Raw genomic sequence first — 141,474 nt, forward strand, 5'->3', positions numbered from 1 at the left:
GAAATTTCCACCCCAAAACCATCTTTTGTTATTTTTGTCATTAGTCCATTGTTGATATCAAAATGTGTTGCATTGTCAGCAATAAGGTTTTCAAGATATACAGTATAACTTTCACAATACAGAACTACAGCTGGTATGATGCATTATGAATCATATGATGGAAAAGGCAGCATCATGTGGTGCAAAATGCATCCTACCTGCTGTATTTCTGTATTTTGAAGGAATGCTGACAATGTAAAAAAAAATACTGAAACATATACTGAAAGATAGTTAAGGAAACCTTTTTCCTTTAAGGAAACTAAATACATAATTAAATACTACATCCCCTGAAGATTTTCTCAGCTATTAACTTAAGCTTGGCCGTTCAATACCATTGTAGCTCAGTTGGTAGAGCATGGCGCTTGTAACGCCATGGTAGTGGGTTCGATTCCCGGGACCACACATACGTAAAATGTATGCACAAATGACAAAGTTGCTTTGGATAAAAGCATCTGCTAAATGGCATATAATTATATTGTGTTGGCACTGAAATAACAGGTATTCCACTGTCTCCATCTTCTCCTGGCAGTGATCACACCCAGTCAGATGTTTTGTACTGTTGAGCTTTGTGTGTCCCAGAGCTTTGTGATTCCACTTTCTTCCCATCTCTCTCGACCTGAGGACCTCCCTGCCCCCACATTTTCCTGGATCTTACACAGGAGTCTTCCCTTTCCCTCCCTATTCCACAACTCTTGCCATTTGTTTTTGACCACTTCTTATTAACCCATTGGCTTGTGCTTTACTGATAGACAATTTCATTACATTTAAGTTTTATGATGTCTGAGAGCTTGCTTGGCAAGGACATCCACTTCCTCATTCCCCTCTACTCTCACAGGAGCTGGTACCCAGAGGAACCTCACAAATACCCCCATCTGTCTCACCCTACACAGGCACTGCGAAATCTCAGACAATACATCTTGTCTGCTCCATGACACAAATTAATTAAAGCTCATCAGTGCAGCACATGAGTCAGAGCAGATGACGACCCTGTCTGGCCTCACTTCCTCCACCCACTCTGCAGCCAAGAGTATGGCTGCATACTTGAGCCTGGATTACATCTAGCTTTTTAAAAAGATGTCTGAGCTGCTGATGCATATTCTACACTACCCATAGTCCAGTGATGATCTTAATATCGCTATATATAATGTTTTCAATGCCATTCTATCCCCCCCCACCACCACATCATTCCTGACAGACAATGCATCACATTTTATATTTTATTTCCTTTGATAACTACTCTGTTAATGTGTTCCGCCCATGTCATTCGAGTGTCAGACCAGATCCCCAGAAACCTAAACATTCATTCCTCATGTACAGCTTCAGGCATATTTCCTCCCCAACCAGTCTGTTTTTTCTCAACTGAGAACTTGAAGCCCCACCTGTGGGCCCACTGTTCAACTTCTCTGATACTTCTTGAACTCTCCTGACTTGGGGAATATTTCTCCCTCTCTTCCACAGTGCCCTGTCATCCGCAAACGGAGACCTCCCAATATCTGTTCTCCCATGAGAGAATACAAAATCAATTATAATGGAGAACAACAAAGGACTAATCACACTTCCCTGGTGGGGTAGCATTATCTACCTCATAACTTTCTGACATTGAGCTCCCCATATACAGATTTGTATGTAATGAGGAGATGCTAATGTCTCCGCCCTAACAATGGGAGTCGTTGTCCCAAAGGCAGGTGACAAGAGTATGTTTAAATAAACCAATAGAAATGCGTTGGCCTTATTTTGGACAGATTTTATCAAGAGTGAAACCTTTAGATTTGCCTTTTTCTCTATGACTGTGGTTGCACCCATGTGCCGCCCCTTTCAATGTATTATTGATCCAGTAGGTGGCGCTAAAGACCAATATTATTTTGAAGATGCTTCAGTAAAATACATTTGCCTAAAATAACAATTTGGAAAAACACAACTAAACTGTTCAAATCTACTGATACCAACAATGTAAGATATGTAATATCTAATGTATGGAAGAATGAGATGTATTTTATTGTATTTATGTTCAGCTCCTGAGTGGTGCACCGGTCTAAGGCACTGCATCTCAGTGCAAGAGGCATCACTACAGTCCCTGGTTTGAAACCAGGTTGTATCACTGTAATTGGCCCAGCGTTATCCGGGTTTGGCTGGGGTAGGCCGTCATTGTAAATAAGAATTTGTTCTTAACTGACTTGCCTAGTTAAATAAAAATAATACATTCACGCAAGTAAACATCACAATTTTAGCATAGTGTTTCTCAATCCACCATATGTCGCTCTTCCACATCTGCAATGAAAAGTGACAGAGCTAGAACAGTGTTTGTCAGACCATGAGACATCCCGAAAATCAGTCTTCTCACAAAATCATATGTAGTGGCCGATTATTTTTTATTTTTTAAAGACCCCTCTATGGAAAGATGAGACTCTCACGATGATATTTTGCTCTATGACCCTCATAATCTTACTACTGATCTGACAACTTCTGTCTGTAGTATCCAAACTGTTTTGGCTACACACTAATATGACCCCTCTGTGGAAAGGTGAGACTCACAAACACGTACGTGTTATTTTGCTTTAGGACACCCACAGGCCTCACAAGACTCGTCTGAAGTTCCCCAGTACCAGTTTAAAAGTGTTATTTTGCTTTAGGACACCCACAGGCCTCACAAGACTCGTCTGAAGTTCCCCAGTACCAGTTTAAAAGTGTTATTTTGCTTTAGGACACCCACAGGCCTCACAAGACTCGTCTGAAGTTCCCCAGTACCAGTTTAAAAGTGTTATTTTGCTTTAGGACACCCACAGGCCTCACAAGACTCGTCTGAAGTTCCCCAGTACCAGTTTAAAAGTGTTATTTTGCTTTAGGACACCCACAGGCCTCACAAGACTCGTCTGAAGTTCCCCAGTACCAGTTTAAAAGTGTTATTCTGCTTTAGGACACCCACAGGCCTCACAAGACTCGTCTGAAGTTCCCCAGTACCAGTTTAAAAGTGTTATTTTGCTTTAGGACACCCACAGGCCTCACAAGACTCGTCTGAAGTTCCCCAGTACCAGTTTAAAAAATGTATGGAAGTATATATGGACACTGTTTAGTGACAAAAATATAGAGTTAAATACATGTACAAATAAATACAAATAATAATAAAAATACATGTTCCTGATCTTTGTTATAGCTCTCAGATATAGAACAGACAGTTCAGATCAAACTTCCTTTTGATTTTTTTGGGGGGGGACTATCTGTTGTTCCATGTAGTGAATTTGTTATTCAATGCATTTGTATGGGCCAAATACAATTTTTAATCAAATATTTTTTTTAATTTTGGGGGGGATTCTTCAAGGGGTCTTAAAATTCAAAATCAAATAGCTAAATGATCCTTGGTATGAACTTCTTAAAATAATTGTATATACTTCTTAAAATAATTGTATATAGCTTAGTAGAAATCCAGAGGGATTTAACTTAATGCGCTAGCTAGGTAAGACAACCGCATATCACAATCAAATCCAATTGTATTGGTCACATACATATGGTTAGCAGATATTAATGTGAGTATAGCGAAATGCTTGTGTTTGTAGTTCCGACAATGCAGTAACATATATATATATTTCTTTACCTTTATTTAACTAGGCAAGTCAGTTAAGAACAAATTCTTACTTTCAATGACAGCCTAGGAACAGTGGGTTAACTGCCTGTTCAGGGGCAGAACAACAGATTTGTACATTGTCAGCTCAGGGATTTGAACTTGCAACCTTACGGTTAACTAGTCCAACACTTTAACCACTAGGCTACCCTGCCACCCCAATGGAGAACAACGAAGGACCTCTAGCAAGTAATCTAACAAATTCACAACGACTACCTTATACACACAAATGTAAGGGATGAATAAGATGCAATCATTGTAAGTAAAACTTTCCTCAACAAAGCAACTTTCAGCAGAATCAGTGCCAGTAAGAAAACACAAGTGCAAGTGGTTTAGTGTAAGAAAGGCAAGCAGAACAGTAAGGTATTCGTTTTTTCCCTTTTTTTCTTGCCACTAGGCCAGAGATTTAGCCTTTATCATCATGTCTGAATGTTTCATGGCAGTGCCAACACTGTGGTGACTTCACCCTGAGTGCCAGGGAAGCACAGGGGGTCTGCAGTGCTGCTGGGAACACACAGAGGGGTGTCCGTCTCTTCCTGAGGGACCTGAGCAGGGAGGGACATATCTAATCTTAGTGAATCTAGTCACCTAATCAGAAAGTGACATCAAGGCTGCGTTTAGACAGGTAGCCCAATTCTGATATTTTTCCACTAATTGGTCTTTTGACCAATCACATCAGATCTTTTCACATCAGATACTTTTCAGAGCTGATTGGTCAAAAGACCAATTAGTGAAAAAATATATAAAAATTGGGCTGCCTGTGTAAACGCAGCCCAAAAGTAGGTTGTGAGGAGATGGTTCTTACCTCTGGGCCGTCGGTACCCATGGTGCACAGCCCATACAGAATAACAACCACACTGATCAGCATCTCCAGCACAAAGAAACCAATCAGAATGCCCAGCATACCGTTGATCAGGAGCGTCACAGGAAGGAAGCCATGCAGAGACACACCACACCAGCATCATGGTCATGTTATCAGATGCAACAACACAGACCAATCTACATCTGGCCTTTGCTTGAATTCAGGGGTATTGAAGAAAATACCTACCACAGGGTCTCCAAAGAAATTGGAGTAGTGGTGATCCTCTTTGCAGGGATATTTGTCCTGTTTGTAGGGTGTATGTTTGGACATACAGTGCATTCAGAATGTTCCTTGGGTCCAGTGTTCCTCCAAAGGAGTCTGTTGTGACAACTACAAGGTGGGCAAGCCTCTCTCTTCTTCACTGGACCCTTACTGACACACACTCAGTCACTCATTCAACCCCATCACTGAACACACTTCTGAACACCTACATTTAAATCAGCTCAGGTCATTAGTCTCATTTATTATAACTATAATTCTATATGTTAGAACTCTGAGTGTTATGTTCTTGTCTATTACGGTTCTATATTTTGTCACGTATGTTTTATGTGGACACCAGGAAGAGTAGCTGCTGCATGTGCAATAGCTAATAGTGATCCTAATGAACTAAACTATTACATGATCTATCACAAGAATCTGAACAAAGGTCCAAATCATAAACTCCTTTACTGATCTACTGTCTATTTTCTCTGTCTGGCCAGCTGCGTTCAGGTGGATGGATGTGTCGGCAGCCCCTGGGGGAGTGTGACCTCCCAGAGCACTGCACTGGTACCTCTCCCTACTGCCCCCCCAACGTGTTCCTGCAGAACGGCGAGCCCTGCGAGGAAGGCTCCTCCTACTGCTACAGCGGTGTCTGCGCCAGCCTCAACACACAGTGCCAGATGTTGTGGGGACCTAGTGAGTTGCACTATTGGTCAAATGTTCTGGACCCAATAACATTGGGATTGATACCACTGTGGGGAGCTAGTGGCTAGTTATTTTGAACTGAAACTTTGAAATGTTTTACTTCACCTGTGGAAACAGAGGCAACGTACTCTTAAAGAAAGCACAAATATATTTCCCTTGGTTGACTAATTGACTAAGGGGTTGACTGATCTTGAACCCAGAACCAAATCAACTACTTGATTTCACGAGGGGTTGACAGCGGTTGGTTGAGTTAACAGTGGTTGAACGGGACACCACCCTAGAAGCAAGCCTCTGAACGCCATCTAAACAGCTTTCTCCTACTTACCTAGAAGTACTGTATGTGGGGTTACTGCCAGCATATACAAGAGTAATTCCACTAAAGAGGACCTACGGGATAAATAAACATCCTGAACTTCAGAGGCAGATCACATACACAATGTGTGGAAGTATCGTTCAACAATGCACGTGGCATGAATACAAATAGCACAGTTCCATTTTCTTTTTAATTGAACCTAAAAGACAACTGATCAATATTTAGCTTACCCATCCTCCAACAATTAACATGAAAAATACATATTTTAAAGAAACTGTTCAGCTGAAAAAGATATCCAGCCATGGAGACCGTTAGCAGAGTGAGACACATAAAACTAATATTAAATGAACCGATTACACATTAATATGCTATGGGCACAACATTCATGTTGTAGCAAATTGAATCAAAGCTTGCTCGCTCACTGTTGGGCGGGGTGAAAAAGAAAATCTTACCATAGTTAACTTAGCTAAGTATATAGGCTACTTAGAGTTAAACAGGCAATGCATGACATTTGTTGGCATGTTGTTCCTTCATAGTTTTTACAGGATACTGCAAAGGGTGTGATTGTGAATGTTACCAATTCAGCAAGCATCATCATTTGATTTGTCTTTGTATTAGTTACTCTTAAGGAAAAGAAAAGTCACCTCTGAGTAATGTGCTGCTATATTGAATCGCTCGCAACATTTTATAATAATGATACAATTTCAGATCACTTACCGTTGCCTTCTGTTAAAGTGAATGGGATAAGCAGTTTATTTTTCCAGTAACACACCCAAAGGATAGTGGTTTGTAGAATGCACTGCCTACCCTGACTGCACATCACTGGAAAAACAATGGGCAAATTTGTTTTGCATGGCCCGGTCCCCTAGGAGTGTGCTCATTTTCAACCATTCCATTGGTCCTAAAGACAATTCTCCACCCACGCAAAACAAACTCGACCAATGCAAGAACACTAGTCGACTCCTCCTACTGATCTGTTGAGGGTGAGGCTATTAAATCAGGGATGGATGAAATTGCCCTCATGTCATGAATTATATTTAGCCTACAGCGCCCCAGCTTTTAGGAGCGCGCCAGTCAACATGCATTCTCAGTTGCACTTCAATCAATAATGCAAAAGATGAATGGGTGATTTGAGTGCATGTGATGTCAGGTTGGCATTTCACCTCCAGAAAAGCATTAAACAGAACCTGATGGAAATAGCGATAAGGTTACAGTGATCTGTGTAAACTACCAATGTAGACACTAACACTTGAAGAGGAAATATTACATTTATTGAATGAAAGAATGATAGTCAGAAATCAAGAGCAACTCTCCAGTAATATGAAATAGCAAAGAGTCCTACTTCATGAATTAGTAAGCACTACATTCATCAGGACAGAACCATCACCAGGACACATGACTGTTCACATTGATAACAAAACATCGGAAACATTCGCAATGGCATCACACTTCCTAGGGTGAGGTGTATGGTATTGTTCTGCCTCAAGGAGAGTACGGTGGAGCCGGGGTGTCAGAGTCTTCAACACTGCTCAGTAAGGCCACGTCACTGTCGCTCAGGGAGGCCTGGCTGGCTCCGGTGGGGTCAGTACCAGTCTCTACCACCACCTAGACCCAATGACAAGGTGCAGGAAAAGGAAGGACGAAGTGAGGAACTAGCACAGACTGGCATCATCTCAAACTGACCAGTCAACATGACCCATATACACTTCACAATTCTGGGGATTTGAAAGGACTGGATTGATACGTCTAAGCAATATGGTGTGAACTACCAGAGGACTAGGTGGAGCTATTCAGTTATTGTTGGTACCTAGGAGTTTACAAGAGGGGGAGTCAAGAATTGTAGCAATGTTCTGTTAACAGGCAAAATTGTTCATGCCCCGTAGCATTTGAGCTACTGTAAGACTGTACTTTTAAAAAATGTAATAAAAAGTACAGCTGCAGCACTTTCTGCTTGCTCAGACTATTAACATGATGTAAGCGATGACTGCAGCGTTCTCAAGCTTACCATTCCCCGGCCACGGCTCAGGCTGTAGTACCCACGGAGGTGAATGGATTTCCCAGAGAAGACGCAGACAGTGAGAGCCACACAGAGCTCCATCACCGTCAGGACCAGTAGAAGGCCCTTCACCCCATTCAAGACTGTCTGATGCACACAGAGGTAAAACAAGAGGAATAGGTGTCAAGGGTTGGGCTAACGTTTTGCATTGTAACTTTAGAAGGTTTGTTCAGGTTTCTCATCCTGGTAAAACAACGGTATCTCGTAAGTAAATACATAAAATGTTTAATAAGCCTGCAAAGACTCATTTCTCTAGCTCCCTGCAGTCTTTAATGAACTGTTTGGAAACACAGGAGACTGCCGAGGGGAGAATAGATCATTGTAATTTCCAGAACGGTGCAAATGCAATGGCATAAAACACACAGAAACAACGTGTGTGATGTATTTGATACCATTCCAATTATTCTGCTCCAGCCATTACTACAAGCCCATCCTCCCCAATTAAGGTGCCAACAACCTCGTGTTTGAAAGGTTACTTAGTTCTCTGAAGTCAGTATAACATAATGCATACTGCAAAAGTACATGAACCAAGTCACTTCCATAAATACTTACATATAGTGTCCTAACCATAATTGTGCATTCCTTTATCCTGTTCTGGTTGGAATAGGAAGTATAGTTGTGGTCAGTGTCGGTGCAGAAACCATCTTCATGTTTCACAGTCAGAAGCATACAAATATAGGCAACCCCAGCCAGAGCCACAAGAACACTGACAACATTCACAGCCAGAGTCCCTTTAATCTGACAGGGTGAGAAATGGAGAGGGGAAACGGAACAACCATTGCATGACAATGTTAGTTTGTGTTTAAAAAATATATGGACATAGGAAATCTATTAACTGTTCCAATTGGTTAGATTTGGGTTTGTGAGTTTGTCTAGGAAAATATATCCCGTTTTACTTCCTATAATAGCAAAGATTTAATTTCTGATATACATCTCAATTTATAAATCTAATAAAGTAAACTTGAAGTGCAAACTGCTATTAACCAGTCACAGTGAATGACTTACCAGACTCAAACGTGTTCCTTTCCGGGCAGCCACAGTGAGAGATCCAGAGAGGACAAACTGGAGAGTGTGAGCAACAGGAAAGAAAGACACTTTAGACCATTGACATATGAAGCTAAAGTGATGCTGACCAATCAACTGCCACATCCAATGTCACCTACTGTAGAGGTCTACACTTTATAGATAAACACAAGTTCTGCTGTCTCCTGTGGGTGTGGGATGCCCTTTGGTCATGAGTGCTGATCTGAAGTCAGTTATCCTTCTTGTTCACCTACTTTTCTAGGTTACAATAGTACTACTGTAAGATAGATGACAGCAGATTCACTCTGAGGAAACATCTCTAAAATTGCATGTGTCCATGTAGCATTAAGTGTGTTGGATATTACTTGCCCCCTTGGGACCAAGAACTTACAGCAACTCCCATGAAGAGTGGGAACTGGTCATACAGGATAGGGGTGAGAAGAGCAGACAGGCTCACCACCATGGACACCAATCCAAGGACGATCTGCACAATCTGAGACAACAGTAATTCGGGGAACATTGAGTAACAATAGTGGAAATGGTAACTAATAGTGGTTCACAGTTTAGCCTAGAAGTTCTCTTCTAAATCAAATTGCCCTCAAAGGATGTTAAATATAGATCTTTACAATAGCACAGCCAATGATTGAATCTAATGGCAAATGGATGTAATGAGCACTAAAGACAAAGGACTGTAATATTCTGTTCTCACCCCAAGAGATTGTGGCTGAAGCTGCAGGAACACCCTTGTCATCTCTGACACTTTAGTGGAAGGCAGTGGCACAGCAGGGGGCGCACTCTGGATCTGGGGAGTGACATTCAGAAGTGGCACTGAAGCCTTGCCATTCTCCGCCAAGTGGAAAACTTGTGACACTACCACAATTCCATTTGCAGTGGTGATAGAGGTGGACATGGTTGATGATCCTTTTGTGGATGGTTGACTTCAACAAACACCTGCAAAGAAAACTACACACTGAAAGCTTGATACTTTAATACAGCTGCAGACATTTTGTCATTGTTAGTTATGACATTAAAGATAACCTAAGTCTTCTCTAGGTTGTCCTTGGTATAAAAATAACATTTCAACACTAGCCTTTTGAAGAACAAAATTGAGGTTTGAAGAGTAAAATGTAGGTGTACTTCAAATGACCAAAAACAGCGGTAACTAGCACAGAATGGGCCTTTCTTAGGTCTTGATCACAATGAAACTAACGTCATTGACAGGTTAAATAAATCAATACAATATTGACAACACTCAATGATTACAATATATGATTGTTTTTTCAAGACACATTTGAGTTGCACTTGGAAATCTGTGTTTTGTATTTCAATGGAAATTGAATGTAAAACTATGGAAGCTGGCACATTATTACAGTTATTAGGCCTACAGCTGTTAACACAAATCGTCTAATCAACATTAATTTAGCCAACATTTGTAACAATTCAAATTGGACAACTTACCACTTGTCCACTTTTTCCAGGTTCGGGAACAGCTAATGTACAAACACGGAAGTACTAGGCTATAATCTAGGATCCTTTTACAACGTTTACAGAGCCCTGTTGCGTCTGCTCTTTCATATCATATGCCGCGTTCAAAACAATTGGAAACTCGGAAATATCTGACTTCAGTCCGTTCATGACAACTGGGACTTCTGGGAAAAAACGTTTGAACTGTCAATCAACTCGGAATTCAAAGTCGGAAGCTGGAGCATCTTTCTTGAGCTGCAACTTTCCGACTTGAAGATCACTGACGTCATGATTTGACATAGTTTTTTCCGAGTTCCCAGTTGGCTTGAAAGCACCAATATCACAGTTTATAAACTCAAGAGACCGCGATATTTCTGGGAACGCTTGCTTAAACAGACACACCCTCTCCCCTCAAATTTAGTCGACACTTCTGATAACGTTTCATGACGTCTGACGAGACGCAGGGTATGGATGATATAGTTTATCAATCGAGGTTGCGACACCAGGAATAAAGTGTATCGAAATCGGGGTGCATTTTCTACCAAATAAACATGCTCGCCGATGTATCGAATCCCAACACTGCTGCTGTATTTAGCCTTGAATCGTTTTTAATGATTTATTTTTCTTACGGTGACTGAGAGTCTGAGAGTTGAAAAGGATCGGGATTAATCCGACAATCCTCGTTCCTCTCAGCCTGTAAATCTGTCATCATCATCCATAACTTTTTATTATGAAAACCTGTCTCTTTATGTCAAACCGCTCACCCTCTTCAGGATTCTAATTTATAGAAGGGTAGCCGAAATGTGTTAAGCCTAAATAAACACCACAGGAGTTAAATATTGTTTATCTCAAATAATATACATTAATTAATTTATAAACGCTATATTAAGTTCACATCGAAAATGTAATGTTGGCGAAATTGTTTTGATTGTAAAATCAAGGAAGTATTTGAAGACACAGAATTGGAGGAAAACGTGAGAACAACAAAATATACTCTTAATTGTTTGAAATCAGTACACAAGGCACACAAGCAGGACAATTAAATAGTTTATACAATGGGGAGCATTCAAAGACTGACATTAATTGATCAAAATGTAATTAGAGAATTCAGCTTTTGTGCCCTTAGTGAATTAAGGGTAGAATACTTGACACCACAGAGGGGCAAACAACTGAACACAAATAATTACAATTATAATTAACTGAAAATGGAGAACAACTGATCGCTGGCTCCATCAGAATGCCCAGCTCGTAAGGAGCAGAGGACGGGGCTGACTAAGTGTCAGCCAGGCATAGGTGTCGGGCACGGACAGTGGCCCAGCCGGGCACAGGTGTGGAGATCATGAACTGAGGCCCAGCAAGGCATAGGTGTCGGGATCATGAACTGAGGCCCAGCAAGGCATAGGTGTCGGGATCATGAACTGAGGCCCAGCAAGGCATAGGTGTCGGGATCATGAACTGAGGCCCAGCAAGGCATAGGTGTCGGGATCATGAACTGAGGCCCAGCAAGGCATAGGTGTCGGGATCATGAACTGAGGCCCAGCCGGGCATAGGTGTGGGGATCATGAACTGAGGCCCAGCAAGGCATAGGTGTCGGGATCATGAACTGAGGCCCAGCAAGGCACAGGTGTGGGGATCATGAACTGAGGCCCAGCAAGGCACAGGTGTGGGGATCATGAACTGAGGCCCAGCAAGGCACAGGTGTGGGGATCATGAACTGAGGCCCAGCAAGGCACAGGTGTGGGGATCATGAACTGAGGCCCAGCCGGGCACAGGTGTGGAGATCATGAACTGAGGCCCAGCAAGGCACAGGTGTCGAGGGCACGGACAGAAGCCCAGCCAGGCACAGGTGTGGAGATCATGAACAGAGGCCCAGCCGGGCACAGGCATGGCTTTCATAAACAGAGGCCCAACAGGGCACAGGTGTCAAGGCCATGGACAGAGAACCAGCTGGTGGTGGAGTAGTCCGTACAGGAGCGGAGGACTGATGCTGTTAGAGGTGTGAAATGGATGCTGGATGGTGGGACTCCTACAAAGTCATCTGATTGGCAGCATGTTTTTTTGCATCACTCTTCATCAATGCCACCAAATACCCAGCATACCACAGAGCATTTTCAACAACCTACTTGAAGGTCTGCTTCCTCTAAAGGCTGAATTGCATCTCATGTTGACCCAACAAATGTGCCTTGTTGCTGGGTTGCCAACTCTGAGCAGTACAGCCCCCCCTGGCCAAATTTATCCAGAGATATATCCCTGGTGTACTCTCTTTTAGAACTATGTCTGCTGAAATGCCAAGCATCATTACTGTCAAATCAAATTTGATTCACCATATATACAGAATACAGTGGGGTGTAAACAGTACAATGAAATGCTTGCTTGCAAGCTACCTCTCAACATAGCCTTTATCATACATCATGTCTTGGGGGTATGACATTTGTTTGTCTTTCTCATTCATCATTATTCACATTTCATCAGGACTCTCTGTAATCATGGTAGCATCCACATTAATATAGAAGTGTTTTGAAACATTCTATTCTTATTTACAATAAGTGACTCCAAAATGACACAATACATTATTTGTCAGTAATTTCTATTTAAATTATATCTATTTCTACAAAATAATCTGAAACACAACCAAAACAAAGAGCACATATTTGTAGAGTCACAAGCTTGATGTAATCATTGCGTGCTAGGAATATGGGACCAAATACTAAACTTTTGACTACTTAAATACACATGAGTGAATTTATCCCAATACTTTTGGTTCCTCTTAAATGGGGGGACTATGTAGAAAAGGTGTTGTTATAAAAAGGGCTGTAATATGGATGAAAATACCTTCAAATTAAAGCTGACAGCCAAAGCTAATTCACACTTTAAAAATAACATTTATGGTCCATGGACTAAGGACTAACGTTAGCCCGAACAGGAACGTAGGACAGGGAACTGTTTCAGCAGGATGTTGTATACCTTATGTCATGCCTCATTGGAATGGATTTATTGATAATACCTGTTGGGAAAAGGTGTGGATGTTGCCACAAAATTAAGGAAGTTTCCTTTAAAATTATTCATAAATATTATCCTGCCAACCACTATATGAATAAGTTTAATTAAGGAAAACATCAACTCAAATTGCTCCTTTTGTAATGACCACCCAGAAACAGTGTTGCATCTTTTTTTGGCATTGACATCAGTAGATTTATAATTGAACACTTTCATAAACGTCTTACACTATTGTGGAGAGATGTGCTGCTTGGATTCTTTACCTACAATAAGAATAAGCTGAAACATTTTGATGTAATTCATTTCATTATTCTCTTGGCCAAATTTCATATTCACAAATGTAAATTTACAAACAAAAAACACATTTTCTTACCCTACAAAAATAAATTGAACTGTTTTTAAGACCATTAAGTACTCTACTAACCAAAAAGCTGTTAGAATTATAAGTATGTCCCTTAAGGTCTTTGTGTAATGTGATATTGTACCCCCTAGCTCAATTGTCCAATGTATATAATCTATATATACTTGTGTTCCCTCATGTACTCTCTGTATTGATTTGTTGTTCTTTTTTTTTTTTTAAAGTTTACTAAAAAAACGTTTTCAGTAGCTTGTGGGTGCTTTATATGCAGTTGCATGTCTACTTATATCAACTATATAATTATTATTATAAACTGGGTGGTTCAAGCCCTGAATGCTGATTGACTGACAGCTGTGGTATATCACTGTATACCACGGGTATGTTAAACATGTATTGTTACTGCTCTAATTACGTTGGTAACCAGTTTATAACAGCAATAACGCTTCGAACACACAGACTGTTTTTGCGTTTTGATACACCAGAAATACATTCATTTCCAATGGAACGCTGCGTGAGCCTTGCAGCATTGCGTTGTAGAGGCAGTTGCAGTGCGTTCTGTGTGGTGCATACGTTGGATTTATCGAATGTATGCATCAAATTGTATGTGTAAACTTGACAGAAAGTAGCAAGATGTGAATGTTGAATTTTGTTGCACACATATCCAGTAAAGAAAATGTGGGATAACATAAAAACAGTTTGACTGTAGAATTTCTTTGCATGTTTTATTCATTTATTTGCCAAGTATAATATTTATTCGATGACATCCACAAATTAATTGTGAGAGCCTATAATATAATTTCCCCGCAAATTGCAGTTTTTGGAGCGAAATGCAATAATAAATAGTCAAGATAGCAGAGTAGGCTCTCTGACGAGACGCAGGGTATGGATGATATAGTTTATCAATCGAGGTTGCGACACCAGGAATAAAGTGTATCGAAATCGGGGTGCATTTTCTACCAAATAAACATGCTCGCCGATGTATCGAATCCCAACACTGCTGCTGTATTTAGCCTTGAATCGTTTTTAATGATTTATTTTTCTTACGGTGACTGAGAGTCTGAGAGTTGAAAAGGATCGGGATTAATCCGACAATCCTCGTTCCTCTCAGCCTGTAAATCTGTCATCATCATCCATAACTTTTTATTATGAAAACCTGTCTCTTTATGTCAAACCGCTCACCCTCTTCAGGATTCTAATTTATAGAAGGGTAGCCGAAATGTGTTAAGCCTAAATAAACACCACAGGAGTTAAATATTGTTTATCTCAAATAATATACATTAATTAATTTATAAACGCTATATTAAGTTCACATCGAAAATGTAATGTTGGCGAAATTGTTTTGATTGTAAAATCAAGGAAGTATTTGAAGACACAGAATTGGAGGAAAACGTGAGAACAACAAAATATACTCTTAATTGTTTGAAATCAGTACACAAGGCACACAAGCAGGACAATTAAATAGTTTATACAATGGGGAGCATTCAAAGACTGACATTAATTGATCAAAATGTAATTAGAGAATTCAGCTTTTGTGCCCTTAGTGAATTAAGGGTAGAATACTTGACACCACAGAGGGGCAAACAACTGAACACAAATAATTACAATTATAATTAACTGAAAATGGAGAACAACTGATCGCTGGCTCCATCAGAATGCCCAGCTCGTAAGGAGCAGAGGACGGGGCTGACTAAGTGTCAGCCAGGCATAGGTGTCGGGCACGGACAGTGGCCCAGCCGGGCACAGGTGTGGAGATCATGAACTGAGGCCCAGCAAGGCATAGGTGTCGGGATCATGAACTGAGGCCCAGCAAGGCATAGGTGTCGGGATCATGAACTGAGGCCCAGCAAGGCATAGGTGTCGGGATCATGAACTGAGGCCCAGCAAGGCATAGGTGTCGGGATCATGAACTGAGGCCCAGCAAGGCATAGGTGTCGGGATCATGAACTGAGGCCCAGCCGGGCATAGGTGTGGGGATCATGAACTGAGGCCCAGCAAGGCATAGGTGTCGGGATCATGAACTGAGGCCCAGCAAGGCACAGGTGTGGGGATCATGAACTGAGGCCCAGCAAGGCACAGGTGTGGGGATCATGAACTGAGGCCCAGCAAGGCACAGGTGTGGGGATCATGAACTGAGGCCCAGCAAGGCACAGGTGTGGGGATCATGAACTGAGGCCCAGCCGGGCACAGGTGTGGAGATCATGAACTGAGGCCCAGCAAGGCACAGGTGTCGAGGGCACGGACAGAAGCCCAGCCAGGCACAGGTGTGGAGATCATGAACAGAGGCCCAGCCGGGCACAGGCATGGCTTTCATAAACAGAGGCCCAACAGGGCACAGGTGTCAAGGCCATGGACAGAGAACCAGCTGGTGGTGGAGTAGTCCGTACAGGAGCGGAGGACTGATGCTGTTAGAGGTGTGAAATGGATGCTGGATGGTGGGACTCCTACAAAGTCATCTGATTGGCAGCATGTTTTTTTTGCATCACTCTTCATCAATGCCACCAAATACCCAGCATACCACAGAGCATTTTCAACAACCTACTTGAAGGTCTGCTTCCTCTAAAGGCTGAATTGCATCTCATGTTGACCCAACAAATGTGCCTTGTTGCTGGGTTGCCAACTCTGAGCAGTACAGCCCCCCCTGGCCAAATTTATCCAGAGATATATCCCTGGTGTACTCTCTTTTAGAACTATGTCTGCTGAAATGCCAAGCATCATTACTGTCAAATCAAATTTGATTCACCATATATACAGAATACAGTGGGGTGTAAACAGTACAATGAAATGCTTGCTTGCAAGCTACCTCTCAACATAGCCTTTATCATACATCATGTCTTGGGGGTATGACATTTGTTTGTCTTTCTCATTCATCATTATTCACATTTCATCAGGACTCTCTGTAATCATGGTAGCATCCACATTAATATAGAAGTGTTTTGAAACATTCTATTCTTATTTACAATAAGTGACTCCAAAATGACACAATACATTATTTGTCAGTAATTTCTATTTAAATTATATCTATTTCTACAAAATAATCTGAAACACAACCAAAACAAAGAGCACATATTTGTAGAGTCACAAGCTTGATGTAATCATTGCGTGCTAGGAATATGGGACCAAATACTAAACTTTTGACTACTTAAATACACATGAGTGAATTTATCCCAATACTTTTGGTTCCTCTTAAATGGGGGGACTATGTAGAAAAGGTGTTGTTATAAAAAGGGCTGTAATATGGATGAAAATACCTTCAAATTAAAGCTGACAGCCAAAGCTAATTCACACTTTAAAAATAACATTTATGGTCCATGGACTAAGGACTAACGTTAGCCCGAACAGGAACGTAGGACAGGGAACTGACGAGCACAGGTGTGGAGGATAGAGGCCCAGGGGGTGTAGTAGCCCATACAGGAGTGGAGGACAGGGGACCGACTGATGCAGCTGTGGACTGGATGCTGGTAGAGGGGATGGGAGTAGGATGAAAGGTGCCAACAAGAGGCAGGGCTGTCTCCAGCACTGGAACTGTCAGGACCTGAAATTCCACAAGCTCAACAAAGCCCTCATCATCCTCCTCTTGGACATCAGGATCACCTGTCACCAGTTCTGCAATGGCAGCCTTATAATCCTGCAGCACCAAACCAGTTAGATAGAAGAGGTACTCCAAATTAGTTCTGAGAATACACCCCGGACTGAGAATGGAATAATTCTATTATAACATTTCACAACGAGAAATGTGTTGCTGTGTTGCTGTTTGTAAAAGCTGCATTAGATTATTAATTACATTAAAAGTATATTGCCATTACCAGTGTATTTGCATGGAAAAGTGTAAGGAACCTGTTAGAGGAATTCTAAATTCCTTTATGCTTTAATTGCCAAAATCAATTAGCACTCATTTCTAATTCATTAATGAATTGTAAGTTCATTAATTATGCATGAAGTAGATTGAGACCAGTCTTAAAAGCCAGGTAAAGTGTGTTTATTACGAGAGAGTACTGAATGCTTACACACATTTCCACAGGTTATAAACTGAAAATGACGTCAGCATTTTCCAAACGTTCCGTTTCACAAACAGAGGGCCCCTCTAAGCTCTCAAGTCTTCGCGTTATCAGCACGAAGTCAAGGCCAGTCAGCATAAATCAACATTCCCGACCATTTGGAGAAGGCCCGTTCCCACCACCTGGAGATTTGTACAACTGAATGAACTAAGGAACAGACCTACATTGTTGCTAACTCCTGACTACATTATATACAATTGGGAAAAGGAGCAAGAGGGAAAACTCACATGTACAGTACATTATAGCATTTGGACTAGTCAGTTTCTGATTGGAATGTATACATAATTAGTCATTTCAACCATATTTTCCTCTATCAGAACCATATGTTCCACAGAACAGAATTAATCCTATTTCTTTAGACTTGAGAAATTTCACTCTAAAAATAACACTATCCATAAGTTAAACATTGATGGTGTTATGGTGTATAGCTCAACGTACTGTCAGGAATCCACAGATATGTTTTTTTAAACTCACTGAATAATGTTCACTTTTATTTTATTTTACCTTTATTTTCCCAACTAGGCAAGTCAGTTAAGAACAAATTCTTATTTTCAATGACGGCCTAGGAACAGTGGGGCAGAACGACAGATTTGTACCTTGTCAGCTCGGGGGTATGAACTTGCAACCTTCCGGTTACTAGTCCAACACTCTAACCACTAGGCCACCCTGCCGCCCAGTAATATAGAATCTAAACATTGTGATGAACCCATCAAAGTTGAAGAGATTAGTCTTTCAAACATCTAAAGAACAATAAATCACCAGGTGTTGATGGAATTACATCAGAATTTTACAAATTATTTTCTGAACAAGTAGCCCCCTTCCTATTTGACGTCTTTTTAGAGAGTATTAAAAACAATGTTCTCCCTCCTACAATGAGTCAGGGGTTAATAACACTGACACCTAAGCCTAAAAAAGAAGTGCTGCTTATCGATAACTGGTGTCCAATTTGTCTTCTTAATAATGACTATAAAAATAATTAAAGAAGTCCTGGATGAAATCATTGATGAAACACAGTCTGGCTTCATGAGGAACAGACATATTTCTAACAATGTCAGACTAGTATTAGACGTACTTGACTACTCAGACCTAATAACTGAGGATAGCTTCATATAATTTTTTAGATTTTTATAAAGAATTCGACACAGTAGAGCACCACTCCCTTGAGAGACTTGGCTTTGGGGATTTTTTTCTGTAAGGCTATTAAAAGACTCTCTATGCAAATGGTAACAGCTCTATCAAATTGAAATATGGCACCTCACCTAGATTTGAGTTAAAGAGGAATTAGGTTGTTCTATCTCTCCATACCTGTTTTTATTAATCACCCAACTTCTTGCAAATTGGTCCTGTACAAGGTCCTGTAAATAATGGTCCTGTACAAGGTATTTCCATAGCTGGTAAAGAAATTATTATAAGCCAGCTGGCTGACGATACTACACTTTTTCTGAAAGATGCCAACCAAATTCCCATATCTATCAATGTGATACAATCCTTTTCCAAAGCGTCTGGTCTATATCTTAACATGAATAAATGTGAACTCATAGCTGTCAAAGATTGTGTGACACCTTCATATTATGGTATTCCAGTAAAAGAAGAACTTACATATTTAGGCATAACCATTACAAAGGATCAGAAGTCTAGAGGCTTACTAAATTGAAACCCTCTTATTAAAAAAATAAAAAGGTAGGGTCCTAATAACCAAGGCTGAAGGTATCTCTAGACTAACATATGGCGCGCTCTCTTTATATCTTGACAGTAAAATGAGCAAGGAGATAGACTAGATGCTTTTCAAATTTCTGTGGAGAAACCGTACCCATTACATTAGGAAAACTGTTGTAATGAACACTTATGAGTATGGTGTGCTAAATTTTCTGGACTTTACTACCTTAAATAATACTTTTAAGATCAATTGGATAAAACAATTCCTAAGAAGACCCACTTCTATCTGGAATTGTTTTCCTCATCATGTCTTCTCTACTTTTGGTTGCCTTAACTTCATGTTGTTTTGCAATTATAATATTGACAAAGTTCCCGTGGAAATTTCTGCTTTTCATTGGCAGGTTTTCTTGTCATGGTCCTTAATTTATAAACACAATTTTTCTCCACACAGATATTATATATGGAATAATCGGGATATATTGTATAAAAATACTTCTTTGTTTTTAGAATATTGGTTCCGAAATAATATTCTATTGGTGAGCCAACTGGTAAATGAAGAGGGTCTTTTACTCAGTTATAAGGAATTCTCATCACTTTACAAGGTCCCTGTAACACCTAAAGATTTTGCAATTGTTTTAGATGCCATTCCCTCAGGTGTTGCTCTATTATTCAGGAATGTGTCAAGACCTGACCCTCAGAACCTACCTTCCATTAACCCTGTTGACTCATCAGTAGGAAAGATTTGTTTCTCTTTTGGCCCATTAAGCAACAGAGCGATATGAACCTTGTTTCAGCAGGATGTTGTATACCTTATGTCATGCCTCATTGGAATGGATTTATTGATAATACCTGTTGGGAAAAGGTGTGGATGTTGCCACAAAATTAAGGAAGTTTCCTTTAAAATTATTCATAAATATTATCCTGCCAACCACTATATGAATAAGTTTAATTAAGGAAAACATCAACTCAAATTGCTCCTTTTGTAATGACCACCCAGAAACAGTGTTGCATCTTTTTTTGGCATTGACATCAGTAGATTTATAATTGAACACTTTCATAAACGTCTTACACTATTGTGGAGAGATGTGCTGCTTGGATTCTTTACCTACAATAAGAATAAGCTGAAACATTTTGATGTAATTCATTTCATTATTCTCTTGGCCAAATTTCATATTCACAAATGTAAATTTACAAACAAAAAAACACATTTTCTTACCCTACAAAAATAAATTGAACTGTTTTTTAAGACCATTAAGTACTCTACTAACCAAAAAGCTGTTAGAATTATAAGTATGTCCCTTAAGGTCTTTGTGTAATGTGATATTGTACCCCCTAGCTCAATTGTCCAATGTATATAATCTATATATACTTGTGTTCCCTCATGTACTCTCTGTATTGATTTGTTGTTCTTTTTTTTTTTTTAAAGTTTACTAAAAAAACGTTTTCAGTAGCTTGTGGGTGCTTTATATGCAGTTGCATGTCTACTTATATCAACTATATAATTATTATTATAAACTGGGTGGTTCAAGCCCTGAATGCTGATTGACTGACAGCTGTGGTATATCACTGTATACCACGGGTATGTTAAACATGTATTGTTACTGCTCTAATTACGTTGGTAACCAGTTTATAACAGCAATAACGCTTCGAACACACAGACTGTTTTTGCGTTTTGATACACCAGAAATACATTCATTTCCAATGGAACGCTGCGTGAGCCTTGCAGCATTGCGTTGTAGAGGCAGTTGCAGTGCGTTCTGTGTGGTGCATACGTTGGATTTATCGAATGTATGCATCAAATTGTATGTGTAAACTTGACAGAAAGTAGCAAGATGTGAATGTTGAATTTTGTTGCACACATATCCAGTAAAGAAAATGTGGGATAACATAAAAACAGTTTGACTGTAGAATTTCTTTGCATGTTTTATTCATTTATTTGCCAAGTATAATATTTATTCGATGACATCCACAAATTAATTGTGAGAGCCTATAATATAATTTCCCCGCAAATTGCAGTTTTTGGAGCGAAATGCAATAATAAATAGTCAAGATAGCAGAGTAGGCTCTTTCAACAATGAGACCAACGTTGAGGAAGGTGGTCTTGATAGCGCTGTTGGGCCGGGACCAGCCCCGCGGAGAGCGCAGGTCTGTGTGGGTCCAGAGATGGTTAAAGTCCCGAAAGCAGACAGGGGAGTTCCACCGTCTCATTCAAGCGCTTTGACTGTTTGAACAGGAATTCCGAAGTTACTTTCATCTTGACCGAAGCCAGTTCGATCACCTACTCCAGATGGTTGGAGCCAGGATCGCCTGGATGGATACCAACTACTGGGAGTCCATCAGCCCAGTTGAACGCCTGGCGATTTGTCTCCGGTAAGCTACATTCTAGTACATTTTTAAAGTCTTTGATACCATAATCGATTGATATGTTACATTGTTTTTATGTGCAACCTAAAGGGCTCTCTAGTTAATAGTCCATATTTGACATCAGATATACTTTTACAGAATCTTTATTAGGACAATAACTTTTCCCAAAGTTGGTTTATAATCCTTTTTTAATTATGCAATGTTACCAAATGAAAAGAAAGTTGAGGTGCCTTCTGCCCTGATGAAGGCTTTCTCCAGGACCCATTGTTGTTAGTCATTCATTACATTCTTATTGGACTCAGATACACTTAGAGAAAAAGGTTCCAAAAGTGTCCTTCTGCTTTCCCCATAGGATAACCCTTCTTGGTTCCAGGTATAACCCTTTGGGGAAAAGGTTATACATGGCACCCAATAGGGTTTTACCTGGAACCAAAAAGGTTTCTCCTATGAGGACAGCCGGAGAACCCTTTTAAGTAGATAGTACCATTCTTTCTAAGAGTAGAGTTGGCCAGGGCTAACAGTTTAATGATATAGTCATAGACTGAATTGTACTGTTTCAAGGCATTGTTAGTGATGGTTACAATATAATTAGTGGAGCATAATAAACAGTAATGAGGTAGCTGTATGAGTAGATATCATTTCTGGGTGGAATTCAAGTTACACACAATATTGATAATTATTTTGAATTATATTTCAGATTCATGGCGACAGGGGACTCCTACAGGAACATCAGATTCAGCTTCTGAGTTGGATGGTCCACAGTGGCAGGCATTGCCCCCTCTGTGGCCCAAGCCATTTGGGACTGTCTGGTTGGTGAATACATCCCTCTCCCCAAGGAGGAAGACTGGAGGGCCATCGCTGCAGAGTTCCTGGAGAGGTGGAATTTCCCCAACTGTCTTGGCTCCATTGACGGGAAACATGTAGTAATCCAGGCTCCACCATGCTCACGTTCGCAATTATACAACTACAAGGGAACATATTCAGTTGTACTCTTGGCTGTAGTCGATGCCATCTACTCTTTCCGTGTTGCCGATGTTGGTGCTTACGGCAAGGGAAGTGATGGTGGGACCCTCCGGGACTCTGCCTTCGGCCAGGCACTTCAGGATGGCACCCTGGAGATTCCACCACCTGCATCACTCTCTGGCGCTGAAGACCTGGGACCTGTTCCCCACGTCTTCGTCGGTGACGAGGCCTTCCCTTTGAGACCCACCCTCATGAGGCCCTACACTGGATGCCAGCTGCCATTGCCAAAGCCTGTAAGGATCTTTAACAAATGACTGTCCAGACAAGGTTAGTTGTTGAATGCGCCTTTGGGATTCTGGCAGCAGGGTGGAGAATGTATCAGAGTGCTTGGTCTCAGCCCCTCAAATGTCGATGCCTGCGTGAAGGCCACATGTGTTCTTCCAGGAGCCGCTCTGGATGGAGATGGGCACACCAAATGGTCACCTACCTGATGTCACCAGGGCAGGTGCCAACAACACCCCCAGACAGGCACTCCAGGTGAGGGAGAAGCTGATCACCTACTCATCGCCAGCAGGTGATGTCCCATGGCAGTATGCCGTGGAGTGAAACAGCTCTTAAGAGCCCCATAACACAAAGGTTATTTTAAGAACCATCCACCGTTGTCCATAAAGTTGCATTTTCCCCCCAGATTACTTTATGTATCATTGTCTCTCTTCATTTGGAAGTTATATTTAAGTGACATTTGGGAGTAAAGACCACACCTTAACCCCTTCCCTCTCCCATTAACGTCAGTATTATACACACCTGGCATGGTACACCAGGTGAGCGGGAGCACTAATTAAGGTTATACGACATACAGTTAGTATGATAACAAAGGGAAAGGGTAACCTAGGGTTCATACAAGTTGATAATACATGCTGTTTACTCATGAAATTTGTATTTCAGATCAAAAGATGAATATGACAAGCAAATATTTAGACAGCAAACTGTTGTTTTAGGATCTTTTCTAACCCAGAAACAACAGCTATACATTTGCCTCATTAATACTTTGAAATACCAATTAGCCTACATGAGTGTACTGTAAAAATGACCTACTTTACTTCACTGTCGCAACACTTATGACACTACCTGTAATGTGGAGAGAAAAAAAAAAGCGTACCATTGAACTCGGCTTCGAAAAGCAGCTGATAAGTTTTAACCTTGACTGCTGCTTTTCTTTGCTGAGGCAGCCTCTTCAGTGTTGGCACCAGGCTCATGGCAAAGTGGGTCTCATCCTCCTTACCGTGAGCATCAGGTTGGGCTGCATCCCTCTCGACGGCTTGGAGGAGAGCCTCTGCTGAAATGAGTTGAGTGGATCTGGGGGCTGGTACCGCCGATGAAGCCTGGTGTGACGTTGTTCCTCTTCGTTTCTCTCTTTAGTCTCCACGGCCACATCCTGTTCAACGAGGTCCTCAGTGGTCACTTCCGTGAGGTTCATAATAATCTCAGGTGGTCCTAGATCCAGAGGTGCTTCCTCCATTTCATCATCCTCCATGGCTGCACCGGTGGTGGTCATACTTGTGGATGATGTAGATGTTGTAGAGGGTCTCGCTGCACCGGTGGAGGCGATGGTCGCACTTATAGATGATGTTGAGGGTCTTGATGCACCGGTGGCGACAACACTTGTGGATGACGTAGTAGAGGGTCGGGCTGTAAAATTGCCACTTGTTGTCCCAGGCACAATAAATGGATCCAGAAAAGAAAGAATGTGGCATAAGCGCCAAGGCTGTTGGCCTGAAGCTGCTGACCCAGGCCTCTTCTTCTCTTTCTCTGCCCTTCTCTCTCTCTGATACCTGTCACTGAGTCCTCTCCACTTCCTCCTAAAGTCTTCTTCTACGTAGACATGAACATGATAAGCCAAACCATTACCTAGCATAACTAGAGTTATTAGATAGCTATCATGGACATGTCACCTGCTGTACACACAGACACGGTTATCTGACCAAATGCTCTGCTACAGTAGTATCTACCATTTCTATTAATCTGACATACACACTCACACTCCTTCAAACATGATTATTTATCAGGGGTAGTAACTAGCATAATTCTTTCACACACACACCTCATTGGCTAGGTTTTCAAACTAGGTTAGCTAGTTAGCTAACTAGCCACATCTAGCACAAGCTCACTACTAAACTGACCTGGCAATCCTACGATCGTGGACACTTGTCTCCAAGCAGCATTTTTTGTGTTTATGTCTCTGTAGCTGTCAGCAGTTGTGTCAAAAATACACGGTTTTGAGGACACTGCGAAAATCTCCATGTGTCCAACCGCATGCGACCATCTGCAAAAGATATCTGCATCCGTATAGTTGTCTAGCTGCCAAAATGTTATGGAGCTGTGATGCAAATGCAATCGGTGTGTTCGAAGCGTAACAGGCTGACCACATTGCTTGCTTCGCGTGTAGGATCATTGCAAAATAAATGTAGAAATCTGTTATTCAATTATTGCACCCACACTGCTAGGGCGCCAACAAGCGTCTGCGTTGCCAAGGGCTAAAATAGAAATAAGTTATATTTCTGACGCAGATTCGCGCTGCAAGTCCTGCCTCTCCCATCTCCTCATTGGTTTATAGAAGCAGGTACCCAGGTGCCATCTCCTCATTGGTTATACCCACGTGGGTGACTAAAAGACAAACGAGGTTAGTGGCAGTAATGCACCTAATTTATGAAAGTTGCCAATTGCAATATAAAGTCAAGAGAAGAAAAAGCCTGGAAGGAAGAGAGATGACTAGAAATGATTTGGTTGACCGTTTTATGTGTGGATTAATTGGAGGAGTAGAGGACCTTGTGCATTTCAGGTAAAATAACAACTCAATGTTTACATCCCAGGACGAATTAGCTAGAAACAGCAAGCTAGCTAAATAGGACAAATTAGCTAGCAAGTGCAAGCCTACTAGCTAAATTGCCATAAATGTTTAATGCTTTTCGACCTGTCTCCAAATTAATATAATTGGTTCAGAGTTTGTTTTGATATTTTAACCTGTGTGACGCGATCGTGTTTGGTGTGGGGGGACAAAATAAATGTATGCACGATGGCGCACGCGCGCAGCTGGTTTGGGTTCCGTGTAAGGCACTCCGCGATGCGTCGTACATAACAGCCCTTAGCTGTGGCATATTGGCCATATACCACACCCCCCCCCATGCCTAGTGTTTTAGGGAGCGTTTGACAGTGATGAGGGGTGGTCGTTTGACCGCAGACCCATTATGGATGCAGGCAATGATCACTGAGATCTTGGTTGAAAACAGCAGAGGTATATTTGGAGGGCAAGTTGGTTAGGTTGATATCCATGAGGGTTCCCGTGTTTATGGATTTGGGGTTGTACCTGGTGGGTTCATTGACAATTTGTGTGAGATTGAGGGCATCAAGTTTAGATTGTAGAATTGCCGGTGTGTTAAGCATGTCCCAGTTTAGGTCACCTAGCAGCACAAGCTCTGAAGATAGATGGGGGGCAATCAGTTCACATATGGTGTCCAGGGCAGAGGGTGGTCTATAGCAAGTGGCAACGGTGAGAGACTTGTTTCTGGAAAGGTGGATTTTTGAAAGTAGAAGCTTGAATTGTTTAGGTACAGACCTGGATAGTAAGACAGAACTCTGCAGGCTATCTCTGCAGTAGATTGCAACACCTCCCCTTTAGCAGTTTTATCTTGTCCGAAAATGTTATAGTTAGGGATGGAAATTTCAGGGTTTTTGGTGGTCTTCCTGAGCCAGGATTCAGACACGGCTAGGACATCCGGATTGGCAGAGTGTGCTAGGCCAGTGAATAAAACAATCTTAGGAAGGAGGCTTCTAATGTTAACATGCATGAAACCAAGGCTTTTACGTTTACAGAAGTCAACAAATGATAGTGCCTGGGGAATGGGAGTGGAGCTAGGCACTGCAGAGCCTGGATTAATCTCCCCATCACCAGAGGAAGAGAAGAGGACTAGGATAATGGTATGGATAAAGGCTAAAATAACTGGTTGTCTAGTACGTTCAGAACAGAGAGTAAAAGGAGCAGATTTCTGGGCATGGTATAATAGATTTAAGGCAATGTACAGACAAAGGTATGGTAGGATGTGAATACAGTGAGGGTAAACCTGTGCATAGAGTGACGATGAAAGAGATATTGTCTCTAGAAGTATCATTTTAACCAGGTGATGTCACCGCATGTGTGGTAGGTGGAACTAAAGTGTTAAATAAGGCGTATTGAGCAAGGCTAGAGGCTACAGTGAAATAAGGCAATAATTACTAACCAAAACAGCAATGGACAAGGCATATTGACGTTAGGGAGAGGCATGCGTAGCCGAGTGATCATAGGAGTCCAGTGAGGGGCTTCAGGCAGCTAGCGGGCCGGGGCTAGCAAGCTAGCAGAAGGACGTTGCGATGGAAGAAAGTCTGTAGTCACCCCCTCGTGCTATTACGGTCGGCAGACGGATCAGCAGGGCTCCGTGTGGTAAACCAGGCCAATTGGCAAAATAGGTACAGTGGCCAAAGAATTTGTCCAATGGGCCTCTTAAGCGAACAGTCCTATGTGCTCTGGACAGCTACCAGGCCGCGGATAGCGGATGGGTATTCAGGGGACGACGCGATGGCGGAGCCAGTTGAGAAAACCCCATTGGGCGAATCACGTCGGTGGTTCAGTAGTGATGGGTCGGCAGGGGGTCCAGGCCAGTTGGCAAAATGGGTATTGTAGCCCAAGGAGTGGCTGATGGACCTCTTTGGCTAGCCGGGAGATGTGCCTAGCAGATGGGCCTAGCAAGGTGAGCTCCAGGCTAATTGGTTCTTGCTTCGGGACAGAGACGTTAGCCAGGAGTGGCCACTCGAATAGCAGCTGGCTAGCTGTGATGATCCATGTGGAGAAAAACAAGTTGCGCGGTGTAGACTGGCGAGAGTTAGAGGTAGCTAGAGGTAGCTGTGCTGATGACCACAAGCAGTGGCTAGCTGACTACTAGCTAGTAGCTAGTTAGCTGACTAGCTTCTGTTGGGGTTCCGGTTCAGAGGATGGATCAGCAGGGCTCCGTGTGGTAAACCAGGTCGATTGGCAAACTAGGTATAGTAGCCAAAGAATTTGTCAGATGGGCCTCTTAAGCTAACAGTCTGATGTGCTCTAGACAGCTAGCGGGCCCCGGCTGGCTAGTAGCCAGTTAGCTGGTAGCCAGTTAGCTGGCTAGCTTTTGATGGGGGTTCCGGTTCTTAAGTATTTAACTCCGGTGCATCCTGTTTCCATTGACCATCCTTGAGATGTTTCTACAACTTGATTAGAGTCCACCTGTGGTAAAAAGCTATTGATTGGACATGTTTTGGAAAGGCACACACCTGTCTATATAAGGTCCCACAGTTGACTGTGCATGTCAGAGCAAAAACTAAGCCATGAGGTCGAAGGAATTGTCTGTAGAGCTCAGAGACAGGTTTGTGTCGAGGCACAGATCTGTGGAAGGGTACCAAAACATTTCTGCAGCATTGAAGGCCCCAAAGAACACAGTAGCCTCCATCATTCTTAAGTTTGGAACCACCAAGACTCTTCATAGTCCTGGCCTCCCAGCCAAACTGAGCAATCGGGGGAGAAAGGCCTTAGTCAAGGAGGTGACCAAAAACCCGATGGTCACTCTGACAGCACTCCAGAGTTCCTCTGTCGAAATGGGAGAACCTTCTAGAAGGACAACCATCTCTACAGCCCTCCACCAATCAGGCCTTTATGGTAGAGTGGCCCGACGGAAGCCACTCCTCAGTAAAAAGGCACATGACAGCCAGCCCGCTTGGAGTTTGCCAAATGGCACCTAAAGGACTCTCAGACCATGAAAAACAAATTGGTCTGATGAAACCAAGATTGAACTCTTTGGCCTGAATGCCAAGTGTCACATCTGGAGGAAACCTGCCACCATCCCTACAGTGAAGCATGGTGGTGGCAGCATCATGCTGTGGGGATGTTTTTCAGCAGCAGGGACTGGGAGACTAGTCAAGATTGAGGTAAAGGTGACTAGTCTCAGAGAGTCTCGAGAGATCCTTAATGAAAACATGTGCTCAGGACCTCAGTACTGAGTAAAAGGTCTGAATACATCAAATAAGTTGTTCATTCTTTTTTGGGATACTTCAAGGAGTCTTAAAATTCAAAATCAAGTATCTAAAGGATCCTTGGTATGACCTTAAAACAAATTCCATATATTAGCTCAGTAGACCCCCCTCTCCCGGCTTAGACAGGGCTTAGTCTGTAGAGGGTTCTAATAGTCAAATCATAGCATAAAAAGGTGAGCTGGTTCTACTCTTTTTGGCCATTTTCTGGTGTTTTGTGGTGCGTGGAAAAACAAAAGTCAACCGCCAGGCTACCTGCTAAGAGCCTTGGGCCAGTAACCAAAAGGCTGCTGGTTTGAATCCCCGAGCCAACTAGGTGAACAATCGGTAATGGTGTCCTTGAGCAATGCACATAACCCTAATTGCTCCTTTAAGTCGCTCTGGTAAATGAAAACGGAGGGGGTCAATTGGTTAGGAGCATGTAGCACAATTGGTTAGGAGCATGTAGCACAATTGGTTAGGAGCATGTAGCACAATTGGTTAGGAGCATGTAGCACAATTGGTTAGGAGCATGTAGCACAATTGGTTAGGAGCATGTCATCCTCTTCGGCACCATCTTAACATGTGCTCTTTATGACACAATGTAACATCCCAAGTTTTTTGACAAAGTTACACTAATGACCCACTTGTGGTTACAGTTAATGTCATTGGGAAGTAGGAGAGGGTACAGGGGACGGATGGAGTAGGCAGAGACGTGGACCAAGACAACCAATCACCTCTCCTCTGTGGGAGGAAGTGCATTGGGCAGAGGTTGGCAGACCTATATTTTTCTAAATAAGATTGTCAAAATATTCCTGCATTAAAATGACTGCTTCTGTGCTTCTAGTGTTAACTGTTTATTCATTTAAAATTTAAATATCTCTGCCATTTGTAAAGTAAAGTCCCCCCCCGTCTTTGACCTTTCCTAAATAAGTAGTTCACACGTTAGCATTTCCATATCATGAACAGAATGAATTCTAAGCAGTTTAAAGAGGAAAAACATTCCGTATTCTAACGTTACCCAAGGCCTTCATAAACACAAAATCGATAGCATACATTTAATGTATTTATTACACTACAGTCAAAATGACCCCTCATTGGCTCAAAGTGGGGTCCCTTGAGGCCCGGTTTTTCTAGTGTTAAGTACACAAGCATAGGTTTTGAACAACACACTTTCTACAACTGTGTGCACGGGTGAACGGTGCGTAGTGCAGTCGTGACATTTCATCAAAACCTACACTTATGGATCCAAAAGGGTTGACACGAGCAACAACAGAGATGAAGAATACTGTAGGCAAGCATTTCAAGAAATTACAAAATAGACCAACTCATCTTCCATTACTTGGGGATAGACAAATACATATTTCCCCAAAACCCTAACCCAACTGCACAATTCATAGCAAATGTTCAGAGGAAGTCTGACTCAGAATCAAGCCTTCTATTTATGTTCTGTTTCCTTCTGTGTTAAACGTGAGAGCAACATGACATAATTTCTCACATCTGTATCCCCTGGAACCAGTCACTGCAAATCCAGGCTGCATGCATGCGCACACACACACACACACACACACACACACACAATGTATGTGAAGAATGTATTAGATCAAATTGGCATGCAAGCTATTATCATCATCCTCCAGTGAACCCCTTCCTCCTTCCCAAGCACCCTGTCTTGTTTCAACTTAGTTGCACACCCAGTGCTGTGATATCACTGTTTGAAAGGGTAAGTCAGCCCAAAAGGTTCATACAAAAGAGGAACATTTAAGCAGGCAACAAAAACCAGTTATTTTTCCAGTCTGTTTTATTTCCCTCGGCAGCAGTGAATGTCTCAATTGAGACAGTAGGAAAACTGCAGACAGAGGTCAAAGTAGAACAGTCTCCTGAAAAGTCAATCTCATAATTGCATTGAGCAAAATTCGTAACAATTCATGTTACATCTGAGTGTTCTCATACTGATAATCAGACGTATTAGAAATGTAAGACGTATGAATAGAACCAAAAGGGAGAGTGTGTTCAGAACATTGGAACAGATCATTGTCAGTAGAAGGTCAAAAAAGGACATTAACAAATTCTAAATCAAATGGACCGATGGAAGGCATAACCACATGCCTGCGCCATTTAGAGTTTGTCATAACCACATGCCTGCGCCATTTAGAGGTTTTCATAAAATCAACCTTGACAACTTTAGTAATTAATCAAAATAATTAACAGTCAAAAAGATCTGAAATGCTTGTAATGTATATTGCATACCAGTACTCATTTATCCACGTATTGTCAGATTTCAAATCAAGATGAAGAGTATCAGTTACCATTTCAATTATCATACCTGCTAGCTGCTCTCTTTGACTAAATAAGCCATCATTGATACACAACATCATCTATTTGCTGTATAAACACAGTTAGCCATGTGGCCGTGGAGTGCTTTCAAATTCAATCACTTGGTCTTCATAAGAGTATGTTATTAACTTAAAACTCATAAGGATTGGAATTCATCGCTTTAAACAATGTTAGATAGAAGACTAACAGACGTTTTGACATAGAAAACAACAATCATTCACTAGAAATGAAATACACTTTCATGATATGCAGGCAAAAGCAATACTGTTGCCTGCCGACATACAGCCCCTGTACTGGTGGCTCACCACTTCAGGAGTAGTAATACTTATATTGTGGTTTATTCCAGAACATCATAACACTTTATATTAAGTTGCCCTTATACCATGTAGTTACTCAAACTGCAGAGAAGGAACATAGCAATGCTTGAGTTGCACTAAAAGGATAAGTGACAAAAAATGTTTGACATTAATTACCAATCTAGTTACATGAAATAAGACAATTATATTTGGTGTAACTACATGGCATTGCTGTGACTTAATGTTAAGTGTGAGCCTATAGTTTTTTTCGTACATTCAGTCTGTGCATTTCCCCAGTTTAAGAAGTGAATCCCATGGCTTGGTTTTAATTCACCTGAATATGTAAAGACATTCTAGGAGTGCACTTAACTCATTTCGGCCAAAACTGGTGCGGCACAACTGAAAGGTGCAAAAAAGGCAACCGATCTGTCACAACGTAGGTCAGTCTTCGAGAAGTGGCCTCGCGTTTCACAAAGTTCAATCTACTTCCCCCCTCACTTCTCCAGAGATCCATCTCTTTGGCTTTTAAATAGTCGTTATTGTAGAATTAAAACTAGTAGGCAAGTTCCAATTCTCTGGTATCTACAGTTGTGCAGTTAGTTGTACAGCTCTGCAACCGAGAACGGCTAAAGTTTCTGTGACACTATTCTCATTTCATCTCATTAGTCAGAGGGTTGCATGCAAGGTCCACCCCCTCAATGACACCATTGTGATGGAGATCAAAGGAATCATTGCGGTGAATGAAAGTGTTGATATGCTTCTTTATTCCAGAAAGAGAGCCAGAGGTGGTCTGAACTTGTTTCCTGAGGCCTGCATTAGCCAAGTCACTTAAAATAAAACACTGCAAAATGGTGGCCACAGTCGGAATGGGAGGATGACTTGGGCTTCAACCTATAATTTGAAGAGTAATAAGCTATTCTGAAGCATCACAGAGCATATTCAAATGTGCTAGTGCCATAAAACCAGTACTGGGCCTTTATTCTTGATTGAGCTTATCCTCTGTGTTGACATCCGTTTTTGTAATTGTCAGTTAATGTCAAAAGCCACACAGTTTTCATGAAGTGTTACATCTTTGACGGATACTTAACTACATCCATTCAGATTCTCAATGGCCAACGGATCAACCTGACTGAACATTCCAGACCTTCTCTGCTTTGCTCGGAGTCCCAGTCTGTCCCAACATGGCAGGTAACCAACCAAGGAACCTGTCAGTCTCTCAGTAGGAAGGCAACAGGAAATAGTTTAGGGGGGCAGGGAGAGTGAAACGCAGCCTTCGTTTGGAGACTTCTGGGTTCTGAGCCGTCCTATAAGGGTCTCCATAATAAAACTCCTGGCTGAATCAGTGCAATTCGTGCTGTCTGGTTTAAGAGAATCCTAGTGGTTTTGAGGGTCTTTGGTGGTTAAACCGGAGGTGTCGAGTTGGGTTTCCTGGGTTGTGACGTCCGTACTGGAGGTAAAGGGGCACGTCTATGTGAGAGAGAGAGGGATATAGAAAGATAGAAAAGAAGGTCACCTCCAGCTTTTGTTACAATACTATACAACGCCAACTGTATGTGTCTATCTGCCCATTCATCTGACATCTAAACATTCATCAACTTAGCCAAACAATACAGCCACTGAAGTACCTGGAAGAGATGGCTGCAACAGGAGGGCCAATAGGTGGAACTGAAGTTATACTCGCTCCATGTTGCACGGGGGCACCAGATGCAGCGTACCCAGGATGGGTGGGATGTGACGGGGGGTCCGAAGGCAAGGACTTCCTGGGGGCTGGTGGTTTTTTGGGTGGTACAAGGGCCTAAAGAAAATACAATAGAAACATATAATACAATCCAGGTGTGACACAGGATGATTTTTGTTGATTATAGCCATCTCGTCACACAGAGTTTAGGTAACAGAGACAAGACAATTGAAGATTGAGGGCTCTAGACCAACTCCTGTCCTTGGGGGCCTGATTACTGTCACTTTTGCCCCAGCCACAGCTAACACACGACTCCAATTATCAACTAATGATCTTCAGTTTAAAAACGCAATTAGTTTAAATCAGCGGTGATTGCTAGGGATGAGGAACTAGTGTGACCACTATGGCTCCCGAGGACTGGCGTTGCCCATCCCTGCTCTAGACCAAAAGTAGATTTAATTGATTCACTTTTGGTTTAGTTAACTGTTCTGACAATAGTACTAGAAATCATTTATGCGACTTGCTGATATTGATGTGTTGAAGGTTGCCTGCTTGTACATGGACTATGCAAACTACACTCACCGGCCAGTTTATTAGGTACACACATCTAGTAGAGGGTCTGGGCATTCCACAAGGGGTCAGAAACGTTCCACAAGGAGGTTGGTCCATGCTGACGCAATGGCATCATGCAGTTGCTGCTTAATGGACGGTGGTATATTCATGCTGCGAACAGCCTGTTCCATCTGGGACTGGGACGCAGGTCACGCCAGGCAATGTTTTTTCACTCCTTGATTGTCCAGTGTTGGTGATCGCGTGCCCACTGGAGCCGCTTCTTGCTATTTTTAACTGATAGGAGTGGAACCCGGTGTGGGCGTCTGCTGCAATAGCCCATCCGTCACAAGGACTGACGAGTTTTGCATTCCGAGATGCTATTCTACGCACCACTGTTGTACTGTGCCATTTGTCTGTTTGTGGCCCACCTGTTAGCTTGCACAATTCTTGCCACTCTCCTTCGACCTCTCACATCAATAAGCTTTTTTTGCCCACATGACTGCCGCAGACTGGATGTTTTGTTTGTCACAACATTTTCAGTAAACCCTAGACACTCATGTGAAAAGCCCAGGAAGGCGACCGTTTCTAAGATACTGGATCCGGTGCGCCTGGCACCGACTATCATTCCATGCTCAAAGTTGCTTAGGTCACTTATTTTGTCCATTCTAACCTTCAATCAAACAGTAACTGAATGTCTCGATGCTTGTTTTATATAGAAAGCCACGGCCACGTGACTCACTGTCTGTAGAAGCGATCCCTTTTTGTGAACGGGGTGCTGTACCAGTGAGTGTATTTACACTACACCAATATATTAAGCATGGTTTAATATGCAAATGAAGTATCAACATCAATAAAATGCAGTTAAAAATGCAAATTTCACCTAAATATTTTTTTATTTTCAAATAGTTACTAACATTGCCATTAGCTATAGCTATAGATTAGCTGTGCATTCTTTTGTAACCAACTTTTTAGAACCACATCCACTTCTGTCTAAGGGAGTGAATATGAAGTACTTTTTTTATCTGCATTTGCACATAACTGTAAATTCAGCAATACAATACAATTCTGAACTAAAGCTTGATTAGTGTGATTAGATTCATTGTCTCAAATAATTAAATTCATCGAATCAACCAATCAACGACAGACTCCTCAATTAACCACACAATCAACCATTAAATTCCTCCACAATCAATTAGCCAATCAATTCATCACATAAATCAACCAATCAGACCCAATGCCAATGCCCACATGCAGCTATGTCTACATGCTACTCTGGTACCTGGCTGCCTGTTAGCACAGGATCAGGGGGTAGAGGCTTGGTGGGAGGAGCTGGCCGACTCAACGATGGCTAGAATAACGGACGGAAAACAGAAGAACAGGAGGAATAGATGGAGAGAATGAGAGAGAGGGGTGAAGAGACCAACCAAAGGAAAGGGACTATTCAGCTATTCTAACTGAATGAGACTCCAGAGTAGTCACAATACTCAAACGTTTGCTTTTTGTACGATAAAAACAACAGACTTCAGATGAATTCTCATGCAATGAGATGTCAAAGACACATCATTTCTATTAGCAAACCACAGAGACGATACAGCTACAGTGGGGCAAAAAAGTATTTAGTCAGCCACCAATTGTGCAAGTTCTCCCACTTAAAAAGATGAGGCCTGTAATTTTCATCATAGGTACACTTCAACTATGACTGACAAAATGAGAAAAAAAATCCTGAAAATCACATTGTAGGATTTTTTATGAATTTATTTGCAAATTATGGTGGAAAATAAGTATTTGGTCAATAACAAAAGTTTATCTCAATACTTTGTTATATACCCTTTGTTGGCAATGACAGAGGTCAAACGTTTTCTGTAAGTCTTCACAAGGTTTTCACACACTGTTGCTGGTATTTTCTCATTTTGTCTGTCATAGTTGAAGTGTACCTATGATGAAAATTACAGGCCTCTCTCATCTTTTTAAGTGGGAGAACTTGCACAATTGGTGGCTGACTAAATATTTTTTGCCCCACTGTACCTCTATTAATTCGCCATCATGCTCAGTTCCATGCAGGTAACAAATGCACTCTAAAGTAATGGCAGAGAATCCATTACGTTACTATTGACAAGACAGATTCCAATCATGGAAGTAGATGATAAGAGGGAAAGATGAGCGACACCAGTGCTCCTCAAAGCCATACAGATGAGATGGATTTGCCCACACTGACCAACCATTAGAAATCAGCAACTTGACCAAGACACTTTTTGAGGAACAGTGGTAGAGAATCTACACTGAGTGTACAAAACATTAGGAACACATGCTCTTTCCATGACAGATTGACCAGGTGCATCCAGGTGAAAACTATGATCCCTTATTGATGTCACCTGTTAAATCCACGTACAGTAGATGAAGGGGAGGCGACAGGTTAAAGAAGGATTTTTAAGCTTTGGGACATGAACTGTGTATGTGTGTCATTCAGAGGGTGCATGGGCAAGACAAAATATTGAAGTGCCTTTGAACAGGGTATGGTAGTAGATGCCAGGCGCACCAGTTTGAGTGGGTCGATAACTGCAACACTGCTGAGTTTTTCACGCTCAACAGTTTCCCGAGAGTATCAAGAATGGTCCACCACCCACTCAAGCCAACTTGACACAACTGTGGGAAGCATTGGGGTCAACATTGGTCAGCATCCCTATGGAACACTTTCAATACCTTGGAGAGTCCATGCCCCGACGATTCAAGGCTGTTAATGAGGGCAAAAAGGATTACAACTCAAAATTAGGAAGTTGTTCCTAATGTTTTGTACACTCAGCGTACATTGACTTTAGAGCGTCAGCTAATTAACGATGTAGCTCTAGATTTGAATGTTATGTAATAATGTCTACCGTGTTTTTTAGGCATCATCACAGAAGATTCGACACACAATTTACGAAAGTGAATGTAAATAAAGAGATGAACAACTCTGGTGTGTGGAGCCACAGTCTTTGTCAACTGGTTCAATTATTGTGTCTCAGCACATAGGCTACTCTTCCAGATCTAAGCTGGGGATAGAGTTTGCTCATGTGGAGGGTTATTTTGCTAAGTGCAGATTTACACATCTAAACAGGAGAGTTAATCTTGTCCAAAATAAACCCCTGTTAAGCATTAGACACTGTGGCTACTGTTGGCGCTTACTAGGAGGAACATGCTCCCCCCCATGCCAGTAAGGAATGCTAAATAATCAAAGTAATGCTGTGGTTGGTTTTCAACATCAATTTGTAAGTCACCCTGTACATGCAGGTTTCCATTCAGACTGACATGTCATATCCTCATAGAATATATTTTTCGTGATATCCAATTGGTAGTTACAGTCTTGTCCCATTGCGGCAACTCCTGCACAGACTCGGGAGAGGTGAAGGTTGAGAGCCATGCGTCCTCCTAAACACTACCCTGCCAAGCCGCACTGCTTCTTGACACACTGCTCCCTTAACCCGGAAGCCAGCCACACCAAATTTGTTGGAGAAAACACAGTACTGGCGACAGAAGTCAGCGTGCCACAAGAGCACGATGGGATAAAGAGATCCTGGCTGGCTAAACCCTCCCCTAACGACACAGCCTGGGATCAAACCCGGGTCTGTAGTGACGCCTCAAGCACTGCAATGCAGTGCCTTAGACCGCTGTGCCACTCAGGAGGCCCCCTCATAGAATAATTTTAAAGAAACAGTGTGATGGCATGGCCCTCTAAACAGATACAAAAACGGTGATTGCTTGAGAATCAATTTTGGAACCACAGCTCTGAACAATAACAACTACAACTACTACTACATATGGACGAAGACCACGTCATTGATGGCAACCTCTGACTGTACCTGGTTGTTAGGGGGGCTGGGGTCGGGGGGCAGGGGCTTGGTGGGGGCTGGCCGTTTCTTTCTTATCTAATGATGGATATTTGGAAAAAGTAGAGGAACAAACACGGCTTTGCTATAATACTGCAACTACACATACATAAAGACAGAATGTTAGTTCTAGAAAACACGAGGATTCTTATAGATAAATAATGATAAATAAGTTAGAGATTTCATCTCATTGCATCGCACACACAAGCATTTTTCAAGCTACCCATCACCTCACAGGCCTAGGCCAGGTTACCTGGGCTTGTTTTAAGACAGGGTCAGGAGGAAGTGGCTTAGTAGGCGGAGCAGGTCTGTCCTGAACCTGATAGGAGAAAACAGGAGGCAAAGGGTTTTGACAGCCAATGGAAACATGCATTGGGGGGGTAAATTAGTTATTAGAATTAAGCAGAACATATACAACTCAGATTGAGAAAATATGAATTGGTTTCTTGAACATATGCTGAACAAAAATATAATCGCAACACGTAAAGTGTTGGTCCCATGTTTCATGAGCCGAAATAAAAGATCCCAGAAATATTCCATACACACAAAAAGCTTATTTCTCTAAAATGTTGTGCACAAATTTGTTTACAACAACTGCATTTTATCGATGGCTATTTGAATGCACAGAGATACTGTGACAAGATCCTGAGGCCCATTGTCATGCCATTCATCCGCTGCCATCACCTCATGTTTCAGCATGATGATGCACGGCCCCACGTTGCAAGGATCTGTAAACAATTCCTGGAAGCTGAAAATGTCCCAGTTCTTCCATGGCCTGCATACTCACCAGACAAGTCACCCACTGAGCATGTTTGGGATGCTCTGGATAGACTTGTACGACAATGTGTTCCAGTTCCCGACAATATCCAGCAACATCACACAGCCATTGAAGAGTGGAACAGGCTATAATCAACAGCCTGATCAACTCTATGCGAAGGAGATGTGATGCGCTGCATGAGGCTAATGGTAGTCATACCAGAAACTGACTGGTTTTCTGATCAATGCTCCTACCTTTAAAAAACATTCAGTGACCAACAGATGTATATCTGTATTCCCAGTCATATGAAATCCATAGACTAAATAAATGTATTTAAATGTACTGATTTCCTTATATAAACTAACTCAGTAAAATCTTTGAAATTGTTGCATGTTGCATTTATATTTTTGTTCAGTGTAGTTACTGTAGACCTTGTTAATGTGTTAGATGCTTTTTTAAATGTCTTTATGCTCCCCATCTTCAGGCAAATCTTACATAGCTCCCCACATGAAATAAATACTATAGTATACAGTGCCTTCGGAAAGTATTCAGACCCATTGAATTTTTCCACATTTTGTTACGTTACAGCCTTATTCTACAGTGGATTAAATGAAAATAAATCCCCAGCAATCTACACACAATACCCCATAATGACAAAGCATCAAGAATGGTCCATCATCCAAAGGACATCAAGCCAACTATGGGAAGCATTGGATACGAAAAAAAATACAACACATAAATACCTCATTTACATAAGTATTCAGACCCGTTGCCACGAGACTCGAAATTGAGCTCAAGTGCATCCTGTTTCAATTGATCATCCTTGAGATGTTTCTACAATATTTATCCTGAAAGTTCCGGTAAATAGCAAAGAAAATCAGATGTGCCCATTTAAAGAGTTTAAAACCAAGATATGGTCACTCTGCCAGGGTTCTCCCCAAATAAGAGAGTAAAGATTTCAGAGAAAATGAAACTGATATTTAGTAATGATAGAGTAACGGTCTTTGATCGATAATGACATCGTTGTGAATTGCTAAAAACAGGCCGTTCATAAGTTCTGAGCCTTACGTTCCTCAATAAATCCAGCAGATTTCAGCAGTAAAACATCTCGACACAGAGCACACCCAGAGTAGAGTTGTTGAATCACTCAAACTTTGTAACGACAGTCAAACAAAAAGTCAAATTACCAAAGTTGCTAAGCTTGCTAGATAACCTTCAACGAATGACAGAATATCTCCTCTTTTTGGCAAAAATCGAGTTAATGATCATACGGATGGCAGATCAGCTCAAGAATAAACAGGAAGATGAAGAGTGGACATCAAAGTAACTCTGTTTTCAAAACATCCATATCTACTCCCATATTGTTTGTTGAGCACACATTCTCTACCGAAGCTCTATGGCAGCAAGTCCGAGACAGCGCAGAGAAGTTAGAGAAGTTAAAGAGATGTTAAAGCGGTATTTTGACATGCATAGGCGAGAGACATGCTTTGATAATGCATCCTATGGATTACAGAATAAAGATAGGAATTTTCATGCAAGACAGGAGTCAGGGTTTTGGATTAGAAAATAGCCTAGGCTTTAGGACAGGAGAATATATCATTCCCCCCTCATCCCTGCCCATAGACTTCATGCCTGTGACAGAGATGACTATGTAATAAATTGTGCATAGGTCTATCAAATTTGTGACTGTCTGAAGACTCACTGAAGAGGCAAAGACAGCTCAAAGAGGCACATGTTGTTTTATAGGCTATACTGTAGGGCTTTCCTGTAGGGTTCATTAACTGCAGTCGAGTTGCGTGTGCAGTCCAGCAGTGGCAATTACGAGTGTACTTTGAATTTATCGTGACTTTGTGTGAAGTAAATACGCTAGACTAAAGGCTACCATGCGACATCCTGTTTGGATAATGTGCTATTAAATATTTTGCTAATCTGATAATGCGCATGTTGTGTATTTTGTGGAATTGCATTAGTGCCGACATTGGGGAGCATTTTTGTAATTTTCCAGGTGTTGTCATTTAATATTTTCGGGAAATGTGTGTTCATGGGTCAGTCAAGGGATCTCGATTACCCATGTTAATCCCTATTCTACAGTTTACTACAGAATTCTATAGTAATTAATATAGTATTCTATAGTAAATTGTAGTATTTTTTCATGTGGGTCAACTCAGAGAGATTGACGTCTGCTAAATAGCTAATATTATTACAACAAAGTCAGTGTTATCGATTTCATGTACCTATAATAAGGGCACATATGAACAGTGCAGGTGGAAAAACTATTTGAGTGACAGTCAGGGAAGGCCAGGCTGCGTCATCGTGGTACCTTGTTAGAAGGCGGAGACGTGGTCATTTGGATGTCACTCTGGCGGCTCCAGTGGTACCTCAGTGGTTGGACCTGTTCCCCGTTACGAGCATCCACTCGCTCGGTGGCCGGGGTCCTGGGAGACGGCACACACTCACACATTACCATAAAGTTCATACCACAATTTCAATAATGGGGTGCTGACAAATAGTAAGCTGAGCACTGTCATAAGAGTTAAGAATGATGTTTCTCTATAACACTGGTCCAGCCCTCAAAGAATGGCTGTTTGGTTACAATACACATGATATTACAACCTAGGGGAATAATCAGTTCTGGTTCTAAAGAGTCAAAGGTCATTGCAGTGGTACAGTACAAGTAGAAATGAGGTTGACAGAAGTAACACTCAAAATAAGCTTATAGAACTGAGACTCAATGGTCACCATCACTATCCACGAAACCGGCTCTAAAGGAGTCTTATCTAAAACATTGAAGAAATGGGGAACTAAACTGGGGTGAGTTTCCCAAAGCCTTCGTAGCATTTAGTTGGTCGTTACATCCTACTTAAAGTGCATCGCTAGTATCTGAGCTGATTACTCAAAAAACACATGTTGAACTAAAACTGATCAATCAAATTCTCTCTCTTTAGATTATAGTGACTTATTTTAATATGGACCAACATTCACGGATATTTTTGCAAACTAGAGACTCTTGGGTGTTATATGGAACACTAAGCATTAACGTTGCACTTCAGTAACGATTCGTCGTAAATACACAGCCCAGAACTGAGCAGCTAGAAAGGAATTCCATGCCTTTACTCTACCCTTAACATTTAGTACCTTTTAGTGCCTGTTCCACAGCAAACACCAAGCCCCCACTCTCACTATGGGCCACACTGACCACACTGAATTATGAGTAGTGAAAAACACAGTTAACTCTGACCTCCATTGATTGATGAAGTGCAAGATAATTGGACATGCATAAGGTTTCAAACTTGCACATAGTTGGCTATAGCCCCTTTCATTCCATTATAGCTATTAAAAAAAACACTATGGCCGAAATTCTGTCCATACTGATAGCGGTTTTCTGCACTGCGCAAACATACACATACTATATAAACACTGTAACTAATATGTGAACACAGCTGGTATCCCCTGGATCAGGGCTCTCACCGGCTCTGTTGGCGTCCGGTGCCCTTGTGGAAGACGCTGGTAGTGCCCAGGCAGGGCAGGTTGCGGTGACAGCGGGGGAAACGCAGGGCGAGGAAGAGGAGAACCACTGGCAGGATGAAGAGGAAGATGACCAGCAAGGCCACACGTGCCGGGTCAGATCCTGGAGATACAGAAATAATTGAGGTCTTGGTTATCATGGCAGACATAGAATTAAAGCTGCGTGCAGGTTACTTATTTCATCCTACTTTTATTGATACGGTGTCCCAATTTCTCAAGGATTTGATTAAGATAAGGAGTGTAAATCTATGAGTGCAGTCAAGTTGTGCATTAACAGAGGAACGGTGAGGTACCTCTAGGTGCTCTTGCAGGGCCACTGTCCACACTGCCTCCATGGCCCGTGTACCTACAGTCTGGAGGAGCCCAGCCCACGTCACAGTGGCAGTTCTTATTGCTGTTGCACACCTGGCAATGTCAGAGAGAGGATATTGAGCCATATTATTCATTTAACAGCAACAACAGTTTGGGCCAGTCTATTGTGAGCGATACAATATAACTCCTATAAGGGGAGACAGGCAGCTGGCTTGCTCACCCCGTGTCTGTTGCATTTGCTCTGACACTCGTCGACGCCGAACAAAGACACATCCTGACACCGCTGGTTCCAACAGGCCTGAACCACAACATGGTCAGTAATAACAATCATCATTTTAGATATGCATGTAAGCTTAGATAACAACACAGCAAACCTCCCTATTCCAAAGGGTCAAATGACCCGTTCCACAAAAACAGAAGTATTTTGCATTGTATTTCTATAGTTGAGGAAATGCCCACCTTGCCAAGACCACACGCGGTGCCCTGTGCCACCATGGCAGGGTCGGAGACGTCGTCGCCAAGGTGGAAGTAGGTTCCCCGGCAGACAAAGTCGCTGTAGTTAAATTTTACTTTGGTGGTCAGGATCTCAGCGCTGGTGCCTAGCAACGGACGGTCGTTGCCTCCCTGGCACTGGAGCCTCCCACAATGCACATCTCTGAAAAGTCAGACACAGTCAGAGCAACAGTCAGACATATGGAAGTGTTCATTAGGAACCAAATGGAAGAAAAAGGACTGAATCAGGGCAGGACTACAGGAACTTACCAATAAAATATGCTAATGTGTAATCTGTTGCAAAACATTTTGCTACGATGTTCCTTAATGAACGTGGTACCTACTTGCTAGGGCAGGGAATGTAGGTTCCGTTGGCCATCTGGCCACAGTTACCATATTTGTTGCCCTGTTTGTTGACGGAGGAAAAGCAGACAGGCGGAGCCCTGGTGGAATCTGAAAAGAAAAGGGAGTTCAAACAATCCTAGTTGTCGCAAAGATTTTACAGTAAAAGTGTCTGAACAACACTGCCTGAGTTTATGAGCCATTCTTAATTCTCCATCTCTGCAACATATGGCATATGAAGATTTGATATGATGCAATAACTCGCCAAAACAGTTTCTTCAATCAAACATTAGTGGTGACATTATATATAGGAATCCTTTGTCCAGGGAAGTATTCTCTGTTGCTTTTAAAAGTTCCAGTTCCGCTGACCAGTCAGTCCAGAACTCTGGGGTTCAGATCTCTTGAGGTTCCACAGTACTTGGTAAAAGTACTGAAACAAGTCAAAATAACTAGCCACTAGTTCCCCACAGTGGTATCAATCCCAATGGCTATTGGGTCCAGAACATTTGACCAATAGTGCAACTCACTAGGTCCCCACAACATCTGGCACTGTGTGTTGAGGCTGGCGCAGACACCGCTGTAGCAGTAGGAGGAGCCTTCCTCGCAGGGCTCGCCGTTCTGCAGGAACACGTTGGGGGGGCAGTAGGGAGAGGTACCAGTGCAGTGCTCTGGGAGGTCACACTCCCCCAGGGGCTGCCGACACATCCATCCACCTGAACGCAGCTGGCCAGACAGAGAAAATAGACAGTAGATCAGTAAAGGAGTTTATGATTTGGGCCTTTGTTCAGCTTCTTGTGATAGATCATGTAATAGTTTAGTTCATTAGGATCACTATTAGCTATTGCACATGCAGCAGCTACTCTTCCTGGTGTCCACATAAAACATACGTGACAAAATATAGAACCGTAATAGACAAGAACATAACACATATAATTATAGTTATAATAAATATGAGACTAATGAACTGAGCTGATTTAAATGTAGGTGTTCAGTAGTGTGTTCAGTGATGGGGTTGAGTGTGTGAGTGTGTGTCAGTAAGAGTCCAGTGAAGGAGACAGAGGCAGAGAGGCTTGCCCACCTTGCAGTTGTCACAACAGATGCCATCGGAGGAACACTGGGCCCCAGGAACCAGTTTACAGGTTGTGGCGTTGCAGCAGGGATCGTTACACTCCTGGACACCCAGAGACAGAGACACTTAATAATTCATCCTAATCCCTAAATTAGGGATCTTCAACCTTTCTTTCCCAGGGATCCCCTCCCAGGCAAACTGGTGACCCTGGGACCCCCATCATACATTAGTAACATAAACATTGAAATAACAAAATAAAATGTGAAATTTGATATATATATTTTCGTGGGCCCCCTAATTGAATACCCCTGACCTAAATCATAAAGTCTGTTAATTGAATTATCATCTATGGTGGCAAGTTGGTGATGAATCTTGTCATTGGGATGAATCTTGTCCAGGAGGCAGGTGTGCACGGTGGTCAGTAGCTGGCACATCCACAAAGCCATAAAATCAGATTTTAAACCTAAACCTAAACCGAACCTTAACCCTAACTACACTGCTAACCTTATGCCTTTACCTTAAATTAAGATCAAAAAGCACATTTTTTTTCATACATTTTGTATGATATAGCCAATTTTGACTTAACAGCTGATCCATCTAGAGGAAACCGCTCAGTGCTGCTTCCAGGGCAAGATTCATCCAAATAAACGTCAACCTGCATCTATGGTGAGTTATGCTGTCCTCCCTAAAAATATCAAATTTACTGTCCAACATACATCCAGCAGGCCGCAGTCACACTCCTCTCCCTTCTCCACGTAGAGGTTTCCACAGCGTGGCCCCCCCAGCAGTTTCTCAGGCTGGGGCACGTTGAAGAGGCACATCCCCCCACCATGGAGCAGGCTGAGGGACAGGTCTCTGGCACTGCAGCTGCTGAACAGCTGGCCTGGCATGAAACTGGAAGAGAGGGGCAAAGAGAACAAGACATTTAGTGGATGCTCTTATCCAGAGCTTCTTACAAGTGCATTAAAATGAAGTGCCTAAAAATTAACATAATACAAGGCAAGTGAGGATCACAGCTGCACATAACTGACCCTCTGTTTTGTATCATCGACATTGCATGGCCTGGTGCTTCTGTAATGCACGTCAAACCTAGCCCGCTAGCCCCTCACCCAGTAGATGGCTCCATGATGCAGCCTCCCAGGCGTGGTTCATTCTGACACTGGCAGCGCCGGTCGGCCGTGTCGTGATTCATGCCCAGATTGTGCCCAAGCTCGTGGGCAATAGTGGACGCCACCCCCAGTACACTGACCAGGTGATCCTACCCACGGAGAGGAAGAGAGAGACTGTTACGGATACAGTTATCCTGTGTGTGTGTGTATCCTGTGTGTGTTTCTTTTCTCTCATTCTCCCCTCACAGGTGAAAATCATCACTCCCCAATCAGTCAACAATCAATCATAAGACACACCTCCTCCTATTTCCTACCCTATCACAGTTCCTTCCCCATGGTTTAAAAACCCCATCATTTGTTTGCTCTAGAGCAATCTCTAGCTCAATCTCTCTGTAAATGCCATGTCTGTAGGTCTCTGTGTTTCACTCTCGCTTTGTGTCTTAACCTCTCTTTTGTTTAAAGCACCTCCATAGCACTTTGTCATCACCTGTGAGTATTGTTTTGGTTATGGTGTTTTTGTTTGTTGCTGGTGGGAAAAGGGGGAAACCAAGACAAGTCGCCCATGGGCATACACTACCCGTAGGTGAACTTTGTTAAATACACTAGTTAGAACTGGGCGGACCACCAACTGTATTTTTGGTTAGTTAGTTAGCTGTTGTTAAAGTAGGCTAGTCTAGCTTAGGGGTGTTTTTGAATACTTATGGTTTCTTTTCTTGGGTCCAGCTCAGCCCCTTTTCCTGCTCCCCCCATTACCGTGTGTTTATAAATAAACCTAGAGTTTGACGGTAGATTTCTGTTGTCGTGGTTATTTCGTGCACACTTTTACTTTGTCACAATAATAATTTGCATGAGTTATGTTACGGGTCTCATTACCATCCCCCCTAGACTGTCGGGCCAAAAGGGATTCGTAACATAAGTGGAGCCTCGTCCGGGACCTGTCATAACTGACACCCATGCCGCTCATGTAGATTGTTGTAGTGGTATAGTTCAGTGTTGAGCGTCATAGCTGAAGTAGCATTAGTGTTTGCTATTTTCTTTGGCACTTGTGAAGTAGTGTAAAATGACTACTTTTGATTTGAGATCCTTTTTGGATAACCCTTCGTGGGAGGTTTTTGACAAATGTCGTAGAGTTGATTTAATGACCTTGGCTGACCATTATTCAGTATCGATTCCGCAGAGTTTAGTTAAGGCGGAGGTTAAACAGCTAGTGTTAAATGTATTGTTGGAAGAGCAGGTGCTTGTGTTACCGCTGCCTGAGTCTACTACCCCTGTAGCGGATGTTGCTGCTCCTGTAAGCCCATTGGTGTCTGATAATGAGGGAGAGGCTAAAACACCAGCCACATTGTCCCGTTTTGATCCACTCTCCCCACTGTCAAATGGTGATGCCAGGAGGGATGTCCGTTTAGCACAGTTCCAACTGGAGGTGGAAGAGAGAGCCCAAATTAGGCGAGAGACTCTCCAGTTGGAGATATGTAAAATAGAGGCAGAAAAAGAACGAGAACAACGGCATTTGGAGATGTGTAAAATTGAGGCAGACAGAGAACAAAGGCAGTTGGAGTTCAAAATGCGCCAGATGGAACTGGAGGCAGAGACAGCGAGGCTAGCCATCGGTCCTACTGTGCCTGTTTGTGAGCCGTCCTCAAACACGTTTGACATTAGTAGGCAGATTGCCTTAGTACCTTTGTTCAGAGAGTTAGAGGTTGACTCCTATTTTTGTGTATTTGAGCGTATAGCCGTAGCATTGAAATGGCCTGAAGAGGTAAAGTGCCTATTACTTCAGTGTAAATTAACTGGTAAAGCCCAAGAGGTTTTGTCAGTGTTACCTCTGGAGGACAGTTTGAATTACGAAGTGGTCAAAGCTACTGTTCTTCGTGCCTATGAGCTTGTGCCTGAGGCATACCGACAGAGATTTAGGTCTCATAGAAAGTCTTCTAGTAAGACTTATGTGGAATTTGCTAGAGACAAGGGAAATCTGTTTGATAAATGGCATGCTGCTAGTAAGGTAACTGATTTCAACTCTCTCCGGGAGTTAATCTTGTTGGAAGAGTTTAAAAATTGCTTACCCGAACGCATTGTAGTTTACCTAAACGAACAGAAAGTATCCTCCCTGGCAGAAGCGTCTGTGTTGGCAGACGAGTTTGTGTTGACGCACAAGAGTGTGTTTTCGGCTCAAACTGAGAGTAGAGCCACTGAGTTTCCTACCTTTAGCCCTAGTCGGCCAGAAGTAGTATATCAAGCACGCCAGAAGAATGAGCGTCCCTGTTTCTATTGTCATAAAGTAGGACATATGATTAATGATTGCTTCCTGCTTAAACGCAAACAAGGGATGCCTCTTCGTGCCAAGCCACCAACAGGTGTTGCTCTAATTCGTACGGTTGTGAGGTCTGCAACAAAACAGGTGCCTCAGGGTAACTGTAGTTTGAAAGTCTCAGTCCCCGACCGCAGTTATGAACCATTCATTTTCGAGGGGTTTGTGTCCCTAACGAATGACGAAGCGTCTCAACGACCGGTTAAAATCCTTAGAGATACTGGTGCGGCGCAGTCGTTTATATTGTCAGATGTGTTGTCCTTATCTGACGATACATACTGTGGTTCCAGTGTGTTAGTGCAGGGTATTGAAATGGGTTTTGTCCCAGTGCCATTGCACTTTGTGAAAGTACACTCTGAGTTAATCAGTGGAATATTCAGAGTGGGGGTACGCCCTATGTTGCCAGTGAAAGGTGTGACCTTTATAATGGGTAACGATATTGCCGGAGGAAAGGTAGTACCCGTATTGGAAGTAATGGATAAAAGTGACCACTCTCTCTCTAATGAGCTGGCACAGAGTTATCCACATGTGTTCCCCGCTTGTGCTGTCACTCGTGCTCAGGCACTACAAGAGGGTGACGTGATAGATTTGTCGAACACTGTTCTGTTCAAAGAGGTTGATCAAGAAGATGGATTGTGTGATACCTCTGAGAAGCTGATCACCTCTGACAAACAGCCCAGGAAAGAAGCAAAGAACGTTGAACTTATTGCTGATGCAATACAGTTACCAGTCACTCGTGAGCAGCTGATTGCTAACCAAAAGGTTGACAACAAGCTTGCTAAATGTTTTTCTAGTGTTGTCTCATTGGAAGATGTGAAGAAGAAGAACGTGGCTTACTTCATTGATGGTAATCTCCTCATGCGTAAATGGAAATCCCATGTTGACGCGGATGGAGATTGGAATGCTGTTTACCAAATAGTGATTCCTACAGCCTTTCGACAAAATGTGTTATCCCTTGCTCATGCTCACCAGTGGTCTGGTCATTTAGGAATCACAAAAACTTATGATCGGATCCTTCGAAATTTCTTTTGGCCGGGTTTAAAACAAGATGTGGCTCAGTTCTGTCGGACATGCCACACATGTCAGATAACAGGAAAACCAAATCAGGTTATTCCTCCCGCTCCTCTTTGTCCCATACCTGTCATAGGTGAACCATTCGAGCATGTGGTGGTTGATTGTGTCGGACCGTTACCGAAGACAAAATCGGGTAACCAGTTTTTGTTAACGATAATGTGTATGGCTACAAGATACCCCGAGGCCATTCCTCTGAGAAGGATTACAGCCCCGGTAGTGAGTAAAGCCTTAATAAAATTCTTCACGACATTCGGGTTACCTAGGGTGGTACAAAGCGATCAAGGAACCAATTTCCTATCCAAGCTCTTCAGGCAGGTGTTAAAATCCTTGTCAATTACGCACCGTGTGTCAAGCGCCTATCACCCAGAGTCTCAGGGTGCACTTGAAAGATGGCATCAGACACTGAAGTCTATGCTACGTAAATATTGTTTGTAATCTGAGAAAGATTGGGATGAGGGAGTTCCTCTAGTTTTGTTTGCTGCTCGTGAAACTGTGCAGGAGTCCCTAGGTTTCAGCCCGGCTGAACTGGTGTTTGGTCACACAGTGAGAGGACCAATGAAAGTCCTTAAAGAACAGTTCTTGTCCCAAGAGTTGTGTACAGGAGACGAGAATGTATTGGCAGATGCTTTGTCTCGTGTGTAATGATTGTTGTATGTTTTGGCAAGGTTGACTTTGTTATTGTTGTGAGTATTCATTGTAATACTGTGGTCGCAATCCTTAGGGTTGCTTCTTTTAAGGGTGGGAGTGTTACGGATACAGTTATCCTGTGTGTGTGTGTATCCTGTGTGTGTTTCTTTTCTCTCATTCTCCCCTCACAGGTGAAAATCATCACTCCCCAATCAGTCAACAATCAATCATAAGACACACCTCCTCCTATTTCCTACCCTATCACAGTTCCTTCCCCATGGTTTAAAAACCCCATCATTTGTTTGCTCTAGAGCAATCTCTAGCTCAATCTCTCTGTAAATGCCATGTCTGTAGGTCTCTGTGTTTCACTCTCGCTTTGTGTCTTAACCTCTCTTTTGTTTAAAGCACCTCCATAGCACTTTGTCATCACCTGTGAGTATTGTTTTGGTTATGGTGTTTTTGTTTGTTGCTGGTGGGAAAAGGGGGAAACCAAGACAAGTCGCCCATGGGCATACACTACCCGTAGGTGAACTTTGTTAAATACACTAGTTAGAACTGGGCGGACCACCAACTGTATTTTTGGTTAGTTAGTTAGCTGTTGTTAAAGTAGGCTAGTCTAGCTTAGGGGTGTTTTTGAATACTTATTGTTTCTTTTCTTGGGTCCAGCTCAGCCCCTTTTCCTGCTCCCCCCATTACCGTGTGTTTATAAATAAACCTAGAGTTTGACGGTAGATTTCTGTTGTCGTGGTTATTTCGTGCACACTTTTACTTTGTCACAATAATAATTTGCATGAGTTATGTTACGGGTCTCATTACCATCCCCCCTAGACTGTCGGGCCAAAAGGGATTCGTAACAGAGACACACACAGAGTCAGTCTACCACCAGACTTATACTGTCATTGTGGGGCAGATACCCCTGTACTCCACTGATAAACCTAACTGAAGCTAACTAACTCACCACATTGACCCCTCCTGACCGGTCCTTGGAGCACATGGAAGACTGAGATGCCATTCCCACTGTAGTTCCATCAAATGAGCCCCCCCTGGAACAGATCAAACACATACAGTTATAGTTAGTCTATTTTCACAAAGAGGCCATCCACTGGTATATACACATGTATTTGGGATGAATCTGCTTCCATAATGTACAGGTGTGAGAAAGGCACCGATTAACTTCAACCAAGTCCATTTGACTACTCACATAATGAGCTGAGCATTGTCATGGCGCAGGCGTGGCAGCAGCTCTCTGGTGCGCCACTCCAGGAAGCGGTTGAGAGTGTCTGAGGGACTCTTGTCAACCTGGATCTTATCCTGGTCACTCCAGATCTCCACCCCAGTTAGAGCCACACGCACACTCAGCGGCCGGTAGAACTAGAGAGGGGTAGATGAGGACCACCATGACAAACCAATGAAAATCTAACACAAATATATAGTGGCCAGTTTATTAGGTACACCCATCTAGTACCGGGTCGGATCCCCCTTTGGCTCCAGAACAGCTTGAATTATTTGGGGCATGGAAACGTTGCTCAATTTGCATCAAGGGACCTAATGTGTACCAGGAAAACATTCCCCACACCATTACACCACTGCCACCAGCCTATACCGTTGACACCAGACAGGACGGTGCCATGGATTCATGCTGCCTATGCCAAATACTGACTCTGCCATCAGCATGACGCAACAGGAACCAGGTTAAGTTGGACCCGGCAATGTTTTTCCACTCTTCAATTGTCCAGTGTTGGTGATAGCGTGCCCACTGGAGCCGCTTCTTCTTGCTTTTAGCTGATAGGAGTTGTTGTTGTCTGCTGCAATAGCACATCCGTGACAAGGATTGACGAGTTGTGTGTGAGATGGCGTCCTGCTCCATTATACGCCTGTTTGTGGCCTACCTGTTTGCCTGCACGATTCTTGTCATTCTCCTTTAACCGCTCATCGAGCTGTTTTCACCCACAGGACTGGATGTTTTTTGTCTGTGGCACCATTCTCTGTAAAACCTACACACTGTCGTGGGTGAAAAGCCCAGGAGGCCAGCCGTTTAAGAGATACTGGATCCAACGCGCCTGGCACCGACAATCCCACCACGCTCAAGGTTGCTTAGTTCGCTCCTTTTGCCCCTTCTAACGTTCAACCGAACAGTAACTGAATGCCTTGATGCCAGTCTGCTTTATACAACAAGCCACAGCCACGTGACTCACTGTCTGTAGGAGCGAACCACTTTCATGAACGGGATGCTGTACCTAATAAAATGTGTGTAAGACATCCTCCAGCAATTTAATTTGACTTTTGAAAAGTGATATCCCAAGTATAAATACAGTAAAGTACACACACTAAAGGGTGAAAACATTTGTTTTTTGCAAAATAATGTTTTTTAGACATCTGCAAACTTCAAGGAGTAGGGCATTCAAGGAGTTTCTCTGTTGGGAATACGCAATATCGTCGGCCTCCTGCTTGCTTGAGGAACAATAGAGGAGCAGGAGACGATAGAAGAGGAAAGGCCTACCCCACCACTTGTGCCATGTCACGACTTACCTGGACCACTTACTGAGATGTGGCTTTGTCAAGTAAATCAGGTGTTGAATGAGGTGAAAAGGAGACAACTTTAATATTAGGTTACATACCCAGTCTACTTGGTTGGCCACATCCAGCATTCGATAGATGATAGTCTTGTTGATTTTCTGATAGTTACGGTACTGTAAAAAATAACAGTTATTGGTTAGGACAATAGAGTCAGAACATGATGTGATTGGTCTAAATGTACTGGGGTCTCTTCAAAGTGCAGCTATGTCAGTGCCTCGCTTACACTAGGGGGCATTGTCATACATTAGCCTTATCGTACATTACCTCTTTGTGATCAGCTACAAGCACAAGCTCTATGTACTTGGTCTCTGAGAGAATGTCCCTCTTACTCTGCAAAAAAGCAAAGTGTAAACAAAATACATTCGGGCCAATGTACACTACGTTGTCGACAATTTCCAGCAGTGGCAAAAACGTCAGTAGTTCTAATCCCAGGATAAACAAACATTTGATTGTGCTTCCAGCCCCTCTCACCCTGTGTGGGACTTGTGGTGGGATGTGGATGGGAGGTACAGGTGTATGGGACACCCCACAGCCCCCAACACTACCCCTCTCCAGAGGTCTAGTGGAGTAGAGCAGGTGCATCCCCTCCTCCTCCTCCTCCCCTCCACTCTCCTCTGCCCCTTCCTCGTCCTCATGTTCTTCCTCAGGCTGCAGCTCAAAGCTCAGGGTGGAGTTGATGGCCACCACGCCCCTGAGAGAGAGGGGAATAAACAGGAGTCTCTCAACAGGGAGTCAACAGGGACAAAAAATGCCATCCAAGTTCAAAGTAAATACAGTTACTTCATGTGAGGACATTGTTCAAGGCTCTGCTAGCAACCAGATTACGTTCGCTACATAAACATGACCCTAAACCGAGTATATGGCCACATGGTCTGCCCACGTGAGTAAAGAGCTCTAAATAACTCCAACTCTAAATAAAGGTCAAGAGGATTTTCCATGGATTTCCGCCAAGTTCATTTGGATATCCCTAAAGTATCCAAGCCAGCGGAAAGGACCCCAGATTAAAACTGGCGCTTTCTCAAATCGGGTGATTAGTACGCTTGAGGAGGTCAGAGTTCTTTCAGATTAATCTGGATTGGATTAAAGCCACCTCACAGTCGATCACTCCGCCCCACTTACATAACCATGACGTCCGTACTGCAGTGGAATTGAAAGTGTCCTTAGTAAAGACTTCCCCTTTATAATAATAGGTTTACCATATAGTGCACCACAAAGGGTTTAACTGAGGTGGGTGATTAAGTGGGATAAGGCTGACCCCTGTTTAGATCACTTTACTGGTTTTAAATGCATTAACCATTACATAACAGAGAAGGAAATGTATATTCATAAGGTCATGTGGATAAACTTATTGAGCTGTTAGGCTCTATTTCTTAATGGAAAACCTAAAAGGCATATGATTACACAGTATGAATTTGTATGATCTCACTTCCATGGACACCATTCTCAAATCAAGAATGTTGACTGGGTACATCTACAGGGAACATTGTTCGCATGCTGTTGCCTTGCTTGTGAAGTTCCGTGAAATTGTACATTCCTTTGGGTAGTGACAGAGGGGAAATGATCCTAATTTTGACAGGCCACATACCATCCTGTAGTTTTGACAGAGAGTTAAAGTTGATATTATTACCTGAGTCCAGAGCAGGTACTGAGAGCCACCCTGGACTGTGGGAAGCCCCTCACTGAGCCGTGGTAGTAGCAGTGAGTCTAGGAGATAACAACCAGGGAGAGAGTAGTCAACATAATATAATGACAACATTATTATCCAAGCTCATATGAACTAACTTACCGTTAACTATCCCTATAACAATTCTACCTATAACAAATCAGAACATTTACAACACATTACTTACCACTGTGCTCTCCTCTAAAGAAACCCCAGTGCCATTAGGGAGGTAGTAGAAGACATTGGGGGGCTTGGGCAGGAGATCACTGTAGGGAGAGGACAGGGTTACTGTTACTACTTCCTCTGAAGATTTGTCTGAAGTCCGATTTTTTTTTATTGCTAATGATAAACCCCTTTATGAAACTATGAAGTCTTAACTCAACAATGGCAAAGGTTGGGGCATTTCAGCATCACATCTCCCCATTCAAAGTAGCTAAGGCCTAATATTAAAATATGTCATTTTCTGATATTTCAAAAGGGAGTATATTATGTTAGTGAGCTTACTGGTTTTTCTCCAGGTCCAAAAGATAGATGCTGCCTCCAAATTGAAGACCACACTGTAGCTTGTCTGGGTGACCGTTCTGTGAAAGGAAAAGAAACATACACCTGGTAATGTGTACTGTGATTTTGATCCTCATAAGTCAGTGGATAATTTAACTAACTGTATTGCGAAAACCGGTTGGACATTTCCCCCTAACAACTGCTGTGCTAAAGGTGAACAAGGACTTTGTGTGGACAAATTAACTCACCGTCCAACAAAAATGACTGTTTGCTGTTGTTATTGTAATCGCTCAATGTTTCAACATGGTGTACTCATGATTAGCACGTGATGGGTGTCTTAATGAGCGAATGCAGCCAAGAGCAGCTTGAAGTGGCAAACAGGGCAAAGGGACAATCTTCTTAGTGAAACAGCAGCAATATCCAGTACCACCATGTGGTCTTTCTTAATAAACCTGCGAAGGTTAAAGGATTCAGGCTTAGGAAGTCCTGTATAGTTAATAAAGAACAGGTTATGTACACAATGATATCCTTTAGAGGCTGATGGACAACATTTCAGATGTAGTAGACAGCTATGAAGCTCTTGTCCTTTCTCTGCACTAAAGTTCCATTATTACACAATGCTCAGATTGGATAATACTATATACTTTGAATCCCTTCAGCCAATCAATACTCATCCCATCAAACAAGTCAGCAGACACGAAATGAGATGGTGCGATTAAAGTTATACTTTGTCTATGGCTGCAGCCCCCCCTGAGCACTACCTGTCAACGCTTACACCTGCATGCTCTCTAAAATAGACCCAGTCTCTAAATGCATGCAGCACCCAGTCCTTGGTAGGCACTGGCACCTAAGCACATTACTAGAGCCCAAATGGGCTGAATCAGACTGTCAGCCAGAGTTACCCCTCATAGGCACTAAGGACCAGGCTATAAATGGACTTCCTTTACCTGCTGCACATTTCTCTCACCAAAAGCAGAGGCAGCGCGGCAGTGGATAAATGACATCCTATCCCTCTTTTCATGTCCGTTTCCCCTGCGCTTCCATCTCATTATAGTCATTCCCCCCAGCAGGAACTAACCTGTCTCCCCTCAACACCGTCTCTCTTCCTGCCAATCAGTCACTTTCTAGCGCGTTTAGCGGCTCCACCTTTGAAGACAGTGAGTAAGTGAAACCCTTCCTGTTGGTGCTTCCCTCCTTCCCCACCGCAGAGTGCTGCTTTCTCCTCTCCAGCTAACTGACAGGAATTGGCTGAGGCTTGGAAATGGGACTATAACTAGGAGTACTGGCAGTAAGGTAATGGGTGGTGACAATATGCCAGAGAGGTCTGTTCAGTTCCAAGTAGCGGTTAGTGACTATGAGGAACCAAAACGTCTACCTCCTCTGTGGACCGGCGAAATCATGCTGGATAATGTCATTGCCGGGTACCTAAATCCAACAACAACTTACACCCAATTCACTCAGAAGTATTCTACTTTCCACAGTCCCAGAAATATTGTAACAGCATCATGGTTCATATGACACAACGGTGTCCCTTTACCATAGGCTCTAAGAGGCTATTAGTAATAACATAACTATTCACACTGGAACCCAGTCATTGGATATGTACAAAATATAACTGGCTCCACATCCAAGAATATCATAATCCAAGAAGAATCCCAGAAGTAGATGATAATTAAGGGGGATTTCCAATACATTTGAATGAAAACACAACTCTGGTCAATTTCTAGTTTCTATAGTCTTTATTATAATCAGAGTGCTTTGGTGAGGTCATTCCCCACATTATGTAAGGAGAGTGTGACTGACTTATGTTGGGTGGGTCTGTGTTGTTGTACTGCCAGGGCAAGAGTCCAATAGGTAACCAACAAAGACTCCAGGCACAATGGTGATCTGGCTAAAAACTACAAGGCAAAAAACTAACTACAGTAAAATGTCAGTTATGCAACCAAAGAGAAGAAAGAATAAGGGAGAGAAAGAGATGGGAAGACATACAGTACATGTACACACTCAAACATCTGCAGCTTTTGGCAAGCTGCCTTGGATTGTGATTTTGGGGTGAGAGGTCAGAGTAGAAACAGGGCTCCTTCCAGAGCACAGCAGAGCTACATCTGTTCAGGGCTCTAGTGGAGGATCACACCCAAATATCTGTAGCTCAGCCAAGAAACACCCACCCTCTCCACACTTTGTTTGCCGTTGCCTCACTTCTACCTTTCTCACCCTCTCATTTGAGCATTACAATTTCTTACATGCTCTCCTCGTCTCTACCTTGTATTCTCTCCCCCCTGCTGAACCCTTACGTCACACTCGCTACAGGTCTCTCGGTTCACTCTCACTGACTTCTTACATCTCTGTCACTCTATCTTATCGACAACCATGTCCACTCCATCTCTGCTGCCATTACCTCTCCTTCCCCCACTCTCTCTAACTTCACCCTCTCCTCCTCTTATTTCCCCCCTCTCCTTCTCTCCCTCAGTGAGGTAAATGTCCCAGGCCGATCTCCTGCTAGTAACAAGATGAGCTCACCGCCACATGAATGCTGGGTGGGGTCCATTCAGACCCAGAGCTGCTTGTGACCCACAGCAGAAGAAATAAACCAGGGAGGAGGAGAGGGGAACATGGGCGGAGGGGGTGTAACGGAGGAAGGGAGAGAGGGAGGGACAGGGCAAGTCGTGATTCCTCTCCAGCTCTTTCAGCTCAACGGAAGAGTGCAAGGGAGGGAAATACAATCAGTCAGCTCCTGGGATGTCTGTCTTCCTCAGTCCCTGTAGTGCTTCTCTGTTATTTAGTCTGACCCAGAGCAGCCCTGGATCCTGTTTATGGATCAAGTCTGGACATGTGAATGGAGTGTGCACGTCCACTATCTGGGGGAAATCTCTGGGTTAGTTCATGACTTGTGTATCCCTTTGCATTACAATAACAGCCAAGTGAATTCATGTACAATGGACAACATGAGGTAGAGGAGTGTCACATTCAACTCCAGTCCCAAAGGGAAAGTGGTGTTTGCTGGCTCTGCTCATCTTCCCTAGCTATTGACAGATTCATATTGATGGACCAGAGAGTGAACACTTCCTGTTTATAGATGTTCAACAGATTGTGGTATGAAGGCAAGAGTGAAAACCATTTCACTGGAACTCATGTGTGCCTCTGTTTTATTTACTGCTGTGCATGGATATCCAGAACTAACCTCACCAATAGGAAAAGCCTGCCTACTGGCATTACCTTCACTTGGGCTCAGAGAAGTACTCAGTGATTTGAATTACTTTTGGGGTATAATGAATGATCTGGTTATATAAACAGGACCCCTGGTTGGGGATTTTATTTATTTTTATTTCACCTTTATTTAACCAGGTAGGCAAGTTGAGAACAAGTTCTCATTTACAATTGTGACCTGGCCAAGATAAAGCAAAGCAGTTCGACACATACAACAACACATGGAGTACAAACATACAGTCAATAATACAGTAGAAACAAGTCTATATACGATGTGAGCAAATGAGGTGAGATAAGGGAGGTAAAGGCAACAAAAAATAAATAAACAAAAAATAAAGTAAATACAATATAACAAGTAAAACACTGGAATGGTAGATTTGCAGTGGAAGAATGTGCAAAGTAGAAATAAAAATAATGGGGTGCAAAGGAGCAAAATAAATAAATAAAATAAATACAGTAGGGAAAGAGGTAGTTGTTTGGGCTAAATTATAGATGGACTATGTACAGGTGCAGTAATCTGTGAGCTGCTCTGACAGCTGGTGCTTAAAGCTAGTGAGGGAGATAAGTGTTTCCAGTTTCAGAGATTTTTGTAGTTCGTTCCAGTCATTGGCAGCAGAGAACTGGAAGGAGAGGCGGCCAAAGAAAGAATTGGTTTTGGGGGTGACCAGAGAGATATACCTGCCTGAGCGCGTGCTACAGGTGGGTGATGCTATGGTGACCAGCGAGCTGAGATAAGGGGGGACTTTACCCAGCAGTGTCTTGTAGATTAACTCAAGACCATTCTTTAACCAGCTCAATCCACCACACTTTCCCTACAGACATTATCTTAAGTAGATAAGAGCCCCCCTCTTCCCCTCACGTAAAGAATCAGTCTTACCATGCTTGGGTGTAAGACAATAATGCCCCCCCCCCTCACACACTCGGCCGTCTTAATGGTAGGATGAAGGGTTGGGGTGGCAGAAATGCTTACTGTCAACACAGAGCGATCAGGCTCTGAATTAGCTGAGATCCCCTTCTTAAGCTGTATTAAGGTGAAGCCCCTGCTGTACTCCTTACACAGAGCTCTGTGTGTGTGTGGTGTCACAAGTCCATTCATAACCAAGTTGGTGTGGAGGCTAATAATAGCAGGCACCAGAGAGGTGAGCACTGAGCAGCAGAACAACTCAACAAGAAAGCGTTACCTGCAAACTGATAACATGTCATACATGTCTGTATTTTCTTCTTAAAACATTTATTTCCAACATCAATGTGGCAACTGTCTGAAAGTTTGTCTGACAAAGTAGATCTAGTCATGGTTCAACGTTGACAGAAGCTATTCAGGCCAAGTCAAGTGCCTCTCCCAAGAGGACACAAGTCGCCTGCTCCACCATAAGAAATGAAACTAACACTGTGGTGACTGGCATGTTTTCTTCTTTAATATCTCACACATACAGTGGGGAGAACAAGTATTTGATAACCTGCAAAATCGGCAGTGTTTCCTACTTACAAAGCATATAGAGGTCTGTAATTTTTATCATAGGTACACTTCAACTGTGAGAGACGGACTCTAAAACAAAAATCCATAAAATCACATTGTATGATTTTTAAGTAATTAATTTGCATTTTATTGCATGACATAAGTATTTGATACATCAGAAAAGCAGAACTTAATATTTGGTACAGAAACCTTTGTTTGCAATTACAGAGATCATACGTTTCCTGTAGTTCTTGACCAGGTTTGCACACACTGCAGCAGGGATTTTGGCCCACTCCTCCATACAGACCTTCTCCAGAGCCTTCAGGTTTCGGGGCTGTCGCTGTGCAATACGGACTTTCAGCTCCCTCCAAAGATGGGTTCAGGTCTGGAGACTGGCTAGGCCACTCCAGGACCTTGAGATGCTTCTTACGGAGCCACTCCTTAGTTACCCTGGCTGTGTGTTTCGGATCATTGTCATGATGGAAGACCCATTTTCAATGCTCTTACTGAGGGAAGGAGGTTGTTGGCCAAGATCTCGCAATACATGGCCCCATCCATCCTCCCCTCAATACGGTGCAGTTGTCCTGTCCCCTTTGCAGAAAAGCATCCCCAAAGAATGATGTTTCCACCTCTATGCTTCACAGTTGGGATGGTGTTCTTGGGGTTGTACTCATCCTTCTTCTTCTTCCTCCAAACACAGTGAGGGGAGTTTAGACCAAAAAGCTCTATTTTTGTCTTATCAGACCACATGACCTTCTCCCATTCCTCCTCTGGATCATCCAGATGGTCATTGGCAAACTTCAGACGGGCCTGGACATGCACTGGCTTGAGCAGGGGGACCTTGCGTGCGCTGCAGGATTTTAATCCATGACAGCGTAGTGTATTACTAATGGTTTTCTTTGAGACTGTGGTCCCAGCTCTCTTCAGGTCATTGAACAGGTCCTGCCGTGTAGTTCTGGGCTGATCCCTCACCTTCCTTGTGATCATTGATGCCTCACGAGGTGAGATCTTGCATGGAGCCCCAGACCGAGGGTGATTGACCGTCATCTTGAACTTCTTCCATTTTCTAATAATTGCGCCAACAGTTGTTGCCTTCTCACCAAGCTGCTTGCTTGCTGTAGCCCATCCCAGCCTTGTGCAGGTCTACAATTGTATCCCTGATGTCCTTACACAGCTTTCTGGTCTTGGCCATTGTGGAGAGGTTGGAGTCTGTTTGATTGAGTGTGTGGACAGGTGTCTTTTATACAGGTAACGAGTTCAAACAGGTGCAGTTAATACAGGTAATGAGTGGAGAACAGGAGGGCTTCTTAAAGAAAAACGAACAGGTCTGTGTGAGCCGGAATTCTTACTGGTTGGTAGGTGATCAAATACTTATATCATGCAATAAAATGCAAATTAATTACTTAAAAATCATACAATGTGATTTTCTGGATTTTTGTTTTAGATTCCGTCTCTCACAGTTGAAGTGTACCTATGATCAAAATTACAGACCACTACATGCTTTGTAAGTAGGAATACCTGAAAAATCGGCAGTGTATCAAATACTTGTTCTCCCCACTGTATAATCAATCTGATCCTAATGGGGCTGGGAGCTACATGCACTTCATCAAAAGAAACTCGTAGTTCTTTTGAACTAACTAAAATAATAATCTGTATTTATAGCATTGTAGTGTTATGCGAAGAATATACACTCAGATCTTTTTGCCTCGAGAGAACATTTACGATCATCTCATCTATAGCTAATCTTGCTTTGTTAGACAAATAAAGATCTACTTTTAATGTGATGAAGTTGCACATTATCATGGTGATTAATTGCACTCAGTTTCGAGTGGTAAATTTAAATACTTTTAATTGGTGTTATTTACAGCACAAGTGGTGGCTCTAACTTCTAAGGTCACACTTGGCTCGGGTTGGAGTGATCTTTATCACGTGAATACCCTGGACGGGGAAATGGAACGTTACAGGAATTACATTGTTCAGGGGATGGGTGGGTGTTGATGAGGGTGGACGGACAAAGTTTGAATCACAGACACATAGTCACACCCCTCCCATATGGCACCATCCCCCACCTTTCCTCTCATTTCTGACAAACAATCTAAAAACAGGTCCCGGTTACCATGGTTACACATTGCGTGTACTTTGAGTGAGTATGTGAGTCACTGGTGTTATGTTCGTCAGTATGAGCAGTAGGCTGTGGGTGCAGTAACCTCATGACAAGTGAAAAACGGCTACTCATTCATCAATGACTGCAGTGATTCAGAGGATAAACCGCACAATAATGTAGGAATTAGGAGTGACTCTCCACTGAGTCTTAGCCAATGAGGCCCACTCAACTGTTATTTGTATGACAGTGCAGTGCCCTGGTTGGTTTTGAAACCAGTAAACAAACGTCTGGGTGCCTGATGGAGACTGCTTTGCCAATGGGATTCAACCTTTTCAAAGTTAACATTCCAATCCAGTAGCTGGCTTAAAAAGTGATGTGCAAAAATGTAGCCCTGTCATGCTCTTATTCTCTACTTTCCTCTATGTGTATGTGGAAAGGAGGAGGGTGGGGGGTCTGCTGTCTGGCTTCCTTTTTTGTGCTAATATAACAGAGGAAGGAAGTAGGTGCCTTGACATACTTTACAGGGAGCTTTCAGAATAAAAACTATGATCTGAAGAAGGTGGGGGGGACTGGGGCACTTTAAGAGGACGGACACTTCCTGTGCAGCTGACAGGAGGTCTGAAATCATACCCTGTAGAATTCCCCCATATCACTCACTCCACCCAGAGAGGAGAACATCATAACACTGACAAATTTAGAATAGAAATAAATGTGAGCCTCACAATTGGAATAACCAGGTGTGGGTTTGATGTTAGTCTGAGATATAAAACTGCATTTTAAAATTAGAATTCCTATGGGACCTGTAAAAATAGAATGGTTATTAACCTCTGACACTATCTATCTGCTCTGGGATCACTGAATGAAGAATGGTAACATGTAAGCCTGGAAATAGAAAGCAGGTAATGGAAGTAGGACCCAGAGTAATAGTATGTATGTGTATGGCCCTGTGTAGAACGATACTCTCACACATACATTCTCTTGATTTCTGTAGTCTCACCTGCAAGGCCTCACTCAGACTTCTCTTGTGTCCGTCCACAACCACAAAGGGCCTGGTCCTCTCCAGTGGCTTGCCGTGTCTACTACCATGGTGGTGCAATGGACCTGGGGACAGGGAGAGATGGGATTCATAGGAAAATATTGTCTTATGTCCCTTGAGGCGCTATATTCAGATGAATAAATAACTTTGATACTATAACATCAGCGGATGGAGAAACTATTTTGTTAGTGCTTGTAGTGACCCTAAAATCTAAATTATCAGCTAATGGCAACCTATTACCCAGCCCTAGTAGTCAGTGAACCCCTTCCTCATGGGGCAATGCTAATTATAAGATCAGGTTAGCCACATCTCAGATGGATATCCCTTAATAGTAAGGACAAACTAATGTGGTATACAGGCTTGGGGTAGGAAATGCAGGAAATCTACAATTTTCATTAAATGGTTTCAATATGCCAGGAAAAAAACTCTGCATCACAATCTAAACATGTACAATTCAAGATAATTGCACAAACCAATCAGTGATGCCGGGTGTGCTTATAATAGCTCATGCTCTCCCTTTCTCAGCCGGCATATCTTCTGACTCCTTTCTTCACACACACATAAAACAGACAGCTGCATTAACTTCAGTACAAGAGGCTCTGTGTCCCCTGTCCGTTCCTAGTACAGCTGTTGTCCAGAGCCTGTATTAGGCTTGTTATAGATGACTGGCTGGCTGGCAGGTGTCTCGAGGACTAAAAAGCAGCAGACCACCTCCCAATGCTCATTTTACAATATCCTACCTATGTACACTGAACAAAAATATAAATGCAACATGTTTTCATGAGATTAAATAAAAGATTGCAGACATTTTCCATACAGACAAAAAACATCTCTCAAATGTTGTGCACATGTTTGTTAACATCCTTGTAGTGAGCATTTCTCCTTTGCCAAGATATCAAGAAGCTGATTAAAACAGCGTGATCATTACACAGGTACACCTTGTGCTGGGGACAATAAAAGGTCCCTTTAAAATGTGCAGTTTTGTCACACAATGCCACAGATGTCTCAAGTTGAGGGAGTGTGCAATTGGCATGCTGACTGCAGGAATGTCCACCAGAGCTGTTGCCAGAGAATTTAATGTTTATTTCTCTACCATAAGCCACCTCCAACATTTGCCCCAATGGTACTTGAATCTCTTCTCTAGGTGTTGGGTTTGACAGTCACTGAGCCAGGTCCAAGTCCTGGTTGGGCTTACACCCGAATTCACTAGAAACATGTTATTATAAGTGTTTAGAAAGTAAAGGTATCAGATAAATATTAATTGTAATTGTCAGAGTGTTACATGCTAGGCTCCAGTATCGAGAGAGGTTTAACTGACTGTAGGATAGGGCTAAAATGTAAGGTAATTTTGGATGCATTTGAGAGTGCCCAGGCAACGACTGAAATTACATTTTAATTACAGTTCCTTTGAAGTTGCCTGGACTAAACTAGGGTTACTACAAATACCTACTTGTAAGTGAGGAGTGGGACGATACTGTTGTTGTGTTCAAAGGAGACAGCTTCTCTTGTGGCTTCTCCATCTCTGTTTTATTTGAGTGCAAATGACTTTCCGCCAGCAGATATTCCTGCAAATCGTTATCGTCCAGTAATCCTAAACGGCTACTAAGTAACGTATTTGATTGAGTACCGCGAAATGTAACAGTCTCGAGTAGCACCAATGTTACCAGAGCTCCAGATAGAAACATTGTTGCGGTGTGACATTGGCTCGTGTCCATCAATTAATCCACCTAAAGGGTGTAAAACAAGGCATTCAGAAACGGAGAAAGGCAACAGGTTCTGTCGGAGGCAACTATGTGGCTACCTCAATTTGCCTACAAGGGCAAATGTCAAGCGAAAGTCCATGATAGGCATCCACAAAAACACGCGCAGAGCAGAAGTGTTGCATGGGCCAGTCAATCGAACGTGTAACTTTATTTCAAGAGGCTTCATTTACCTGCGCCATTAGCCCACACCATAAAGTCCTGTAATAAACCTCTAAACAAGACCGGCCCGCTGTCCGTAGCCTCTGGTCGCAGTTATCGCAGGGTCATATTTCCAGTACCGTTACCTTCACACTCAGAGCTACTACAACATATGTCCCTTCCGTAGCGGAGATGAGCCACTGTGATCTTGTTAAACTCCCAAAGTGCTATCCAGAATATCTTAATTCCTGAAAGGCAGACAGTTTCGCACATGCAAGACATTCGGGAAAAAGACTGAATGCGTGTTTACAGCGATGGTGTAATCGCATTTCAACCCCAGTACAGGGCGGGATTTTCTCTTGTGCTTTAACTCTTTACTGCCTGAATCTTTCTGCGCGGTCACATTCTAGACGGCCTTCTAACAAACAATACACAACATTTCTATATAGCAAATTTAAAATAAAAAAAATCGATTTATAAAATCCTGCATTTAAGATAATTAAGTGTGACTAAATTATGCAAACGTTTACCTTACACAGACAGGCTTTTTAATCTGACAATATGTCATCCTATTGTCTGGACATCCCAAATAATTAGCTGGATCTCCAGTTGTCAATTGTCAGCATTGCTAAATAAATAAAACCTCTGGAGAAGCAAATGCTATTGTTATACATGTCTAGTCGATTGAACTATTCATTAGTCACAGGAAATAGAACTTTGGACAGGGATTCAAGGAATGAAACCATTTCCTTCAGAACAATACTTGAAAGAAATGAACCAAGATAAACATTTAACAGTGTGTGATGAACAACTGTTCATTCGGCAAGTTTGCTTTTATTGTTATTGAAGAAGATTGAGGACCAAAACCTGTAATGGGCTAATATGCTAAATATCTTTACGGTGTCTGCATGTGATTTAGGTGGTCGCCCTAATGGACATAGTACATGTCTGTGTCTGAACAGCTTTCTACTGGATCCCAGGTACTAGTGGGGACACAGGCGTAACAGATCCTGCCCAGGTCCCTCCAGCACTGGGGACAGTAGGCCGCCTGGCAGCCTGGGACTGTGCACTCCACAGCCCGGTCACCCCTCTGCCTCTCCCCACACACACAGCACCACCGCAGCCTGCAGCCCAGCCTCTCCAGTCTAGACAACACACCAGACAACACCTGAGCGGGAGAGAGTGGAGGTGAAGGGGAGAGAGACAGCAGAAAAGTGGGAGGAACAGAGAGAGTGGGATGGGGAGAGTACAGGAGGTAGAAGGGGGGGGGTGTTAAATAGCAGTACAATTCAATGAAAGGAACATATTTTCCCTAATTAGATTATTGGGTGTCGCATGGAATGAAAAGCATTAGTGAAGACAGAAGAGGATAATACAACAGCATGTAAGACCGGATGGAGAGAGAAGGGCCCAGGAAGGAGAGTGTGTTTGTTTAGATTCGTCTTGGACATCATTCCTGGAAACGAGTGAGCCCATTTGACTTTAAAATTAAAGGCACTGTCATTCTGTCACGAGTTCTCAGAGGTCATCCAAGAACCATCCCATCAACTAAATCAGGAAATAGAAGGGTTCAAAGACCTTTAGGAAAATAAAGATGTTTAAACTCAGTTTAATGAGAGAGTAGTTAAATACACACAGTACGCACTGTTTTCTCTCCTGTTCCTAGCTGCATGAGTCGTGTCCGTTGCCTTTTGGTGTATGAGATGCGCCTCTGGATCTGCAGGTTATAAAGGAACAGAGCGCGCCTCTTCTCCCGCTAACAGACAGGCAGCCACAGCAGAGGGTGGACAGACAGAGAAATGGGGCAGTCAGATAAATGACAATGAGCTAATATACTGTGTAGAACAGTAGGGCCACAGACAGGTAAGATATATAGAAAAATCGAGACATGAAAAGAGAACTTTTTTTTTTCTGTTGAATGAGATATTTGAATCACCCTGAACATGGGTTCTAGACTTCACCACTGCTGTATGAACACTCAATACTGTCCACTATGAGGATGCTTCTGGAGCGCTGAACACCTGAGGCCAGTTGGATTAGTCTGTGAGCTGCACACTTTCACCATGTTGCACGTCTCTCCCAAATGCTTTACGTGCAGCAGCTTAATTTTGCTTGATTTGTGAAACTAATCCCCTTCAGAGAGCATAAGGGGAGGACTAATAACAGTAATGACACTTCAGCTGATTTAGTGCTAAGTGAAACACACAGAGGGCAATCCTTCACTCTATCTACTACGCCAGTCTCTCCCCTCGCTGTAGTTTCTCTATAGGTGCTTTCACACTGGCATTTTCAACCCTTAAGTAAACCCGGGCAGCTATTCAATTATGATCCTGGAATGGCAAAACAGTTCTGGTTTTTCTTCCTACTTGATCGATCATTGCACTCACCTCATCTGGTGTCCCAGGTCTAAACCAGTCCCTGATTAGAGAAGAATGAAAACCAGAAGTGTATTGGACCTCAAGGGCCAGATTTCAAACATGCATTTTCAACCCGGGCCAGAATTTTAAGTGCTCAAAATGCCTTTGAAATGCTCTCCCTGTTGTGGAAATGCCAGCATGAAAAATGTCTGTATCCCACTTTCCCTCCGTTAATCTCTTACTCCCTCTAATTCTTAGTTTCTCTGCATACAGTATACACACCCTTTTCACCCCTCTGTGCAGTACTGTAGGTAGGGCTTCAGTATGAGCAGAATACGTAGTGTCTAATGCTATTACAATAAGCTGCTCTCAGGTAAGCACTGCTTTACTCGACACACACGAGCCAGTGCATTTCTTACAGGATTGGGGGAAAAGGGCCACATTCACTCTGTGTACACATTGTGCTAAAGCCTATTGAATTATAAACTGGGTGGCTCGAGCACTGAATGCTGATTGGCTGACAAACCCGTATACCACGGGTATGACAAAACATTTATTTTTACTGCTCCAATTACATTGGTAACCTGTTTATAATAGCAATAAGGCACCTCTGGGGTTTGTGATATATTGCCAATATACCATGGCTAAGTGTTGTGTCCAGGCACTCCGCGATGCGTCTTGCCTAAGAACATATATGGTATATTGGCCATATACCGCACCCCCTTGTGCCTTATTGTTTAAATATACCTCAACCAGCAATGGTGCACAAGTTTGCATGAACAGTTATATCTATTACGTCTGGATTAGGCTTTTAGTCTTTTAGTCACGTTCCTATATGCATATGTGCATGTTTATGAAGAACGTGCATCTTATAAGCCTAGAGGTTCCTGGACTTCATGTGTGTTCATTTCATTAAACCCATTGCTTCATTTGGAACAATTAAGGGAAATAAAAAAACATATAAAAAAAACAATGTGAACAACTGGCCTTAACGAGGCAGCTCAGCTTATATGTTGAATTTCACACAAATAGTGAATGATGTAAATGAAGGCTAAGCTTTCTTCTGAACAATGATTTGCTTTATTTCCATTTATACTCAGCAGTCGACCCAGTAGCTGCTCCAATTTCCGGGGAGATATCAGTAACACATCTATAAGAACTCCGGGGAAATCCACCCTTTGTGACATCCAGATCGACTGCAAAAACTAACAGTATAAGGAGCGCTTCCATTGTATTCTTTGTTTATTTGGAGGTCGACCGACAGGACCCTACTGTTTGTTCAAACCTTCCCTGTGCCAATTCCACAGGGATAAAAAAAGGGGGAATAATAAATGTTAGCCTGCCTATTTAAAACGTTACATAGGCTGGACCCAATGCCAACATGTCTATGTGCAGGATCCCAGAGTTTAAATGTAGCTACTACTGATGTTTTGATCAGTGGATGTCGTCACCTGTCTTGATACATTGCATACATTATATTATGACCTTATGAATCTAGTTTATTTCCCTCTTCATTTTAATTACTATACTGAGCAAAAATATAAATGCAATATGTAAAGTGTTGATCCCATGTTTCATGAGCTGAAATAAAAGTTCCCTGAAGTTTTCCACACACACAAAAAGGCAATTTCTCTTAAATTCAGCACAAATTAGATTACATCCCTGTTAGTAAGCATTTCTCCTTTGCCAAGATAAGCCATCCACCTGAAATGTGTGGCATATCAAGAAGCTGATTAAACAGCATGGTCATTACACATGTGCACCTTGTGCTGGGGACAATAAAAGGCAGCTTTACAAATGTGCAGTTTTGTCATAACACAATGCCTCAGATGTCTCAGGTTTTGAGGGAGTGTACCATTGAAATGGTGACTGCAGGAATGTCCCCCAGAGCTGTTGCCAGAAAATTGAATGTTTATTCCTCTACCATAAGCCATCTCCAATGTCGTTTTAAAGAATTTGCAGAACGTCCAACCGGCCTCACAACCGCATACCACATGTAACCACGCCAGCCCAGGACATCCACATCCAGCTCCTTCACCTGCAGGATTGTCTGAGGGGGTGCTGATGAGTATTTCTGTCTGTAAGTAAAGCCCTTTTGTGGAGGAAAACTCATTCTGATTGCCTATGCCCGGCTATGCCCTCCCAGGCCCACCCACATCTGCGCCCTTGCCCAGTCATGTGAAATCCATAGATTAGGGTGTAATTTATTTATTTCCATTGACAGATTTCCTTATATGAACTGTAAAATCTTTGAAACGGTTACGTATATATACACACACACCTTTCTTTCGACCCATTGAAAGACAGTTGAAACTTCAGAGAAACCATCCAAGTGGGTATATCAAATCAGAGCAATCAATCAGCACCTTGTGGCACGTACACTGTAGTGTAGGCTCTTAACAAGAGAACGTTCAATTATCAGATTTAAGAGCTGAGAATACCTTTAGAGGATTTAAGAGCAGAGGTTACCTTCAGATGATTTAAGAGCAGAGATCCCCTTTAGAGGATTTAAGATCTACATGTATGACTGGGACAAGGTGTTAATGTGAGAACTATAATTAACACAAATACTACAGATTACATACAGGCAAGCCTAACGTGCCGGGAATACGTTATACATTGTGTCATACATCCGAGTTACAGTATGCAGAGGTTTCGTTCAACCAAGAGGATGGTAGGTGTGGTTGAGAGTGGGCGTGTGTGGCCTCACCTTGGGGAAGTAGAAGGCAGCGATGACTCTGCGCAGGCGGTTGCTGTACACCTGCAGGCAGCACATCAGTGCCATCATCAAGAGGGGCACGAAACTCCACAGGTAGTCCTCTATGGTGAGAGCCCTCGGCTGGGGCAGACAGTCTGAGAGAGAATAAAAAGAGAAAGGGGGATTGTTGTTGATCTTGTAAATGTTGCCACGATTTGACTAATCTGTGGTCTCACTTAATCCTGATTATTAGCACATACTATGAGAATGCCCATTTTATTGTGCATGGATAACTCTTAGTTGTCATCCTGCATATGGACAGACATGTGTTGCTAGAGTATATGTGTGTTCTATGCCTCTTGACAACACTGTCTAAACCATCTAGCCAAGACAAGGCTGTACACCACTAGACCAGAGCAGATTAGTGTTGTAGCCAGTAAGACAGGGACAGGTCAACACTAACTAGCCACAACACACACATCAGGCACATCAGTCTATGGCACATTGAAGAGTGAGATAACAGCAGAGAGGCCACCTACGCTGGTTACTAGACTGCATATCCAGGTTAGATGAGGTGTTGAAGGCCCCGATGGTCTTCCTCAGGAGCTTGGCCATCATGGACTGTCCTCCCACGTTGATGTCTATGTGGTGGCTACCTGTGGAACACAGTGGCATGAGTTAACACAATCACACTGTGATAATGATACGGCACAGGAGAAAGTGTGTGTGAGAGACTCACTGGTGAGGGAGAACTTTGTGAAAGTATGTCTGCGGATGATGTCAAAGATGTGGTGGAGGACCATGTCGACAGCCAGTAGCACACAGACAAACACAGCCAGAGAGACTACCTGCAGCAGGCTCGCCATCTGTGGCCCAATGACACAGATCTGGGATTAGATTTAACTCCCTTTTGTGATTGTAAAAAGACTTGGACAAGTATGTTGATCAATCACAAGATTGTTCTTCAGTCTATACAACCCTAAAGTCAGCAAGGAGTGGAAAGATAGTAATGAACAAGTCATTGGAGAAACTGATTGGATTGAAATACACCCAGGAGAGATAAGCAACGCACCACTAGTGTAAGCTCACTGGGATGTATGGACAGGCTGCGAGGGTTGATGAAAAGGCCCCGCTCGGCTTTCTTCAAAGGTAACAGATAACGTTTGTCCTGAAATGTCAAATGTACATATCAGCTTCCAGACGTTATACCCTCCCCTACGTATTTATTTGGACAGTGAAGCTAAAACAATTCATTTGGCTCTATACTCCAGCATTTTGGATTTGAGATCAAACGTTTTGCACGAGGCGACCGTACAGAATGTCACCATTGATTTGAGGGTATTATCATACACTCGTTTTGCTGTTTAGAAATGAAAGCATTTTATGCATTTAGTCCCCCCATTTGAAGATAAGTATTTGGAAAAATTCACTTATAGTGTATTCAATTTAGTCAAAAATGTACGATTTGGTCCCATTTTCCGTGCAAAGAATACATCAAGCTTGTGACTGCAAACATGTTGGATGCATTTGGTTTGTTTAGGTTGTTTTAGATTATGTAGTGCCCAATAGAAATGAATGGTAAATAATGTATTCTGTCATTTTGGAGTCACTTTTATTGTAAATAAGAATGTTTCTGAACACTTCTACATTATGCCACCATGATTACGGATACTCATGAATGAATCGTGAGTAATGATGAGTGAGAAAGTTAGACATACAAATATCACCCACCCCACACAAACGCTCGCCTCCCTGTTATCAGTAATGGTAAGGGGATAGCATGTTTTGAGGGGCATGATCTTTGTGCAACTTACGCACAATTCTTTCAGGATTACCCATAATCATGGTAGCATCCACATTAATGTAAAATTGTTCAGAAACTATACGTAAAAGTGACTCCAAAAAGAATACATTATTTACCATTACTTTCTATTGGGCATAACAAAACAAACTGCAAATGCATCCAACAAGTTTGTAGAGAGTCAGAAGCTTTATGTAGTCATTGCGTGCTAGGAATATGGGACCTGTGACACCTTTAAATGGGGGAGCTAAATGCAGAAAGTGCATTCATTTCTAAACAGTAAAACAGATATGTATTAAAATATCCTCAAATAAAAGGTGACATTTGATCTCAAATCCAAAATGCTGGAGAATAGAGCCAAATTAAACATTTTAGCTTCACTGACCAAATATATACGTTATCTTTTGTTTGCTTACTGCTCTCTTTCTCCTGGCATCAATCTGTCTGAAGTAGGTGGTGATGTAGATGTTGTCAAAGCGAATGTCTTGTGTATACTGCCTCGCATAGCCAAACGCTCTTCACGGGAAGGCAGAGAGCGAAGAGAGGCACACATGCACTGATTACATTACAAACTGTATAAACACTTTATGAAAATAAACATCATCGTGGTACTGCAGTGAGTCCAATGCAGGGGTGCATGACGTTAGTCCTCGAGGTCTGCAGTAGGCTGGCTTTCAACCTTGACTGATTCAGACCTGGGAAACTGGATGTATGGACTCTGGCCAATCACTGACAAAAGAAAAGGACACTGCCACTTTGGAGAACTAAAATAGCCAGCTTCTCAAAAAGCAGAACATCTAACACACCCCTACATTAGATAGCATAAATACACATGTCATTCCATCATATCTAACTGAGTTGCTGTGTGGTTGAGTAGGCTCACGAGGTGAAGATGGTGATGAAGGTGCAGGAGAGGAGGAGCTGGATGAGGCCCAGAAACTGGTCCAGAATGACCTTGGTCTCCTCGAAGGCTTTACTCAGACCCTCTGTGAAATCCTCCCGTAGGGCTGACACACCAAACACAGACTGCTGCTCCTCCTCCTACACACTCTCTCGCACACACACACACACACACACACACACACACACACACACACACACGAGAGGGAAAGGTGGAAGCTCAGGAACTGTAAATAACATCCAATTAAAGTATTGTGCAAAGTGCATCTTCAAAAGAGTAGGGCATAATACGTGTATTTTGAGTAGAGAAAACCTCCAAATGACCTAATTATGTGTAAACTACAGTCTTGTATTTCTTTCATTACTTAACAGCCTTGGTTTTAGTGAGAGCAGACAGAAGAGTTGGGCTGTACCTGCAGCACCACGTTAGTGCTGAATTCTCTGGACAGTGCGTCAATGGAGAAGTTGAGCTTGTCGAATGTTTGCCCAAAGTTCCCTTCCACTGGGATATCCTCCCTGCACCAGGGCTTCATGACTGACAGGAAAAGCAACCAAGCAAACGTCATTCTAATCAGAAAAGTATATCACCCCACTTGACTAAACATCTGGGCTACCAATGAAGTTGAACCCCTACCTCTCATGATGTCACAGAGGAAGTGGAATCTCATGGACACACACAGGATGTGGTTGATGACTGGAGCTTTGATGGCATCCATGCAGTCCTGCCACTTGACCTCAAACCACTCCCGACAGCGCTCTATCCCCTGCTCCACTACATCTGTCGCACAATGCAGAAAAATAGGTGAGTAATGTTAATACATTCACAATGTCACACCCTGACCATAGTTTGCTTTGTATGTTCTATGTTTTGTTTGGTCAGGGTGTGATCTGAGTGGGCATTCTATGTTGGATGTCTTGTTTGTCTGTTTCTGTGTTTGGCCTGATATGGTTCTCAATCAGAGGCAGGTGTTAGTCATTGTCTCTGATTGGGAGCCATATTTAGGTAGCCTGTTTTGTGTTGGGTTTTGTGGGTGATTGTTCCTGTCTTTGTTTGTTACACCAGATAGGGCTGTTTTTCACTTTTCTTGTATATTGTTCTATTGTCATCTTTATTAAAGATGTATCAAAATAACCACGCTGCGTTTTGGTCCGCCCCTCCTTCAACAGAAGAAAGCCGTGACACACAACTAATTATCGACCAATAACAACCAACTTCAATCTGCCGAATAGGTTTTTAAATGCAAACCAACACTCACTGTCACATCGCATCATCGTCTTTGCTGCATACAAATCCTGGGTGCTGTTGCCAGCAGCAACAGGGCCCTGTTCCATGGAGTCATAGCCATACTGCCCCATGACCTCGTCCCTGATGCTCTGAAACTTCCTGCTCACACTCTTAGCCTCGTCCTGGAACTCCCCATTATCCTCCTGACCCAGTAAAGGAAGGAATGAAGGAAACGTTGAGGGCATATCCTTTAAATATCAGTTGATAATGTGAAACAAACCTACTGAACTAATACAATAGTGAACTGTGTCGCATTAGTGGATACTCAGACTGCTCTTAGAGCAGGTCTGCCGGTTTTGACTAGCAGAAGTGACTTTTCGTAGCAGGTTAGGATAATTGCCGTAGCAGGTTAGGATAAATAAGTTTAGGAAAATTCTCATCGCAAATATATTTAGCTAGAACCAGGCCTGCCCTGAGAACAGTCTTGGTTTCCACTAATGCTATTCTGCCAATAGTGGTCCACTGACCATGATAATGTGTAACTTACCACAATACCCTGCACCACCTGCATGAAGGGCTCCATCACCTCCCTCCACATGACCTTGCTGTGTTTGATCTGGAGCTCGATGTTGCACCCCATAGAGAAGGCCACATCCTGGACATTACGGTGGATGTTAGCGATTGGGCCTGACAGGATGATCAGAGGATTGCCGGTTTACACCACAGCGAAGCCATACTGCTAGCAATCTATTTGGAAAGTATCAAGGCAATACATTTTTCCAGAGCTATTTTCAGTTTACCCCTATACAGGCCGTAGAGGACAAACAGCATGAGGTACGCCCTGCCACGAGAGCCGAGCATGCTGGGAAAGATCAGGAGGACCGAGCAGCGAAAGTAGGAGGAAAACGCCCCACCCAGAATACATACAGCTGAAAAACACACACAGAGCATGACTAATATGTTTCCAATTTGTTTACTTTACTGATTGACTCCAAACAGTGTTCAATTGCAGTACCATAATCTACTCACCAACAAAAGCATATCCTGCTAAGAGCCTGTTTACACTGGTCATTGAGACATTGTGGAAGAGACCCAGAAATAAACCTGGAGGGGAGAATTCACAAGACACGTTTTAATACAATTAACTGCTCAAATTATAACCTGAAACATTGTAGCGTTGTGGAATCAGTCGACCCTACCTGCACCGCTGAGAGCACCAAATAATGCTCCCAGGAAGAAACGAGCAACTGGGAACTCCTGTGACCGACTAAAGAGGAACCGGTGGGCAAAATCTGGCAGAACCCACCTACTGATCCTCTCCAAGGCTGTGACAAAACACACACAAACACGGTAAGTATCAAATTGATCATCAGTGGCACAAACACCAACTCATTGTCTGGAATCTACTAACTGGAATGTGGTGCTTTTTTGAGTCTTCGGAGTTCACTCAAATGAACCATTATCACTGCCATTAAATCATTTTGCATCCACTCGTTTAGAACATGCTAGAAGAGGGAATAATTCCAGAAGAGGGAAGAACTCCATCCTGGTGACCTCATAATTCAACTTAGTTCTGTGGAGGCCTGCAACAATAACGATTCTCTAGTGACAGACTTAGAAATAAGAAAACAAATATTATGTCTATGGGGACAGCATAGCATGCATGTTTTTTTTCAAAGGTTCGTGCAAAGTGGCCAAGCCGCGATGGAGTGTTTGAGGGGGGTCCTCAAGCGGTAAGGGAATAAATTGTCAAATTTACATTATTGAGATGCATAGGCTTACTACATAATGCTGTCATTGGTGAGTTTAGCCTAAATATCTAACCTTTTTGACAGGGTTCCCAGATTCCCAAGGCGATGCCCACGAAGCAAGACCAAACCTCGTCTCAGTGGGCTTGTGCGGAGTTTGGGCGGGTTTTTGTTTGGCCTATTCCTTGCCTCTGTGTACGGAATGACTGCACTGTTCGTACAGAACCAAGGCCTGTGGTATTGCGTGTATACCACGATCGCCATAGCTTTCCTCACAGCATTTGGTATGGGCCTCTCCATCCGTGTGCGAGCGAATGTTATGCTAATGATGCCAATGCTGTGTTCAAGTGAGTAGCCTATATATGAAGATTGTTTTAACCATACCACAAAAAAATGGTGTATGTGCTGTTGAAATGTACCCAGTTACCCAGTCAAATAAACACTGGCAATATTTAGACAGGTAGCCCAATTATGCTCTCCCCTTTTTTAGTGCAAAATTATCATGATCTGGCTTATAATCAGAGTCTCAACTGAAAAAAATGGGCTGTTGTGGGAGCCTCGAGGGAAACAAATGGGCTAGTGTGTTAGAAATGCCAGCACCAATTTCTGATCCCAGTCCGCCCCTGAGATGACAAAAGCAGTGCAGAGGTGGAAGATGTGTAGGTAACTGCTGTTTAATTTGACAGGAAAATAAATTCAAGTTTTTAATCCCGGTGCTGAGCTAGTGTGTAGCAGCTAATTGCTGTAGGCTATGGCATGTGTTTGTTCTAGAATGTTATGTACGTCCCTTATCGATGGGTGAATAAAGCTAAAGCAGCCAAGGTGATAATGGCTGGAGTCATTTTTGCTTGTTTTTGCTTAGCCAAAGAACCCGACTGACTATACGTTCATTCAGGGGTTAAAGTTTTCCATTACTGTGACGGATTTCCATCATATGGATTCTGAGGTCGTTTTTGAGATCAGTGTAGATCCTCAACTTGAATATGGATTCATATGGATCATTTCAAATAAATGTATTTGAATAACTTAGGGCAGATACAAATTAACAGTTGAAACAGTTATTCAATGCATTGCATAGTAGTTAAGCGAATTGTCTATGCTATTTGTGATCCAGTTTGCTGATTTCCCATGGCCACCCCAGAAAAAAATCTGAGAAACACCCCTGGGTGGAAGGAATGACCTACAATGTATTACTCAGTAGACCAACTTGTTCTGGGTACCACTAACACACCTTTTTATGAATTTCCTCACAGTGAAGGGCAAGAACTTCCTCCTGTTCCTCATCTTCTCCATGTTGGTCCAGGGCCCCATGACCAACACCCTGGAAAACTTTGACCGTGCAGCGGACAGCGTGGTGTGTGGGGCCGAACTTGCCATGAACCAGACCCAGCAGCTGATGGAGCGAGCGGCTACACCTCTTCTCTGTGAGTCCAGCCGTTCCATAAAATCACACCACACAGCTGTAATTACACTCATTATATATGGTGTCTCTAATAGTTCACACTAGCTTTGTTTTCTCCATGGTCACTGAACTGGAAGGACATTGCAGGTGGAGACAATATGGTGGATGACTCCTTTTACAATGCAATTTCTACACAATCTGAGTGCTCTGCAATGTCACACACCCTTATAAGCTCCTAATGTCCACATGTTGCAGCTGTGCTGGGCAAGATAAAAGAGATCACCAAAAATGTCCACTCCGTGGCTGGGAGGGTACAGAACTTAATCCAGGCCCTGACTGAGTCTGTCCGCCATGTAGGTAAGTCTGTGGGCCATGCTTATACTAGCGCTGTCATCACTTGAAGACATTGTTAGTACAGTTACTGTATTAGTTAGTACAGTTACTGTATCTATAATTTAACTCTCCAAATGAAGCCTTCCATTGATTTCTGTGCCCTCTACCTCCTGTTACAGCTCGTTCCCTGAGAAACGTGTTACACTTCCTGGTTGGCATTGGCGAGGTGTGTAATGACAAACTGGGCACCCCCTATAAGAAGTGTAACAAGCTGTTTGATGATGCCCGTGATGACTGCATGGAGCTCCTGTCTGTGTTCAACTTCCTTTGTCACATTGTGGATGGGTTTCGCCCCCTCTGTGGTCTCGCTCGAGGTTGGTTGACATGTTGTTCCATCATACAGTAAAATCACTATCCTCACTCACCCTTACTTCCGTCAGCTGTCAGTAGTAGAGGAAGGGTAGCTGTTTGTCATAGTGTCAGAGGGATAAATTATTGTCCACAAAGAAGCAGGATCAAATCACAAGAGTAGGAACCTGAGAGGCTTTAGCACATATACAGCTGTATCAATAGAGCAAAGGAAATGTGAAAATGACATCAACCACTGTGGAAGGTGTCTGTTGTTTAAAAATAAGAAAATCTATGGTAGTGTTATAATTAGATTGTCATATCTGTATTGTCATTGTCACAGTCTTAGCTCAATGTTTCTCTTAAAGAGCCATTTTGATGAACAACTTTGTTAGGGCCTTGCCTCCTAACCATTGCATATTTTATCTGAGATGTTTGTTCTCTGTTTAAGTCTTTCCCAGCTAGCAAATTTGGTTCCTTAGCAGTTTTGAGAAAGTACGTTTTTGGTTTCCCATTGGTTTGCGAACAAAGCCATACGTTTCCTTACTGTTAAGACTTTTCTAAAAGTTCAGAGAACAGAAGTGAAAATTTCACCTGTTCTGGGAACATACATTTTCAGGTTGCAGGGAGGTTCTGAGAAAGTTTTCCTATTGTTTCCTGAAACTTTTCCTGGGAGGTTTTATTAACAAACGGAAATGATAGGTTATTTTAAGGTAATTAAATAACATTCAGAGAATGTTTCAATAAGACTTTTAATAACACTGCTAGCTTAGGTTTACTGTTTTGATCTCCAAGCATAGATAGGACACATGGAAATTAATTTGCTGAGGCATTAATCATGCAAGCACATTTGTTTTTTATTGTGGCATGGTGTCAGTGAGATTCAAACCTATGATCTTCTGCTCTCTATCCATGGAATTAGTCCACTGCGCCACGAGGATGGAACTAGCATGCCAGGTTTTTTAACTAATGCAAAGCCGTTAATTTTTGTGAATCAAAAAGACCCTATTTCAAAGGAAACAAGCACTCATTAAGATCAGGTGTGGCCAACACACCTGAAAACACTGAACAAGATAGAGGATAGAGAGACTTTTGTTGTTGCTGAGAATGGAATGTTTATGTTCTTTAAACGTTAATGTTTTCTTGGAGTTTTTATGGAAAGTTTTCTTAATGTTCTGAGAATGTTCTTAATGTTTAAATAGAACCATGAGGACACCTGCAAAAAACGTTATGCTGAAGTACTGGAATTTTCACAGAAGAACTTTGTATCCTAACATTCTGAGAAAATTCCTTTAAATAGAACCATGAAGAATCCTGCAGAAAACATTATGCTGAAGTTCTTGAATTCACATAGAGGAACGTTGTTTCTTAATGTTCTCTGAACATTCGGAGAACATGACTTTCAATAGAACCATGAGGAAACCTGTAAAAAACCTTATGCTGAAATTACCACAGAAGAATATTGTTTCTTAACGTTCTCTGAACAATTTGAGAACATTACTTTAAGTAGAACCATGAAGAAACCTATATGAAATGTTATGGGAAGGTTGTATGCAAAATAACCATAGGATAACCACGCTCTCATCAAGCTCTAAGCAACATATTAAGGTTCTCAGAACATTATGTGCTAGCTGGGTTGTCAGTGGTTTAAAATCTTTTGATACTCAGTTAAAGTGTTTCCTTTTTTCACACCCAAGCCTGTTTATTTCCCCATTTTGGTGAAAAAGTGCTGACTATAAATATGTTAGCTCATGGAAAAATAGATCATCCATTGTTGTGAGGTTGACATCAGTGTGGAGGTACAGCACAGCCCTCATCTCTAGCAGCTCTACAGTGCGCTGTGTTATTCTTTAGCCTAGGAGGGCAAGGTAACTTAGGGGCCAAGGCCTTGTTAAAACACTCCAGCCCCACGCCGCTCTCAGGTTTCCTCTCACATTTTCCAGGAGGAGCGCAGCCGTGAGTCACCCTCCGTCCCTCTGCCTCCCCCTCCATCCATATGGCCCCCCCTCCGTCCTTCTGCCTCCCCCTCCATCCATCTGCCTCCCCCTCCATCCATCTGCCTCCCCTCCATCCATCTGCCTCCCCCTCCGTCCTTCTGCCTCCCCCTCCGTCCTTCTGCCTCCCCTCCATCCATCTGCCTCCCATGTTTTCTTTTCAAATGAATTATTGTTTTATATCCACCGCTGCTCTCGGGCCAGCCAGGAGCCAGCCAGGAGCCAGCCAGGAGCCAGCCGGGCACGGGTGACTTTTTAATCCAAACATGACCTGAGGGCCAGAGACAGGAGGAAGAGAAAGAAAAGATAAAACACACTTCCTGGCCCTTGGGAGATCTAGAATGCTGCTCTCAGCATAAAGTGAATGGTGGCATTTCACTTTCTAAACTATGGGTCATAAATCCTATATAATGCTGTCTTATAAACTTGACATGACACTTGGGTTTACTTTTAATGACCGTTCACAATGGTTTTATGAGACAATGAATAGAGCCTGTGATGCAGAGATGCATTTGTCACGTAAATTAGCTAGAGGTTATGTCATTGTAGGTATGAGGACAGTAATTCTCAATACATTCCTCTCATTTCAGTTGGTCAGCTGTTTTGCATCATCCCTTCTTACATTGTTGGCCACATGAAGACAAAGATTGCAGCCCGTAAGTAAAGTGCAGAGGTACAAAAACCTTGAACTCATAATAGTTTCAACTACTTCTCTATTCAAAGGTAGAACATTCTTTAATACCATCATTCTACTGTAACTCCTTTTTGATGGCCATTCTAAACAGTCACAAATGTACAGTGGCACATTCTGGTGCATGTCTCTTTGCTCTCTTCTAGCAACCATAGCAGCTTTCGAGAAGATGAAGAAGGAGTTTGAGTTCAACATATCGGCCTCTATGCACTTTGACATGAATGTGAACAGCAGTCAGTCGCTGCAGCAGGTGTCACAGGATATGATGGAGGAAGTGTCGGTGGAGCTGGGACGTTTCCAGGAAGTGATGGGGCTAATAGCCTACATAGGCCTCTTCCTTCTGCTGCTAATGTACCTACAGTAAGTCTATATTCATTCACATGGGTCATGCAAACAAGGTTTGACGAGGAGCAGTATACTCTATACCAGGGTTTCCCCCCTCCGGTCCTGGGGCCCCTTCAGCTGTATAGTTCAAAAAACAAAACTTGCACCTGGGGGGACCCCAGGACCGATTTTGGGAAATGATGATACTGTGCGTGTGTTCTTTGTGTGTGTGTTTGAAAGGGCTGTCCTGTACAAACACAAGTACCTGCACCAGGATGACTTTGACAACACTTACATCACAGAGCAGTTTGAGGAGCTCGACCAGAGATTGGCTAGTGAGGGAAAAACCCCTGTCCTACCTCTCAGCCAGAGAGAGGCCCGCACCTACATCAGACCATGTGAGTGGAGCAGGAAGAGAGGGAATGCACAGGAAAGAGGAGAAGATAAGATAAATGGATTGTAGGGAGGAAGCAGTGTGGGTGTGGAGAGAAAAGGTGCAAAGTGAAAGGATATAGAGAAGTTAGAAAATGAGAGAGAACAGCAACAACAAAAATGTCTAGAAAGCTGAAAGAGAAAGTCAGTGTAACATTGATGTCATGGCAGTCAAAACACCCACCCACCCATCCACCTAACCTCCCCTACCCCACACCCATCCCTGTCCTCTAGTCTCAGTGTACCTGACAGCCAGGGAGCGTCAGACGGCTGCCCTCAGCGCAGTGTCCATTCTCAGGCACATAGCCATGGGATGCCTGGTGGTGGCACTGGACCTGGTGGTCTTCTGGATGTTTGACCTGGTGCACCACCAAGCCCAGGGGGACATCGTGGCCAGAGGTGAGACAGTCTGACTACAGGGAAATAAATAGATGATGTTCAGTTCAAGGTTATTTACTGTAATAAATACATTGGAAATCTTACTAGCCACCCCACCCATCAGTGTACTCACAGGAGCATGGTTAAAAACAGAAATAGACGAGAGGTATAATGTCTGCATTCGTTATTGCTTCCAAATATGATATTTACCTGAATGAAACCAGAAACACTGCAAACAAACCAAGTCTCAAGCTATTTTATTTGTAGACATTTTGTTTGGGCTGATATTTTGGACTTAGTTTTTTTAGACATAATGAACAGTTTATTTTATGAGAGAAAGTGGTTGTTTGGTGTGATGAGTAACCTTGCCTGAAACCTGAGACTTGTCCTGAACATCACTTTACTCCGTTCTATTCAGTACAATCAAGGAATTAAACTGGACATCAGTTTCCAATGAAATACTATAGTACAGATTATTCTAATGAAATTGTATATCAAACCATATTTGGAACGAACAACATCATCCAAGACATTGTTCTCTCTTTGTGCTCTCTCTAGCACCCATCGTAGTGGCGGTGGAAGTAAATGGCACAGGCTATGCCTCGGACATCTTCAAGGACATAGTGGCTGCCTTCGCCATTCTACAGAAGGGCAACATCACTGTTCTCAGCAAGAAGTGTCTGATGGAGCCTTCAGAGCCAGACCACTCAGGATACATGCTCATAGGTAACACCTGGACTAGTATTATTTAGTATTTACTAGGATCCCCAGCTGCTACCAAGGCAGCATCTACTCTTCCTGGGGTCCAAACAGGAATAAAACAAAACAGCCTACATTATAAATACAATAATACTTCATACAATACATTGTTACTCTTATTACAAATGTACAATATAACATTTACAATACTACATTAAGTAAGGGATAGTCAATGAGGAGCTACAGTATATCACAAAAGTGAGTACACCCCTCACATTTTTGTAAATATGAGTATATCTTTTCATGTGACAACACTGAAGAAATGACACTTTGCTACAATGTAAAGTAGTGAGTGTACAGCTTGTATAACAGTGTAAATTTGCTGCCCCCTCAAAATAACTCAACACACAGCCATTAATGTCTAAACCGCTGGCAACAAAAGTGAGTACACCCCTAGGTGAAAATGTCCAAATTGGGCCCAAAGTGTCAATATTTTGTGTGGCCACCATCATTTTCCAGCACTGCCTTAACCCTCTTGGGCATGGAGTTCACCAGAGCTTCACAGGTTGCCACTGGAGTCCTCTTCCACTCCTCCATGACGACATCACGGAGCTGGTGGATGTTAGAGACCTTGCACTCCTCCACCTTCCGTTTGAGGATGCCCCACAGATGCTCAATAGGGTGTAGGTCTGGAGACGTGCTTGGCCAGTCCATCACCTTTACCCTCAGCTTCTTTAGCAAGGCAGTGGTTGTCTTGGAGGTGTGTTTGGGGTCATTATCATGTTGGAATACTGCCCTGCGGCCCAGTTTCTGAAGGGAGGGGGATCATGCTCTTCTTCAGTATGTCACAGTACATGTTGGCATTCATGGTTCCCTCAATGAACTGTAGCTCCCCAGTGCCGGCAGCACTCATGCAGCCCCAGACCATGACACTCCCACCACCATGCTTGACTGTAGGCAAGACACACTTGTCTTTATACTCCTCACCTGGTTTCCGCCACACACACTTGACACCATCTGAACCAAATAAGTTTATCTTGGTCTCATCAGACCACAGGACATGGTTCCAGTAATCCATGTCCTTAGTCTGCTTGTCTTCAGCAAACTGTTTGCGGGCTTTCTTGTGCATCATCTTTAGAAGAGGCTTCCTTCTGGGACAACAGCCATGCAGACCAATTTGATGCAGTGTACGGCGTATGGTCTGAGCACTGACAGGCTGACCCCCCACCCCTTTAACCTCTGCAGCAATGCTGGCAGCACTCATACGTCTATTTCCCAAAGACAACATCTGGATATGAAGCTGAGCACGTGCACTCAACTTCTTTGGTCGACCATGGCGAGGCCTGTTCTGAGTGGAACCCGTCCAGTTAAACCGCTGTATGGTCTTGGCCACCGTGCTGCAGCTCAGTTTCAGGGTCTTGGAAAACTTCTTATAGCCCAGGCCATCTTTATGTAGAGCAACAATTATTTTTTTCAGATCCCCAGAGAGTTCTTTGCCATGAGGTGCCATGTTGAACTTCCAGTGACCAGTCAGTATGAGGGAGTGTGAGAGCGATGACACCAAATTTAACCCACCTGCTCCCCATTCACACCTGAGACCTTGTAACACTAATGAGTCACATGACACAGGGGAGGGAAAATGGCTAATTAGGCCCCATTTGGACATTTTCACCTAGGGGTGTACTCCCTTTTGTTGCCAGCGGTTTCAACATTAATGGCTGTGTGTTGAGTTATTTTGAGGGGACAGCAAATTTACACTGTTATACAAGCTGTACACTCACTACTTTACATTGTAGCAAAGTGTCATTTCTTCAGTGTTGTCACATGAAAAGATATACTCAAATATTTACAAAAATGTGAGGGGTGTACTCACTTTTGTGATATACTGTATGTGTTCTATTGAAAGTTCTGAACGACGTGGAAGGTGTGTTCCACCAAGCGCTAGTGGAGTGGAACTGACCGTCCATGGAGTTACATTCTTTTCCAGAGAATGCATAGAGCCATAAATTAATTATCCTTTTTATACCATGGCTACAATTTAACACATTTGGCATTAGAAATGTGTTCATTTGTTTGTATAAATGTGTTCAACATCCATTAAAGTAGCTAGCAAGTTTACTAGATGGCTACAGTAGTGTCCGTGGTAACCAAACAAACAGACTTGCTAGTTTATCTAACCAAGCCATCAGTTCTAGCTTGCTATTATGAATATCAAATTCAACAATACCAAATACTGTGTTCAATTCGACTTTTGCTTTTAAAACCAGCTCAAACAAAACGTATAAAAATGAACTATAGCCATTGAATTCTACAGTGCAAATATACCGAGCTCTTAAAGCCAATCAAAAAGGAATGCCGTGGTATAATACAATATTACATTACAACGTTTGTGTGTTAGAGAGTGTGTGTGTCTTTTCACAGCCCGTGTTGTGCTGTGACCTGTTGTTTTACCTGTTGTTTTTTCATCTGATTTTACTGCTCGCTTGAGCTACTTGATGTAGAAGAGAGTTCCATGTATTCATGGCTCTATGTAGTACTGTGCATTTCCCAGAGTCTGTTCTGGACTTAGGGTCTGTGAAGAGACCCCTGGTGGCATGTCTTGTGGGATATGTATGGGTGTCTGAGCTGTGTGTTAGCTGTTTGAACAGACGGTTCGGTGCTTTCAACAAACACATCAATACCTCTAACAAAGACAAGTAGTGATGCAGTCAATCTATCCTCTACTTTGAGCCAGGAGAGATTGACATAAATGGTATTGATATTAGCACTCTATGTACATTTAAGGGCCAGTCGTGCTGTTTTGAGACAACTGCCTATGTCCTTCTTAGTGGCACTTGGCCATTTGACTGGGCAGTAGTCCAGGTGTGATAAAACTAGGGTCTGTAGGACTTGTTTTATTGATAATGATGTCCGAAATCAGAGCAGCCCTTTATCAGACATCTCCCCATCTAAGTTACTGTTGCATCAATATGTTTTGACCATTTCAGTTTCAAATCTAGGGTTAGACCAACTTGCTCAATTGTTCATTAAAAGATTTAGATTAGGTTTAGGGTTTAGCGCAGGGGTTCCCAAACCTGAAAATCCTGGTGACCCCACCCCATGTGAAAAAAATTATACATTGTACAGCCAATGTTTACTTTTTAGGGGGGGAGCTAAGGCAGTGAAATGAAAAACATTCTAACCGTTTTTCTGATTGTCTTCTCAACTCACCATCACATACTTTTAATGGAGAGCAGCCAATTTCAAATTAGTCTGACATAATGTCCCTTATCTCACCACCACTAATGAGATGGGTGTGCTTGAATCATGTTGCATCGGAGCTTCTCAAAGTCAGGGGGCGTGGTCGACCCGGATCGATATTTGGTTTTAATGCAGAAGAGAGCACTGAATCCAGCTTCACACAGATATAAAGTGGCGAAGGGTAGCCTACCATGAATTTTATGGTGCTTTCAAGACAACTGGGAACTCTGAAAAATACAAGTTCAAATCATGACGACAGTGACCGTTAGGACAGAAAGTCAGAGGCCTAGAAAGAGGCCTGAGTTCCTGAGTTGGAATTCCGAGTTGGATGACCGTTCAAAACTATTTTTCCCAGTCTGAGCTAATTCCCAGTTGCCTTGAGCACACGGAAGTCGGAGATTTATGAGTTCCCAGTTGTTTTGAACGCGGCATTAATGCTCAGAGGGAGACATCAGGGTATTGCCTTTGAGTCAAGAACCAAAACTCCTCCGTAGTGACCCGTGAATGCATTGTCTGCAGTATTCGGTCACATGACAGCTATGTCAGCTGTTCAATTTCACTTACCGGCATGTCAACTGAGCCAGGATCACATTCAAATGCATTGCGAAGTAGGTCCGTCCCAAAGTGCTCATCCAAGCGTTGGAGGTGAGCAGTTATCACTTGTGTGGGGCACTTCTGATGATGCTGTTTTTTTTTTTTTTTTCATTACACAGAAAGTCAACGAAGTCTGTTTTTTGTTTGTTTTCATATCCATTGTGAATGACAACAGTTCCTCTCTCAATGCATATTTTTCCCCCAACACTCCCCCTTGATAACCACCAAGACTCAATGTGAAACATTGCCATGCTCTGATCACATATCTCCACATAGTATTGCGAACAGGCGTGGGCTCAGTGGATGTGGTTTGATGTAGTTAAACATTTAAGTTACCTGCTGCAGTATATCTCGAGTTCTATGCTCAGCTCTTTTGCCACCAGTTGCTCTCGGTGTATTATACAATGCGTCCATATTGCAGAGGGAGACACATTCATAACTAGAGTGCAGAGGCCTGCCCACTGATAAATGGAGCTATATCTGTGCAAAAGTCCACCATTCGATCCCATATGGAATCTGTTCGTCATCAATATAGCCACACAGCACACTCAACATCCCATATGTCGTTTCATACTTGGGAATCGTGAGACAGAACAATATGTCCTTGTAAATAGCATCCCCCTACATGTATAGCAAACAAAAGTCAATGCATAGGCATTTCGGCCCTAACAGCTGACATCCATTTGGAGAGGATAAGCTTGGAAGTTTTTGAGTCATTCAGTCAGAGTTCCCTCTTTATTGCTAGCAATAGCATAAATTATTTGTTTAACAGTGTTATCTGACAAAGGTATTGAAGTGAGTTTCTGTGCCTCTGCCTCCCAACACATTGTTTTCACCATATCAATTGCAGCCGATAATATCAGTCTCTCCTAGCCATTCACCGTGGGAATGATTCAAGTGCAACGGTCAAGTGCGGCCTTTTCCCATGATCTAAGCGCGTTCTCTGGTTTCATTTTATCTTTTAGATTTGAATAATTTATATATAAAGGTATATATTTAGATTTTGAGGGGATTTCGGAAATTCTGCCACAACCCCATTTTCATATCACGCGACCCCCAGTTTGGGAACCACTGGTTTGGTGAATGATTTGTTCCAAGTACAATGCTTTTAGGTTTTGATATATTTAGGACTAGCTTTTTACTAGCCACTAATTCTAAAACTGACTTCAGATCTTTATGTGTTGCAGTGATTTCACTTGCTGTGGTAGTTGACATGTATAATGTTGAGTCAACAGCGTACATGGATGCACTGACTTTATTAAGGCTAATGGTAGGTCTTAGTAAAAATATTAAAAAGTAAGGGGCCAACACAGCTACCTTGGAGTATGCCTAAATCTACTTGGTATTCAACCAGACCTGCTGTTTTCAACTCTCTAGAAACAGCAGGAGAATTAGAGATACTCTGAATGATCGGCTATGAAAAGCCAACTGACATTTACTACCGAGGTGCTGACCTGTTGCACCCTCGACAACCACTGTGATTATTATTATTTGACCCTGCTGGTCATCTATGAACATTTGAACATCTTGGCCATGTTCTGTTATAAACTTCCCCCGGCACAGCCAGAAGAGGACTGGCCACCACGCATAGCCTGGTTCCTCTCTTGGTTTCTTCCTAGGTTCTGGCCTTTCTAAGGAGGTTTTCCTAGCCACCGTGCTTCTACACCTGCATTGCTTGCTGTTTGGGGTTTTAGGCTGGGTTTCTGTACAGCACTTTGTGACATCAGGTGATGTAAGAAGGTCTTTATAAATGCATTTTATTGATTGATTGGTTTAAGTTAGAGAAGCATTCATTAAAGAACACCCTCTGCGTTCTGGTAGATATGTAACTCTCAATCCACAATATGGCAGAGGATGTAAACCCATAAAACATATGTTTTTGCAGCAGACTATGATCGATAATGTCAAAAGCTGCACTGAAGTCTAACAAAACAGCTCCCACAATCTTCTTATTATCAATTTCTTTCAGCCAATCATCAGCCATTTGTGTCAGTGCCGTACATTTTGAGTGCCCTTCTGTGTAAGCGTGCTAGTTAGTTTGTTTACTGTGAAAAGGAATTGCATCTGGTCAAACAACATTTTTTCCCAAAGGTTTACTAAGGGTCAGTAGCAGGATTGGTTGGCAGTGTGAATCAGTAAAGGGTGCTTTGCTATTCTTAGGTAGTGGAATGAATTTTGCTTCCATCCAGGCCTGAGGGCACACACTTTGCTGTATGCTTAGATTGAAGAGATGGCAAATAGGAGTGGCAATATAGTCAACTACCATTTTACTGAGTTACAGTTCATATAAGTAAATCAGTCAATTGAAATAAATGTATTAATCTATGGATTTCACATGACTGGGCAGGGGTGCAGGCATGGGTGGGCCTCAAAATGAGTTTTTCTCCACAAAAGGGCTATATTATAGGCAGAAATACTCCTCAGTATCATCAGCTGTCCAGGTGACTGATCTCGCAGGTGAAGAAGCCGGATGTGGAGGTTGTGGACTGGCGTGGTTACACGTGGTTTGCGGTTGTGAGGCCGGTTAGATGTACGGCCAAATTCTCTAAAACGATGTTGGAGGCGGCTTATGGTAGAGAAATTAACATTCAATGATCTAGCAACAGCTCTGGGGGACATTCCTGCAGTCAGCATTTCAATTGTATGCTCCCTCAAAACTTGAGACATCTATGGCATTGTGTTGTGTGACAAAACTGCACATCTTAGTGGCCTTTTATTGTTCCCAGCACAATATGCACCTGTGTAATGATCATGCGGTTTAATCAGCTTCTTGATATGCCACACCTGTCAGGTGGATGGATTATCTTGGCAAAGGAGAAATGCTCACTAACAGGGATGTAAACAAATGTGTGCATAAAATGTGAGAGAAATAAGCTTTTTGTGCATATGGAAAATATCTGGGATCTTTTATTTCAGCTCATGAAACATGGCACAAACACTTTACATGTTGCGTTTAGATTTTTGTTCAGTAAATATATTTTGGGGGGACTTTTAACCTTAAAATATCTGGTAGAACTTGCCCCTAACATTATCTGCCAAAATAATGGAAACGCTTGAGTAAATGGGGGATACAAAGTATATTGAAAGCAGATGCTTAAGCAATTAATGTTAAGCAATTAACATCCCATCATGCTTAGGGTCATGTATAAAATTATTTTGGCCATTATTTTTGCTACCATGGCTATGCTCCCATAGGATGACAATGCTCCCATCCACAGGGCGATAGTGGTCACAAGATCTCAACCCAATTGAACACTTATGGAAGTAATTCTGGAGCAGTGCCTGAGAACGCGTTTTCTATTATCAACAAAAAAACAAATGATGGAATTTCTCGTGAAAGAATGGTGTCTCATCCCTCCGATAGAGCTCCAGACACAACAGTGTATGCCAAGGTGCATTGAAGCTGTTCTGGCTCGTGGTGGCCCAACTCCCTATTAAGTTGGTGTTTCCTTTATTTTGGCAGTTATCTATATCTAGCCCTTGGCCTAGGGATGTGGAGTAAATTCTACAGGGTCTCTGTAATGGACAATTATTGTGAAAGGAAATATTTTTTTTGTTGCTAAAAGACACTGACACCCAGTGGACAAAATAACTTGTTCGCTTTGCTTCCTCTCTTATCACAGGATTCCTCTATGGACTCACCTTGTTCATTGTGCTCGCTGGAAGCTACGTCAAGCGGTTAAGGAGGCTCGTGTGTGCCAGGTACCACCCAAAACGAGAACGGGTACGTTATTACTCAGTCACACCTCTCTCCTTATCTGTCCAGTCCCAAACCCCCTCCTCTAGTCCTTACCACTTCTGTGTTTGCTGATCTGAGGGAGCCAGGTAGGTGTAGTAATAGATGGATACCTTTCCAGTGGACTTAGCTGTTGCTTCCATCTATCCATTTCCTTTAGATCTGCAAACAGCGACGAGTTAGGGGCTGTCAGTTACATAAAAACTACACTGAAATAAAAAGATCCACAGATAGATTTGTTCACAATAGCCACTTCAGGTTGTGATTTTGGGCAGGCACAATAGAACTTGTTCTGCAGTAGTCTGCTGGTCTGGGAGGAATGTGAACCATGCATAGAATTTAAACAATTTCAAGACTTCAGGGGAACAGGCAGGTCAGCACTGCACTGCAATACAGATGTGCTTATCTTGATTTCAGGACAAAAGAACAGACAGAAATTGAATGCTGGTCTTATATTGTGGCGGTCTTTGTCATTGTTTGTATACTAGTAGTGGCACGGTTAGCATCACACTCAGCCACGATCTATTACAAACTGGTGTGACGGGGAAGGTGTTGCATCATTCTAATGGCAGTGTTCATACACTTTGCCAGCAGCTTCAGGTTTAGTGTTACTACATTTTATACTAGACTGTTGGAATTGAAACCATGTACAGAATGTTGAGCATCGACACCGGGTCTGTGTAACGTAACTTAGTCTATGTGCACACATAACTCGATCTACAGGTAACTGCCAAAATAAAGGAAACCCCAACATAAAGTGTCTTAATAGGGCGCGAGGCCAAAACAAGCCACCAGAACAGCTTCAATGCACCTTGGCATAGATTCTACAAGTGTCTGGAACTCTATTTATCTTTTGGAGTGATGCGACAACATTCTTCCATGAGAAATTCCATAATTTTGGGTTTTGTTAAAACTTCTTAGCGATAGGGTCCAGTTTCCTGAATTTCCGCCTGACGGGCGTGCCCAAAGTAAACTGCCTGTTACTCAGGTCCAGAAGCCAGGATATGCATATAAATGGTAGCATTGGATAGAAAACACTTTGAAGTTTCAAAAACTGTTCAATTAATATCTGAGACTATAACAGAATTGATATGGCAGGCGAAAATCCAAAGAAAAACCAACCAGAATTTATTTTTAGGTCCCAGGCTCTTACTGTGGAAGCTATGGGTTCTATGTAATTCCGGCTCCCAGATTGCAATTCTTATGGCTTCCAGTAGATGTCAACGGTCTTTATTCAAGGTTTCAGGCTTCTTCTTTTTTTAACTAGCAAGAATTTGTAGTTTTGGTGAAGAGAGCACCGGAACAATGTCAGTCTTTCGGCGTGTGAGGAAGAGGGTGTACGCTTACTAATTCTACTTTCCTATTGAGCATACTACTTTCCGTATGAAATATTATAGTTTATTTACATTTTAGAGCACCTGAGGATTACATAGAAATGTCGTTTGACTTGTTTGGAAGAAGTTTAGCGGTAGCTTTTTGGACTCCTTTGTCTGCATGTTGAATGAGTGGATTACTGAAATTGATGGCGCCAACTAAACAGACTTTTCGGGATATAAAGAAGGATTTTATCTAACAAAACGACCATTCATGTTGTAGCTGGGACCCTTGGGATTTCAAACAGAGAAAGATCTTCAAAAGTAAGTGATTTATTTAATAGCTATTTGTGATTTTATAAAGCCTGTGCTGGTTGAAAAATATGTTGTGGGGTGCCATCCTCAGACAATCGCATGGTATGCTTTCACTGTAAAGCCTATTGTAAATCGGACAACGCAGTTCGATTAACAAGAATTTAAACTTTTAAATTATATAAGATACTTGTTAGTTCATGAATGTTTAATATTCCGATTATTTATTTGAATTGCACGCCCTCCAATTTCTCCGGATGTTGTCGACTGGTGTACCACTAGCGGGATGCCTATCCCTAAGATTAATGGTGGTGGAAAGCGCTGTCTTAAGCCTCGTTCACATTACCCATAAGCACTCTGTTACGTTGCACCGGATGTCATGCATTTCAATAGGGAAGTCCACAACGGAGTGCAACTGCAATGCCCCCTTGCGGTTGAAGGCTCCGTTGCAGGACGGACAACGCACACTTTGAAATTTTTGCATACTTTGAAATTTTTCACATTTTGACGAAGAATAGGAAGTTGCCAGACCACAGAAGATAATATGTTGTTTTCGGTAATGGCTTTATGGGATAGCTAGCAACTTCCTATAAGTGAATAATATTTTAATAAGCCAATTCTACTATATGACTGTTGCCTCCCTTTTTAAGTTCATTGTGATGGTAATAACGTTTGTTTTTGATGATAATTATTAGGTGGTCGCTAGCTACAATGGTATCGTCAACCTAGCCTAGCTTTTAGCTAGCTGTTCTGCAGTGCAATCTAGCTTGACTCGCTATAAAGTTATAGAAACAAGTTGAGGAAAAAGTAACTCAACAAAACATGTTTTATTATCACCTGTAACAATATATTTATCCTGTCTTGAATGAAAAGGTCACATTTTGTAATCGCACTAAATAAATGCAATCTCTGATGAGAGACAGGCTCTCCTCCATCTTGCATTGCAAACACTACACTTGTCCGTTCAGTAGACATGCGCCACTACAGAATCTCCCGTTAAGTGTTCAATTGGAATGAGAATTGAGATCTGGTGACCGAAACATACACACACCCTTTAAACCCTTATACTGCTTTGAGACCCCTCTTTCAAAGTCACTGAGAACTCTTCTTCTAGCCATGTTAGCCAAAATAATGGGCAACTGGGCATTTTTATACATGACCCTAAGCATGATGGGATGTTAATTGCTTAATTAATTCAGGAACCACACCTCTGTGGAAGCACCTGCTTTCAATATATTTTGTATCCCTCATTTACTCAAGTGTTTACTTTATTTTGGCAATTACCTGTATTTGTCTATTGTCAGCCGATGGGTATTTATTGTCTTGCCCTGGTGACAATCTAATTTCCTCTCTGAGATTGACAAGCATGATCAGGAAATTCTATAGATTATCAACTGGGCCAGGCTGCAGATGAATTCTATTTGTCCAGCACCTTTTCGAGATCCAGACACTTTTAACATAACATAGAGCAGGTGTAATGGTGTTTCTCGTTCCTCTGTGGGGCAGAAGCGGGTGCATCTCCTCCACAGGAGGATCCAGAGCCAGCGTAAGTCTCTAGGTAAAGCCCTGCTGAGGTCTGTAGCCAGGAGCAGGGCAGACAGAGAGGGGACCAGATTCCTCCAGACACTCACAACCTGGTAAATTGAATGTCAATTTCACCTAAATCTCCCATTCTTGAAGCCATTTTGCATTTTTCACCATATTAATATTTTAACTAGTGCATTTTCTTTGCCCATGCAAATCCAGAGTAGTCCAAGGACTGTAACACATGACACATATTTATAGTGGATGTGTGTACAAGTAACTTTGACATATCACTAATGTTATTACAGCTAATGATGTGTTCTTTAATCTAGCCTCCCAGGTGGGTCCTACCTGGCTGAAATTCTGGGGGTGTCCTCTGTCTCTTGCATGGCCTGTGGAAGGAGAGGAGAGGGACAGAGCGACCCCAGCATGGTCACATGCATCACCCCTCAGTGTAAAGGTACAGCAGCCGAACTCAGACCTTTTAAGGTCGTCTTTGTTTGGGGATTTTTGTTTATAGGACCCCCTTGAAAAGTAGATTGGTTTCCTTTAAAAACTCTACAAGCTCATAAATGTTACCTGCCTTTCATGTACCGCTTTTCTTTGAGTGTCATAAAATCTTTCCTTTTTCCTTTAAAATGAATTGGAGTTTGACCTTACTGTGTGTACAGTGAGTGAGTTGACTCTGTTAAACTGTTGACTCACCCTAGAAGGATAAGAAATCAGCTAACACCTTTGGTGAAGCACCACGAGGAGTGTTTCTCAAAATCCATTTCAAAACTCTTTGAAACCGCTTAGGGATTACTTGTTGTTTCAGAATGTTAACCCAGATTTGCGAGCCATATCTTTGATATTATTTTGTGACATTGCGCCTGGTCTTGTTGAGTTTTATGTTCCCCTTGGTAATCTGACTTTTCTGTTCCATTCAACTGCTCCACTGTGGTTTGTTGCACTCTAACCCATCTGCTGTTTTAACATTACACAGGGGTATACTGTAAGCAGTGCTTCCAGAGTATGGGCCAGGTGTGTGCAGTTTGCATGGGACCCCTGACCTTTCAGGAGGACTGTGAGGAAGAGCTGTGAGTCTTCCACAGGGGCACATTACTCATGATGACCACCTGTTAGAATGTTAAACCTGTTAGACTCTAGCTGCCCACTTAACTATCGTGTTACACTTTGTTTGGTTACACTTAAAATACAGTAAGTTACTCACTTGCCCCAATTGCATTTTGTAACTAGAAAACAGTTGTCACATAGTAACTAAACATATAACTAATGTGGAATAAAAATGTATTAATGAACTAGAATGTGCCCCTTAGTCATACAGAATAGCAGTTGTGTGGTATAACCTGTATGTTCCAGAGACTCCAGTGATGATGAGCAGCTGGGCCTGTGGACCGCCGCCCTAACTTCCCCCCACATCACCCACAGGGGCACCAGGAGACTGATGAAGAGGAGGATCTCCATGGCAACCCGGCGGCGGCCCTCAGAGAGCAGGGTGCAGCGTGGGGCCTACAGCAGTATAGGGCTGGTGGAAGGAGACAGTGGGGACAGTAGTGGTCATATCAGTCCCCCCAGTGACTCTGAACACAGGTAATGGAGATGTGACTCTTCATATTTATGATTATGATCACTACTGTCATTACCATCAGAATGAACATGATCTGACATTTAATTGAGCATTCATTGTCTCTGCCTGTCCTCCCCAGTGAGCCAGATATGATTTATCAAGACTACTCAGAACAGGACCACTCTGAGCCTAGTGACGATGACTATAACCACAACCCCAACCCAACATTGTCCCTCTCGGCCATCTATGTGAGCGGGGGGCTGGAGCGCCAAGGGTGCGAGAGTGGCACTTCAGACAGTGACGCCTCGTTTCACTCTGTCACCTCTGGCCGGATTGACCACTCTCAGTATGGATCCCTGAGAATGGTCACAGTCCACAGCCTTGACCACAACTCACAACAGCAAACTTTCTCAGGGATGACCACCTTAACCAACCAGCTCCATTGACATTCAGAAGGAACTAATTGTGCTCAGCTCAGAACACTGCAGTCTGTGACAGAGGCTACAGATGCTAATAAGGATGAGCAAATGGCTTTCTAAGTTATATAAATTTAATTTAGTATTAAAATACATGTTTTCCATGTTATCAAAGCATTAGCCCATTTATTTTCCATATGTAAGTGCGATTAAAAATAGGGGAACTTCATAGTGAACTAGTAGATGCATTTCAAGTGTTCTCCAAATCTAGCATGTAAATGAGCTTGTTTGGTTTTGGTTAAATTGCCCCCATTTATGCTTTAGTGCCAGTGGAATGCACTGCATGAATCACCTGCACTCCAGCGCTTCATTTATAATCAAACTGATGATAACCTTAGATGCTATAGGGTCAATGGGTTATAGTTTTTTTTAAAGGATGAATAGTACAAGCTGATGTCATGGATTGTGGATGAACCATGTTAGGACCATTTTAAGAGAATAAATACATTATTTAAGATGTACATTTTATAATGTTAGTCAAAGACTGTTTTGTGATATTCATATTTGTATGTCTCTGTGGAAAGTTGGAAACAGATAAGGACACTATGACTTTGTAAATGGAGTTGTAAACGCCCACAAAGTTGGAATTAAAAAAGTACAATAAATAAGTAAACTGAATATCAACTCACACACACACACGTCTCATGTTTCCACCCTCAGCTCGTTATACAGGCCCAGTGTTAAATGTCGGTGTTTCTCCTCCCCATTCCTTGTCTGATGCGGGGGTGGACTCCAGTTGTTTTTGTGGGAGGATACGAGATTCCAGCCAGGATGGCAATGGAACGCTGACAAGAAAAGTTTAGTCCGTTTCCTCTTGACTGGACAGACCAAAACGGACTCGATGGCGACGAAGGTATGATATATCACCTTGTTAAGAGTTATTTTCTTGCCATTAATAATATTTAAGTCATTCATTATCTGTTTATTACTTTGATATCCATAATGTGTGATTCACACGCACAGGAGACTGTCATCATGTTATAAACTAGGGCGCCGGCTCTCACCTATAAGACTTTATTGTGTTATATTCTCCTGACAACAGCGCATGATGTACGATAAGGTGCTAACATGTTAGGGCGCAACAAATCGAAACCAATTTTGGGATTTAACCAGAGTATATCATAAACCTACATTATGCTCACTGGCCTTGTGGATTTCATTTTGACACGGAATGCGCAATCTGGGTGCCAGTTATTGTGGAGCAGTTGAATACCCTGTGCCTCGACTGTCGGCGCAGAGTATTAGAAAGCACGGGGAATCAATCAGGTTCACGCATTCCTTCCTACGGAAACGTTGGAATGGAGTCCATTGGATGCACAGTTTCGATGCGCTTTTTTGTTAAGGAGGAAAGTCTATCATTTTGCTTGGCTATTTGAATAATAATTTATTGCATTGAAAATTGGTTTCCAGCCACCATTGATAGTATCAGTAGACGCCTCACACCTAGAATAGGTGCATTACATATAATAGGTGCAGTACAGTGGGATTTAATGAGCCCAAAGTTCAGCGCATGGATATACAATGTATGGCAAAAGGCTACCCGAGATTAATAGGAGTAACGTTCTGCAGTTTTGGCCAACACCCAGAAGGTAAATCTGTGAGAGCTGCCATTGCAGACTGACGGGGTTCTACAACGCTTAAGTGTGATTGTTAAATTAGAGAATGAATCAATCAATGAATGAATCAGTCAGTCAATCATTAGTTTAATAAAGTGCTACTGAAATACACACCAAGTGTACAAAACATTAGGAGCATCCCCTTTTGCCCTCAGAACAGCCTCAATTAATCGGGGCATGGGCTCTACACTGTCGAAAGCATTCCACAGGGATGCTGGCCCTTACTGACTCCAATTCTTCCCACAGTTTTGTCAAGTTCACTGGATGTCCTTTTGTTTGGTGGATCATTCTGTTGAGTGTGAAAAAAACCCAGCAGCATTGTGGTTCTTGGCACACTCAAACCTGTATGCCTGTCACCTACTACATACCCTGTTCGAAGGCACTTAAATATTTTGAATTGCCTATTCACCCTCTAAATGGCACACATACACAATCAATGTCTCAAGGCTTTAAAATCCTTCTTTAACCTGTCTCCTCCCTTTCATATACACTAATTAAAGTAGATTTAAAACCTCTACAGGATCGGTGTGTCCCCCCACCGGGACGTGCGGTAATGTGATTAGCATGAGGTTGTAAGTAACAATAACATTTCCCAGGACATAGACATATCAGATATGGGCAGAAAGCTTAAATTATTGTTAATCTGACTGCACTGTCCAATTTACATGAGCTATTACAGTGAAATAATACCATTCTATTGTTTGAGGAGAGTGCACAGCTATGTATTAATAAACCAATTAGGCACATTTGGGCATACTTGATACAACATTTTTTTACAGAAATTAAATAGTTCATTGGATCAGTCTAAAACTTTGCACATACACTGCTACCATCTAGTGGTCAAAATCTAAATTGCACCTAAACTGGAATAATACATTGGCTTTTCTCTTGCATTTCAAAGACGATAAAATGGAATTTAAAAATAACATTTATTTTTGTATTATCTTTGACCAGATCTAATGTGTTATATTCTCCTACATTAATTTCACATTTTCACAAACTTCAAAATGTTTTCTTTCAAATGGTATCAAAAATATGCATATCCTTGCTTCAGGTCCTGCGCTACAGGCAGTTAGATTTGGCTATGTCATTTTAGGGGAAAATTGAAAAAAGGGTCCGATCCTTAAGATGTTTTAACAGGTGACATCAATAACGGACCATAGCTTTCACCTGGTCAGTCTCATGGAAAGTGCACGTGTTCCTAATGTTTTGTACACTCAGTGTATATGTTAACAAGTTAAACACTTCAGAATCCAATACAATCCACCCTCAATTGAATTTTGGAATTGTAGCAATTCGTTCTGAATCTGATATTCTGCAATAAAAAAAAATCCCATGATGATGCAGATATTGTGTCAGGTAAATCAACATTTGCTGAAATATCAAATAAATTAGGAAATGTCACAATCTGTCTGCTGTGTAATAGCGGATTCATTAATTACAATTGGAATTCCATTCAAATGCTTCAAAAGACATAAGGGTGTGTCAAGCGACAAGCCTTAAACAATGTTCATGACTAGCCCTGAGGCTTAACACATCGTGGTATTGTTCTTGGGTAAACATTAGCCTAACAGTAGTGTGCGTGACGCATCTATTCTTTACTACCAGGTGTGCACTGTGCAGGAAACGGATCATAATGTGATTGCAAATGAGTAACTTACACTCATGATTATGTTGTGTTATGCATAGTACAATTTATTTGTCATACACTATTAAAAAAGTGGATTCTCCCTTCAAATCTACTCTTAATCTTTATGTGTTATTCTCTCTCACACACCACAAGTACTCAGATCTGGAGTTGGCGTTGAACACCCTGGTAAGTCAGTTCCATGGTGCTGCAGCCAACAATGCCCCCACACTAACCACAGAGGAGTTCCAAACCCTGGTCTCCACACAGCTACCCACCCTTGACAAGGTAATATGATCCCACACAGTAAAGTACGACTCTGTTCCAATATTTCCAATTTGTTCCTTCCTTCCTTGCGGTAATCACTGATCTGACATCAGTAAATTCAGGAAATCTGTGTAGTTTAACCCTGGCTTTAACCTGTCCAGCCATGTTATATACATTTTTATCCCAAGGAAAGGATGAAGGAAGAATTCAGTTTAAGTATTAGGCCAGGGAGAGGTCCCTCATTTTGCATGATAGATTCTTCCCTTCCATGGCAACCTCTGAACAAATAGAAGTGCAATCCCAAAATGATCCCTTAGCAGTCTATTCTCTCCCATCTGGCTGTGTGTTGCCTTCCCCTTGTGGATCTGAGAGGATTGGAATTAGGTTGTGGCTCCACCTACTGTAGTTCAACTGTAGTTCAACACTCTTACATCTATCCAGCCATTACTGATTCATGGAGGGTGAATTGATGGGGTGGGTTAGTGTTCAATAAGAGCTGTTTGGATGGCTCTCTTTAAATATGGACCATAAATTATGTTGATGTTATATTTTTCAACCCTTTTTTCCCCAATATATATATATTTTTTAAACATAACATACACATACAAACGGCAACATCACACAAACATCAACTACATCACACCTGCCCAGACCCACATGCTCACACCCCGATCTTTCTAACTCCACCCATAACTTTTGGACTTTATAACTCTAACCTTTCTAATAGACAGCAGGAGATGAACAAGGATTGAGCCAGCTGCTCCAGCAGATTGGAGTGAAGGATGGAAAGGGGGTCTCCTTTGAGAACTTTTGGAACTTAGTCCAGACACTGGCCACCATTCAATACGGACAGAGGAGCCAGGAGAAGACAATCAAGTGTAACTGCATTCTACAGTGAGGAGCTGGTCCAACCTACCACTTAAGGGAACAGTTTACACCACCCAGAAAATCACACTTTAACCTGGGCCCCTCCCAACCACCCCATCCTAGTATTCTAACTCCCTAACTCCTCCTCCCTGGCTGTTCACACCTGGTTGTTATGTGTCTGCCATAGAGGGGGTTAATAAAGTTGTAGGCCTATTGGATGGTTAAATGAAAGGTTTACTTTATAGTCTTCTATTCCATCTGCAATTACCCAACATTATTATTTCAACTGCATTGTTATGTCAGTTCTTATGGATAATAGCATGCTATTTATGTTTTCATTATTTACATAGTTGTCACACTTATTAAAACCAACATGTCTAATGCTAAAATGACTAGAAATTAAACATAGTATGTGTGTTATGTTCATGATAATTGTATTACTTGTTGAATAAAACTTTTAATTTTGTTACATGTTTGGGCTTATATCATGGAAGCTACCAACACTAGAATACACAACACTATACAGTCTACTCCTTTATGTAGGTCTGACTCCACCTACTGACTCTGGATCTGATAATATGCCATTCCTAGAGATAATGTCAGAATTAGAGGTAGAGTAATCTGATCCGAGATCTGTGGTTATGCGGCAATGTCTTGCTCAAAAAACACCCGAACCAGAGAGTTTCTAAACACAGAGGTGCAACATTGCGAGACTTAAAGGAACGTTTGCTAAACAGACCAAGCAGACTAGGCCTGGACTTTGGGTTCGAGAAGTCAATGGCCTTGCTCCATAGGATCAAAACTGTAACGTATCATGGGTAAATTGACTGATCTACAAATGATAAAGAGTAGTTATTTATGATGGAAGGTGATTTGTAAATCAGTCAGTCGGCAGTCGCTTGCACTGTCTGATGCACCTTCGAACGTCCAATGAGAGAAGTAAAACATTCTTCATTAGCTGTTAATTTTCTCGAAATCTAAAGGCACACCTAAATTTGAGTTAATGTCTTAGGTAGTTGAACATGTTATAACTCCAACCTCGTGAAAGTGTCAAACTGTCACATTTTCGTCAAAAACTAGCATGCGCATGCATGACAACATGCGCAGTTCGGCGCGAGATCACGGTTAGACCAGATGACGTAATTCTGCGCATGAGTTTAGCTAGCCAACGTCGCCATGGACCTCACCAACTGCAACCGTCGTGATCGGGAGAAGCAGTTTCTGGCTAGCTGGACTATCTTTGACTATGCTCAAACTTCTTCCGTTCCAGATTTTTTTTTCAGTGAAAGAATATCCGGAGTAACCTTGCGCTGTTTTAGAACCTGCGCAAGTTAAATACAAAACAGTTTAACGGTTTTTAATCCTCATTTGCGTGCGAACGATCATCAATAGAGGTACGTCTCGCCTTTAAATATGTATACATTATGATTAGTAATGCAAGGCTCGTTTTTCCCTCATTAAAAATGATTTATCCCGGAATGACTCTTCCACACAGATGAACAATGGCGGGCAAAGCGGAGGTGGCGTTCCGTTTGGGCCGAACGTAGTGATAGAATCGGGAACATATGGAAACTGTGTCCTCTGTGGGTTAACTTTAAACCATGGGCGATATCCCCAACTTCTACCCTGTTTGCACTCTATTTGTCAAGCATGCCTGCCCCCAGTCAATCCAGGGTTGCAGAAAGGTATGAAGCACTTTTGTTGAACACAACTGGGTTTGGTGGGTTTGGTGAATTTACTGTATCGAGCTTTTGGAATAAGGAATGTTCTATCTGACATTTTGGTTAAAAAAAACGAGTTATTCACATGGCCAGTTAGTTGCTCTTGACTTTAGATGGTGTCCTTCACATAGTTGTTCTTTAGATGTTCTTCACAATTTACGACGAAAAAAAATAGGACGTTTTATCTTCACAAACAGTTTTGCTTTGTACTTGGTTTTATAAGGTTGTATTTGCAATTCAATCACACAATTCTGCATTTCCAATAAAAATGGATGTAAAGTGATGTCGTGAAAGAGGGAGACATAACAAAACAGATCTGAGACCCTATCTCAAAACTATACATTTTGATAAAACCAATAGTTCCATGTCCTTGATTATTCATATCATGGGTTCTGACGCTATTTTGCATTTAGATTTTTTTCAGCACTTTTGTTGAATAATTCCTAGCCACCACTTCTGCTCTTTATGGCAAAACTAATTAAATACAGGTACCTTGGAGCATGTTAAAGGCCCATTGGAGAGGCATCCCTGATTTTAAAAAATAATCTTGTTCTATATAGATATTGAAGGAGAATTTCACTGAAAATACAAACTTACCAGATTTCATGGATAACTAGTAAGTAGGGGCATCGAAGACCAGACAAATATATCAGTTTACTCATCCAGAGCTAAACTTTAGCCATGCTGCTAGTTATCCATGTTGTATTTATCATTTTGTGGTTTGGAGGATGGAGGGGATACTCTTCATTTAACGATTAAATGGCTTTACTTTTCTTTTGAAATTAAATTAATCTTATGATTCAGTATCAGAACCTTTTTACTCAACCCAGATCCACATATGAGAATGCTCAATATCTCATAACTAGACTTTTGGCAGATAGAACCTTATAATTCCAAATTCACAGTATCATCATCTAGGGGAGAGGCCAAAGACTATTCAGAGACTCCCACAAGACAATCACAGTGTTTTAGACAGGAAACATTGAGAAGGGAAGCGTTACAACATTACAACAATGGTCTATTTCTCTCTCTCTCTCCAGATCTCTCTATCTCTCCAGCATGTCCGTCCTGTGACATGCCATTTAATATTCTGGAAGTCAAAGATAATCTCTTTATTAAGAACTCTTCCAACGATCTCTGGACTGGTAATGTCCAGGTGAGACACTTTGGGGGTTAATATGAATAACTCCATCAATAATAATGGATAATAATAATGCTGTTCCCATAGCCTGTGAATGCCTTTATAAATTCTGTGTATTCCATCATCACGTCTGTGACTGCAGTGTACCTGTTGTGAGGGGTTCGTGGCGAGTGGCTGGTGTGTGGAGTGTGGAGAGGCGCTGTGTTCGGAGTGTGTATCTGCACACAGAAGAGTGAAGGTCACGAAGGACCACACTATCCGGCTCCAACCCCCAACAGGTCTGCCCTATATACCCTCAATACCATACTATTGAGCACTACGGCTATTCATTTCAGAGACTTCTACTCATGTAGAATTTGATTAAATTATCCGCAGACATCTTTTCTGCTCAAATATTTTTTCAAACATCATACCATCTTATACAAACACCTTGTAATATTCAAGTTATATTTTATTATCTAGTCACTACACACGCACATACGCACGCACACACAAAAAAACATGGGCCTCCCAAACATTGACTTAGAGGTCGACTGAGCCAGACACGGCCATCAAACACTTGTTGATAATACCAGGACACTGACATAGCATGTTCATATACTAGAATGTATCATATTTTTGTATTCCCCCGCAGGAGTCTCCGCTCCCACAGTGTTTTGTCCCACACACAAACATGAGCCAATCAAGCTCTTCTGTTTGACCTGCGATCAGCTGACCTGTCGAGACTGCCAACTAATGGATCACAGGAACCACAGGTAAGTTTCCTTGCATATAATAAATATAGTCACAGTATCATGGAAAGTTCAAATACTGTAGAAGAATCATCCTTACCTACCTTGAAGTAATCGCTAAAACACAATTTGATAGGTAAAAAATAAGGTAAAGTCACTTGATTACTTCAAGGAAGAGAGGAGGACAAGATGGATTCTTTAAGCATTTGAACAGGGCCGAAGTCTCTTCTCCTGAGTCTCCTCTTCCATTCCCATGCAGTTTCCAGTTCCTCCATGAGGCGATGGTCAGCCAGAAAGAGCAGCTTCAGTCCCTGGTGCAGAGAGTGAGGCAGCAGAGAGTTGCAGTGAACCAGAGCCTCCTGGACATGGACGGCAGGTAATAACTAGTCAATTACTCTGGAATGAAAGTACAATATTGGAACAGGAGTTTCTTGTCACAGGGCATGAACTTCATGTCACAGAAGTAAATATTCTATCTGCTGTATTGTTTAAAACTGCGTCCTCTGCATCTTAGTTGGAACAGAAACCTTCAGCTGAATATAGTAGGGTGTTTTTGGTTAGTTCCTAAAGACTGCAGCTGCATATTGAAGCTGTCAGTGTAAGCAAATACAGCTAAGATCGAGCATCTGTGCAGGTTTATTCAATTATATGGTTGTTTAGGGTTTACCTCCGGGCCCATGCCTTCAATACCTAGACAAAAGTGCTATATCCTACCCACAAATTTTGGATTGAGGCAATGTTTTTAGCGGAATCTAGACAATAGATGTCATGAAATGTAGCTTGAATTGGACAAACTTGATGTGGATGATCCTCTAGACATTTTATTACATGGGATGTTCCACCAATTCGGTGCCTTTTGAGAAGTGTGAGAGAAGTGATCAAGAAGTGATCAAAAAAAGTTTGATTTCACCTAATTTTACTGTTCGGTCATTAAAACTTAATAAAAAACAAGTTTTCCCAACTCAAGAGGTTAAATAAAGGAATATGACTATAGTAAGTGCCTATTAAGTTTCAAATAAATAACAGGTTTGACGATTTCATCATAAATCCAATTGTGACGGAGGAATGGAAGCCTGTTGTGTGCAACAGGGAGGGGCAATTGAATGCAAGCTTAATTTTTTGTTGTTGAAATTAAAACATTTCTAGCCTGTCTATCCATGGGTAACAGGTTGACGTGTTATGCTCGTCCCACTCAGTTTTCCATCACAAAACACCAGAAAATTGCCAAAAATAGTAGAACCAGCTCACCTGCTTTTACACTATAATTTGACAATTACATGTTCAATGTTTCTTAAAAAAAAAAGATTTAAAAATGAATTGTTTCTCCATTTTAAAACGAGAGTACAGTAACATGGATGACCGTAAAATGAGGGACAGACGTAAATTAATCTCTTAATGACATGAAATCAATAATAATCTTCAGAAATGACTTTGTCAAGGCAACAAAATAACTAGGGCTTTACAATGATGGTGAGAACGTTGAGAAATTTTGGAGTTAAATAGGTTATAATCTTCCTAGAAGTCACAGAGGGTGCATGGAGGGTTCAGAGGGTGCACGGAGGGACATGTCAATATGCAGAATTTTGGTACTTTAGCAAGTCTTTATTCATAATGAAAATATGATTTATTTAATTCGACTTGTGGTCTATATTAAAGGGCACTTCATTTAATATAACACGTTTTTGGTGCACAAGTTCTACTTACAGTAACAGTCGAACATTTGGACACACCTACTCATTCAAGGTTTTTCTTTATTTTTACACTTTTATACATTGTAGAATAATAGTGAAGACATGAAAACTATGAAATAACACATATGGAATTACATAGTAACCAAAAAAGTGTTAAACAAATCAAAATATATTTTATATTTAGATTCTTCAAAGTTGCCACCCTGTGCCTTGATGACAGATTTGCAAACTCTTGGCATTCTCTCAACCAGATTCACCTGAAATGCTTTTCCAACAGTCTTGAAGGAGTTCTCACATATGCTGAGCACTTGTTGGCTGCTTTTCCTTCACTCTGCAGGCCAACTCATCCCAAACCATCTCAATTGGGTTGAGGTCTGGTGATTGTGGAGGCCAGGTCATCTGATGCAGCACTCCATCACTCTCCTTGGTCAAATCGCCTTTACACAGCCTGGAGGTGTGTTGGTCATTGTCCTGTTGAAAAACAAATGATTGTCCCACTAAGCACAAACCAGATGGGATGGCGTATGCTGTGGTAGCCATGCTGGTTAAGTGTACCTTGAATTCTTAAATAAATCACTGACAGTGTCACCCCCACACCATCACTTCTCCTCCATGCTCCCTGTTGGGAACCACACATGCAGAGATCATCCGTTCACCTACTCTGCGTCTCACAAAGACACGGCGGTTGGAACCAAAAGTCTCAAATTTGGACTCATCAGACCAAAGGACAGATTTCCACCAGTCTAATGCCCATTGCTTATGTTTCTTGGCCCAAGCAAGACTTCTTATTATTGGTGTCGTTTAGTAGTTTTTTTTTTGCAGGAATTCGACCATGAAGGCCTGATTCACTCAGTCTCCTCTGAACAGTTGTATGTTGAGATGTGTCACTTACTTGAACTCTGTGAAGCATTTATTTGGGCTAACATTTCTGAGGCTGGTAACTCTAAGGAACTTATCTTCTGCAGCAGAGGTAAATCTGGGTCTTCCTTTCCTCTGGCGGTCATCATGAGAGCCTGTTTCATCATAGCGCTTGATGGTTTTTGCAACTGCACTTGAAGATACTTTAAAAGTTCTTGACATTTTCTGGGTTGACTGACCTAAATGTCTTAATATAATGGTTGACTGTTGTTTCTCTTTGCTTATTTTAACTCTTCTTGACATCATTTTGACTTGGTCTTTCACCAAATAGGGCAATCTTCTATATACCACCCCTACCTTGTGACAACACAACTGATTGGCTCAAACGCATTAATAAGGAAAGAAATTCCACAAATTAACTTTCAAAAAGGCATTCATTTTAATTGAAATGCATTCCAGGTGACTACTACCTCATGAAGCTGGTTCAGAGAATGCCAAGAGTGTGCAAAGCTGTCATATCAAGGCAAAGGGTGTCTACTTTGAAGAATCTCAAATATAAAATATATTACTATGTAATTCCATATGTGTTATTTCATAGTTTTGATGTCTTCACTATTATTCTACAATGTAGAAAATAGGAAAAATAAAGAAAAACCCTTTAATGAGTATGTGTGTCCAAACTTTTGACTGGTACTGTATATATCAAAGGAACACAAAAGGCATTAATTTTGTGGAAATACCCACATGTTCTCTCCCACTTGCAGATTGCTAGACATAACACAACTCAAGTCCAAGCTGAGGGAAAGCCTGAAGAGAATGCTTTTTGCTACTGTTCAACTCTTGAAATCGAGAGCCACGTCGCTCTACAACAACATAGAGGTATTTTAGCTATCCAAGACTAACACAATCCATGAAAGCTAAAGAAAGTGTGCGTGTGTCTGTTCATGTGATTTTGCTCTCAGGCAGTCGATAAAATGCTTGCTCATGTCCACCCAGACTATGTGTAATGCCGAGGTGGCAGGGATCGAGACGAGACGGAGTGCACTAAACAAACTGGGGCAGAGGCAGGACTATGTTGCTGACTTTGCTGAGAAAGCCCTGAATGTGGATGACTTCTTTGCCCTGCTCTCCTACAAAGGGCAGGTAGGAACCCACTTGTTCTGCCTGTACAAAGCTACTCACACATTTATTAATTTTTTTGGCTTATCCCCCATCTCCCCCAAAGACACTTCATTCTGAATTGAGTTGCGAATTTCTCTTTAATTTAAATGATTGAATTGAACTTGAATTGGCCACACCCCACATGAAGCAGAATTTGAATTGGATTTGAATGAACGGAAGGAAGTAGAATTTAATTCTATAAAATTAAATTCAAATGGCTTATTTTTTCCAACAAATCACCATAGAAATGTTTTTGACATAATGTATGGTTACCAATACCATGTAGCATAAGGTTGAAGATTTAAATTTTTAAATGTCATTCTCCTAAAACCATTTAAAATAATTACAGTGGTCTGGAAATATTTTAAGATCCTGTTGTGGGTTTTCTATAATAATTCATCGTTCCCTTAATGTTTTTAGATAACCATACATTTCCCAGAATGCATTAGGTCAAAAACTGCAGTATGGAAGGGAATAATCTAACATCTCATGACAAAGAAAATTACATCTTTGAGTTATAATCAAACTAATATTTGAAATGGTATGTGTGCTTTCATATGGTCTCATGTTCTGAGCAAGGAACTTAAACGTTAGCTTTTTTACATGGCACATATTGCACTTTTACTTTTTTCTCCAACACTGTGTTTTTTCATTATTTAAACTAAATTGAACATGTTTCATTATTTATTTGAGACTAAATTGATTTTATTTCTGTATTATATTAAGTTTAAATAAAAGTGTTAATTCAGTAATTGTCATTATTACAAATAATTATTTAAAAATGGGCCGATTTAATCAGTATCTGCATTTTTTTGGTCCTCCAATTATCTGTATCGGCGTTGAAAAATCATAATCGTCAACCTCTAGTTTGAATTAAATGTTACTTCCTTCAATTCAAATTCAAATGTTGCTTTCTGTGGGGTGTGGCCAATTCAAATTTTATTCAAATGTATTGTTCAAAATGGAATTCAATTCAGAAATTCCAAATTGATCCCAATCCTGCGTCACAAACATTACCACATCAACACACATGCGCAACCCTATCCACATATGCTCCTCTCACTCCACAGATTGGGTCCCAGTTACAGCATCTCTTGACTCAGAGTACTGAGCCCCCGGGGACCATGCTTAAGTTGCAGCTGATGATTACGGATGACTTCAAGAAACAAATAGCTTCCTTTGGTAAGTCAAGATACTCAATCTCCTATTCATGTAGGCTGTTGTCAGGGTAGGTTCCTTGTTCCTTGTCAATCATTGGCTTATTGGTGAAATCAGCAGTCAGACAATATCTTCTTTAAGTAAATCAATCAAACCTTTATTAATGCAATTGCAGACAGAAGTTAACAATGGAAACACAGCATGTATGTCTGAGAGTAAGTTCTGCGACCAAGCAAAGGGCGCAACTGATTAAATACCTGTGATCACTCCCTGGTAGTGTGATCACCTATGTCAATGTATATGTCCAAAGAGTTGAGGTTACCTTAATGCAAATACCTAGAACAGTAGCTTCTCTAAATTCTAAGTGTCATCAGCATTTTCCACTGTCGCACGAGATCAAAATGGCCAACCTAGACAGTGTTTACTTGACCTAGTTCCGGTCTCTCCTAGCCTGCAGGCACATTCTTGCAACAGCTAGGCCTTAACCACAATGACTAATATAGATAGCTTATGCAAAGTATAGTGGCAGAGTTCAGACACATAGCAACAGTATAATAGTGAGACCTGCTATTATAAGGCCTGTAGCAAGCATATGAGTCTTAAGGTCCCCTTAATCAACAATGGGGAGGGTCTTTAGTACCCTTCCCCTACAATGTGCTGGCTTTGATCTTAACACAATTCTTAGATTAAATCAAGAAAAAAAGGTTTTAGCATTGATTGCCACATAACGTGGTAGTCCAGTATTGCCCATTTAGCGTTTTTAAAATAAAATGCCGAAATCAACCCAAGGAATTTTGTCATTGGGAATGGGGACCCCAGGACACAAGCTTGAGACTGTTTGGTTGTGACCATCGCATTTATATATATATATATATATATATATATTTTACCTTTATTTAACTAGGCAAGTCAGTTAAGAACAAATTCTTATTTTCAATGACGGCCTAGGAACAGTGGGTTAACTGCCTGTTCAGGGGCAGAACGACAGATTTGTACCTTGTCAGCTCGGGGATTTGAACTTGCAACCTTTCGGTTACTAGTCCAACACTCTAACCACTAGGCTACCCTGTCGCCCCAATCATCGCTCCTACAATAGTATTATTTTTCTTCCTTTTTTCCAGGTAAACTTTTGGGTGATATTGTTCCCTTTGCCCAATCACATGTTAGTCAAGACAACCCCCTGGAAAACCAAGAAAGACCCAATGCTCCCTCTGACCAGACCTCTTCCAGTGCTCCTAACATGTCCATCCATTCTGTTCCCCCGCCACATAACCCTGTCATCCAGCCCCCACGCTCCTCTTACACTGCCCCATCCAACCCCCTCAGTCAGCCCTCAACTTCCCAGCCCTCCACCTCCCGTGAGCCTCCTCCTTATCGCTCCCTGCCTGTCCACACCCCTTCAAGCCTTCCATTGAGCCATCCTGTGACACCCCAGCCCTGCCCATCTACACTAGCCCCATCTCACCCCTCCCTGAATATACATAATCCACCATTCTGTCTACCACCAAACCCTGCCCAGCCATCACTTGTCCCTGCACTTCATGTCCGGTCACCATTGGTCCCCACAAACCCTGCCCAGCCATCACTTGTCCCTGCACTTCATGTCCGGTCACCATTGGTCCCCACAAACCCTGCCCAGCCATCACTTGTCCCTAAACTTCATGTCCAGTCACCGTTGGTCCCCACCAACCATGCCCAGCTATCCCCTGTTCAGCCTCCAACCTCCCCATCTCTCCAACCACTGATCGAGGCCACACCTAGACTTTATGGTATGTTCAAGGCAACTCCTCCACCTGGACGATCTCGGAGATTGAAGGATGGAAAGTCCTGGACGTTCCACTCATACTCACCTGTAGAGATCTGCCACCCACCTTCTGGCTCGTCCTCTCCTGCAGCCGTAGCTCAGCATCAGAAAAGGAAGTTTCCAGAATCGCAGCTACTGTGGATCCTCCATCAGCCTCCCTCTGTAAACCCCATCCCTGTCCTCCCGGTTAAAGCACTAGCAGACTCCCCCTGTGATAGAAGCCTGCCTCCTACTGGCCTGGCAGACCCTGACCCAAACTCTCAGGCCAGGGAGAACGAGCCCACCTCTACTGTCACTGAGTTGGAGACTGACACAGAGGCAGACAGTGCTATGGAGTTGGAGGTCCCATCAGCCTGGGCTGATAGAAAGGCAGCTGCCTGCTCAGACAGTACTTCTTCAGATCTGCCTTTCACAGGGACTTTGTCTGCTGAGAGGACCTCTAATCATCTCTCTTACAGTGTCTTAACCCACACTCACCACCCCAAAGAAGAAACTGACACGGACCCTAACAGTAAACCCTCTTCTGTAGGTAGGACCCATACTGCCCCCCACAACAATAAAAAGATATCTTATGACCAACAACATGAGGATGCTATCAGGTCACTTCATCGGCGTGTGAATAGCTGGAGAACTGAGCTGCCAACACGCATTAGAGTGCTACTGGAGGGACCCTCTCCACTCCCCACCAGGACAGGTTCGGTGGTGGCCACTGAAATGCCAACCAGGCAACCCAACACCACCCAGCCACCGAGCTTGACCAATAGCAACAATGTTAACAACTCAAGGTCCTGGCAACCCAGGGTCTTGATGTTTCGGCTTCCCATCTCCACTCCCACTCCTGGATGCTCTCTTCCTCAGTTCCTGCTTGTCCAAGGGGCCAGCAAAGATGAGATTATTCTGCAAGAGATTGCAGAAGACCACCAGGTAAGCACGTTGCTGCACTACATGGTTTGTTCTTGATTTAAAGTCTGGGTTAAGGTTAGTGATAAAGCACTTTACGTTGTCCTTTTTAGCTTAGCAAGATAATGATGATGATCTATCCCCTCCGCTATTGTGGCAGTCCCATGGCGATGACATCACACCACCAGAGTCAGACAGCCTCCTCTGGACTAAGGCCCTGTCCTCCCCAGAGAGTCCCCCACTGCTCCAGTATGTGACCTGTGCGGCCTGTCACACTGTTGGCGGTTCGCTATTCTGTGTAGAGTGTGGGAGGGGCTACCACCAAGATTGTCATATCCCACCCATTGGTCCTTCCTTCTGGTAATCTCCCTAAAGATTTAAAGTAGTAGTTTCTGTGTAAAGTTCCAGTTTGGTGGAGTTGATATTGAGGGGAATACTCTAGTCTGAGTTCCTTGTGTTAAAGCTGTGTGCTGTCTGTTTCCCCCTCTGGTAGGGAGGAGTGGAAGTGTTCACTTTGTCAGGACCTGGCCGACACCACAGACCCCTACAGTGATAACAGGCACAGGACTATGTGCCTCAGCCTAGCAGACCAGCGGGTAAGATTCACCCGTTGTGCATTTGAATTCGGATCCTCCTGCTGAGTCGGATAGCATTTAAATTGAACTTTTGGACCTGTAACTTCTTAGATTCAATCCTGGCATTAACCAGATCTTGTTATTTTCTTTGCTAACAGAAATGTGAGCATCTCCTACTCTTTCTAAGGTGTGAGAATGACAGAAACATCCTTTGCAGCACGGCTGAGGTGTGTATGAAAATATATATTAAAAACATGTTGTTGTTTTTTTATGATTACTCTGCCCTGACCAAAATGGCTTATTGTAACTCAATGGCATTAGTGATATTTGTAAATAATCTTATCTGTTGCTATTATTTAGCACATTTATAATGAGAGCTCTCATACTTTTGTCTCTTCAGCCCCCCTCAGATTCAATATGTCTTGACTCCATACATGGAAGGCTGCTACAACATCGATCACCCCCTTACCGTACCCCCTCCGAATTTGTCTCTGACGTCTGGGTCCTTTTCGACACCATGTTGATGAACTCAAAGGTTGTCACATCTTCTAAAATGTTATTTATATAGTAAAAAAATCACTACTGAAAGCATTTTCTAAACTACCAAATTACCTGAGAATTTACAGACAAAAATACCAGGCAAATTACATTGAATGTTTGTTTTTTTATTATCTCAAAGGACCAGGAGTTGGTTGTCAAGCTACGGGGCAGCTTTCAGAGCAAGTTAGGGGAAGTGTTTGGGACAACTCTCCACCCCTCCCTCCTCAGCCACCCTAACAGCAGCTGGACTGGGACGGGGGAACCTGGGGAACCAACGGCTGCAGAGTCTCTGAAGAGGATGAGGGAGTTGCTGAATATGACCAAAGTTCCAAAAGCTAAGAAACGTCACCCCCAGGTCAGAGTTGAAACAGATGAAAATGAAACTAAAATGAAGAAAATTAAAAAGGATGCAGACTGAAAAATGGCCATTTGAAGTGGAGACTCAGAAATGCTATGTTGTTAGTCAGTTATATACAACTGACATTGTACTTTTTAAAATTAAATTAAATACAAAAGGGATTGTGTGTGACTTTGTTTTTGCACATTTGTAACAACTATGCATTACTGTAGCCTTTGTACTGTACGATAGTAAACTCAGCTAAAAAAGAAACGTCCTCTCACTGTCAACTGCGTTTATTTTCAGCAAACTTAACATGTGTAAATATTTGCATGAATATAGCAAGATTCAACAACTGAGACATAAACTGAACAAGTTCCACAGACATGTGACGAACAAATTGAATAATGAGTCCCTGAACAAAGGGGGGGTCAACTCAAAAGTAACAGTCAGTATCTGGTGTGGGGAGGAGGATGACTTCCCTGTAACGCACAGCGTTGAGATTGCGGGCAATGACAAAAAAGCTTGGTCCGATGATGCTGTGACACACCGCCCCAGACCATGACGGACCCTCCACCTCCAAATCGATCCCGCTCCAGAGTACAGGCCTCGGTGTAACGCTCATTCCTTCGACGATAAACGCAAATCCGACCATCACCCCTGGTGAGACAAAACCGCGACTCGTCAGTGAAGAGCACTTTTTGCCAGTCCTGTCTGGTCCAGCGATGGTGGGTGTGTTCCCAAAGGCGACGTTGTTGCCGGTGATGTCTGGTGAGGACCTGCCTTACAACAGGCCTACAAGCCCTCAGTCCAGCCTCTTTCAGCCTATTGCGGACAGTCTGAGCACTGATGGAGGGATTGTGCGTTCCTGGTGTAACTTGGGCAGTTGTTGTTGCCAACCTGTACCTGTCCCGGAGGTGTGATGTTTGGAAATACCAATCCTGTGCAGGTGTTATACGTGGTCTGCCACTGTGAGGACGATCAGCTGCCGTCCTATCTTCCTGTATAGCGCTGTCTTAGGCGTCTCACAGTACAGACATTGCAATTTATTGCACTGGCCACATCTACAGTCCTCATACCTCCTTGGAGCATGCATAAGGCACGTTCACACAGATGAGCAGGGACCCTAGGAATCTTTCTTTTGGTGTTTTTCAGAGTCAGTAGAAAGGCCTCTTTTAGTGTCCTAAGTTTTCATAACTGACCTTATTTGTCTAACGTCTGTAAGCTGTTAAGACACTAACGACCATTCCACAGGTGTATGCTCATTAATTGTTTATGGTTCCTTGAACAAGCATGGGAAACTGTTTAAACCCTTTACAATGAAGATCTGTGAAGTTATTTGGATTTTTACAAATTATCTTTGAAAGACAGGGTCCTGAAAAAGGGACGTTTCTTTTTTTTGCTGAGTTGATATCAAATATTCTATGTATGCCTGTGTTGCGAACGTACTAAAGTTGGCCTAGATGAAAGGTGCACTGCATGAGCAAAAGGCAGCCATAGATTAATGCTGATAGAACGCCACCAGATGGCGCCTGAGTAAAAGCACACTGATCAGGAGTGAACAACTTCTGGCTGTCGTCGAGGGCTGCATTCTTGATGGTTTTTGATTTCCCCTTAACTGATAAGTTAACATCACTGATTCCCCAGGGTGTGTACTAACTGTCAATGGTGTGTGCAGTGCATACATTTGCCATCCCAGAGTTAAAGCTGTCTAAAATTATCAAAATGTTTATACAATTATTTGGTTAGTGATTCACATTTCTCTGACATGTTCATATTTCCAGTAGGTTTGTGTATAGGGGATTTACCAATCGATCAAAGTAATGAAAAATGTTGAATGTAAGATTTAAACCAACCTGAAACAGTTATTTTAATTATCACAAGAAAACTAGCCATCATGATCACATAACAGCCCTATCAAATTAATCGGAGTTGTGACCCAGCCCACTTAAACAGGCTGTCTTCTCATTGGTTCATAAATGGCCCCACCTATCACCCAGCTCTTGAAAACTGTATATATTTATTGTCACTGTACATACAGTAGCCTATATCAAAACAGGGTAATTAAAAGAGCTTTTTGAAGCATAATCCATTCCAAATGGTTGCCCAGGTCAAACCTAGCTCGCATCACTGCAGCAAGACAATTGAGGGAACTCAGCAAAAAGTGGAAGCTAATATCTTATTACTTGGGGCTGAAAATGTAGGGAAATCAGGTAAGAATGTGTTCTTGTCTTTGTGTTTAATATGCACCTTGCAATGTTCACAGAGAGGTATTTTCAACAGTTAACGAGTTATCATATGCTTTGCCATCCTTCACTCAACGGGCATTCAATGTGAAGCAAGAGCAGGCATCTGGAGTATCTGATCTGACGGAAGGCCTACCTACCAATTGCATATTAGGGAATTTATTTTCAGTGACGATGTACACAAAGTTTGTACAAGCCATTAAAATACATTTTGATTAAACTGTACACAACTTTTTGTATTTTCCAGCGCTCACCGTCCGATTTATTACAAGAAGATTTATTGGCGAGTACGGTGAAATGGGTAAGCCTGCCAAATGAGTACATACATCTTGTGCGTAATGCTGACCATTTAATACATTCTGATGTTTTTGATTTAATTCATATGTTTCTCCGTCAGAATCAATTTACAGTCATATTGACACAGTTGACGGGAGGGAAATATCCTTCAACATATGGGACTCGCTCTACCCACAGGTAAACACTCTTGGACTACCCAAATGTCGCCATTCATCATTACGCATTTGCCATTGGCAAATGTTAGTCATCTAGCCATAGTGACCACTCATATGTCATGTTTTTATGTGTTTTTAGGACAGTGCAATAACTGAGTCGATAAGTGAGAAACAGCTTCAATGGGCAGACGGCGTGATACTGGTATACAGCATATGCGACCGCTCCAGCTTCGAGGTAGTGCGTCAACAAGTGCAGCGCATCCGCCACGCCAGTAGGAAGATGTCTGCAACAGCGCCCATCATCATTGTTGGAAATAAACGCGATTTGCAGCACCGACGGACAGTCTCAAGTGAGGAGGGCCGACTCCTTGCTCTCTCGGAAGACTGCGTATTTTTCGAGATATCCGCAGCTGAAACATACCACGGTGTTTTGCTGGTGTTCCATGGACTGATAGATCTTATCAAAGAGTCGAGAGCTCTGCGGAAAGGTGCCGCGGGTATTAAAAGTATAGTGAGAAGCATGTCAGCTGTATTCGGGAAGAAACGTGCAGAGTAATCTACCACAGGATAGGCTCCATTATGCGCAATGGGATTTGGATAGTCAGAACATGTAGGTATACTACGCGGTTGGCCAATGCAGGCTTGGAGGCGCAATTGAGAAAAATGGTCTATGGCAGGTTGTAGTGCAACAGCAGGCGCGTTCTAACTTCAACAGGTTTTGATAGGGAACTTAATTTGGACGTTTTTTAGAGAGGAGAAATTGGTTCTCTTTGTAGAGTTACACAAAAGTTTGAATTGCAGATGGAAGCAATCAATCAATCAATCATTTATTATACTTTTTGAAGTTGAAAAGTAGGTATACCGTACTGTAGATAAACTGTATAAGAAATCATGTGCACTTCCATACTTCACTCAATAGGTTCTCAATGTGAAGCATGAGCAGGAATCTGAAGTAGCTGACATCTGACAATACTGTTGATCTGATGGAAGTCCTACCCATTGCCAATTGTTAGGGAATTTATTTTCAGTGACAATGTACACTCAAAGTTTGTAAAATGTTGAAGGCTTGATGTGTGTGTAATCAGCAATGCAAAACAATTACATATCAGTATTATACTTTATCTGAAAACGAACAACTTTAAACTTAGTAATTCTATGTTACAAGTTCTAGCAGACTTGATGCTTATATGTGCTGTGCACACCTTTGTTTGAGAATTGTAAATAAATAAATTAACATATTGAAATGGATAAAACTATTTAATTTCTGTGTAAAACATCTTGGGGAAAAGTTATTTGTGGTAATTTTAACGTTTATACAATGCATGAAACCGGAATGGGTTAATCTTGGAAAGTACATGTATGAGCTGAGTACTGTACTGTAGATGGGGAAATGGCACTTTATTTCACTCTTCATAACCTCAATACATTTCACATCAGCAATACACATGTTATTTCTTGAATACAACCAATGTTATGTTGATGTATTCTGTAGGCCAATCTAAACGTGTCATGTATTACATGTTCTGAAATATTAAATGTTATTACATTGTAAATAAAGACATTTTCTACTGTCTATTCGATGCTCATTCCTCAACACATTCAATTTCCTTCCATCATCCATATTTAGGCCAATCAATCAAGACTTTACCTTTAATCATGACAAGCTTTGTTTCTCACGGCTACTTTGGGAAAGAGAAAACAGAATGCGACATCAGGTTAGCACGTCATATAAGAATAGTTAGGTCTAATATATAATGGGATACAAGGTGTATAATGTCACATGATGCTCAGTTAGGAAACCAAAACAAATTTGGGTTGGCGTCTGTACATGAAGTAGAGCGCCTGAATCTTTCAGTCACAAACATTGACACATTTTGTATTACAATGGATTAATCACAGATTATGTCTGCTGAACTATGGTCCACCTATGTGTACCCACAAACTAAAATCAACTAATAAGTCTTACACCTGGGCCTTCAAAGGGGGACATTTCTAGGACACTGGTGACTTCTTAGTGCTCTGTGGCCTCCACCGCGGGTATTTCGGCCTCTTCTATATCGGCCTTTTCTGAGTGCCCAGGGTTCAGGTACTGCAGAATGGGGTCTAGGAGGACCTCGACAGCCCAGGAGCGGCGACGCACAGCGCTGGTGTCCAACTCATCCAGGTTGTCCTGCATCTGGCTGCCCTGGAGGCCATTGTGTGTGTTGTCCGGGGTTAGCCGGGGGGATGGGGCGTTTCCTCCACTGGATGAGCACCTGCGGGAGCGGATTGACAGGCTTTTGCGTCTGAGTGGACTGCCGTCTCCTTCGTCAGAGCAATACTCAGTGGTCTCCACCTCGGGCACAACAGCACTGGACGAGCTCCTGCGGGAGCGGGGAGACAAGCTCTGGCGTCTGGGTGGGCTCTCTTCTCTTAACTGTGCATTCTTCTCTGTGGTCTCCACCTCGGGTATTACGGTCTCGTCTGAGGATGGTTCAGAGCTCAGGTACTGGAGGATGGGGCCAAGGAGGACCTCGGCAGCCAAGGATTGGCGACGCAAAGCACTGGTAGAAGAGATGTCCAGGATGTCGAACTCCACAGAGCGAGGCTGGTCATTCCTCATCTGGCTGCCCTGGCGGACGTTGGATGGGTTGCAAGCACTTGATGAGCTTCTGCGAGAGCGGACAGACAGGCTCTTGCATCTGGGTGGGCTCTCGTCTCTGACTTCTGTGTTCTCGGTGCTGTCCACCTCAGGTACAACAGGCTCCTCTAAGGGTGGCTCAGAGCTAATGTACTGGAGGATGGAACCTAGGAGGACTTCGGCAGCCGAGGAGGGGCGACGCATGGTGCTGGTAGAAGGAAGCTCTAGGGGGTCCAGCTCCAGAGAGAGAGGCTGGTCGTCTGGCTTCTGGCTGCCCCGGCGAGAGAGGGGCTGGACATCCAGATTACCAGCACTTGATGAGCTTCTGTGGGAGCCAGCAGACAGGCTGTTGCTTCTGGATGGGCTCACATCTCTTGCATCTGAGTAGTACTCAGTGCTCTCCCCCTCGAGTGCAACGGCCTCATCTGAGACTTTCTCAGGACTCTGGTCCTCAGTGGTCTCCATCTCGGGTGCAGAGGCACTGTACGAGCTCCGGTGGGAGCGAGCAGAAAGGCTCTTGTGTCTTGGTGGGCTCTCGTCTCTGGCTTTTGTTTGGTTCTCAGTGGTCTCCACCTTGGGTATAATGGTCTCGTCTGAGGGTGGCTCAGAGCTCAGGTACTGGAGGATGGGGCCAAGGAGGACCTCGGCAGCCAAGGATCGGCGGCGCAAAGCACTGGTAGAAGAGATGTCCAGGATGTCGAACTCCACAGAGAGAGGCTGGTCATTCCTCATCTGGCTGCCCTGGCAGACATTTGATGGGTTGCCAGCACTTCTGGGTGGGCTCTCTGGGTGGGCTCTCGTATCTGAATTCTGTGTTCTCGGTGTTGTCCATCTCGGGTACAACAGGCTCCTCTAAGGGTAGCTTAGAGCTAATGTACTGGAGGATGGAACCTAGGAGGACCTCGGCAGCCGAGGAGGGGCGACGCATGGTGCTGGTAGAAGGAAGCTCTAGGGGGTCCAGCTGCAGAGAGAGAGGCTGGTCATCTGGCTTCTGGCTGCCCCGGTTAGAGAGAGGCTGGTCATCCGGGTTGCCAGCATTTGATGAGCTTCTGCGGGAGTGGGCAGACAGGCTCTTCCGTCTGGATGGGCTCTCGTCTCTTGCGTCTGAGTAGTACTCAGTGCTCTCCACCTCGAAAGCAATGACCTCATCTGAGACTTGCTCAGGTCTCAGGCCCTCAGTGGTTTCCACCTCGGTTGCAACAACACTGGACGGGCTCCGACGGGACCGGGCAGACAGGCTCTTGCATCTGGGTGGGCTCATGTCTCTTGTGTCTGAGTAGTACTCAATGCTCTCAACCTCAAGTGCAATGGCCTTATCTGAGCCTTGCTCAGGGCTCAGGTCCTCAGTGATCTCCACCACGGGTGCAACGGCACTGGACAAGCTCAAGTGGGAGCTGGAAGACAGGCTGTTGAGTCTGGGTAGGCTATCGACTCTGGCTTTTATGTGGTTCTCGGTGGTCTCCACCTTGGGTACAAAGGGCTCATCTGAGGATGGCTCAGAGTTAATGTACTGGAGGACGGAACCTAGGAGGACCTCGGCAGCCGAGGAGGAGCGACGCACGGTGCTGGTAGAAGGAAGCTCTAGGGGGTCCAGCTCAAGAGAGAGAGGCTGGTCATCTGACATCTGGTTGCCCCGGTTAGAGAGAGGTTGGTCGTCAGGCTTCTGGCTGCCACGGCGAGAGAGGGGCTGGTCATCCGAGTTGCCAGCACTTGATGAGCTTTTGCGGGAGTGGGTAGATAGGTTCTTGTGTCTGGGTGGGCTCTCGTCTCTGGTTTCTGTGTGGTTCTCGGTGGTCTCCACCTCGGGTATAATGGACTCGTCTGAGGGTGGCTCAGAGCTCAGGTACTGGAGGATGGAACCTAGGAGGACCTCGGCAGCCGAGGAGGGGCGACGCACGGTGCTTGTAGAAGGGAGCTCAAGGGGGTCCAGCTCGAGAGAGAGAGGTTGGTCGTCCTGCTTCTGGCTGCTCCGGCGAGAGAGAGACTGGTCATCTGGGTTGCCAGCACTTGATGAGCTTCTTTGGGAGCAGGTGGACAGGCTCTTGCGTCTGGATGGGCTCTTGTCTTTGGCTTCTGTGTGGTTCCCGTTGCTCTCCACCTCGGGTATAATGGACTCATCTGAGGGTGGCTCAGAGCTCAGGTACTGGAGGATGGGGCCAAGGAGGACCTCGGCAGCCAAGGATCGGCGGCGCAAAGCACTGGTAGAAGAGATGTCCAGGATGTCGAACTCCACAGAGAGAGGCTGGTCATTCCTCATCTGGCTGCCCTGGCAGACATTTATTGGGTTGCCAGCACTTGATGAGCTTCTGCGAGAGCGGACAGACAGGCTCTTGCATCTGGGTGGGCTCTCGTCTCTGACTTCTGTGTTCTCGGTGTTGTCCATCTCGGGTACAACAGGCTCCTCTAAGGGTGGCTCAGAGCTAATGTACTGAAGGATGGAACCTAGGAGGACCTCGGCAGCCGAGGAGGGGCGACGCATGGTGCTGGTAGAAGGAAGCTCTAGGGGGTCCAGCTGCAGAGAGAGAGGCTGGTCATCTGGCTTCTGGCTGCCCCGGTTAGAGAGAGGCTGGTCATCCGGGTTGCCAGCATTTGATGAGCTTCTGTTGGAGCCAGCAGACAGGCTTTTGCGTCTGGATGGGCTCACGTCTCTTGCGTCTGAGTAGTACTCCATGCTCTCCACCTCAAGTGCAATGACCTCACCTGAGACTTCCTCAGGTCTCAGGCCCTCAGATGTCTCCACCTCGGGTGCAACAGCACTGGACGAGCTCCGACGGGACCTGGTAGACAGGCTCTTGCGTCTGGGTGGGCTCATGTCTCTTGTGTCTGAGTAGTACTCAATGCCCTCCACCTCAAGTATAATGGCCTCATCTGAGCCTTGCTCAGGGCTCAGGTCCTCAGCGGTCTCCACCACGGGTGCAACGGCACTGGACAAGCTCCAGTGGGAGCTGGAAGACAGGCTCTTGCGTCTGGGTAGGCTCTCGCCTCTGGCTTTAATGTGGTTCTCGGTGGTCTCCACCTCGGGTACAACAGGCTCGTCTGAGGATGGCTCAGAGCTAATGTACTGGAGGACGGATCCTAGGAGGACCTCGGCAGCCGAGGAGGGACGACGCACGGTGCTGGTAGAAGGAAGCTCTAGGGGGTCCAGCTCCAGAGAGAGAGGCTGGTTATCTGGCTTTTGGTTGCCCCGGCGAGAGAGAGGTTGGTTGTCCGAGTTGCCAGCACTTGATGAGCTTTTGCGGGAGTGGGCAGATAGGCTCTTGTGTCTGGGTGGGCTCTCGTCTCTGGTTTCTGTGTGGTTCTCGGGGGTCTCCACCTCGGGTATAATGGACTCATCTGAGGGTGGCTCAGAGCTCAGGTACTGGAGGATGGAACCTAGGAGGACCTCGGCAGCCGAGGAGGGGCGACGCACGGTGCTTGTAGAAGGGAGCTCCAGGGGGTCCAGCTCCAGAGAGAGAGGTTGGTCGTCTTGCTTCTGGCTGCCCCGGCGAGAGAGAGACTGGTCATCCGGGTTGCCAGCACTTGATGAGCTTCTTTGGAAGCGGGCAGACAGGCTCTGGTGTCTGGGTAGGCTCTCGTCTCTTGTGTCTGGATGGAAATTGGTGGTCTCCACCTCAGGTATAACAGTCTCATCTGACAGTTGCTCAGGGCTCAGGTACTGAATGATGGGGGCTAAGAGGAACTCGATGGCTGAGGAGCGGTGGCACACATTGCTGTCCAGCTCCACAAAGAGAGGCTGGTCTTCCTGCTTCTGGCTGCCCCAGCAATCGAGAGGCTGGTCGTCAGGCTTCTGGCTGCCCTGGCGAGAAAGAGGCTGGTCATCATGCTTCTGGCTGCCCTGGCGAGAGAGAGACTGGTCATCGTCGTTACCTGGGTTGGCCGGGGCTGGGCCGGGGACTGGGCTGGGGTCTGGGGGATTGATGCTGCTGGATGAGCCCCTGCGTACTGAAGAGCGACGACACACAGCGATGGTGGAAGGGAGATGCAGGTTCTTGAGCTCCAGAGAGAGAGTCTGGTCATCCTGCTTCTGGCTGCCACGGCTGCCGTTGGACGATTTGGCTGAGGCTGGACTGGGGGCACTGGTTGAGCCCGTTTGGGAGCGGGCATACGAGCTCTTGCGATTGTGTGGGCGGCCGTCCATGGCCTTGAGAAAGAGGCTACTGGCAGAACTGCTGCGAGTGGTGTCAGAGGACAAGGATTCCTGCTGGTTGAGGAAGTCCTCCACATCCTGATCACTTGGCTGCTGGAGCTGAGACAGAGACAGAGATAGAGAGAGAAAGAGAGACAGAGAAAGGAAGAGAGACAGAGACAGAGACAAAGACAGAGAAAGAGAGAGAGAAAGCGACCGAGACAAAAAGGTGGGGGTATACAGGGGATTAAGACTGTGGGGAATATACATACAGAGAGACATATAAGGGCAAATAAAGGAGAGATTAGACGAGGGGAGTTGATACAATGAGGAAGGTTAAATAACCTAGTAAGGAAGGGTGCAACTAAAATCTAGAAGGCTCACCATGTTGTAGAGAGGGGTGCCTTTGACCAGCAGCTGCAGTAGGATCTTGCCCAGCTCCTGTAGGTCGGCAACCACAAGCTGCACCTGAGCAGGCAGTCCCAGCAGCTGATTGATGGGTCCCAGTTCAGCCAGGACCCGGACCTGGGCCTTCAGCTGGTCCAGTGCCAGCCTTCTCATGGCCTCCAGACGCAACACCTGGGACACGTAGAACAGCTTCAGCATCTGGAGCACAGAGCTCACCACCTCCAGCAGCCTGCTCAGGCCCATCTGATGATACAATGATAAAGCACTTAGCTGAAGACTTACAGACTTATAATGTCAGTTATATGAATTGAATCAGTCTTTGGGGAAATTGTTGAAGGACCCTTGAGAGCAATTTCTTGCCACTATTTGTGAAGTTGAAAAAACAAACATGACAAACTGACAGCTACTGTAAAACTAGTCATTAACATGCACCTGTGGAATGGTCGTTAAGACACTAGCGGCTTACAGACGGTAGGCAATTAAGGTCACAGTTATGAAAACTTAGGACACTAAAGAGGCCTTTCTACTGACTCTGAAAAACACCAAAAGAAAGATGCCCAAGGTTCCTGCTCATTTGCGTGAACGTGCCTTAGGCATGCTGCAAGGAGGCATGAGGACTGCAGATGTGACCAGGGCAATAAATTGCAATGTCCGTACTGTGAGACACCCAAGACAGCACTACAGGAAGGGCAGCTGATCGTCCTCGCAGTGACAGACCACGTGTAACAACACCTGCACATGATTGGTACATCCGAACATCACACCTGCGGGACAGGTACAGGATGGCAACAACAACTGCCTGAGTTACACCAGGAATGCACAATCCCTCCATCAGTGCTCAGACTGTCCGCAATAGCCTGAGAGAGGCTGGACCGAGGGCTTGTAGGCCTGTTGTAAAGCAAGTCCTCACCAGACATCACCGGCAACAACGTCGCCTATAAGCATAAACCCACCGTCGCTGGACCAGACAGGACTGGCAAAGATTGCTCTTCACTGACGAGTCGCAGTTTGTCTCACCAGGGATGATGGTCGGATTTGCGTTTATCGTCGAAGGAATGAGCGTTACACCATGGCCTGTACTCTGGAGTGGGATCGATTTGGAGGTGGAGGGTCCGTCATGGTCTGGGGCGGTGTGTCACAGCATCATCGGACTGAGCTTGTTGTCATCGCAGGCAATCTCAACGCTGTGCTTTACAGGGAAAACATCCTCCTCCCTCATGTGGTACCCTTTACTCACAAGGCAGGCAATACGCTCGACCTCATCTTTACTAGATGCTGTTCTTCCACTAACCTCACTGCAACTCCCCTCCAAGTCTCCGACCACTACCTTGTATCCTTTTCCCTCTTGCTCTCATCCAACACTTCCCACACTGCCCCTGCTCGGATGGTATCGTGCCGTCCCAATCTTCGCTCTCTCTCCCCCGCTACTCTCTCCTCTTCCATCCTATCATCTCTTCCCTCTGCTCAAACCTTCTCCAACCTATCTCCTGATTCTGCCTCCTCAACCCTCCTCTCCTCCCTTTCTGCATCCCTTGATTCTCTATGTCCCCTATCCTCCAGGTCGGCTCGGTCCTTCCCTCCTGCTCCGTGGCTCGACGACTCATTGCGAGCTCACAGAACAGGGCTCCGGGCAGCCGAGCGGAAATGGAGGAAAACTCGCCTCCCCTGCGGACCTGGCATCCTTTCACTCCCTCCTCTCTACATTTTCCTCTTCTGTCTCTGCTGCTAAAGCCACTTTCTACCACTCTAAAGTCCAAGCATCTGCCTCTAACCCTAGGAAGCTCTTTGCCAACTTCTCCTCCCTCCTGAATCCTCCTCCCCCTCCCCCCCCCTCCTCCCTCTCTGCAGATGACTTCGTCAACCATTTTGAAAAGAAGGTCGACGACATCCGATCCTCGTTTGCTAAGTCAAACGACACCGCTGGTTCTGCTCACACTGCCCTACCCTGTGCTCTGACCTCTTTCTCCCCTCTCTCTCCAGATGAAATCTCGCGTCTTGTGACGGCCGGCCGCCCAACAACCTGCCCGCTTGACCCTAATTCCCTCCTCTCTTCTCCAGACCATTTCCGGAGACCTTCTCCCCTACCTCACCTCGCTCATCAACTCATCCCTGACCGCTGGCTACGTCCCTTCTGTCTTCAAGAGAGCGAGAGTTGCACCCCTTCTGAAAAAATCTACACTCGATCCCTCCGATGTCAACAACTACAGACCAGTATCCCTTCTTTCTTTTCTCTCCAAAACTCTTGAACGTGCCGTCCTAGGCCAGCTCTCCCGCAATCTCTCTCAGAATGACCTTCTTGATCCAAATCAGTCAGGTTTCAAGACTAGTCATTCAACTGAGACTGCTCTTCTCTGTATCACGGAGGCCCTCCGCACTGCTAAAGCTAACTCTCTCTCCTCTGCTCTCATCCTTCTAGACCTATCGGCTGCCTTCGATACTGTGAACCATCAGATCCTCCTCTCCACCCTCTCCGAGTTGGGCATCTCCGGCGCGGCCCACGCTTGATTGCGTCCTACCTGACAGGTCGCTCCTACCAGGTGGCGTGGCGAGAATCTGTCTCCTCACCACGCGCTCTCACCACTGGCGTCCCCAGGGCTCTGTTCTAGGCCCTCTCCTATTCTCGCTATACACCAAGTCACTTGGCTCTGTCATAACCTCACATGGTCTCTCCTATCATTGCTATGCAGACGACACACAATTAATCTTCTCCTTTCCCCTTCTGATGACCAGGTGGCGAATCGCATCTCTGCATGTCTGGCAGACATATCAGTGTGGATGACAGATCACCACCTCAAGCTGAACCTCGGCAAGACGGAGCTGCTCTTCCTCCCGGGAAGGACTGCCCGTTCCATGATCTCGCCATCACGGTTGACAACTCCATTGTGTCCTCCTCCCAGAGCGCTAAGAACCTTGGCGTGATCCTGGACAACACCCTGTCGTTCTCAACTAACATCAAGGCGGTGGCCCGTTCTTGTAGGTTCATGCTCTACAACATCCGCAGAGTACGACCCTGCCTCACACAGGAAGCAGCGCAGGTCCTAATCCAGGCACTTGTCATCTCCCGTCTGGATTACTGCAACTCGCTGTTGGCTGGGCTCCCTGCCTGTGCCATTAAACCCCTACAACTCATCCAGAACGCCGCAGCCCGTCTGGTGTTCAACCTTCCCAAGTTCTCTCACGTCACCCCGCTCCTCCGCTCTCTCCACTGGCTTCCAGTTGAAGCTCGCATCCGCTACAAGACCATGGTGCTTGCCTACGGAGCTGTGAGGGGAACGGCACCTCAGTACCTCCAGGCTCTGATCAGGCCCTACACCCAAACAAGGGCACTGCGTTCATCCACCTCTGGCCTGCTCGCCTCCCTACCACTGAGGAAGTACAGTTCCCGCGCAGCCCAGTCAAAACTGTTCGCTGCTCTGGCCCCCCAATGGTGGAACAAACTCCCTCACGACGCCAGGACAGCGGAGTCAATCACCACCTTCCGGAGACACCTGAAACCCCACCTCTTTCAGGAATACCTAGGATAGGATAAAGTAATCCTTCTATCCCCCCCCCCCTTAAAAGAATTAGATGCACTATTGTAATGTGGCTGTTCCACTGGATGTCTTAAGGTGAACGCACCAATTTGTAAGTCGCTCTGGATAAGAGCGTCTGCTAAATGACTTAAATGTAAATGTAAATGTACCCTTCCTGCAGGCTCATCCTGACATGACAATGCCACCTGACATTCCAGCATGACAATGCCACCAGCCATACTTCTGACATTCCAGCATGACAATGCCACCAGCCATACTGCTCGTTCTGTGCGTGATTTCCTGCAAGACAGGAATGTCAGTGTTCTGCCATGGCCAGCGAAGAGCCCGGATCTCAATCAGATTGAGTACGTCTGGGACAGATTGGATTGGAGTGTGAGGGCTGGGGCCATTCCCCCCAGAAATGTCTGGGAACTGGCAGGTGCCTTGGTGGAAGAGTGGGGTAACATCTCACAGCAAGAACTGGCACATCTGGTGCAGTCCATGAGGAGGAGATTCACTGCAGTACTTAATGCAGCTGGTGGCCACACCAGATACTGACTGTTACTTTTGATTTTGACCCCCCTTTGTTCAGGGACACATTATTCCATTTCTGTTAGTCACATGTCTGTGGAACTTGTTCAGTTTATGTCTCAGTTGTTGAATCTTGTTATGTTCATACACATATTTACACGTTAGGTTTGCTGAAAATAAACGCAGTTGACAGTGCGAGGACGTTTCTTTTTTAGCTGAGTTTACTATCGTACAGTACAAAGGCTACAGTAATGCATAGTATATTGCATAGTTGTTACAAATGTACAAAAACAAAGTTCTTTTACATTTGAGCTTGTGGTGTGGATCAACAGCTCTAGATAGGCAAACGTTTTACCAAGTCTCTAGAACTAGGCCAAAAGTCCCACAGTTTGGGTGGGGAAGAGAAAAAGAGATGGACGAGGTATTTGGGTCAGCTAAGTGACACGCTATCCCCTTCTGTTCCTGCTTTGTGAAACCAAACCAAGGATTCTGGTGAGGGGGCAGGACACTGGCCCAAAGTAGCCTGGGGACATACTCAGGGCAAACGTAACAATGCAGCTTGATACCCGCTGCCAAATTTCATCGATGTAGGACATCTGAGGACACCACACACACACACACAATCGCTGTCTCACACACACACATTTCTGTCCCAGTGCCTCAGTCTCTATGGGAGAGTGTGCAGGAGCATTAATGAGGGTGTTTGTCTGATGAGGCCAACCCTCATTCCCTATTCTCCTCTCTCTCCAGCCAGCAGCCTGCAGCAGCAGTTAGGGTCATTTAGCACCAATTACCCCTGAACCAAATTCTGGGGGAAATGCTTTGACACTTTACCAAACTGTAAAATTCTAATCCTTACAAATGTGATGTGGTTTATTACAATGTGCTGTAAAAAAATAGAAAGAAAGGAAAAATATATAATCTCTCTATGAAAGTTCATTCAACAGTTCCTAGTGTTACTGTTTATTATTATATTTTTCTATTCAGTAACTACTTTGACAGTTTCACTATAAACCCAATTTGAGTTCAGAGAACCGTAAACCTAAAAATGAATGTATTATAAAACAATCCATTGAAATTCGAGTAGTTATTCTTCTCAATGTTCATCTCTTTCCTAAAAACCTCCTTGAGGTGACCCATATAGTGACCCTGTTATTGAAAATATCCCCCAATTTCAACTGACCTAAACCCAGTTTGAGCTTCATAAAACAACAAGCCTCGCAATGAATTCATTTCTAAACATGCCACCATACTGTTTTTTGTTAGTTTCCACAACTCTTGCTTTCAGAGAGCTGTGTATGTTTACAGTCTGTGTCTTATCGGTCCATCAAAGTCTTGCCCCCCAGCTCTCGGATCTCCTCATCGCTCTGGGTGTTTGTCTGTCTGAGTGTGTGCTGCAGGGGCTGTGGTAGGCTCAAAACCTCACGTAGGCCAAATCCCACAGGGACCATTCTCGGGACGGGAGGTAGCCTAGTGGTTAGAGCGTTGGGCCAGTAACCAAAATGTTTCTGGATCGAACCCCTGAGCTGACAAGGTAAAAATCTGTCGTTCTCCCAATGAACAAGGCAGATAACCCACTGTTAGGTAGGCTGTCATTGTAAATAGGAATTTGTTCTTAACTGATTTGCCTTGTCACTTGTCTCATAATCTCTCTGTCCCTCCCTCCCTTCCTTCTGTCCTAAGCCATAGAGTCTGCTATAGCCCCAGGAGATTTGAGTCTGGTACATCTTAATGATGGTTCTATGTGCTCAGAACTCCGTGCCTGGGTAAGAGTAATACTGAGCCCCAGCCCTCTGCCCATGTATACAGGAAATGCAGGGAGTGCCCTAGATCCTTCACAGAGACCACTGACCATGTCTCTGGGCACGTAGCCTGCTTCTATTTACTCCGAACCCAATGAAGTTAGACAGAGAGAGCAGAGGATGTTGTGATGGCTAGACAGCCTCCCGAGGGACTGAGCATCAAGTGATTACAGAGGAGGTCAACAAAGAGCAGCTGAGGTGCTGCCTGAAAATACTCTGTTTAATTCAACCATTTAAAGTTATTCTGTTGTTTTGTTATTTTATTATTACATTGTTATTATCATTATGTTACACTTTTAGTATAAATTATTATATTGTCTGAATGTTAGACTATTTTAACAGTACATATAAATGTCTTTAATACCTTGTTTATTTTGTGCTGTACCCTTATTGAGTAAGGAGGAGGCGGTATAGTTTATCATGATGGATGAGAGGTCTGACAGATATGAGGAACAGATGGATGTGTGGAGGAAAACGAGAAGGAAGAGAAAGGTGTAAAAAACACAGGAGAGTGAGACACGGAGGGTGGCTAAGGATGGGTGGTTCAGATGAATGAGAGTGGAGAGTGTGAGAAAGGACTAAGAGGAGAGAGCAGATTGACCTGGGCTAGGACGTGATAAGTGTAAAGCAAGAGGCCTGTAGTTGAGACTACAGGGGACGAAAGCAGACAAAGGTTTGTTTTAGGGACACAGCCATAGAGAGGGTTCTAGGGGATTCTCACCCTGTCGGTAGCATCCTGTAGCATCTCCATGGCCCGCTCCAGCCTGTTTCTGAGCTTCAGCAGGCGGTGGTACAGCTGCAGGCTCAGACAGAGCAGGAGGCCTCGGAACCGCGTCCACAACCCAGGCTCATCCTCCCCATCTTCATCCTCATACTGCTGTGTCCTCCTCTCCCACTCTAGGCCTGGGGAACACACAGAGACAAGTCAAAATACAAATATGGTGTGGTAAACTCAACAGCAAGATGTCGATGTGTCTTTGTTGCCAAAACTTGCCCTCGTAACTGTAGTGTCCAATATTCAAAGCTGACTGGACATAGCCATATAGACAGAGTGAGGTGTTAGTACTTCCCACCAGGCACACACTGGTTGAATCAACGTTGTTTACACGTCATTTCAATGAAATGATGAATGTGGAGTAGACGTTGAATTGACGTCTGTGCCCAGTGGGATACTGGTAGTTGGTTGTATTTGCACGGTAGACTGTGTCATTTCAACTCCTATCGCCCCTTCCAAACACCTCTTCCCACACACACAGAGCGTCATCAGTGTGACACACTGTCTGATCAACACAGTCTATGCACTCTACAATTACACACTGTCATCTAAAAACATACTTGATTGTTTACAAGTTAATGAATGATGAAAGAAAATTGAATTTTCAAGCACACTTTATATTTCAAGTGAGGATATGAATCAGTATGATTTGATAATGTACTGCAATGTTACCAAGACAACAGTGCATCACATCAATCTGGTTTTCATGTTGATTTGATCTCCTTTACAGACAGCAGGATATCAATTCTACTCTATTGTAATGAGTTATTTATTATATTTTTCCTATGATTAAAATATTTACAAAACAAAATAATAGAAATATTTGAAAATAAGTTTTATTTTCAAATCTGTTATTATGGATATCATTGTGTATTAGGACAGCCTCAAAGCAAATTAGTAGGGACATTATCAAACACTTGAAGAGCATTAACGCCCCCCTGTGGTAAAGTTCAGAAAGCAGCAATAGGATGACCATGCAGATTGTGGTGTACACTGTATACTGTAACCTAAATTTAGACCAAAGACCTCATAAAGCATTCATGAATACACTTCTGCGGAAAGACAACCTCCCAATCCACCATTCGGCAAAGACTGTGTAAAGTGCACTAGCCCCTCCACAACCCTTCACCCAAACTCACGCAGTGTAGCCGTCAGGGGCATGTACTTGGTCATGGCCTCCTCTGAGCGCGTGAGGATGTCGTCCAGGCCCGAGGTGGCCATCTGACCCAGCTGTGACTCCTGCAGAGCCAGGAGGTAGTACCAGGTGGCATCGGTCAGCTTGTCCCAGCGCCCCTGTATGCCGTCCAGCTCATCATTCACACGCAGTTGCACGTCATCCAGGGTCAGAAAGAAGGCATCCTTCAGGTGACCCAATACCTGTGGGGAGGATGGGGGGTGGTGGAGAGGAGGGTTGTAGGGAATAGGGTGATAAAGAAGTAGCAGGGTGTTGAGATTATGGAAGAAGTGAAAGATAGCGAGTGAAGAAAAAGGGGGAGGTGGGAGTGGCAGAATATTTGTAGATGATAAGGCAGAAAGAAAGGGAGAGAGAGAGACAATTTGTAATTAGGAAAAAGGGAGAAATAATCAGTCAGAGGAACAGTAGGATATTATAAATGGAATCCATCCAACATGATTAATGGACAGTAGCAGTATCCTTCCACATAGTCTAACGCCATTAAAACTCAATGTCAACTATTGAAACTCTGGTAATGCATCTAATAGACTATAAAGTGGTGTTAAAGGTCAATTAATGCTGGAACAATCAGAATGTGTCTACTATAACAGACCAGTCAGTCAGCCTCACACACTGCATCATCACCCAGTTTGCCAGGCAGAACAGAAACAGAGAGAGAAGACACCCACCTCCTCTGTAGACTGGTGCAGGACGGGAAAGTTATTTTCCAGCTGGTCCAAGCCCATACAAGCATAGTTATTGACGACCTCAACTGCAATATGTAGGAGGGAAGCAATGGTGAGGGATGAGAACCAAAAGCTATTTGGTGGCATTCATGTTGAAGTTATTTAAGTTTGACATTTTATATTTGATGGCAGATGAGAGTTATAAGGCAATAGGGTAGAATCAATCAGTAAAGTTTTCGGCATTCAGTGGACTTACTCTGGGGCTCCAGACTAAGTAGGAGGGGGGTGGCACGGAGAATGGCAGCCTGGGACACATTACGCACCCTAATCTCAGCCACGCCCCCCACCACACTCAGGAGCGGGTAACGGCCCTTTACGCCCGTGTAAACTGAAACAACAGTTTTCAGGGCGGAGTCGAAGAGCGGCAGACTAGCCACCCGTTGCACGGCGTTGGCCTGGAGAAAGGAGGAGAGAAACTCCCTTGGAATCAAACGTTTAACCCCTGGTTATTGTTTTTATATATTTTCCAGCTCACCTCAATGTGATGATTATTTGTGTACGACATGTCCTTTTACCAATCCTGTAAAACAGAATATGTAGAAAGAGTGAATTACCTTAGTGACTGTCAGGCAAACACCTCATAGGGACACAGGGGGCAAAGCAGAATCTTTCACACATCTGTTTCATAATAACTTCCTTATCTTGAATCTAACATCCTGCTTACATGCTAATGTCAGCTGCTAGGGTGCCACAATGATAACAGCTGTTCTATACTCCTAGCATGGAAATCTAGTTATCTCTTCAGTGGGCGCTGAACATACCCAAGGAGGATGACAGTGAACAATGGGAGTCATGAAAGGGAATGATCTGTTCAGAAGTGCTGTAATGAAGAAACCATTTCTAACCATTCTGTAATTAATTTAAGCAACAATAAGGAACTCAATAAATATTGACATAAACCAGAGGTCATCCATCCTTACATCAAGGTTTCAGTATGATCAAATATTAAGCCACAGCCTAGTGGTATTGACCAGAAACAGAAAGCAATTCTGCTCAGACTATCAAATTTAAAGGAAAATATTGAAAGACAAGACAATTATATGCTTGGAATAAGATCAAGTAAGCAGAGCTTTGGATATAATTACTGTAAATTATACATATAAAAACTATATGCCAACATAGGCTACCACTAACACCTTGTTGTAGCCCAGGCTAATTACTCCATCTGCCTCAAGATTGACCAACTAGGTAGCCTCCCCTAGGCAAACAATAAAAATAAAAACGATGGAATAACATTCTTACCTCAGAAAAGTGTAGTTTTAAAGATTTGAAGTATAATATGAAATTGAACAAACTCTTCTCCAAGTTTTAATGCAGGTCTGGCTTGCACAACTGTCGATACGGCCTATCAACTCCCGAGCTTCCAGAGCCGTTCAGCACCAAATAAGTATCGCTGCTGAAGTGCGCAGGTTATGACATCTTTGCAATTTGGAAAGGATGCGCATGTGATCGAACTGCGAATCACAGTTTTGCTCTCAGCAATTAGAGGAGCATAGCAAATTGACAGATACGTTGCTTCTGCATTGATATTTCATGCATTAGGCTTTATGTCTACAACAGTCACGATAACAGCTGAAAACTCCCTCTGGAGGTAGAAGGGTCAGCATTTGAATATCAGGTATTCCAAGCTGAACAGGATTCTGAAGCCTGAGCGCTAAATCTAAATTAAAGCCTTGGCCTACTACTTAGCCCTTCAGAAACTGTACTAGAAACTTAATGTTGAAGTAGGGGCTTTTAATGTCCTATCCCTTGCAACAGTCACTGAATAAATACATTTAACATGCATAAGTGATTTGATTTCCAAAGCATCATTGGAAACACCATACAACGGTTCAACCAGAAAACATGAATAGGCCTACGGGCACAAGATTGAGTCAACTTTCTGTGACTACTGAAATTATTTAGAGATGAAGTTGCTCAAAGTCGTAAGAGGGCTTGACCTTGACATAGTAGATGATGTTACCACTTTTGAAAAGATGTTAAAAGTATCTGAAAGCTTACTACAAACGTATTAGTCATCTAGGTAGACTAATACATTGATTAGTGTCTAGCTAAACATGGCCAACTATAGCTATGCCACTTAACTCCATGACTTAGGGGTCCTGGTTGGTAGGCTAACATGACATGGGCTCCTGAGTGGCGCAGCGGTCTAAGGTGCTCCATCTCAGTGCTCGAGGTGTTACTACAGACACCTTGGTTCGATTCCAGGTTGTATCACAACCAGCCGTGATTGGGAGTCCCATTGGGCAGCGCACAATTGGCCCACTGTCGTCTGGGTTTGGCTGGTGTAGGCCGTCATTGTAAATAAGAATTTGTTCTTAACTGACTTGCCAAGTTTAATAAAGGTTAAGTAACAAAATAAAAAACAGCACCATCAATGTACACAGAGCCCCACTTGAGGAGGCTATTAAAGTTGGTCAGCTCTAATGACTCAATTATGTGAACCAGTTTAGAAATGACGTGTGATGATATGGGAAAAACAACCCAAGAACCTTTCCGGTTAACTAATCTCTGGACATTTCCAAATTTTAACAGAGGATACATTGTGTGAAACCTACATTCTTTACATGTTCTTAGTTGCCCAAAGCTAATTTAATTGAAATGCCACAGATATCGTTAAACAGAGTTTCTCTGACACTAACAGCTTCTACCCACAAGCCATAAGACTACTGAACAGTTCATCAAATGGCTACCCAGACTATTTGCATTGACCCCCTTGTTTTATCCTTATCTATTATTATTTGTTGCAATGATACAGGATTTTGTCCTCTTGCACAGGATCGATGTGCACTCACTGGACTCTAACCACACACCCACACATTCTACACTGACACTCCAACAAAAACACACACACACACACACACACACACACACACACACACACACACACACACACACACACACACACACACACACACACACACACATTCACACACACACAACACACACACACACACACACACACACACACACACACACACACACACTCTTCACTCACGCTGCTGCTACTCTCTGTTTATTATCTATGCATAGTCACTACCCCTACCTACATGTACATATTACCTTAATTACCTCAACTACACCGTAACCCTGCACATTGACTCAGTACCAGTACCTCTTGTACATAGCCTTGTTATTGTTATTTTTGTTGTGTTACTATTTTTCCTTTAGTTTATTTAACAAGTTTTTCTTACTTACTTTTTAAATACTCTGCATTGTTGGTTAAGGGCTCGTAAGTAAGCATTTTAGGGGTAAGGTCTACACCTGTTGTATTCGGCACATGTGACAAAAAAAAATTGATTTGATTTGATTAGGCTTAGCTACTTGACCTGAACAAAGAAGGCCTATTGTGGTAAAACTTTTTTTAATTTTTTTTAAATTTTCAACACTGTTACTGCAATTTTCCCTGATCTCATCCATTGTAGAGCAAAGGAGGCATCTTTATTGAACTTCATTCCCACATTCAAGAACATTTTCATGTTTTCTTTCTAATAAAACAATCATTTACATTTACATTTAAGTCATTTAGCAGACGCTCTTATCCAGAGCGACTTTGAAGGCTGATTCTTAGTTTAGATGCTAGCTTAAGGCAAAGGTTATTCACATAATACACCTTCTCTTATTTCAAGCCAAATCTGAAATTTAGATAATTTCAATTTCCAAGGAGTTGAATACACTTGACATGAATGGACTTCTGTATAGTGGAAGTTCCTAGAAACCCTGCTGAATTTCTCAGATGACTCAATGGCAAATCTGACCATAATTCTATCCTCCTGATTCCAGCTTACAAGCAAAAATGAAAGCAGGAAGCAGCAGTGCTCTGTCAATAAAAAAGTGGTTAGATGAAGTAGATGCTAAGCTACAGGACTGTTTTGCTAGCACAGACTGGAATATGTTCCGGGATTCTTCTGATGGCATTGAGGAGTACACCTCATCAGTCACTGGTTTCATCAATAAGTGCATTGGTGACGTCGTCCACACAGTGACTGTACGTACATACCCCAACCAGGACGTGTACTCCGGATGTGTTCTCCGAGCATGCGCTGACCAACTGGCAAGTGTCTTCACTGACATTTTCAACCTCTCCCTATCTGAGTCTATAATACCAACATGTTTCAAGCAGACCACCATAGTCCCTATGCCTAAGAACACTAAGGTAACCTGCCTAAATTACTACTGACCCGTAGCACTCGCGTCTGTAGCCATGAAGTTCTTTGAAAGGCTGGTCATGGCTCACATCAACCCTATTATCCCAGAAACCTTAGACCCACTCCAATTTGCATACCGCCCCAACAGATTCAGAGATGATGCACTCTCTATTGCACTCCACACTGCCCTTTCACACCTGGACTAAAGGAACACCTATGTGAGAATGCTATTCAATGACTACAGCTCAGCGTTCAACACCATAGTGCCTTCAAAGCTCATCACTAAGCTAAGGACCCTGGGACTAAACACAGGTGGGAAGGGTAGGTAACAACACATCCGCCACGTTGATCCTCAACATGGGAGCCCCTCAGGGATGCGTGCACAGTCTACTCTTGTACTCCCTGTTCACTCATGACTGCACGGCCAGGCACGACTCCAACACCATCATTAAGTTTATTCTCCGCACGCTTTGAGGGTAAGACTGTGCCCGTCCGATGCGGCCCACTACCAAGGACTGCGGGCTCTCCTTCTCCATAGCCAACGTGAGTAAAACATTTAAACGTGTTAACCCTCGCAAAGCTGCCGGCCCAGACGGCATCCCTAGCCGCGTCCTCAGAGCATGCGCAGACCAGCTGACTGGTGTGTTTACAGGCATATTCAGTCTCTCCATATCCCAGTCTGCTGTCCCCACATGATTCAAGATGTCCACCATTGTTCCTGTACCCAAGAAGGCAAAGGTAATTGAACATAATGACTATCTCCCCATAGCACTCACCACTGTCATCATGAAGTGCTTTGAGAGACTAGTCAAGGATCATATCACCTCTACCTTACCTGCCACCCTAGACCCACTTCAATTAGCTTAGAGAGACTGAAAAACAGCTTCTATCTCAAGGCCACCAGACTGCTAAACAGCCATCACTAGCACATTAGAGGCTGCTGCCTATGGGCATAGACAAGAAATCACTGGCCACTTTAAGGAATGGAACACTAGTCACTTTAATAATGTTTACATATCTGGCATTACTCATCTCATATGTATATACTGTGTTTTATACTATTCTATGGTATATTAGTCCCTTAATAATGTTTACATATCTTGCATTACTCATCTCTTATGTATATACTGTACTCTATACTATTCTATGGTATCTTAGTCACTTAATGTTTACATATCTGGCATTACTCATCTCATATGTGTATACTGTTTTCTATACTATTCTACGGTATCTCATTCACTTAATAATGTTTACATATTTTGCATTACTCATCTCATATGTACAGTTGAAGTCAGAAGTTTACATACACCTTAGCCAAATACATTTAAACTCAGTTTCAAAATTCCTGACATTTAATCCTAGTAAAGATTCCTTGTCATAGGTCAGTTAGGATCACCACTTTATTTGAACAACGTGAAATGTCAGAATAATAGTAGAGAGAACGATTTATTTCAGCTTTTATTTCTTTCATCACATTCCCAGTGGGTCAAAAGTTTACATACACTCAATTAGTATTTGGTAGCATTGCCTTTAAATTGTTTAACTTGGGTCAAACATTTTGGGTAGCCACAAGCTTCCCGCAATAAGTTGGGTGAATTTTGGCCCATTCCTCCTGACAGAGCTGGTGTAACTGAGTCAGTTTGTAGGCCTCCTTGCTCGCACACGCTTTTTCAGTTCTGCCAACCAATTTTCTATGGGATTGAGGTCAGGGGTCTGTGATGGCCACTCCAATACTTTGACTTTGTTGTCTTTAAGCCATTTGCCACAACTTTAGAAGTATGCTTGGGGTCATTGTCCATTTGGAAGACCCATTTGCGACCAAGCTTTAACTTCCTGACTGATGTCTTGAGATGTTGCTTCAATATATCTGCATAATTTTCATACCCCATGATGCCATCTATTTTGTGAAGTGCACCAGACACTCCTGTAGCAAAGCACCCCCACAACATGATGCTGCCATCCCCGTGCTTCACGGTTGGGATGGTGTTCTTCGGCTTGCAAGCCTCCCCCTTTTTCCTCCAAACATAACGGTGGTCATTATGGCCAAACAGTTCTATTTTTGTTTCATCAGACCAGAGGACATTTCTCCAAAAAAGTACGATCTTTGTCCCCATGTGCAGTTGCAAATCGTAGTCTGGCTTTTTATGGCGGTTTTGGAGCAGTGGCTTCTTCCTTGCTGAGTGGCCTTTCAGGTTATGTAGATATAGGACTCGTTTGACTGTGGATATAGATACTTTTGTACTTGTTTCCTCCAGCATCTTCACAAGGTCCTTTGATTGTTCTGGGATTGATTTGCACTTTTCTCACCAAAGTACGTTCATCTCTAGGAGACAGAACGCGTCTCCTTCCTGAGCGGTATGACGGCTGCGTGGTCCAATGGTGTTTATACTTGCGTACTATTGTTTGTCCAGATGAACGTGATACCTTCAGGCATTTGGAAATTGCTCCCAAGGATGAACCAGACTTGTGGAGGTCTACAATTTATTTTCTGCAGTCTTGGCTGATTTGTTTTGTTTTTCCCATGATGTCAAGCAAAGAGGCACTGAGTTTGAAGGTAGGCCTTGAAATACATTCACAGGTACACCTCCAATTGACATCATTTGAGTCATTTAGCCTATCAGAAGCTTCTAAAGCCACAACATAATTTTCTGGAATTTTCCAAGCTGTTTAAAGGCACAGTCAACATAGTGTATGTAAACTTCTGACCCACTGGAATTGTGAAATAATCTGTCTGTAAGCAATTGTTGGAAAAATGACCAACTTGCCAAATCTATAGTTTGTTCACAAAAAAATTTGTGGAGTGGTTGAAAAAAACAAGTCTTAATGGCTCCAACGTAAGTGTATGTAGACTTCCGACTTCAACTGTATGTCATTGTAAATACATTGGAGAAAGACTGCCACTTAAGTCCTTAGGTCAGTTTGTAATACCTTGTGAATTCAATTAAAGTATAGTGGCTGATGGGCTCTACTTGGGGAGAGTTGGTCCACCAAGAGACCGAAGTAGGATGAGTGGAGGGCAGCACCACACATACTTCAAAGAAGTATCTGATGCCCTCCTAGCCACCCCGTCCCAATCTCCACCAAATAACCAATAACCACCATTGAATCTAAGCTATAAAGGCAAACACGGAATACAAATAATTGGCCTAGCGTCGTCCAGGTTTGGCCGGGGTAGGCCGTCATTGTAAATAAGAATTTGTCTTGAACTGACTTGCCTAGTTAAATAAAGATTAAATAAAAACATTTTAAAAAATGAACATTTCAATATGTAAAGAACTCTTATTCATTTTACAACAGTTTTTCAAGTCACAAAAATAAATACAAATACAAATACATTGCAGCATAGATAAATCCTTCCTTCCCTCTGTCCCAATGCAAATGTATCCCTCTCCCCTCTCCCTCCCAGTTTTCCTCCACCTTTACCCCACCCAAGCCAAGCTTGTCCCAACCTCCCATCTTTGCCCACTCTTGCCCACCCAAGCTAAGCTTGTCCCTACCTCCCATGCTTACCCAACCAAGCCAAGCTTGTCCCAACCTCCCATCTTTTCCCACTCTTGCCCACCCAAGCTAAGCTTGTCCCTACCTCCCATCCTTACCCAACCAAGCCAAGCTTGTCCCAACCTCCCATCTTTTCCCACTCTTGCCCACCCAAGCTAAGCTTGTCCCTACCTCCCATCCTTACCCAACCAAGCCAAGCTTGTCCCAACCTCCCATCTTTTCCCACACTCCCTTCCTCTCAGAGACACTCACACCCATCTATCCATCTACAAACTAATCCATTCTCACACAACATATACTCTATGCATACACACACCCATTCTCTCCCGCCCACCCTCCTACACATATTCATATTCACCATCCCTCACACTCCCATTCATTCACGCACACACACACACACACACACACACACACACACACACACACACACACACACACACACACACACACACACACACACACACACACACACACACACACACACACACACAGAAGAGTTATTGACATACGTGCTATATTTCCAGCCAGGTCACCTGTGATACAAGTCAGTGTTCGACGTCCATCCATGTCTGAGGGCATCAGGAGATGATGTGGAAACCTGCCACTAGGGGCAACAGTGAGCGCTGTTAACTTCAAGTAGGTTTCCGTTTTGCTGGCATGTTGTCGACGGGGATGGTGGATGGGTGTAAGTATCTGCCTTTGATTTCAAAGGTTTCAAGTTTGAATCCAGCAATATAAAATTATTTTTGTTTTAAGCCTATCCCAAACCTTAACCCTTACCCATTCAGAGTTTATGCCTAACCTTAAGATTTCAGAGTTAATGAAAAATGCCCGAACTTAATCTTGAACACTTTAAAATTTGACGTTTGAGAAACATGGAGGAATGTATAATTCTGACATGAGACTGTGAGACATATTGGCATCGGCTACTTCTATTGTTACTTCATAGAAAATAACAGTTACTTGGGGAAAGTAGAGTATACAGTATATTGTATTGGAGAGAGGGTGAAATAATATTGCCTCAATTTACGATAAACTGTTATCAGGCATCACTGTATTTAGCCTAGTGTGTTTATCACTTTTTTTATCACTCTTCAGTATGGGGGGGCTCTCCTCTTTTCAACTAGAAAGGTTTCTTGCAGTTTGACTAGGGCTTCATCGGCGCTTGTGAATTCCATCCTCTGCGTTTCCTTCCATACGCACAGCACTGCCGGGAATCGGAGCTGAGACTTGATCCCCTTTTCCTCCAATGATTGTCTGATCGGAATGTATTCTTTGTGTTTTATTCTCAGCCTAGCAGACAGGTCCTGGGTGAATTGAATGGATTGGCCGGGGATTTTGATCTCCTTTCCCCCTTTGTGCCTTCAGAATGTTGATTTTGGTCTGATTGTTCTACAATTTTAAGATTACCATGAGAAGGCATTTAGCATTCTTCTGTTTCACGCTGATCCTATGGCATCGTTCCAGATTGTCTGATGATATACCCATGCCAAGAATCTCTTATATCAGTTTGACCACTTAGCTGAAAAGGTCTCCTTTATCCTCATCTTCCGGTAAGGACAATATTCTCATGTTGCTGGTCCAATTAATCTTCTAAAGTTTGCAACTTTGTTTCCAAAAGGCACATTTTGTTGTGTTGTTTGCTCACGCACACGCCTTGTTTGTGTGTCTAACACGACAGCCTCTACTTTTATTGTAGCAGTTAGTTTGTTTTGGTGAGCATTGAGATCATTTTAGCTACGTTTTCCTGGATATCCTTTAATTGTTCATTACTCTCATTTGCATCTGTTAGTTGCTCCTTGTCTTTTCCTCTGGGAGAAACCATGTTGGATTTGTGTTGTGGCGGCGCTTTACCAACTGATTGGTTCGCTGTTGTACATAACTGATCGCTCATTCTCTCCTAGTTGCTTGAGGATACTGTATGTTGTTTTATTATTTTAGAGGCTTAATTGAAAAACTTTGTTGTCTGGTTTCTACATATAACCACAGTTTTTTTAAATACTTTTTTTCTCCCCAATTGGTAGATACAGTCCTGTCCCATCGCTGCAACTCCTGTATGGACTCAGGAGAGGCGAAGCTCGAGAGCCTTGCGTGCTCTGAAACACGACCCAGCCAAGACGCACTGCTTCTTGACACAATGCACGCTTAACCTGGAAGTCAGCCACACAAATGTGTCGGAGGAAACACTGTACACCTGGTGACAGTGTCAGCATGCACTGTGCCTGGAATGCCACAGGAGTCGCTAGTGCGCGATGGGACAAGGACATCCTGGCCGGTCAAACTCTATCCTAACCTAGACGACGCTGGGCCATTTGTACGCCTCTCCATGGGTCTCCTGGTCGCGGCCGGCTGTGGCAGATCCTGGACTCGAACCAGGATCTCTTGTCTGTACAAAATGGAGCTACTCACATCTAATGTTCCCCCCCAAAAATATAAGCACTGAGCAAATTTCAGGTTTGCTGAGCAAAACCTGAACGTTGTGAAACTTCTGTGCAACTTCCAGCACACATTTACTGTGAACACTGAGGCTGTACCTGCTTTAAGTTACAGTTTTAACAGTGGTCAAGTAAGCTACTGTGGCTATTTGATCATAATGAAGAAAAACGCTTCCCGTAGCCAATATGTAGTGTTCAATGCCTACATTCCATGAGACTTTTGAAAAAAAAAACATGCAGTGCTTGACATTATCCTGTTTTCCACTTGTTCTTCAGCTATTGAAGTGACTGAAAATGTTGTGTTTGATGCAAGAAACTACTTTCAAAAATAAAATACATTATTATTCCCGTACCGTTATTACAGAGAATCAGACAAATTATGCTACGCTGTGCTAATTGGCTACTTAGCTTATTCAAGACCATCTAAAAATACCACACATCATTTTAAGACATAAGAAAGTTCTTTACCTGATTAGCTTTTCAAAGATGGCTACTGCAGCTCTGATTGGTTAAGGCGCACCGGTAGGTGTAGAGTACAGGCCTGAGTCATGCCTGTCAATGCAATAGAATCCTACTCCAATGCACTCTGCCTACAAGAAAATCACACCCCATACCTCCTCCTCTTTCTCCTTCTTCTGTGGGTTTTATGGTAGACTACAACCCAAAAAGGTGTATTGCCACCACTAACTGGACATATTGAGAAAAAACAAGATTAAATGAAAATCCATGTGTGATATGGAAAACTAACTTAGTCATCCCCCCTAAAAAATTGTACATTGAAAAAAACAACAAAAAAAACACTTCTTCCTTCCTTCAAATCTCCATATCTCCCTTCTCAGGCTCTAGGGCCTGAGAGGGTTGTACGGCTTGTGACAATACTCCATGCAACTCCTCCACAGAGGAATCTTTCAGTCCCAAGAACAGCTCCTTCGCATCCACAATGAAATCAATTTTCCTGGACCTCCTCTCCATCTTGGAAGTGCCATTAATCACCATAGCTACACTACATGACCAAAAGTATGTGGGCACCTGCTCGTCGAACATCTCATTCCAAAATCATGGGCATTAATATGGAGTTGGTCGCCCCTTTACTGCAATAACAGCCTCCACTCTTCTGGGAAGGATTTCCACTAGATGTTGGAATATTGTTGTGGGGACCTGCTTCCATTCAGTCACAAGAACATTAGGCACTGATGTTGGGCGATTAGGCCTGGCTCACTGTCAGCGTTCCATTTAATCTCAAAGGTGTCCGATGGGCTTGAGGTCAGGGGTCAAGTTCTTCCTCACCAATCTCAACAAGCCATTTCTGTATGGACTTCACTTTGTGCACGGGGTCATTGTCATGCTGAAACAGGAAATGGCCTTCCCCAAACGGTTGCCACAAAGATGGAAGCACAGAATCGTCTATAATGTCATTGTATGCTGTAGCATTAAGATTTCCCTTCACTGGAACTAAGGGGTCTGGCCAGAACCATGAAAAACAGCCCCAGACCATTATTCCTCCTCCACCAAACTTTTACAGATGGCACTATGCTTGGGGCAGGTAGTATTCTCTTGGCATCCGTCAAACCCAGATTCTTCCGTCGGACTGCCAGATGGTGAAGCATGATTCATCACTTCAGAAAACGAATTTCCACTGCTCCAGAATCCAATGGCGACCGGTTTTACACCACTCCAGCCAACATTTGGCATTACGAATGGTGATCTTAGGCTTGTGTATGGATGCTCAGCCATAGAAACCCATTTCATGAAGCTCTCGACGAACAGTTATTGTGCTGTTGCTTCGAGAGGCAGTTTGGAACTTGGTAGTGAGTACAACACACTTCAACACTTGGTGGTCCCATTCTGAGAGCTTGTGTGGCCTACCATTTCGCGGCTGAGACATTGTTGCTCCTAGACTTCACAATAACAGCCTTTACCTTTGACCGGGGAAGCTCTAGCAAGGCAAAAATTTGCCATACTGACTTGTTGGAAAGGTGGCCTCCTATGACGGTGCCACGTTGAAAGTCACTGAGCTCTTCAGTAAGGCCATTCTACTGCCAATGTTTGTCTATGGAAATTGAACGGCTGTGTGTTCGATTCAGCAACGGGTGTGGCTGAAATAGCCGAATCCACTCATTTGAAGGGGTGTCTATATACTTTTTTGTATATATATAGTGTATAAAGGCCAAAGTCCACCTTCTTAACCTTTAAAATATCTGGGTTCTACTGGTGAAAGGCAACCCCTGCAGTCTGCAGTGAAGGCCTATCCACCACCATGGACTCTTCAGGAGCACCATTCGAACCCTCAACCCTTTTAACAGCCGCTGCATATGAAATGCTCTGGACAGCCCTGACTTTGGCCACCTCATTCTTTTTCACCCTTGTCGGGCATTCCAAAGACGT

The 141,474-nt window shown here is 43.2% G+C and overlaps 7 protein-coding genes across 12 annotated transcripts; 3 read left to right on the forward strand and 4 right to left on the reverse strand.

The window, feature by feature from the left end:
* Window positions 1–6,990: 6,990 nt before the first annotated feature.
* si:dkey-7j14.6 (uncharacterized protein LOC556585 homolog) lies at window positions 6,991–10,396 on the reverse strand. Of its 2 annotated transcripts, none has more exons than XM_065006064.1 (7): window positions 10,274–10,396; window positions 9,525–9,785; window positions 9,207–9,308; window positions 8,798–8,854; window positions 8,345–8,530; window positions 7,742–7,879; window positions 6,991–7,341 (listed from the first exon to the last, which is right to left on the reverse strand). In XM_065006064.1, exons 2-7 carry the CDS (start codon window positions 9,723–9,725, stop codon window positions 7,219–7,221), a joined length of 807 nt encoding a protein of 268 aa, XP_064862136.1. In that variant the 5' UTR covers window positions 9,726–9,785; window positions 10,274–10,396; the 3' UTR covers window positions 6,991–7,218. The 2 variants fall into 2 exon arrangements, with proteins under 2 accessions (XP_064862136.1, XP_029498707.1); XM_029642847.2 differs by having other exon boundaries at window positions 9,525–9,766; window positions 10,274–10,395.
* A 20,128-nt stretch (window positions 10,397–30,524) lies between these two features.
* Window positions 30,525–63,836, reverse strand: LOC115102939 (disintegrin and metalloproteinase domain-containing protein 15-like). 4 transcript variants are annotated; one of them, XM_029623405.2, is made up of 24 exons: window positions 63,077–63,834; window positions 61,588–61,691; window positions 53,827–53,903; window positions 53,510–53,588; window positions 53,287–53,363; window positions 52,131–52,350; window positions 51,924–51,989; window positions 51,701–51,772; window positions 50,284–50,453; window positions 50,041–50,125; window positions 45,074–45,222; window positions 44,681–44,858; window positions 43,974–44,066; window positions 43,423–43,618; window positions 42,898–43,006; window positions 42,521–42,716; window positions 42,282–42,359; window positions 42,043–42,154; window positions 41,693–41,852; window positions 40,545–40,659; window positions 37,721–37,786; window positions 34,884–34,952; window positions 33,000–33,169; window positions 30,525–32,841 (listed from the first exon to the last, which is right to left on the reverse strand). In XM_029623405.2, exons 1-24 carry the CDS (start codon window positions 63,339–63,341, stop codon window positions 32,775–32,777), a joined length of 2,973 nt encoding a protein of 990 aa, XP_029479265.1. In that variant the 5' UTR covers window positions 63,342–63,834; the 3' UTR covers window positions 30,525–32,774. The 4 variants fall into 4 exon arrangements, with proteins under 4 accessions (XP_029479265.1, XP_029479273.1, XP_029479283.1 ...); XM_029623413.2 differs by lacking the exon at window positions 34,884–34,952 and having other exon boundaries at window positions 63,077–63,833; XM_029623423.2 differs by lacking the exons at window positions 34,884–34,952; window positions 37,721–37,786 and having other exon boundaries at window positions 63,077–63,832.
* A 328-nt stretch (window positions 63,837–64,164) lies between these two features.
* Window positions 64,165–73,484, reverse strand: dcst1 (DC-STAMP domain containing 1). Its single transcript, XM_065008984.1, has 13 exons — window positions 73,309–73,484; window positions 73,056–73,195; window positions 72,540–72,711; window positions 71,918–72,061; window positions 71,697–71,818; window positions 71,267–71,424; window positions 70,800–70,899; window positions 69,655–69,750; window positions 69,322–69,448; window positions 69,122–69,238; window positions 68,595–68,737; window positions 65,173–65,283; window positions 64,165–64,695 (listed from the first exon to the last, which is right to left on the reverse strand). The coding sequence occupies exons 1-13, from the start codon at window positions 73,457–73,459 to the stop codon at window positions 64,456–64,458; spliced, it is 1,821 nt and encodes a 606-aa protein (XP_064865056.1). The 5' UTR covers window positions 73,460–73,484; the 3' UTR covers window positions 64,165–64,455.
* A 728-nt stretch (window positions 73,485–74,212) lies between these two features.
* Window positions 74,213–94,272, forward strand: dcst2 (DC-STAMP domain containing 2). Its single transcript, XM_029642106.2, has 16 exons — window positions 74,213–74,241; window positions 74,344–74,603; window positions 75,510–75,680; window positions 75,914–76,015; window positions 76,171–76,365; window positions 78,924–78,989; window positions 79,171–79,384; window positions 79,589–79,746; window positions 80,015–80,179; window positions 80,717–80,884; window positions 88,315–88,415; window positions 91,559–91,689; window positions 91,909–92,036; window positions 92,562–92,655; window positions 92,939–93,169; window positions 93,286–94,272. Exons 1-16 carry the CDS (start codon window positions 74,213–74,215, stop codon window positions 93,590–93,592), a joined length of 2,520 nt encoding a protein of 839 aa, XP_029497966.2. The 3' UTR covers window positions 93,593–94,272.
* Window positions 94,273–99,170: 4,898 nt separating this feature from the next.
* On the forward strand, window positions 99,171–110,798 carry trim33l (tripartite motif containing 33, like). 2 transcript variants are annotated; one of them, XM_029623476.2, is made up of 15 exons: window positions 99,181–99,393; window positions 99,495–99,684; window positions 100,761–100,876; window positions 101,004–101,139; window positions 101,496–101,616; window positions 101,852–101,968; window positions 104,906–105,020; window positions 105,138–105,284; window positions 106,373–106,484; window positions 107,582–109,188; window positions 109,325–109,524; window positions 109,658–109,760; window positions 109,898–109,966; window positions 110,140–110,274; window positions 110,419–110,798. In XM_029623476.2, the coding sequence occupies exons 2-15, from the start codon at window positions 99,495–99,497 to the stop codon at window positions 110,695–110,697; spliced, it is 3,447 nt and encodes a 1,148-aa protein (XP_029479336.2). In that variant the 5' UTR covers window positions 99,181–99,393; the 3' UTR covers window positions 110,698–110,798. The 2 variants fall into 2 exon arrangements, with proteins under 2 accessions (XP_064865063.1, XP_029479336.2); XM_065008991.1 differs by lacking the exons at window positions 109,658–109,760; window positions 109,898–109,966; window positions 110,140–110,274; window positions 110,419–110,798 and having other exon boundaries at window positions 99,171–99,393; window positions 109,278–109,507.
* Window positions 110,799–112,634: 1,836 nt separating this feature from the next.
* On the forward strand, window positions 112,635–114,887 carry zgc:171704 (Ras-related and estrogen-regulated growth inhibitor-like protein). Its single transcript, XM_029623494.2, has 4 exons — window positions 112,635–112,829; window positions 113,110–113,163; window positions 113,260–113,336; window positions 113,454–114,887. The coding sequence occupies exons 1-4, from the start codon at window positions 112,715–112,717 to the stop codon at window positions 113,868–113,870; spliced, it is 663 nt and encodes a 220-aa protein (XP_029479354.1). The 5' UTR covers window positions 112,635–112,714; the 3' UTR covers window positions 113,871–114,887.
* Window positions 114,888–126,919: 12,032 nt separating this feature from the next.
* plin6 (perilipin 6) lies at window positions 126,920–129,513 on the reverse strand. Its single transcript, XM_029642120.2, has 6 exons — window positions 129,484–129,513; window positions 129,205–129,403; window positions 128,952–129,034; window positions 128,228–128,465; window positions 127,035–127,216; window positions 126,920–126,961 (listed from the first exon to the last, which is right to left on the reverse strand). Exons 1-6 carry the CDS (start codon window positions 129,511–129,513, stop codon window positions 126,920–126,922), a joined length of 774 nt encoding a protein of 257 aa, XP_029497980.2.
* Window positions 129,514–141,474: the final 11,961 nt, after the last annotated feature.

This window comes from Oncorhynchus nerka, linkage group LG3 (assembly GCF_034236695.1).
Source record: "Oncorhynchus nerka isolate Pitt River linkage group LG3, Oner_Uvic_2.0, whole genome shotgun sequence".
In the NCBI taxonomy this organism is placed as follows: domain Eukaryota; kingdom Metazoa; phylum Chordata; class Actinopteri; order Salmoniformes; family Salmonidae; genus Oncorhynchus; species Oncorhynchus nerka.

What these genes read in the sequence shown, in the direction of transcription:
- si:dkey-7j14.6 (XM_065006064.1), bottom strand. Translation starts at nt 9,725, where the DNA reads ATGTCCACCTCTATCACCACTGCAAATGGAATTGTGGTAGTGTCACAA. An exon ending in TTCAGCCACAATCTCTTGGG is followed by an intron (nt 9,309 to 9,524) that starts GTGAGAACAGAA and finishes CTGTTGTCTCAG; the next exon opens with ATTGTGCAGATCGTCCTTGG. An exon ending in TTATGGTTAGGACACTATAT is followed by an intron (nt 7,880 to 8,344) that starts GTAAGTATTTAT and finishes TGTGTGCATCAG; the next exon opens with ACAGTCTTGAATGGGGTGAA.
- LOC115102939 (XM_029623405.2), bottom strand. Translation starts at nt 63,341, where the DNA reads ATGGACACGAGCCAATGTCACACCGCAACAATGTTTCTATCTGGAGCT. An exon ending in CCCTGCAAGAGCACCTAGAG is followed by an intron (nt 41,853 to 42,042) that starts GTACCTCACCGT and finishes CTGTATCTCCAG; the next exon opens with GATCTGACCCGGCACGTGTG. An exon ending in CGTCTCCGCCTTCTAACAAG is followed by an intron (nt 37,787 to 40,544) that starts GTACCACGATGA and finishes TTCTCCTATCAG; the next exon opens with GTTCAGGACAGACCTGCTCC.
- dcst1 (XM_065008984.1), bottom strand. Translation starts at nt 73,459, where the DNA reads ATGCTCTGTGTGTGTTTTTCAGCTGTATGTATTCTGGGTGGGGCGTTT. An exon ending in TTCATCACCATCTTCACCTC is followed by an intron (nt 70,900 to 71,266) that starts GTGAGCCTACTC and finishes CTTCCCGTGAAG; the next exon opens with AGCGTTTGGCTATGCGAGGC. An exon ending in TAGGAACAGGAGAGAAAACA is followed by an intron (nt 64,696 to 65,172) that starts GTGCGTACTGTG and finishes TCTCCCGCTCAG; the next exon opens with GTGTTGTCTGGTGTGTTGTC.
- dcst2 (XM_029642106.2), top strand. Translation starts at nt 74,213, where the DNA reads ATGGAGTGTTTGAGGGGGGTCCTCAAGCG. An exon ending in TTGAGGGGGGTCCTCAAGCG is followed by an intron (nt 74,242 to 74,343) that starts GTAAGGGAATAA and finishes CCTTTTTGACAG; the next exon opens with GGTTCCCAGATTCCCAAGGC. An exon ending in CCTCTGTGGTCTCGCTCGAG is followed by an intron (nt 76,366 to 78,923) that starts GTTGGTTGACAT and finishes CTCTCATTTCAG; the next exon opens with TTGGTCAGCTGTTTTGCATC.
- trim33l (XM_029623476.2), top strand. Translation starts at nt 99,495, where the DNA reads ATGAACAATGGCGGGCAAAGCGGAGGTGGCGTTCCGTTTGGGCCGAAC. An exon ending in CCGGCTCCAACCCCCAACAG is followed by an intron (nt 101,140 to 101,495) that starts GTCTGCCCTATA and finishes ATTCCCCCGCAG; the next exon opens with GAGTCTCCGCTCCCACAGTG. An exon ending in CCCATTGGTCCTTCCTTCTG is followed by an intron (nt 109,525 to 109,657) that starts GTAATCTCCCTA and finishes CCCCTCTGGTAG; the next exon opens with GGAGGAGTGGAAGTGTTCAC.
- zgc:171704 (XM_029623494.2), top strand. Translation starts at nt 112,715, where the DNA reads ATGGTTGCCCAGGTCAAACCTAGCTCGCATCACTGCAGCAAGACAATT. An exon ending in TGGCGAGTACGGTGAAATGG is followed by an intron (nt 113,164 to 113,259) that starts GTAAGCCTGCCA and finishes TTTCTCCGTCAG; the next exon opens with AATCAATTTACAGTCATATT. An exon ending in GGGACTCGCTCTACCCACAG is followed by an intron (nt 113,337 to 113,453) that starts GTAAACACTCTT and finishes ATGTGTTTTTAG; the next exon opens with GACAGTGCAATAACTGAGTC.
- plin6 (XM_029642120.2), bottom strand. Translation starts at nt 129,513, where the DNA reads ATGTCGTACACAAATAATCATCACATTGAG. An exon ending in CAAATAATCATCACATTGAG is followed by an intron (nt 129,404 to 129,483) that starts GTGAGCTGGAAA and finishes TCCTTTCTCCAG; the next exon opens with GCCAACGCCGTGCAACGGGT. An exon ending in TGCACCAGTCTACAGAGGAG is followed by an intron (nt 128,466 to 128,951) that starts GTGGGTGTCTTC and finishes TCCTCCCCACAG; the next exon opens with GTATTGGGTCACCTGAAGGA.